Raw genomic sequence first — 144,179 nt, 5'->3', positions numbered from 1 at the left:
TCTTTGTCCCCCCCAGAGTACGTGGGACAGACCGGATTGGGTCCGGTGAGGGATTCTCCACCTTCGGTGGTACCCTCCTGGGGCAATACATTTTTCAAGTCTGCCATCATAAGGTGTGCGGGCGGAAGATAGTAACGCACACTGCCACCTGCCCATGGTGAAAGTGTGGTGCGAGCTTTTAGGGGGTATTTAGTGCCCCAGGGCTTTGCGGGCCCGGTGTGGTTATGCGCCGCCACGGTTCGGCTATGTAGGGTGTGGTGGGTGGGAGACTGGAGAGGAGTGGGTTGATGGGGAGGAGTGAGGATTATTGAGGTGTGGGGGGAGTGGAGGGGGATGGGAGGATTACACATGTCGCTTTCCCAAGGTGACATGGCCATGCTTTTAGGAGGGATTTAGTCCTCCTTGGTTTATGGTGCACCAGATGGTCAGGTTATTTAACCGCCGCCTGTTGTTCGGCGTTGTCGCTCATTTGGCACCACCCGGGGGGCACGTGTAGGGTGGGCCTCGGAAAAGGTGGTGTTTCCTACGGACGCGAGCAACTTCTACCCCCCATTCTAGATTGGGCTTAAAAGGCCTCTTAAATTTAGATGTTAATCATTTATTTCAAAAATTTTATTTTGTAATGTTTGGTTCTGGCTTGATAATCCAAGAACCCTGAAACCACAATGCAATTCTTTGTGGAAAAAAGAGCGGAATCTTTTTAATGAACGCGAGCACTGTTTAAGGTAATTGCTAATATTAACCTTCGTACAACATTACAAAAGGCTCCCCCAACCTAGTCATGGGTGGGTCACAGATCTGGTTGAACACCTTATCATATTTAAATTAAACAATATGCGAGTATACCTACTTAAAAATTCTCAAAAGAGTTCAAGATAAGAAGTTAATAGAAACAATGTTTCTTTTCAAAGATGGGCTTTATGCTCATGTTGCGATAAGACATTTTTATCTAATTTCTGAAATAGTATGTAGATCTTCTTCAGGATCACAATGCACGACCGGTTAGTGAAGGTCAACTCTCAGAACACTTACTTTCATCTGCCAGAGCAGAGACTCACAGGCGTTTCCTCCAAGGAATCTTACAACTGAAGCCCTGCCATTTATTTTGTCTTCGGCACTGCAGATTTTTCTCAGCGGTGTCAAGTGGAGTTGCGGAAACTCCTCGTGCCAGTGGCATTTGAGTAATAATATACTGAAAATATAATTTATTCTATTGGGTCATCAGAACAGATCTGTCTTAATCGCTCATGTCTCATAGACACTGAGACTTTCAGAAACCTTATTTTTTTGCATGTCAATCGCAAGTAAATAGAGCCAACACAAATATCCTAAATTCCCAAGCCTGGAATACTCTCAGAAACATCATGGCAGAATAATGTCTCTAAATATCTTAAAGGACTGGGATCTTATTTGTGCACTAAGACAAGCTCAAAAACTTGGGACTTTATTTAAAAAAAAAAAAAAAAAATTATACATTTGCCAACTGCAACATTGACTGTCCCCGGAGGACGTCTCTCTTCAAGCAATAGGTATGGTATGTAAAAGATACAACATCAACTCAAGTCAAAGCATAACTGATTTATTATTTGTATACCCACAATTAGTTACAATATTATAAACTGTCAATGTCAACTAAATACACAATAGTATGCAGCTGTTTCTGAGAGGATTTTAAGAGGTATAGACGCCATAGACTTTAGTTCAAAGCCGTTGCGGCGAAAAGAAGTCACAGACTTCCAAGTCCACAGATGCAGCGGATGCGTAGTGGGGCGTTCAACTAGGGTTGCTAATTATTTTTTTTTCGAAAATATTATTATAACAGTAGATTAAAGGTCAGAGAAAGAAAATAGACAGTACTTTACAAAAATTTTACAGGTCAGTGTTACAACGCACACCTAAAATGTAATGTTGGCATTTACTTTTGAAAAATACATATATATTTTTACTAGTGATGATGACACTCCAATGCGATGGAGATGTAGCATTAAGTCATCAGGATCGATTGAATGAAGTTCACATCCTGAACAAAGAGGTACTCGATCACGGGCCCTCCTCAAATTAACCACCAAGCTCCTGAAGGTCACATTCTGACACAGACACAGTCAGAAACGAAGGAGGTACTCGATCACGGGCCCTCCTCAAATTGACCACCAAGCTCCTGAAGGTCACATTCTGACACAGTCAGAAACGAAGGAGGTACTCGATCACGGGCCCTCCTCAAATTGACCACCAAGCTCATGAACTTGACCGAACAGCTCGACATGACGCTGTCGGCTTGTTATCTACCAGGAGATGGGATTGCAGACCGGGCCATAGGCACGGTATCCCAGACCACCTGTAACATCAAAGGGTCGAGTAGTACCCAGGTGGAATCTATTAGTACCCCAGGCCGCGGAGGCCATACTCAGTGTATGGGGAGTCCCAGACAGAGACTTGTTTGCTTCCATTTAGAATATATTAGTACCCCAGGCCAAGAAGGCCATATTATGGGGAGTCGCAGACAGAGACTTGTTTGATTCCAGTTAGAATCCATTAGTACCCCCGGCCACAGAGGCTATATTCATTATGTAGGGGTGTCCCAAAATAAACTTATTGGCTTCCAGGGCCACGGCAGTAGTATTAACTATGTTACACTGGACTCAAAAGATGGATGTTAAATATTAAATAAAATTATACTGTTTGTGTTCCTTAAATAAACAAGTTAAAATTTTAATTGAAAATTAGCTAATAAATAGTATTATCCATCTTTTGTACCACATTAAGGCAAATAGATCAGAACTCTGATTCTTTATGACGCCCTTCAGCCGTCTCTGGGATTATCAGCTGGATGAGTGTTTTCACCTCCCAGCTACAGACGTTACCATACTTGAATGGCAGACGGAACATACATTCTAATAACATCGGCCCCAGTGCTAATAAAGGATCTGTTAGAGACCCTAGTCTACAACAAGTAGATAAGTTATCTCTCCAAAATTTAAAATTGGTGGTGGAAGGAGCAATCATAAGATGCATTATGTGGGTCAATCTCACAGCATTGACCACAAGTTACCAACTGGTAGTGATGTGGTAGCCAGTGGCGGCGTAGCATGGCTTGGCACGCGGGGCGGTCCGTACCCCCCATATATATCCGCCCCCCCGGGGGCTATGGCACCCCAGAATGGTCTGGTCTGGTGCCCCCCAGGATTTTTGGGTTACCGATTCGAAGATGAAAGATGTTTTACGCCGTTACTGTAGATAGCGCTGCTGTTAGCCAAGCTGTTTTTACAGCAATAACTTGCAGTACAAAACTGATACTTATGTCAGTTGTATCTACCTTTACCTTTTGTACATCAGTTCCTTAAGGCCATTTCAATTGCAAGGCCAAGTACACCGAGATCACCGGTCTTTAATATTAAATTACTGGAATTAATTTGACTGGTTGCCGGCTGCTGGACTTTCTTCTAGCATTGAATTTTACTTGATAAACAGCTTTCATTCTTCTTCTTGCTTCAGATCGAAGAATCCATGATCTCATTCCTTTGGACACATTACAGGATTACTTTTTTGAAGTATCAGAATATGATCACATTGTGACATTGGCGTATCTAGGGTTGTTTTTCGGGGGGGGCCCAGAACCTCCCCGCTATAGACATGACGTCAGCATTTTGACTGATATTTGGATCTGAATCTGATTCAACCACCTACAGACTGTCTCTGACTGCTAAGCACCCAGATGAACGCATAATTATGTCCTGTAGTTTCATATTAGTGAGCTGATAAAGACTTCATTTTAATGGAGACCCCAGAGTTATGTGTGAAATTTGTTTATTTCCATAAACAATATGATAACGCCTGTTTTCCAGGTCAAATATTACAAATTGGATTAAGATCATTTTTAGTGAATAATTACTTCTCCAAGAAGTGCAGTGAATATTTGCTTCTCCATGAAGTGTTTGGTCTGCAGTAACATCCAGATACTGGCTGGACAAGAGAGTAGTTGATAAGACCCCCAATATTTAATTGGAGGTGGGGGTATGTATACCTTTATGAAATATTACTGCAGAGACCTACGAAGGAACAATAACATCTTGTATTTATGAGTTTATAATTTTACAAGCATGTTATTAATAGTTAATTGTTTAATGTTATGTTATTCATAACAAGTTTTTAGTAATGTTTTAATTGTTCAAGATGAAAACATGTTTATGTTTATACATATTTATATTTTCAGATGGGGAGATCTTACTATTAACCTACCATAAGTACCAGAATGATTTTATTGGTTGATAAGAAGTTAATGACATAATGTTGATCTCAAGGAGATGTCCTAAATAATTTGAGTTATTTAACCTAAAGACTGGTTATTTGTTTAATAAGTTTCTTATTGGTTCGTCTGCTTCTCAGAGAGTACAATAAGTTGTTTAATGTATTATTTTGTATTGTGATATTAAACTTCTTTATATTCTTTCATTCTTAATACATTTTATATCACATAGCGTTTGTGCTTGACACCAGCAGATAACAAACAGGTCTCAACAGAACGCTGTGTTTTATTAAGGCACATAATAGAACTGTTTTGCATTACAACAAAACAGTTATTATTCGGCATGTGACGATGCACAGCATCTGGTGAGAGAGATGCGTCTACTTCCGGTGTAGTTTTTTACCATTTTATACCTTAAATGACGTCATTTCCGCAATTATTTAATAGGAATTGATTTGACTTACTTCCGTTTGCCGCCATTTTAGTCACCTGGGGGCGAGCTTGCTCGGAGTTCTTCATAGCGTCTTTAACTTCCAAACTAGCAACATCGTAAGCAGAAACTCTGCTCAGATTTTTACTGAAATAATTTATTTCTCAACGTTCTTATACTAAGTTTAAAATTAAAAAGTGCAATTGACCGCGCGTGTGTGACCGCGAACGACATGTACGTGATGGTGATTGGCGCCAAAGGGGACGAGTGTCTTCCGGACGACGAGCAGGTGGACCCAGAGCGTCGGATACCGGAGAAACTCGGACCCCGGCGAGATTCAAAACGGATGAAACGAGGTACGTGGGATTCTGATAGTTTTAACACTCTTTTCTATCAAATGAGCATTCTCGCGAATCTCTATATTGTATAAATAGATTGAATAACGTACCCACAACCATCTTATACAATTCTAACGGCGGCCCCGTCAGCCCCAATCGCAAACATTACCAATCAAAATACGTTGTTAGCATCACCACAATCGAACGATAACTCTTTCTGGTACGAGTTTCTTAATAAATACCCCTTTAAAAAGGCTCATGCATTGTGCTCATAAAATAAAGCACCTACAAATGCTTTACCACATCAACAAAGCACTTTAAACTACAACTATTAGTAGACTGGGCGGCCACCCCCAACACTGAGCCAGCTTACAGCTTGAATTATTAAATTCTAATGTTTTTTGCAAATCAAGAAGCTTAATAAGTATGACAAAATGTGCTAAGTGCATCGAACATGTATACTTCTATTTTGCAACAACATATAAATTGTAATGTGACATGCAATAAACGTCTTTGAATTTGAATTTGAACATGTCACGAGCGTATCCTGGGTAAAATGCCTAATAAGCATTGTGCGAGGAGCACCCTCCCAGTGCTGGATTTTTGTTCGGCAAAATCACCCTGTGCTCGTACTGGTGATATCTAAAAAATAATCCGACCTTGGTTCTCTAGCCGGTCATTTCAAGCAAAATCAAAACATAATAATAATTATCTTTATTTGCTTAGACTGATTAAATTAGTTCTTACAAATCGTCAAATACTAATAAGTAACCTTTACCTACAAATCTTATTATCTTTAAAGCAAATACATAAGCCTCAAAATAACTCCCTTCGATTTCGAACAAAAAGCCAAGGATTCCAAATCAGTCCATTCACCTCCAAGCCGGTGCTTGCCCCTGCACCTGCAACGCCGTGCTTTATTCAGCGTCTTAACACTCTTGACTGTCTAGCGCTGACCAAATAAGAATAGCAAAGTCAAGTGACTTTCCACTCAGCAAATTCTACGGAGGCTGCCTTTGAGCGTATCTTAGGCAGTGGTAGGCGTCATCAGACTGCGGAGATCAACCTGTTACCTGACAATGGTTCCAGGGATGCGTCTGCCATTCACCTCGGTTGGTGGTAAACTAGGCTAAATCTTTGCTGTCCCGTTTCTCACCACAGCAAAAGGTACCTGCTTAGCACCTCGAAGTGACCTTTCTGGCTTTTCTTAGCAGGGCTCGAGGCCGACCCTCAAAATACAGAATCTCCACCACGTTCTTACCACATGGTGACCTCCACGTCAGGATCAGGTAACATGTAATTTTTTAGTATGTTGAGTTGGGGGTAATAAGGTATCGTTCCTAAAACATACCTGGCAAAAATCCACTTTAAAAACTTATAAAATAACCTGGCCTTGGTGGTTAAACTAATGGCCTAAGGAAAACAGTCGTAGCTACATACTTACCTCTTGAAGCTCGACAGCAAGATTTATCTGCTAGACTAAATCGTTTATCTACTCTTGTACTACCTTTATGCCCTGTGGGTCTCAACAAAATTCACTTTAAAATCGCAAACCAGTCGAAGGATGGTCGATTAGCCTTCTTTTTTCTATATGAAGTTATAACGTATCCAATTTTCGATTCGATCAAAAAGTGCTACTTATCTAGGGGGGCTGGTATTACTAATCTAAAACTATATTAAAGATAACTTTAATTTTCTTACTAAGCATAAAAGCTTAACTAATTTCACTTCCTGTGTTAAGTTTATTAAATAACATAAATAAATAAATAAAGTACATAATTAAATTCATAGATATAATATACAATAATAATAAACAAAATGTTTGTAATAAAAAATAATTTTACAAATTGTAAGTACACAACATTAGTTAAGTTCCAAAGGTTGCCAATAGATGGCGCTGTGCTTCTTTAGATCGCGCAAGCGTTGTGTTTTTTCCGAACTACTTATACCTTTCTTACAAACATTAAATCGCCTCCGTTCTGAGATTGGAGTTTTATTTGAATTTCAACTCAAGGATTTTGGGATCCTGTACCGATATCGTACAAGGTCCTACGAGCCGAAGGACGGTTTTTGAGTGAACGCACAAGTCCTCCCTTGGAAATTGTATGCAAAGTATTGAGTGCCTAGTGAAGTGATCCAATGTATGGAGTCTCGAGCACCGCTGCCACGCTGAACTACCCGGAAGCTGCCCCTACCGTACCGTGCTGTGTGAGCAACCATCGCCGGCGCTGGGAACTGGATGAGCGAGCAAGGAGCAGTAGCCGTAATCAGTGATAAGTAAAGTGCAAGTGAAACCGTGAGTACATTTACGTGTTGCAAAGTGTTAAGTAAAGTAAATTTGACTTAGAATAAATCAGTAGATCTTGGACTTAGAATAATTCGCTTAAAAGTGACGAGACGGGGAATCCACGCCGGTTTTCATAGCGATTGCAAGCTTCAAAAGACTTAGAAAATTTACGCAAAAAGTGGACCGGACTTAGAATTTTCAACTCGACGTCTCAGTCACACCCCAACATCTGCACTTCGAGTTACAATCACTTCACTAGGATTACAACCAGTGATAACTTTATTTATTTTTCATAATGGATAAAGCTTTGCGTGTATTGATAGATTTAAAATCACAGATTGAGAAAGGATTTACCAACTATAAAAAGTCACCTAAAGATCGGATAACTGAGAACTACATTAGGGCGAGATTGGATATTCTAGATAAGCAGTATCAAGACTTTATAAAGAAACATGAAAGGCTAGTTGCAGAATTTACTACTGAAGATTTAAGTAAATCAAGTTACATACAGGATGATGCATTCGATAACGTTTTCGAGACATTTTTAGCTTATAAGGTTGAACTTCAGAATGTACTTTCAAAATTCGAGTCTAACAATGTTTCACCTGACAATAAAAATAATGATGGCCCTAAGGGGGAGTCTGTCTTACAATTACCTAAGATTCAGCTGCCCACTTTCAGCGGAAAGTACGTTGAATGGACGTCGTTTCGCGATTTGTTCACTTCCCTCGTACACAACAACGCGTCACTTGACGACGTGCAGAAATTGCATTATTTAAAGACACAATTGTCAGGTGAAGCAGATCAGCTCATACGCCATGTACCCATTACGCAGAATAACTATGTGAAATGTTGGAATATGTTAACAGATCGATATAATAACAAAAGATACATATCATTTTGCATTCTGAAACGTCTGTTCAGTCAACGTACTATTTTACAAGAGTCTTCTAGCGCCCTTAAAGAATTGTTAGATGTAACTACCGATTGTTTGCATGAATTAACAAATTTAGGTATCGACGTCACGTCCTGGGACGTTATTGTAATATACGTTGTAAGTATGAAGTTGGACGCCGAGTCGCGCAAGCAATGGGAGTTGCAGGTTAGTAGCACTTCCAATGATTTACCTACACTAACCCAATTCAAAGATTTCTTAGGTACTCGTTTCCGCGCTTTAGAGTTTGTTGAACCTAAAACCAAACCCAAGGCCACTCCTAATGTAGTTTCTAACCCGAAAGCTTTGCATACAACCACAAATATTTCATGCCCGCATTGTTCTGAAGAACACAAGTTGTATAATTGCAAGAAGTTTGCTAATGAGGATGTTGATAAACGTCGTAGCATTACCAACTCGTTGGGGCTATGTTTCAACTGCCTCGGATACAACCATTCGAGCAAGGTTTGTCGCTCGTTCACCAAATGCCGTATTTGCAAACGCAAACACCACAGCCTATTGCATCCCAAAAGCCAATCCGACACAACCACGACTACATTAACTGCTGCCCACAGCGCTGCCGATGTTGTGTCGAATAGCGAGGCCGTCACTAATATTACCGCCCATTTTTCTAAAGGTACTACAGTCCACCAACAAGTTTTATTAGCAACAGCCCTTATTAAGGCTGAATCGAAAGATGGGTCGTCTCAAGTTTTGAGAGCGTTGTTGGATCAGGGGTCACAGGCCTCATTTATATCAGAAGCTGCCGTTCAATTGCTGCGGCTGAAAAAGACATCTACCAAAAGCGCCATATCAGGTTTAGGTGGGGGACAAGGTGATCTTACCTCTAAATATACGGTAATGCTCAACATTCAGTCCCGTTGTGACCCTACCTTTTCCATTCAGGTCAGAGCCCATGTACTCGGAACTCTTACGTCAGTTTTACCTGAAAGGAAATTTGCTTTAGTAGATTGGCCTGAGATCGCTAATATTGAATTAGCTGACCCGAACTTTAATTCCCCAAACAAAATTGACGTTTTGTTAGGAGCCGAGACTTATTGCCATATTTTAAAGGAGGGACTAATTAAAGCCCCGCAAGGCACGCCTATTGCCCAGGACACTTACCTCGGATGGATCCTCTCCGGAACAATTGAAGATTTGCGTAAGGAGTGTCATCACAATGTTATTGTCAGCATGCACGCACAAGTTGAAGAAAATGACTTGCTGAAACGAATATGGGAGCTAGAACCAGAACCAGTTTCCCTCAAGAAGCGTCTAACGCAAGAAGAGCAGGCTTGTGAAGACTACTACGATGCTACCACTCGAAGAGATGAGTCTGGCCGATACGTTGTGAATCTTCCTTTCCGATGCGCGGATCCTCCATGTAAGTATGGAAACTCGAAGAACATTGCCATGAAGAGACTTCAAGGTCTTGAACGGAAGTTCTCGAAACACCCTGAAATTAAAAAACAATACACAGAGGTGATTAATGAGTACTTGACACTTGGGCACATGGAAAAGATCACAGATGAAACTCAAAAAAACAAACCTGATGCGGTATATCTGCCACATCATGCGGTGATTAGGGAGGATAAGAGCACTACCAAGTTGAGGGTGGTTTTTGATGCATCGTGCAAGGGAACGAACGGCTTTTCCTTGAACGATACCTTAATGGTAGGACCCACACTGCAAGCAGATTTACGACACATTATCATGAAGTGGCGCGTTCATCCTATATGCCTGTCTGCTGATGTTATTAAAATGTTCAGACAGGTAAGAGTTTCTGAAGAACACGCCGATTTTCAACGAATTGTGTGGAGAGAAAGACCGGAAGAGGAGATTGAAGATTATCGCATTTTGGTTGTGTCGTTTGGTACCGGTTGTGCACCTTACTTAGCGGTCAAAACAATGCAAAGAATTGCTTGTGATGAAGGTCATAAATATCCATTGGCCGCTGAGAGGATAAAATCAGATGTGTACATCGATGATGTCATGACAGGGTGTCAATCGGAAGCCGAAGCAATCGAAGTCTACAAGCAGTTAAACCAACTCCTAGCAAAGGGTGGTTTCAAATTGCAGAAATGGACAAGCAATTCTAACAAACTCTTAGAAGTTTTTAAAGAAGATACAGGAAGAGATGTAGAGATAAAGCAAGATCAAGTAACGAAAGTTTTAGGACTTACCTGGAACAGAACTACTGATGAATTTGATTACTCGGTGAAGCTGCCTCCGCGCGCCGCCATGTCCGCACCTGAAACAAAAAGAAAAATTATTTCCGAGATTTCACGTCTGTTTGACCCACTAGGTTGGATTGCACCATGCATAATTACCTCAAAGGTTTTCATTCAACGACTGTGGATCGCTGGAATGGGTTGGGATGATGAGCTGCCGCCGGAGCTTCTGAAACAGTGGGAATCATATCGCAGTGAATTAAACAAATTGATAAATTTTCACATACCGAGATGGGTTGACACCACGAATGACGCCAAGGTTGAACTACATGGATTCAGCGATGCTTCCAATATTGCTTACGCGGCCGTCATCTACATCCGTGTGATTGATCCAATCGGTAATGTTCAAACCCACTTAATTACTGCCAAGTCCAAAGTAGCACCGATAAAACAAGTATCCATTCCGCGACTCGAGTTGTGTGGTGCTGTCCTTGTGAGTAACTTGCTGGTTGAGGTAGCCGAAGTGCTGGGAGTACCGAAGTCTCGCCTACATGCGTGGACTGACTCTACAGTGGTGTTGGCATGGCTAAACGATCACCCAAGTCGATGGAAGACGTTTGTAGCCAACCGCACGTCGGAAATCCTCGGTCTTCTGGACAATTCACAGTGGTCTCATGTACAATCAAAGGACAACCCCGCCGATATTGCGTCGCGAGGCACTACTCCAACTGAGCTTTTACATAATCCTCTTTGGCTACAAGGACCAAGTTGGTTACGCGGCGAATCTTTGAATTACGGCAGACCTAGCTCTATAAACCACAACGACGAAGAAAAAGTAGTCCGCGTTCATGCGACGGCGATAACTCCCGAAGATGAAGATAATTGGTTGTGGGACAGATTTTCTTCGTTACGAAAGCTGGTCAGAGTAGTCGCTCTTTGCAAAAGGTTCATAAAAAGATGTCGCGAGCCCAAACTCAAGTTGTTACCTTACATTTCTGTGTCCGAAATAAAGGAGTCTCTACAGCTATGCATTCTGAAATGTCAAAAAACCTGGTTCCAAGATGACCTTCGAACTCTCCATTCAAAGGAAGAGGTTAGCAAGAGTAGTCCTCTTTCTTCGCTGTCGCCGTTTCTTGACGACGACGGAATTTTAAGAGTTGGTGGGAGAATTCGTCATTCCGAATTACCACCTGAAAGCAAGCACCCTATTGTTGTCCCAAATAAATCAAGGCTAGCTAAATTGTTAGTGGCTGATGCTCACGAACGAACGTTTCACGGCGGGCAACAATTGATGCTCCGGTTCTTACAGACTAAATATTGGATATTGAGGGTCAAAGGTTTAATAAGATCACACATTCACAACTGTGTTCCTTGTATCCGTTACGCAGGAGCTTCTCGAAATGCGTTAATGGGAGAGCTACCTTCTTGTCGAGTTACACCTAGTAAACCGTTTTTAAATGCAGGTGTCGACTTCGCAGGCCCCATAAACATTCGATTTTCCAAGGGGCGAGGACAAAAATCATACAAGGGGTACATCTGTTTATTCGTTTGTATGGCCACCCGCGCCGTACACATCGAAGCCGTCTCGGATTTGACGTCAGCAGGGTTTCTCGCCGCCTTCAAAAGGTTTGTCGCCAGACGTGGCCATTGTAGCCACCTCTGGAGCGACAATGGCACGAATTTTGTGGGTGCTTCTCGCGAACTGCGTTGTCTGTTCGGGGATGAGAGGAGTCGAGTCGCTTGTGAAATAGCCGATGCTCTAGCAAACAATAACACTGACTGGCATTTCATCCCTCCTCATTCTCCAAATTTTGGAGGGTTATGGGAGGCAGGGATCAAAAGCGTAAAACACCATTTTAAACGCGTGATAGGAGATAGCACTCTCACTTTTGAAGAGATATGCACAGTATTAAGTCAAATAGAAGCGTGTCTTAATTCGAGACCGCTGTCTAAGGCCAGTTCTGAACCAGATGTAGCTCCGCTTACACCTGGTCATTTTCTGGTTGGGCAACCTCTTGTATTGCCCCCAGATTACAACTTTGAACAACATGTTCATCTCAGCACTTTAAGGCGCTGGCAGTTGACGCAAAGGATGGTGCAATGCTTCTGGCGACGGTGGTCGGCTGAATACCTGACAAACTTTTTTCAACGACATAAGTGGTCAGTACGCACACCAGGATTTAAATTAGGAGATGTAGTCCTGATTAAAGAAGATAATTTACCTCCGGCTAGGTGGTTGTATGGAAAGATTGTAGAATTGCACCCGGGTAGAGACAACATTACACGCGTGGTCTCACTTCGTTGTAAAAACTCCGTCATCAAGCGTCCAACTTCAAAGTTGTGTCTTTTACCTACAGCTGATTGTTAAATCTATTTAGATAGATACTTAGAATGTCGATTTTATTGTGTTACTTTGTCCATACTTATTCCGTAGCCAAAGAAAAATGTATTGTTAAAATTTTTTGAAATGTTGCTAATGATTTCAATTCATTTTAGATGTTTACCATGAGCCTATTTAAAATGTTAAATTTTGTAATCTGTAACTTACTATTCTCATGGTGGGCGGATTTTAAAGACTAGTCTTTGGTGGGCGGAATGTTAAGTTTATTAAATAACATAAATAAATAAATAAAGTACATAATTAAATTCATAGATATAATATACAATAATAATAAACAAAATGTTTGTAATAAAAAATAATTTTACAAATTGTAAGTACACAACATTAGTTAAGTTCCAAAGGTTGCCAATAGATGGCGCTGTGCTTCTTTAGATCGCGCAAGCGTTGTGTTTTTTCCGAACTACTTATACCTTTCTTACAAACATTAAATCGCCTCCGTTCTGAGATTGGAGTTTTATTTGAATTTCAACTCAAGGATTTTGGGATCCTGTACCGATATCGTACATCCTGATAAAGGCCTTAAACCCAACAGTGGGTATCTAAAATGTGACCTTTACGAGGCTTCTCGCAGACTAGCTTATGTATATTTTTCTCCTACCATCTACATCAGCTGCTGACATGACAAAACATAGTCTCACCTGAATAATTTCAAGATTAAGTTAATAAACCTTGACCTACGAGTAAGTTCGGCACCGTTACGGCATCATACAAACAACAGGGAAAAATGACAGCAAATCCCAAAAAACAACATAGGTATGCCCTTGCTACGGTTGCGTAAGTTACTGGAATCAGGCGAGCAGAGGCGAACAGCGGAATATTAATAACATATTATTTATTTATTTTTCAACACCAAGTAATACTAGGAATCTACATGAATAAAAACAGTATAAAGGTTGTTGGATTTAAAACCTCTCCTGGCATTGTTGACTTCGTTGTGGCATCTTTAATTTGGGTTGATATTTAGCCATAGATGAAATTATTTGATGAGATATTGGCGTAGGCAGAACAATAATAGCAATATTATAAGGCAGTCACTTTTATTAACTGATCTACGACCGATACACCAAATAACATATTATTTAATTAATAACTTTCAATCAACAGATCTAAAGCATGTTGGATACTCTTCAATCACATCGTACGCCTGTATTATAAACTTATGTTGATGACTCGCATGAATCTTACTGCCATGCGGGCAAATTATATCAATACACACTCAATCTGCATTTTAATGAGGAAAGAATTTCTGAATTCAGTTCAGTAGCATTCCAGTTTATTCATTTCAAACATACAAAAGTACAAGCCCTCCTACTTTGTTATATCAGTGCTGCTCTCACTGGGCATTTAGAACAAAACATGTTGATACCCTGAAATTAATCATGTTCTAATCTAGTTCTGTTACAGAAACTCGAAAACTTTCATCACATAGCGCCATTGGTAAGTAGTCACCAGGAGCTAATAAACAAGTCTCTCACCAGATGCTGTGCATCGTCACATGCCGAATAATAGTACAAGTTTTACAAAACAATAAAACTTGTATTATTGAGCAGAGACGATGCACAGCATCCCAAGAAGGCCTCCTGGTGAGCTCTCTATGAAGAACTCCGAGCAAGCTCGCCCCCAGGTGACTAAAATGGCGGCAAACGGAAGTAAGTCAAATCAATTCCTATTAAATAATTGCGGAAATGACGTCATTTAAGGTATAAAATGGTAAAAAACTACACCGGAAGTAGACGCATCTCTCTCACCAGATGCTGTGCATCGTCTCTGCTCAATAATACAAGTTTTATTGTTTTGTAAAACTTGTACTATTATGTGTAGAATAAAACACAGCGTTCCAGCAAGTGCTTGCTGGTGTTGGACGACTATGAAATGTCAAGTTGACAGATCACCAATTTCCATAGAAAGTGGTGCCAGCTGGTGTATGAAGAAGGTAAACTAGATGATAAAGCAGAGACAATTGGTAAGTTTTCTTATACCATAGACTAAAATTAGGCAAAGATCATAGACAGCTCTCTCAACAGAACGCTGTGTTTTATTCTACACATAATAACTGTTTTGTTGTAATGCAAAACAGTTCTATTTTAGCAAAATACGTGGACGATGAAAATTTGTGAGACTTGTCAAATTGACTTGACCATAGAGAAAAGTAATACATAGGAAATAGAGAGCCCTCTCTGACAAATTTTTGAACCTAGACAGCCTGAGTCCCGATTACGGTAACTTTTAACGTTTCCAATCCAGACACGCTTCTCGATTCTGCGATACGATTGGTCGTTCAACAGCGTACGTCAGCTGTTTTGACCAATCGTATCGCAGAATCGATGAAGCGTGTCTGGATTGTAGACGTTAAAAGTTACCGTAATCGGGGCTCTGGTGTTAAATTCCCTGTACTTAACCTACGTACGTAACGCTCACATACATACATAAAGTCCACGCACACATACACACAGTTCACGCACACATAGGCACTCATAACCTTCAAAGAATTATTGTTTTTATGATGTACAATGTAGAATTTTTTCAAATCCATTATTTTGAAAATATTTATCTTTATGGTGTACGTATTGTATTATTTTCAAAACAATGAATTTGGAAAAATTCTACATTGCACATGGAAATGCAAATAAGTAAACAAAAACTTTTGAATTTAATAATTTTACTTTATTTATGAACACACATAATATTATACACCAAAAGCGTCTTTTCGCAAAGTTTTCAACAAGACTAAAAAAGCATTTGCACATTGAGAAAACTCAGATCACTTGTGAACATAACAGAAAGTTTCTTCGCGATTCACGAAGGAACGAACAAAACTCCGATGAACCAGAACAGCAGCAGGTACGAAGGAATGAACTTGAATTTGACTCGACGACTCTTCAATACTTTAATAGGGCCACAGAACACTTAAATGATGGCTAAGAAAACAAGAATGCATTTAACATAACAAAAACAACACCGGCCATTTTGGAGGAAAAACAAAGTTGCCATATGTTAAATAGTAATTTCTACTACTCTATTATGTAAATTATAACAAAAAATGTCACCGTTCAGTTTTAAATTAAAACAAATTAATTTCATTTAAAAAAGTTTTCACATTGTAATTAACAATATTCTCAAATATATTTTAATTAAGAAAAAAATGAAAATATGAAGGAAACAGGAGCAGCGACATCTAGAGCGTTTTAGGGTAGTTAAAAAGTATTTGAATTTATTCACCGATGTCGCTGTTTGGAAGCAAGTTTCACTTCGATGACCGTTGTATGGAAGTTTCCGCACCCTGAGCCCCGATTACGGTATACCTTGATTTTTTAGAATCCAGCAGAGATGTAAACAAACACTTTCATACACAATTACACCATAATCACTTACGTGTTCATAATATCATACACATTATTTAACAAGCCCATGAAACCAACTTTATTTTCACGTTTATACAAGTTTGAAATCAATCTTTGAAACAAATTATTTTAGCAAAATACGTGGACGATGAAAATTTGTGAGACTTGTCAAATTGACTTGACGTTTAAAATCATGTGTTATCTCCATATTGTCTATGACTTGTCTCTGACACATCAGTGCTGTAACCTGTTAGTCATAGACAATAATATGTAAATTTAATCGATATTATTTTAAGTATTCACTTATTCCGATTACTGATTAATTTTAAATAAAAAATATACGATACTTTGTTTAGTTTTCCAGCGATAACTTCGACAATATTGGAGACAACGTAAAATTATTTTTCTACTTTTAGTGTATACTTTTTCGGAGTCAGTTTAATTTTTAGTGGGTTTTATTTAAACGAAATTATTTTACTTTTTTATGTAATTATGCTTACACGTATTGTTCCATTGCTTATTTTCCTATATAAGTAAATAAAATAAAAGAAAATAAAAATCTTCTTTCAATGAGGGTTTTCGCGATTAAAAAATCCGCCAGATGGCAATACATAGACGCGAGGTCCAAATGCTGCGTGATTAGTGGATTTTGACATATCTGTCAATGTCATGTCAAAAATAACCAATCATGCAGCATTTGGACCTCGCGTCTACGTATTGCCATCTGGCGGATTTTTCAATCGCGAAAACCCTCATTGATAGCATCTTAAATTACCTCCCTAGCGGAATAGAGCAACAAAGAACTGAGCGAGCGAGATGTCACTAGTAGCAACACTGTCAAACTGAACTTTTTGCAACTATTTGAAGTTTAATAACTTTACGGATATCATTGATTGTTTTACTGTCCAGTGTGTTTTTTGATTACATCTGTGCATACAGTTTGTTTCCTGTTCTCGAAAATTTCATAATCAGTTCACATTCAATGTTGCGACTTTGTTGCATATTTTTAGTATTTTGACGATCACCCGGCGATGATACGCAAGTACTACAATAATTTACCTGAATGTCTCCAACTTCCTCATTGGCCCTAGAGCAATTCCAAGTATACCATCAATAAAAGCCTAATTAGAGTCATCAAACCTCTCAGTCATTCAATTAGAGCCATTAGAACTTCATAACTATGAGTTGTTTTCTATGTGTAAGCTGAGGACACGTGTCTCCAGCTGACACATCTGTATCTTCGTAAATATTTATGCTACGATAATGTATTATACCTCAAAAATTACAGTCGAATCCAAATAGTAGGCTTTCCACTTTTCAAGACTTTAGCTCAAATACTGTTAACACCACGATCAAAAAACTATGTGCGAGCTGGAGTACCGTGTCTTCAGCTTACACATCTGTATCTTCGTAAATATTTAAGCTACATCAATGTTTTATATCTCATAAATTAAAGTCGAATAAAAAAACCCGACTTCAATTCTTTCAAAGCTTTATTTCGAACCGTTTTCGAACTACGAACCGATACGTATGTGTAAGCTGGTGACACGTAACACACGGTGGATTATTAAAACCGTATAAGTTAGAGTTGCGTTTTAAAGATCAAATAATTCGTTATAATTAAAGTACACACGAGACATAATTTCAAATCTCTAGGCCTCTTAGTTTCAGAATTAAAAGCCAAAAACTATTTTCCCGCCAAATAATTCAAATAATATGGGTCGACTGCGACGTTGCCGTTCCGTGCGTCCACTAGAGCAGTCGAATTTGAACCTAAAAACTAGTACTGTTTGAATCATTTTTATTTGTAGTTTAAATCATTTAATTTCGATTATAAGAATTTTAGACTAGGAGCCGGCTGATTTCTGTATTGAGTACTTAATAACCTATATTTTATTAATAAGAAAATATAGTATAATAACGAACTTGTTTCCAAAGACTCAAATATTTGTGGCGTTTCTAAACGCAACCACTTTAATTTTTATTTAAATACCGTGAAGTCCCACGATTCTGCCACGTCAAGTGGCAAAAATGGGCAACAACTATACAGGGTGGAAACGTTAAGTGATCTCACTCGATTATTTCTTAACTATACAAGATATTAAAAAACTGGTTGATCATTAATAATTTAAAATAAGAATACAATTTACGAGTTTATTTTAAGTATTTATTATTAAATTAAAAAAATTACACTTCTAATATTGTGTGTCTGGCATACATTTAGTATGGAAGCTGGAAACATTGAAGTTTCGGATAGATCCAGTTTATTCTGTAACCTATTATTAATACCGTTTGATAGAGCTCATGAAGCACTTTCAGGATCAATAACTAGTTTATTGATATCTTGTATAGTTTAGAAATAATCGAGTGAGATCACTTATCGTCTTATACTTATATTTTCCACCCTGTATTTTGCTCTATGGTTACAAACAGATTTTGCATGACATTGACAGATATGTCAAAATCCACCAATCACGCAGCATTTGGACCTCGCGTCTACGTATTGCCATCTCACAGTGATTCGAGTAGAACAAGCTAGCTGGACAATATTATTTTTTACTTTAATGTGTTTAATACACGCATTACTTACTTTTTTGTGCAATTTAAGATTAATTAGGCTTGTTATTATAATTATTATAGGTAGGTTTGGAAAAAAAATTTTTTTTGGTAATAAAATATTTATTTCCTAAAATCAAGAGAAACAGACTAAAAAGGAAAGAAGAAACTAACTTTACAGTATAATAATAATTGGTCTTATGATGTATTAGGTGTTAAAGTATGAAATTCCCGTTTTTTATGGAGAATTTAATGAAAATCAATTTTTCGATATAAACATTTTTGCGATTTATATGGAACAAAGAATCTCAGTTTTTTTTTATTTAGTGGGTAGACTGGGACAACATTAATGACTTGCCAAGTTGCTGTGGCCAGCAGACATTTGCGCTGCAGCTTCAGCAGCCAATATCAGTTCTCAAGTACTTCTTGAGGAAATGAGGTCTAAAAGTCTTCTTCTTTTCGTCTTTTTGCTGGACTCGTCGAACTCCTTGAGTGGTCGTCCAGGTGTAGAATCTTTCGACGTGGAAGACTGAACTTTATGAACAGAAACATGTAACACTATGGCTCCGGGAATCCACTCAGTTTTGTTTTTCATGAAGCGTTCCCTGTTTTGCCGTATTTCGTCCATTGAAATGAAATTGAAATGCGACTGATGCTATTCTTCAACTCTCTCAGCGAATTTTCGTGATCCCAATACATCACATTTTGAGAATATAAATTAAAAATCATGCTATTCTGGTCACTTTTTCAATGTTTTAATCATTAATCAAAAAACTTGATTTTTTATTAATCTGAAAAAATAAAATTGTTGTGCAAAAGTGTGCAAACTGAAACTGGTATATTTGAATACTAGAGGGTTACAGCTACAATATATATAAATTCCAGACTGGGGTCAAGTGGGGGCATACAACTTCTAGTCTTCCAAACATAAAATTTTGAGAAAAATATAAAGGTCAACATTTCGCCATACTTTTTAAAACTATGTGCATTATTATGCATCTTATTGTACAGAAAATAAAAAGTACTTACCCTTATCTTCAAAATCCATCACACAAATATTTGGTCACCATAGTAAAAAATAATGTCAGGTGTTGTCGAAAGTCGAGCAAAATTAGGAATTAAAAATTACACTATCCTCATATCCTCACTTACCATGTTAATTACTCACGACTAGGTAATTAACAAAGTAAAAAAATGTGGAATCCTTAATGTCTGGGATGTTGTTTATCGTTTTTTATAAACGATAATCAGAAATTCAACAATGACTTTTGTCCAGCTAGCTTGTTCTACACGAATCACAGTGCATCTGGCGGATTTTCCAATCGCGAAAGCCCTCATTGAATTCTTCTTCATTTGTTGAAAAAAAAAAATTAACAACATTAACATCACAAATCACAATCACTACTAAGACATCACAGAATAGACGAAACACAGCATTTGCACAGAATTGGCCGTAAGGATCTATATCCATAGCCGTAAAACTTGTATTAAAAAAAAAGATGACAGTTGACTGCAATAATGAGAAACAGTCAGTGTTGCCAGAAGGTTACTTTTGTAACCTTTTAGCTGATTTTTGAACTGCTTTGGTTTACTTTTAGGTTACACTAATGAAAAGGTTACTTTTAGGTGATTTAGTTAGTAAAATATGATTTATCTGTGGTAATTAAATAGATTAATTAGATTTACGAATCTCTGATGGATGAGTGATACCCGACCCGAGGTTTCCGCCAACTGGGACCGCAATCAACTAGGACCGCGGTCCCAATCGCCAAATCAGTAAAAATTAAATACTTTTCTGGGACCATTCCATAAAGGACAATGACCAAAAATGTATGGAGTGTGGTCCAAATGTCAACCACCACCTATGTAGTAAAATAGTCTACTAAATACTGATTCATTATAACCAAACCGCAATCAAAAATATGCTGTCAGTAAAAAGTTATGACTGAATGAAAAGTCATGTTTTTACCTTTTCATCTGAAAATTAATGTTCTTGATATCATTCTATCCATCGCACATTTCGGATTAATCTATGCATATTATGTCATGTCGCTTAGTGTGCCGTGTTAGATTCTCGCTAAAAGAAAAAAAAAACTCAGAAGAAAGACAACAATATTGGAATTATGGTCGGGTGGTCGCTGCTCCGCCCCTATTGGTTGTAGGGTGATGTTATATAACCTAAAACCATCCTTGATAAATGGGCTATCCATAACAAAAAGAATTTTTCAAATCGGACCAGTAGTTCCTGAGATTAGCGCGTAAACTACTACAATTATTTCTCATACAGTCATAACTTTTTACTGACAGTTTATTTATTTTTCGTCCCATACTGAAACTTAATCTCTATTTAATGGACCATAAGCCAATATAGGTCTCATTAGTGGTGGACATTTGGACCACTTTTGGTCATTGTCCTTTTAGTACGATACCGATTTTGGCTTGAATAATATATTTTTTTAAGTTATCTATGAGTGAACCTAGTCGCTGGAAGAAAAATATTTAATTTTTATCGATCCAGCGACTGGGACCACTGTCCCAGTTAATTGCGGTCCCAGTAGCCGGAATCTACGGCCCTATCGCGAACGTCTTCGCTTTCGCTTCGCGAAGCCCACACTCGGCCTCGTCGGCACGCGCACCGACGATCGCCAAACGGCTAGAGTACCTTCTGTACTCGCCACTCTGCCCGGTGAAGCTGGAAAAGCTCCTCCAGCTACCAGCGCGCGTCCCTTCAAAAAAAAAAAAGCCGGAAACCTCCCCGACCCGACCGTGGATCACCAGTATTCTACTACACAGTAAAGTATAGGGTAAGGTGGGGCACAATGTTACACGGGGTACAATGTTACAATGCATATTTCTCCGTCCCTTTCTATTAGTTGTATGATGTTCAGCGGCTCAGTTCAGCAGCTCTTATGAGCTTGACAAACGTGTCATACCAACATCATACAACTAATAGAAAGGGACGGAGAAATATGCATTGTAACATTGTACCCCGTGTAACATTGTGCCCCACCTTACCCTACCTAGGTTATTAAAAGTTGATCGATCTGTGATAAATAATTTACCTGATTAATTAGTTTTATGAAGTCATTGAGTTATAATGTACTACGTACTAGAGAAGACATGTCAACTAGACTGTTTCTGGCACGTAAATAGGTCCACGGACCGAAATCCAATTAGTATGTGCTCAGCGGTTGCTGTGACAACACGCTTGAGTGCAGTTTTGTTTTTTGAAATATGCCATCCTATAGACGAAAATACTTTTCAAATAACTCCAGATACATATTAAGTAAAAATAAAGGAATGACTTTTTACCATTAAGTTGTACATTTATGCACTTTAAAACACTAATTTAATTTTAATTTGTTAATTACAAGGCGTCACCGCGGCGGCAGCCATTTTACGAAAATTTCAAAGAATAAAAATCGCAGACTTGACACTGACGCATAAATTAGTATACGAAAGGAAGGTTAAATACAGCAATAAAAAGATTTTTTTAAAGATTATAAGCACTTTGTATTGCACAAATTACTAATAGTCCCGTCCAGCCCCTTGTGTTAAGCTAAATAAGCTTGGGTTACGGGTGGGCTCACACAATAGTCGTGCGGCATCATGGATCAAACTTGTTTGAATCTCACTGCTGTTGTTCGTATGCGACTCGTTAGTTAGTAAATCACCCTAATTATTGACACCTAGCTCACGAGATAGGCTAAAATTATAATAATTGTACAGTGTGTCTGGTCACCAGTGTCCGACCCGTTAGGGCGCAGTAATATGATCAATTTAATCGACAAATCCAGTATTAAAAAATTACAGCTATTTTAATTTTTTTAGTTTCTGAGTCCGGATGGATTCATTTATTTACCAAATCTACCGATGTACAGGACCTATGAGTATAAAAGTGATTCGTTCGACAGCTGAAAAAGTAAGCAATACGTTGTCATCGAAAGCTTCCATTTAAATTTCTTAGAAACACTTGGTAAAAAAAATGATGCTTCTTTTTAGATTTTTCAATGTTACAAAAAACTAGAAAGTTTTACATTTTTAGATGCACTAAGTCATTACCTAAAAACTGATATACCTTGGCTTTAAATCAACTAGTCTAGGTGCTAGCTACATAGGAGATGCAGCGGTGAAAAGGAGAGGTGGGAATAGTCCCGTAACTTCTACCTCACAGCTATTATACGTGTACTCAACCACTGAGATAGTTAACAATAGAGACAATAAAATAACTGAAAGTTTCTGACTTTCAGTTATTTTATTGGTTCTGGAGTAAAGGCGTGGGTCATCCCTAGCTTTGTTCCTACCGTGACGAGTGGGAATTTTTCCAAAATCTCAAGATGGACTGACTGAAGATAGCAGGAAGACGCTGGGTGCAGGCCACTATCAACTGGGCGATGTAGAAATCATTAGAGGAGGCCTTTGTTCAGCAGTGGACGTCCAGTAGCTAAAATGATGATGACGATGTTTCCTTACAGTATCCAATTCAATAGGCAGAAACTAAACGTAAACGAAGTGTCGCCTCTGTAATGGTATCATTATCTATAACTCATAATATTTCGTGCGCTGTTGGATGACAGTTTTAAACTAGAGATGGGTAATTTTTTTATCGAATTAGAAAATACCAGTTAACGATTCTCAAGGCGATTATCGATTACATTAGATTTTAATCGGGAAGAAAAATAATTAATGGCTTAAGCATCAGTATGAAGCCCATACGCACTTGTAACACAAGTAACACGATTAGCCTCAGTCCCCTCAGTTGTGAATTCGGAATCGCCAGTTGTAATTTTAAAATCGCATCACAGAGTGAAGTAACTAACACCAAAAAACGGCAGAGCGAAGTGATTTCGAATGTTTCAACTGCTACGTTCTGTCACTTGTCTAGGAGGGGAGGGCTAATTTTAGTCTAAGGGAGGGGAGCTTAGATTACATTATAGGAAATAAAAGAAAATAATGTAAGTAGCTGAACCTTTTTGCTATTGAGCACCATGAAAATTTAACACAATTTAGCCGATTTGTTCATTTTCACAATCGTTTCACAATGTCTATGATGAGGCGACCGCAGGAACGTCACTATTCGTGCAATCCTATCAATGAAGTACGACATTTTCTGGTGCAGATTTTATCGCCATAAATTATGAAACTTGATAGTCATGGATTTGACTGACAGCTGTCCGTCAAATTCCCGCCCCGCACCCCGCACTGTACATATTTTGTTCGCGATGTCTGTTCTATACGTAGTAATATTACTTCAATGTATGAAGTAGGAATTTTATTTCATTAGTGATACCCGACAAGAACGTAGATCATCGGATTTCTAGTAAAGTGTATCTACCTTAATTATTAAAAATGTTAAATGATCTGTGATAATAATCAAGCTGAATAAAAACGTTTTTGATTGTTATTTTAGTATTTCATTCTAGCTATTATATTTCCAAGAATAACCTGGTTTTGCCATGTCTGAATACAGTTTTTTTTTCGGTTTCGGTAAAACCGGTTTTGTGACCCCCTAAATCCCACCCTTACGTTCATATAAAAAGAATGTGCGTAATCTATACGTACATAAGGCACCTAAAATAATAGAGAGGAAAGAATTGATTGTATTGAACAATGAACCGTCTCAGCTATAAAAGACCCACTAAACTGAACTGTCCCACCAAACACATTGATAGGGGGCGCCACCATTGTTCACCTGTACAAGGTTTCCCAAAAAGTACTGTCAAGCCGAAGCCCAGAGGTAGAGTATCACTAGGGCTACCCGAATACTCGATTTTTTCAAGTTATTTATAATTTTCAGATGATATGATAATGATGAAAATCTTTATCATATTTCAAAAACTGGGATAAAATCTATCCTACGTCCTTTCCCGGGACTCAACCATCTCTATGCCAAATTTCATCAAAATCGGTTCAGTGGTTTAGGCGTGAAAGCAAGACAAAGTTACTTTCACATTTATAATATTAGTATAGATGCAATGTTTTTGCCTCGATTAAATAAAACATTGTGATCAAAATAAAAACTTATTATCAAAATATTTTATAGGTTATTAGGTACTCAATACAGAAATCAGCCGGCTCCTAGTCTAAAATTATTATAATCGAAATTAAATGATTTAAACTACAAATAAAAATGATTCAAACAGTACTAGTTTTTAGGTTCAAATTCGACTGCTCTAGTGGACGCACGGAACGGCAACGTCGCAGTCGACCCATATTATTTGAATTATTTGGCGGGAAAATAGTTTTTGGCTTTTAATTCTGAAACTAAGAGGCCTAGAGATTTGAAATTATGTCTCGTGTGTACTTTAATTATAACGAATTATTTGATCTTTAAAACGCAACTCTAACTTATACGGTTTTAATAATCCACCGTGTGTTACGTGTCACCAGCTTACACATACGTATCGGTTCGTAGTTCGAAAACGGTTCGAAATAAAGCTTTGAAAGAATTGAAGTCGGGTTTTTTTATTCGACTTTAATTTATGAGATATAAAACATTGATGTAGCTTAAATATTTACGAAGATACAGATGTGTAAGCTGGAGACACGGTACTCCAGCTCGCACATAGTTTTTTGATCGTGGTTTTAACAGTATTTGAGCTAAAGTCTTGAAAAGTGGAAAGCCTACTATTTGGATTCGACTGTAATTTTTGAGGTATGATACATTATCGTAGCATAAATATTTACGAAGATACAGATGTGTCAGCTGGAGACACGTGTCCTCAGCTTACACATAGAAAACAACTCATAGTTATGAAGTTCTAATGGCTCTAATTGAATGACTGAGAGGTTTGATGACTCTAATTAGGCTTTTATTGATGGTATACTTGGAATTGCTCTAGGGCCAATGAGGAAGTTGGAGACATTCAGGTCAATAATTTCACTTCGCGATTAACGAGAAATTTTGTCGCATCACTAGTTCACAGACTAAAAATATTTTTATGTCAGTTGGCCATTTTTGATGACATTTCTGCTGATTTCTAAAAAATTAGACTGTAACTTTTAACGTTTCCAATCCAGACACGCTTCTCGATTCTGCGATACGATTGGTCGTTCAACAGCGTACGTCAGCTGTTTTGACCAATCGTATCGCAGAATCGATGAAGCGTGTCTGGATTGTAGACGTTAAAAATTACCGTAATCGGGGCTCTGGACTTGACGTTTAAAATCATGTGTTATCTCCATATTGTCTATGACTTGTCTCTGACACATCAGTGCCATTATGTATTCTGTGTCAGTGCTGTAACCTGTGAGTCATAGACAATAATCTGTAAAGAAGAACGGTCACGCCCCATACAAAAAAAAACCCAAAGAGGATATAATTCACTAAAAAACCCAGACCCGACAGAAACGAGACATACCCATTGAGTTATAATGTACTACGTACTAGAGAAGACATGTCAACGAGATTGTTTCTGGCACGCAAACAGAGCCCCGATTACGGTAACTTTTAACGTCAACAATCCAGACACGCTTCTCGATTCTGCGATACGATTGGTCGTTCAACAGCGTACGTCAGCTGTTTTGACCAATCGTATCGCAGAATCGAGAAGCGTGTCTGGATTGTTGACGTTAAAAGTTACCGTAATCGGGGCTCAGGTCCGTGGACCGATCTTCAATTAGTATGTGCCCAGCGGTTGCTGTGACTACACGCTTGGGTGCAGTTTTGTTTTTTGAAAATATACCATCCTATACACGAAAATACTGTTCAAATAACTCCAGAAACATATTAAGTAAAAATCAAGGAATGACTTTTTACCATTATGTTGTACATTTATGCACTTTAAAACACTAATTTAATTTTAAGGCGTCACCACCACAGATATGGATAGATGCAGCATGTGTCAAAAATTGTATGAAGCCGAGCGTGCCACTTTTTAAACGTCATTAGTGTCATTTTAGCGAATTTTAGTGATTGCCGCAACGTAAAAGTAATCGTATCATCGTACTGCATTTGCAAAGTCATCGAATGATATCGTGTGACTCGATTCGAAAATTAATTAATTCCGATAAAACTGATAATTTGTTAAATACAAAACCAAAAACATCTTTATTTACCTTTTTAAAATAAATTAATTCTTACAAATCGTCAAATCTCGTTATTTTTTTTACCCTACCAGCGTTTCAAGACATAAATTTGTCAAGTGCATGAATACATGCATCAGTGTGTGTCTTATTGTTATGAGTAAGTACGGATGAGTGCACCACATACAGGGACCATGGTTTTAACTCTTAAGAGTACATCGCAGGATATGTATTAAAAACAATGCTACTTTATACTTCTTCTACTACTACTTTATTCTAATTAATTATTTGTTACTTGTGCTGTTAATTATAATTCTCAATCCGTAAATAATTTCTTCTTTCTACCGTGTTCGTACTACTGTCCTCGTAAAATCATCGTAACCGATTGTTGTAATCGGATTACATGAACATCACTCGACCATGTATGTCCATTTGGACATATCGGAATGGCACGCTTTGACGATCAACTTGCTGTATCTACTCTAATCCATATCTTATAACCTATGTACAATTAATCTTATAAGCGCTTTGGAATATATTCTGTTAGCTTGTAAGATGTTTGAATAATAAATAAATAAATAAATCTGTGGTCACCACGGCGGCAGCCATTTTACGAAAATTTCAAAGATTAAAAATCGCAGACTTGACACTGACTCATAAATTACTATACGAAAGGAAGGTTAAATAAAGCAATAAAAATATTTTTAACGATTATTAGCAATTTGTATTGCACAAATTACTAATAGTCCCGTCCAGCCCCTCGTGTTAAGCTAAATAAGCTTGGGTTACGAGTGGGCTCACACAATAGTCGTGCGGCATCATGGATCAAACTTGTTCGAATCTCACTGCTGTTGTTCGTATGCGACTGGTTAGTTAGTAAATCACCCTAATTATTGACACCTAGCTCACGAGATAGGCTAAATTTATAATAATTATACAGTGTGTCTGGTCACCAGTGTCCGACCCGTTAGGGCGCAGTAATATGATCAATTTTATCGACAAATCTACTGATAAAACATTTTATCCCTACTATTTAAAAATTACAGCTATTTTAATTTTTTTATTTCTGAGTCCGGATGGATTCTTTTATTTAGCAAAATCTACCGATGTACACGACCTATAAATATAAAAGTGAATTCGTTCGACAGCTGAAAAAGTAAGCAATACGTTGCCATCAAAAAGTTTACCAAAAGCTCCCATTTAAATTTCTTAGGAACACTTGAACGTTAAAAAAATGATGCTTCTTTTTAGATTTCAATACTCAATACGTTTATTGCTTCCATAATAGTAATATAGGATTTTTCAATGTTACAAAAAAAATTAGAAAGTGAACTTACCTTTTTTCTATTTTTAGATGCACTAAGTCATTACCTAAAAACTGATATAATACCTTGGCTTTAAATCAACTAATCTAGGTGCTAGCTACACAGGAGATGCAGCGGTGGAAAGGAGAGGTGGGAATAGTCCCGTAACTTCTACCTCACTTTGTATAGAATTGAGGTACAGCTATTATACGAGTACTCAATCGCTGAGGAGCTCAATAGTTACTTAACAATAGTGACAATAAAATAACTGAACGTCAGAAAGGTTCCGGAGTGGAGGCGTGGGTCATCCCTAGCTTTGTCCCTACCGTGACGAGTGGGAATTTTTCTAAAATCTCAAGATGGACTGACTAAAGATAGCAGGAAGACGCTGTGTGCAGGCCACTATCAACTGGGCGACGTGAAAATCATTGGAGGAGGCCTTTGTTCAGAAGTGGACGTCCAGTAGCTAAAATGATGATGACGATGATTCCTTACAGTATCCAATTCAATAGGCAGAAACTAAACGTAAACGAAGTGTCGCCTCTGTAATGGTATCATTATCTAAAACTCATAATATTTCGTGCGCTGTTGGATGACAGTTTTAAACTAGAGATGGGTCATTTTTTTAAGAGAATGTCTCCAACTTCCTCATTGGCCCTAGAGCAATTCCAAGTATACCATCAATAAAAGCCTAATTAGAGTCATCAAACCTCTCAGTCATTCAATTAGAGCCATTAGAACTTCATAACTATGAGTTGTTTTCTATGTGTAAGCTGAGGACACGTGTCTCCAGCTGACACATCTGTATCTTCGTAAATATTTATGCTACGATAATGTATTATACCTCAAAAATTACAGTCGAATCCAAATAGTAGGCTTTCCACTTTTCAAGACTTTAGCTCAAATACTGTTAAAACCACGATCAAAAAACTATGTGCGAGCTGGAGTACCGTGTCTCCAGCTTACATATCTGTATCTTCGTAAATATTTAAGCTACATCAATGTTTTATATCTCATAAATTAAAGTCGAATAAAAAAACCCGACTTCAAATCTTTCAAAGCTTTATTTCGAACCGTTTTCGAACTACGAACCGATACGTATGTGTAAGCTGGTGACACGTAACACACGGTGGATTATTAAAACCGTATAAGTTAGAGTTGCGTTTTAAAGATCAAATAATTCGTTATAATTAAAGTACACACGAGACATAATTTCAAATTTCTAGGCCTCTTAGTTTCAGAATTAAAAGCCAAAAACTATTTTCCCGCCAAATAATTCAAATAATATGGGTCGACTGCGACGTTGCCGTTCCGTGCGTCCACTAGAGCAGTCGAATTTGAACCTAAAAACTAGTACTGTTTGAATCATTTTTATTTGTAGTTTAAATCATTTAATTTCGATTATAAGAATTTTAGACTAGGAGCCGGCTGATTTCTGTATTGAGTACCTAATAACCTATAAAATATTTTGATAATAAGTTTTTATTTTGATCACAATGTTTTATTTAATCGAGGCAAAAACATTGCATCTATACTAATATTATAAATGTGAAAGTAACTTTGTCTTGCTTTCACGCCTAAACCACTGAACCGATTTTGATGAAATTTGGCATAGAGATGGTTGAGTCCCGGGAAAGGACGTAGGATAGATTTTATCCCAGTTTTTGAAATATGATAAAGATTTTCATCATTATCATATCATCTGAAAATTATAAATAACTTGAAAAAATCGAGTATTCGGGTAGCCCTAGTGATACTCTACCTCTGGGCTTCGGCTTGAGAGTACTTTTTGGGAAACCTTGTACAGGTGAACAATGGTGGCGCCCCCTATCAATGTGTTTGGTGGGACAGTTCAGTTTAGTGGGTCTTTTATAGCTGAGACGGTTCATTGTTCAATACAATCAATTCTTTCCTCTCTATTATTTTAGGTGCCTTATGTACGTATAGATTACGCACATTCTTTTTATATGAACGTAAGGGTGGGATTTAGGGGGTCACAAAACCGGTTTTACCGAAACCGAAAAAAAAACTGTATTCAGACATGGCAAAACCAGGTTATTCTTGGAAATATAATAGCTAGAATGAAATACTAAAATAACAATCAAAAACGTTTTTATTCAGCTCGATTATTATCACAGATCAATTAACATTTTTAATAATTAAGGTAGCTATACACTTTACTAGAAATCCGATGATCTACGTTCTTGTCGGGTATCACTAATGAAATAAAATTCCTACTTCATAAAACTAATTAATCAGGTAAATTATTTATGACAGTTCGATCAACTTTTAATAACCTAGGTAGGGTAAGGTGGGGCACAATGTTAAATTACCAGAAATAGAAAAAAAAGTGATTGATATCATATTGATTCATAAAGCTGATTCGTACTAACAACTTTCATCTTCGACTCTTATCTTACCAATCAGCCAAAATTCATACACAGTGTTAAAATTAATTGGAAATCATCAAAATTTTGAGTGTCACGTTTCAATTTAAATAATTTGTAAATTGACACTATTAATATTTTTTTACTGAATAACCTGTAAAAGTTAATTCTACAAATTCCGAAAAATCATCTAAAAGTAACCTTTTCATTAGTGTAACCTAAAAGTAACCAAAGCAGTTCAAAAATCACCTAAAAGGTTACAAAAGTAACCTTCTGGCAACACTGTTTCTCAATATTGCAGTCAACCAAACAGTCAACTGTCATCTTTTTTTTTTAATACAAGTTTTACGGCTTTGGATATAGATCCTTACGGCCAATTCTGTTCAAATGCTGTGTTTCGTCTATTTTGTGATGTCTTAGTAGTGATTGTGATTTGTGATGTTAATGTTGTTAATTTTTTTTTATTTGATTCTTCAACAAAAGAAGAAGAATTCAATGAGGGCTTTCGCGATTGGAAAATCCGCCAGATGGCAATACGTAGACGCGAGGTCCAAATGCTGCGTGATTGGTGGATTTTGACATATCTGTCAATGTCATGCAAAATCTGTTTGTAACCATAGAGCAAAATACAGGGTGGAAACGATAAGTGATCTCACTCGATTATTTCTAAACTATACAAGATATTAATAAACTAGTTATTGATCCTGAAAGTGCTTCATGAGCTCTATCAAACGGTATTAATAATAGGTTACAGAATAAACTGGATCTATCCGAAACTTCAATGTTTCCAGCTTCCATACATTTGGTAAAGTCACATTATTTTAAAAACTACATATGATATCGTAAAACTGATTACTGATTCTAAAAGTGCTTCACAAGCTCTATCCAATGGTATCAATAATAGGTTACAGAATAAACTGGATCTAACCAAAAATTCAATGTTTCCTTCTTCCATACATTTAGTACTACCACAGTCATGACACTCATCTCTTGACAATATTATAGCAAGTAAAGCCTAAAACCAATGTTTTTCATTAATAATTTAAAATAAGAATACAATTTACGAGTTTATTTTAAGTATTTATTATTAAATTAAAAAAATTACACTTCTAATATTGTGTGTCTGGCATACATTTAGTATGGAAGCTGGAAACATTGAATTTTCAGATAGATCCAGTTTATTCTGTAACTTATTATTGGTACCGTTTGAAAGAGCTCATTAAGCACTTTCAGGATCAGTAACCAGTTTTTTAATATCTTGTATAGTTAAGAAATAATCGAGTGAGATCACTTAACGTTTCCACCCTGTATAGTTGTTGCCCATTTTTGCCACTTGACGTGGCAGAATCGTGGGACTTCACGGTATTTAAATAAAAATTAAAGTGGTTGCGTTTAGAAACGCCACGAATATTTGAGTCTTTGGAAACAAGTTCGTTATTATACTTGTATATTAAAACTAGCTTTGGTCGCCCGCTACGCGGGCTACAAAAGCTAGATCTGCGATGCTGGCCGCTCCGGGCTTCGCCCTACGCGGCGCTCGGCCTGCGGCCTCGCATTCGGAGCTCGGCCTTCGGCCTCGCAAAAATTACACGGGGCGTTTATCGTTTGTCGCAAGGCTCTTTTGCTTTTTTGACGCAACACAAGTAAATCTATGGCGACTGTCGGGATTTGAACCATCGCTCGGCCTTCGGCCTCGCCTTTCTGTCTGTCACTGGGCTCTAGTCCTTTTTTGACGCATTAAAAATAAATCTATGGCGACTCACAGGCTTTAAACTATCGCTCGGCCTTCGGCCTCGCCTTTTTCTACGTTGGCTAAGCCCCCCTGCATACAATTTGTATGGAGAATTTAGACCCTTTAGGAAAACGGGTGAACGCTTGGCGGCCATCTTGGATTTCCTAAATTTTGCATTTTTGCCTTAATCTGGACCATTTTCCGCGCCGAACCCCATTTTTACTTTTTTTCTAACTTCACCCAATCCCGAATTCATTTGTTTCTACAATTCCTTCAAACCAGCCATGTCCTGAAATTTTGAAATCCTGTAACTCTCAGTGTTGCCAGGTGATCGAGTTGAAAATGGTCAAATGTCATTAGTTTGACCTATTTGCAGGAGGCGTCATCCAAATTTCTGACCGGAAGTCGTTATTTCCATTTTTTAAATTTTTTGACCAAATCTTCCAAAGTATGGCAACACTGGAAATTTTTGTTTTCCCAAACGATACTCCTTGACAAACTACACAATCGCCACAAACAACTCGACTTTCTCAAATGTTGCCAAGTACCCGAAAAATGCATTTGAAAAATCAGAAAAGTTAAACTTTTTACAAAATGGCCGCTCACTCGGTCACCATTTTGATTTTCTGACATTTCGGATTTTTCCCATAGTCTGGATCGTATAACCCACCAAACCCCATTTTTAAACTTTTCCTCCCATATCTCCTTCTGTCCGTCCTTAACTTTAAAGACACCCATGTCGAAAAAAATACTTTTCCCCGTAGCTCCCAGTGTTGCCAGGTGATCGAGATGAAAATGGTCAAATGTCATTTGCACGACCCCTTTGCAGGAGGCGTCATCCAAATTTTTGACCGGAAGTCGTTATTTCTACTTTCGACATTTTTGGACCAAATCTCCTAAAGTATGGCAACACTGGAGAAATTTCTTCACTCAAGCGAAACCTCTTGACAGGACACACAACCGCCTCATACAACTCGACTTTCAAAAATGTTGCCAAGTTCTCGAAAAATGGATTCCAAAATTTCGAAATTTTCAACTTTTCACAAAATGGCCGCCCGCTCAGCCGCCATCTTGATTTTCTGACATTTCGGATTTTTCCCATTATCTGGGTCGTATATCCGACCAAACGTCATTTTTATTTTTTTTCTGCCATAATTCTTTCTGTCTGTCACTAACTTTAAAGACACCCATGTCGCAAAAAAAACTTTTCCCCATAACTTTCAGTGTTGCCAGACTTTTTTCATAAAAATGGTGAAATGTCATTCGGGTCCCCAAATGTCACCAGACTGCATACCAAGTTTATGGAATTTTTGGAAATTTCCATTTTCTACTATCCGGGGCCGTGGTGGAAAATTTTCTACCAAAATGGTAGTTTTTTCCGATTCATGGCAACACTCGAATAACAGACCAACAATCGCCCGGAACATTGTACCCCACTCCGGTGTCGCCATCTGCCGGAAAATTGCTACCAAAGTTTGGGAATTTTTTGATCGCAACAAAATGGCCGACGGCTCAGCCGCCATCTTGTTTTTTGATAATCTGTTAATGGGGCTCTGAAGCAGACTATATAAGTCACAAATACTCAAAAGAATTTTTCAAAAACAATTGCGCATCTCGGAGTGACACCTCCCTAAAAACACCCCGAAATCGCATTTTCAATCCAAGATGGCGGCGCGGCCATTTTGTTTTTCCGTTTTTTTCTCACATTTTTGAAGACACCTTGGCAATCCCAACCAACCACCAAAAAAGAAAAAATTCAGGACGAAAGACAGAAAAGTTTGTGTTTCAAAAAGTGCCGCCATTTTGTTTTTTGGTTCAAAAAATCTAGTAAAGCTGGCAGTCAAAAAATCTAGTTTAAAACAAACATTAACAATTTTACCCCTCTCCCCTCTAGTGAGTGAGTGAGTGGTAATCGAGCTTTATATATTATAGATATAATTTTGTTTTACCTAGCTTTTTCTTATTAATAAAATATAGGTTATTAAGTGAGTACTTAATATACACAAATCAGCCGGCTCCTAGTCTAAAATTCTTATAATCGAAATTAAATGATTTAAACTACAAATAAAAATGATTCAAACAGTACTAGTTTTTAGGTTCAAATTCGACTGCTCTAGTGGACGCACGGAACGGCAACGTCGCAGTCGACCCATATTATTTGAATTATTTGGCGGGAAAATAGTTTTTGGCTTTTAATTCTGAAACTAAGAGGCCTAGAGATTTGAAATTATGTCTCGTGTGTACTTTAATTATAACGAATTATTTGATCTTTAAAACGCAACTCTAACTTATACGGATTTAATAATCCACCGTGTGTTACGTGTGAGCTTACACATACGTATCGGTTCGTAGTTCGAAAACGGTTCGAAATAAAGCTTTGAAAGATTTGAAGTCGGGTTTTTTTATTCGACTTTAATTTATGAGATATAAAACATTGATGTAGCTTAAATATTTACGAAGATACAGATGTGTAAGCTGGAGACACGGTACTCCAGCTCGCACATAGTTTTTTGATCGTGGTTTTAACAGTATTTGAGCTAAAGTCTTGAAAAGTAGAAAGCCTACTATTTGGATTCGACTGTAATTTTTGAGGTATAATACATTATCGTAGCATAAATATGATAAATATTTACGAAGATACAGATGTGTCAGCTGGAGACACGTGTCCTCAGCTTACACATAGAAAACAACTCATAGTTATGAAGTTCTAATGGCTCTAATTGAATGACTGAGAGGTTTGATGACTCTAATTAGGCTTTTATTGATGGTATACTTGGAATTGCTCTAGGGCCAATGAGGAAGTTGGAGACATTCTCATCATTTTTTTATCGAATTAGAAAATACCAGTTAACGATTCTTAAGGCGATTATCGATTACATTAGATTTAAATCGGGAAGAAAAATTATTAAAAGCTTAAGCATCAGTATGAAGCCCATACGCACTTGTAGCACAAGTAACACGATTAGCCACAATCCCCTCAGTTGTGAATTCGGAATCGCCAGTTGTAATTTTAAATTCGCATCACAGAGTGAAGTAACTAACACCAAAAAACGGCAGAGCGAAGTGATTTCGTTTCAACTGCCACGTTTTGTCACTTGTCTAGGAGGGCTAATATTAGTCTAAGGGAGGGGCGCTTAGATTACATTACAGGAAACGCACAATATAATAAAAGAAAATAATGTAAGTAGCTGAAAATTTTTGCTATTGAGCACCATGAAAATTATAAATCCCATCAAAAACAATACTTGTCAAAAAAACCAAGTCTCGCAACTCAGTTGTTCTACGGTAAAAAGTTGTGAGATCCATGTAATACCAAGTCCAGGCCAGGAAATCTTTAACGTTTTACATAAATTATTGACTTGGCCATCGCACTAAATAATTTAATTTACACGTGTTTTCATGCGATGGCCAAGTCAATATATTTATGTAAAACGTTAAAGATTTCCTGGCCTGGACTTGGTATTACATGGATCTCACAACTTTTTACCGTAGAACAACTGAGTTGCGAGACTTGGTTTTTTTGACAAGTATTGTTTTTGATGGGATCTCATTTCTTTTTGTATTTTGTAGACAGCAGTTATGTATCTAGAAAACTGGACCGAAATTGAAAAATTTTACTCGACTTGGCGGTTGCACTACCGTGCCCCCAAATATTTTAGTTTTTCCTTGATTCATACACCAAACACTACTTATATTCCAAATTTGAAGCTTCTAGGTCTGCTAGAAGTGCCTTAGAGTTTTGATGATCGGTGAGTCAGTGAGTCAGTGAGTCAGTGAGTCAGTGAGTCAGTGAGTGACAAAATTAAGTAACTTTGACCCGTTATAATTCTTAAACTACTGGTTCAAATTGAATGAAATTTTAAATATACCGTGTCTTTACAATGCCTGCATAGCTAATGAAAATTCAGCCTTCTAGTTTTATCCACAACGAAGTTACAGGCGGTCGAAAATGGCCTGAATTGCTTCGAGAAAAGGATGGTACGGCCGTGCCGCTTTTTTGCTCGACTTGGTGGGGGCACTGCCGTGCCCCCAGATAACACAATTTAGTCGATTTGTTTATTTTCACAATCGATTCAAAATGTCTATGATGACGCGACCGCAGGAACGTCACTATTCGCGCAATCCTAGCAATGAAGTACGACATTTTCTGGTGCAGATTTTATCGCCATAAATTATGAAACTTGATAGTCATGGATTTGACTGACAGCTATCCGTCAAATTCCCGCCCCGCACCCCGCACTGCACATATTTTGTTCGCGATGTCTGTTCTATACGTAGTAATATTACTTCAATCACAGACTTCAATGGACATACCTCAGTTTTTTTGTCATGTCTTAATTAGTTAAATTATATATTTTTTATATTCGAAATCTATGTATAACACCAAAATATTACCCTTTGTTTTTGTTCAGGCGTTATACAAAAACTAATACAAATTGCCTATTTATCACCAAAATTGGTAAATGTACGTACCTAAATGTCTATTACAGCTGCTATGGAATGTATCTAGGTGACCTGGAGATACGAGATCTTCCTGGACTTGTAAAAATTTTCTTACTATCCTACACGTGTTAAGAATAGCTGCTTTCTGGAGTGATATGTAAGTAAGTGGTGGCAGGTTGAGGGTATTTAATGACTGGTGTAGCTGTTTTGGTATAACGCCTGTTGTTGAAAGTACGATGGGGACAATGTTAACCTGATTAAGACGCCACATCCGCCTGATTTCATCTTTTAAGTCACAGACTTATTTAGACAGTTTTTCTGATATAGTATTCTGTAAGTTGTGGGTGTTGGGTATAGCCAATGATATTATATAAAAACTATATCATTGGGTATAGCTATATCTATTATAGTTGCTGTGTGGTTATTTTTATCTTGAAGAGTGATGTCTGGTCTATTAAAATGTGTTGTTCGGTCTGTGAGTATAGCGCGGTCGAAGTAGAGTCTTTATTGGCTGTTTTCAAGGACGGGTTCGGGCACATACTTGTAATATGGTGTAGGTTTATCTGGGATCAGTTTGTATTTGTGAGCAAGTTTTTGATGTATGATATTGGCGACTTGATCATGTCGGTGTTTGTAGTCGGTCTGTACTATTGCTTTGCATGCGCCTGTTACATGTTGGATAGTTTCTGAGCTGCTGTTGCATTTTCTGCATAAGTCTGTGGGCAGATTTGGGATCTTCATTATATGCTTCTGGTAGTTGCGGGTCTCGATGATTTGATCCTGTATTGCAATCATGAACCCTTCAGTCTCAGGGAAGAGTTCCCCACGACTAAGCCAGGCGTTCGACGCTACCTTGTCGACATTGGGTTGGCACAAGTCATGGCGATGTCTTCCGTGGAGAGATTTTCGGGTCCATTCATTAATTTTTATCTGCGCAGTGGTTTCGAGTTCATTTGTTTGGGTTGTTGCATCTTGCAGATTCAAAGGGGTCAACTTACTATCAGCTTGAACAGTTGCTTGGTGAATAACAGATGTTGCGGCCTTTTGATGAAAGTAAGAACGGAGTGTTGCGATTTGTTTATTATGGAGGTTTTGGATATCGATAATTCCTCTACCTCCTTCTTGACGCGGTAAGGTTTGTCTTTGAACACAAGCTCGCGGGTGCTGTTTCCTGTGCTTTGTGAGTGTCCTGTTTATTGTTCTTTGCATTTTGATGAGTTCTGTTTTTGACCACTTAATGATGCCGAATGAGTATGTTAGAATTGGTACAGCGAATGAGTTGATTGCCTTGGTGATGTTTCGGGAATAAAGTTGTGTTTTCATTATGGAATTGAGTCTGTGTTGAAATTGCTGTAGAAGTTTAGCCTTTGTTTCTTTATATTGTATTAGCTTAGCCTGATTATATCCGAGGTATTTGTACACTTCATTCTCTTCCAGTGAGTTAATTCGCTGTCCCGATTCCATCTGGTAAGTATGTCGTTGATTTTGTCCAGCCTTGATGGTGTTAATTTTGCATTTGTCGATCCCAAAGTCCATACAAATGTCCTTAGAGTATTGTTCTGTGAAATTAGCTAATTGGTATAAACTATCTTGTGATTGGGCATATAATTTTATGTCATCCATATACATGAGATGGTTGATTTTCATGGTTGCTGGTCTGCTTGTGCTAATGTCTGTGTATTTTAAATCGAAGCCTGTGTTTGAAGAAATTAATAGGTTAGATAACGGGTTCAAGGCTAGACAGAACCAGAGGGGGCTTAATGTATCTCCCTGAAAGATTCCGCGTCTGATGTGGATAGGATCGGTTTCAGTGTGGGCTATTTTAAGGCGCGTGGTCCATTTTTGCATTACGGTTTGTAAGAAGTTCGTCAGGGTAGGGTGGATTTTATAGATACGTAAGACTTCTATAAGCCACGTATGGGGTACAGAATCATATGCTTTTCTATAGTCTATGTACATCGAGTGGAGTTCCCTTTTTTGTTTTTGCACCTGTTGTAATATAACTGAATCAATTATTAACTGTTCTTTGCAGCCCTGGCTAAACTTCCTACAACCTTTTTGCTGTTCGGCAAGAATTTGGTTTTTATCAATGTGGTCATGTAAGTTAAGCAAGAACTTAGAATTTTGTAGAAAGTTTGGAGACATGTAATGGGTCTGTATTTAGCTGGATTAGTAGGATCAGTGAAGTCTTTGGGAATCATGTAGGTAGTTCCTGTCATAAAATAGTCGGGTATTGTTTGAGGGTCTTGGATGAATTGGTTTAGGTGGTTATGTAGGAAAGGATGCGTGTAAGTAAGTTTTTTGTACCAGAAGTTATGTATTTTATCAGAACCTGGAGCTTTCCAATTGTGGAATTTTCTTATTACATCCTGAAATATGTTTGTACGCTTTGGAGCTCACGGGTCAAGAGTGGCCCGGTCCTTTATAAGGCTTGCGTGGGGATACAGATCCAACACGTGGAGGCCGTTTTTTATTATTATTATTATAGTTGTTGTGTGACTTGGCCGTTGAAGGGTGACAAAACCAGGTGCTCCATGACACCATTGCACCAATCTGTCGCCAGAACCGCTACCCATTGACGATGGAAAATTGCCACTTGGAAAACGTTGATTCAACAATAACCAGTCAATTATAGGTTTAATAAAGCTGCGTATTTCAATAATACTTATGTATGATTATCTTAATAAAGATTGTTCAACGGCCAAGTCACACAACATTAACTATAATAATAAAGAAATTGCAGTAAGGAACCATAGACCTGGCACGACTTTGTCTAGATTTCATTACTTTTTAGAGATAAACAAGCAGCTCCATCGAGACTTGGCTATTTTTTTACAGAATGTTTTTGGTGGGATTTCATTTCTTTTTGTAGAAAGTACTTAACATTAATTATTAAAATTAGCAAGAAAATAAAGAAATAATTAATAAAAAATAATAATTTATAATACAATAATAATACGAGTAGAATAAAGTTAATCGTTCGACTATTTCTTCTTGTAAACTTGTAAGTATAAAATTATAAAAGCCAGTCTAGTCTTATCCAGAGTTTTCCTTTAATTTTATTTATACTATGCGTATTAACCCTTATTCAAATGCGAGCTGGTATACATTTTTTTTGCAAAGTTGAAGTGGATTTAGGGTAAGGGAGCATTCAAGTATTACGTAACGCAATTCGGGGGGGAGGGGGGTCTCGTAAAACGTTACGATGCGTTATAGGGGCGGGAGGGGGACTTTCTTACAAGACGTTACGTAACATTTTCTTTTTTTTTAATAAAAATTTAGGGAATTAAAACTCCCAAATTGGCAACCCTTTTCGTTTACGAAAAATAAACAAAATACGCAGGTGTTGCGGATAAAAAATCTCTTGTATTTTTTAGTACTAACGGCCGCCTGCGACTTCGTACGCGTGGATCCCGTTTTACCCTCTTCATCTATCTTACGCGGTTTAGATTTTTTCATACAAATGTTTTTTCCCGCTAACTCCCGTTCCCGTGGGAATTTTGCAATATCCTGTTGTAACTAAGCTTTAAGTTTACTAAGATACCTGCATGACAAATTTCAAGCGTCTAACTTAAGCGGTTTAGATTTTTCATGCAAAAGGATTTTCCCGCTAATTCCCGTTCCCGTGGGAATTCTTAAGTATACTATGCATACCTGCCCAGGAGTATGAAGAATAATTGTACCAAGTTTCGTTAAAATCCGTCAAGTAGTTTTTGTTTCTACATATAAGGAACATACAGACAGACAGACAAAAATTTTACTGATTGCATTTTTGACACCATTGCAGTATCGATCACTAATCACCCCCTGATAGTTATTTTGCAAATATATTTCATGTACAGAATTGACCTCTCTACAGATTTATTATAAGTATAGGAGATGATTATCGCAAAAGCAATTAAAACTATACCAAGGACAAAAACTACAACTTAACTTTTAGCGCCTTTAGGGTGAAAATGGTCACTTGATTGAGTGTTACGTAACGTTTAGAGAGGGGGGGGGGGGGGGTACAGAAAAACGTTACGGTGCGTTACAAGGGGGGGAGGGGGAGTCCAAAATCTTCAAAAATTGCGTTACGTAATACTTGAATGCTCCCTAATTGTGGGTCACTTATTTCATATTTTTTATCAAAATTTATAAAAAAATAGGGGAAGGGGTAGTTTTTTGGGTGGTAAATAATTTACCATTATCCATTCATGACTACAAATTATTAAATGTTAGTGGTAAAATAGTTACCATTGTCCGTTTTGGTTTATTTTTGGTTCTTGACTAGTGACTTCCTCTAGGTTCTACCTATATTTTATTAAATATTTTGGGAATGAAATAAATTTATTATTTTTATAAAACAATATATTTATTAATATTAGTTATTATGCTTACAATTATTAGGCTTACCTTGAGTCTGACACTAACAATTCACTAATTACGTAAAGTCAAAACGTTACGTAAACAGTTATCAAATAACTTAAAATTTCTCCAAATATTTATTTAGTTTTATTTGTTCACATACAAAAAACAACAGTTTTTTTTATACAGGGTGTTTGGCGCATCGTGTGCCAAAATGATTTGGCGGATAGAATGGGTCATTTCCTATATTTTCAGCCCCCATAACACGTTCCATGCCAGGCCGCTACTTTTATATTAATTTTTTTAATAATTTCACCAAAATACCCAAATCGCATCATTTAATTTCGATTTAAAAAAAAACTACTAGGCGTAGCTTCAAAGTAAATATTTTGTTTTGACGTGCATTGATGTAGGGTTGCATCAAATCTAAATTTACTGGCAAATATCATCTAGTTTTTTTTAAATTCAACTTTGAAGTTTTCCGAAAAGTTAAAAATGAACTGAACATTTAAGTTTACATGGCTATAAAAAAATAAATAATAGACATAGCGATCTTCGGATTTTATCAAAACTTCTCTAGTCTATCCCCATTTAAATGGTATACTAATCTTGTTTAAATAATAACAACAACTTCACAAATTCCTTAAATTAGTGCATTGACTCTACTCGAACTGATTTGCGAAATTTGTGTTTATAGCCCCTTTTTGTGTGAATAGCACGTTAAACACCTAACAGGTAAAAATTATTTATCTTATGCAATGTAAAAACCTTTTCCCTATCGTTTTTCAATGTGGATTTCTTGAATTTAAGGACGAAAATAATTATTTTGATCGTTTATTAATTATTACAAATTTTGTTCAAAATGTCCGCCTCGGCAACGTATACACTCACGACATCTTCTTCTAATTTCGACTGTTGTCGTATGCAGCCACATTTCTCTTTTTATTACTACAAAGGCGTTTTCTATTCGTTGTTGTAGTTCTTCTATTGTTTGAATCCGTTACGTACACCAGTTCTTTAGCTCGTTCCCAGACGTAAAAATCTAACGGAATTAGGTCTGGGGAACGTGCAGGCCACTGTATAGGGCCATCTCTTCCAATCCACGAGTAGATAACGCCTTCGTAGTAATAACAAGAGAAATGTGGCTGCATACGACAACAGTCAAAATTAGAAGATTTCGTGAGTGTATACGTGTTGCCGAGGCGGTCATTTTGAACAAAATTTGTAATAATTAATAAACGATCAAAATAATTATTTTCGCCTTTAATTTCAAGAAATCCACATTGAAAAACGATAGGGAAAAGGTTTTTACATTGCATAAGATAAGTATTTTTTACCTGTTAGGTGTTTAATTAAGTGCTATTAACACAAAAAGGGGCTATAAACACAAATTTCGCAAATCAGTCCGAGTAGAGTCAATGCACTAATTTAAGGAATTTGTGAAGTTATTGTTATTATTTAAACAAGATTAGTATACCGTTTGAATGGGGATAAACTAGAGAAGTTTTGATAAAATCCGAAGATCGCTATCTCTTTCATTTATTTTTTATAGCCATGTAAACTTAAATGTTCAGTCCATTTTTAACTTGTCGGAAAACTTCAAAGCTGATTTTAAAAAAAACTAGATGATATTTGCCAGTAAATTTAGATTTGATGCAACTCTACATCAATGCACATCAAAACAAAATATTTACTTTGAGGCTACGCCTAGTAGTTTTTTTTTAAATCGAAATTAAATGATGCGATTTGGGTATTTTGGTGAAATTACTAAAAAAATTAATATAAAAGTAGCCGCCTGGCATGGAACGTGTTATGGGGGCTGAAAATATAGGAAATGACCCATTCTATCCGCCAAATCATTTTGGCACACGATGCGCCAAACACCCTGTATATCAACGAACTTTTGTCAAGATGGGATCGGACAATGGTAAACTATTTACCACTTCTTTAAAATGTCTAAATTATATGAATAAATCAATTGCAGACGCTGCCTATAAGTGAGATTATACAATAAATCTTATAGTTTAGGAATTTGAATCGAAAAAACACTTATCAGAATTTTCGTTGAACAAAGTTTCAAAAATACCAAAAATGCGCGCTAAAAACATGAAATTTTTCACACCAAAACCGTTTGGTTGACTTTGACATTACCTGACAGTGACAAATGACGTTGAAAAGTAGTAATATGGCATAGATAAGTTAAAAAATATATTTAAAAATATAAATAAGTGACCACGATATCTTTAAGTATTACCATATCGAAAATTAGGATCCTTTTTTAAAAGTAAACCAAGTGGTAATATATCTGTTACGGTTAATGTGATAAATTGAAAATTATTAATAATAACCGGTTATTATGAATAATTACCGACAGTCGCGGTAAAAGTGATAAATTAATCACATTTAACAGTGATTATTTAATAATTCAACCTTAGTACTAACAAATATCATAAAAGAGAACAACATCTTGTGTACGTGCTCATGTACAGCCAAACTTTTGAAAGTTTTGATATCATATATTATTATAATTTGGCATAATGAGTTTGGAATGTTTCTTGCATAATATTACTTTTCCATGATGCCTATAACATAATGTTTTGATTTAAAGTGAAAAATAGGTTAAGGTGCGGCGGGGGTGGCCCTTGGGCCACCCCTAAGCCGCCTATTTAGTTTTATACACACATAAATGACCTCATATTAATCACATTTACCAAATCATGCGGTGATTATTCATAATAACCGGCGATTATTCATAATTTTCACATTTATCACTTTGACCGTAACATATCTACCTTTATTTGAATAAGGGTTAAAAGCAGAAGGGGAGGCATTCGCCCAGCAGTGGGACGCTATAGGCTAGATTAAATTAGAAGATGTGTCCCAGCCACTACGCTAGATTTTTGCAATGACAGTCGATTTTTTTATGTAGGGTGCATCGTTGAACAGTGAACCGGCCTTTTTTCTAAATGCTCTAATTAGCTGGAAAATAAAGCTAAAATTGTCGTTATGGCAATATCAGTCAGGTAATTTAATAAGGTTTCTAATTTTTAGGCTATAATTTGCCTCAGCAATAAAACGGAAACTTAAATTAAGTTTTAAATAAAAAAAACGACTTCAAAAAACCTACAACTAAAACGTAGAAAAATAATTACTAATTACCTACTTATTTATTAGGACGAATTATTAATATTTATGTAGGTATACCATGATTGATACTTCTGGAGTCGGTGCCAAGATTATGAAACATGTAAAGTTTGCCTGCACCGACTCCAAAAGTATCAATCATGGTATACCTACATAAATATTAATAATTCGTCCTAATAAATAAGTAGGTAATTAGTAATTATTTTTCTACGTTTTAGTTGTAGGTTTTTTGAAGTCGGTTTTTTTTTTTTATAAAATTTTACTTATTTCTTGCTTTTTAGTTAACTAATTATTACCTTGATGTTACCACTGAAGGTAGGCAGTACACTGAGACCAAAAAAAATTGGTTCATAATCGGCGGAGATATTGCGTATAAAAAAGTTCATCCCCAATTTTCCACCCTTGGGGGTGAAATATTTTCTTCAAATTCGCATGAAACCACCCTTTTGATAATACCTATTCAACAAAAAAATAATCGTTCAAATTGGTTTATAATCGGCGGAGATATTGCGTATAAAAAAGTTCATCCCCAATTTTCCACCCTTGGGGGTTGTTTTTTTTATTGTTAAATTTAAATGGGACCACCCTTGAGGTATTACCTATACGCCGAAAAAAGATTTGTTCAAATCGGTTCATAATTGGCGGAGTTATCGCGTAACAAACATAGAAAAAAAAAAAAAAAAAAAAAAAAAAACGGGTCAAATTGAGAACCTCCTCCTTTTTTGAAGTCGGTTGATGAAATTTGGCTCACTGTGTACTACGGGTAGTTTTCACTGAACCACCCACATTTCAACAGTGAACCATGTAGTTCATTACGAGTAAAAATTATAATTTTGGAAAATAAACAACATAATTTTAGATAATCAGCTTTTATTTTTACAACACAAAAATCAAATGAAAATAAAAATGCTCATTTCAACAAACAGTCTTCATTTAAAAATCACAGAAACCAAAAATAACAACGAAACTCACACAAAACAGGAATACAGGAATTATAATTCTTAGTTCAGGCACGTATGTACTTTTACCTATTATAGTTTAATATTAGCCTATTGTTAAAAACTGTCAATAAGTTATCCAATAAAGAATTTATTTATTTATTTATTTATTTTATTTATTTAAAACCCAAATTAAAAGAAAAATGCTTCTTTTAACAAAAATAACTAAACATTGTCTAATAAAGTCTTCAAGTAATCAATGATCAACCTTTTTGGTGGTAAACCAATGATATTAAAGAACTATAGATATGTTACGTTCATAGAAATTACGATTTGAATCCGTGCCGAGCTATTCCAAATTGCACACATTGACAAATGTAACTGATAAGTGAAATAAAAGATACGAAATAGCACGCAAATGAAAGAGATAGCTATAGTTTTAACGATTCTGCACTAACTAATCTATGTCCGCAGCGCACGCATCCTTATCGCTCTAATGTCAAAACAAGATCGCTTTCTCTTTCTTAACTTGAACATGGCGCATGGCGTCTTGATTGTTTGCATAAATAATTGAAAATATAAATACTAAATAATTTTGCATAATCACATGTGGTAAGAGATCCCTTGTATTTTGTTTACTTTAGAGTCATAATTGGTACACTTTCGAAACACACACGATGGCATTTTTTATTTATTTTGGTAAGAACAGGAACTTACGGTGTCGTACGCACGCGATTGCGCACGACGCAGGCCACACGAAGACTAAACACAAGACGTCCCAATTGGGACGTATTTGAGTATTCACAGCGCGAGCGCTTATAACATATCTGCTTTTGTTTTTATATAATATCATTGTGGTAAACAAAAAGTCTTCATTTAAAAAATCACAGAAAACAAAAATATCACAAGACACAATTGAGAATGTTACTAGGTATGCAAAATCACTTGAAACCTATGTTACAGTTAAGCTTTTACATTTACAAATACATTAGTTTTTATTTCATTCAAAAATACCCAGTAGTTATGATTTTATAGGCATTCAAAGTTCGCTTAAATATTGAGTCCCGCCGACGGTCACGTGACCCCGTGTGACGTACATTCACAGCATCCGCTCACTAGAAAACGGATATAAACATACTTAAATATTTTTTTTTTTGTAAATACAAACTTATTATACATATTAACACCCAGACCCATCACAGAAATTAAAATTGAACCAAACCCAAACTTGATGCGATTGTGTCGTTTTATTGCGAATTACCTTCCAGCTCCATCATTAGACCCCGATTACTATATAGAATTAAAATACTCATCAATACAAAACGAACGAGCCCAAACTCGATGCATTTAAGTCGTTTTATTATAGAGTTCCTATGGCCACCTTCCAGCTCCATCATCAGATCAGCTCCATGTCATCATAATATTGCATGGTCATCCAAATCACGTGTGTTTGCGAAATTTCAGCTTAATCGGTTGCCTGGAAGTGGGTCTTAATTCAGTTTGCAAGATTCCACCCATACAAATATGAGCCAGTCGTTGTAATATGACGTCACGCGCATAAAATGGCGGGCCGGCCGCCGCCCGCACTTTTAAAATTCAATATCTTGGAAACTAATTGACGTATCGAAATAATTCTTTCACGTGTATTTTTTATTTTTAACAGAGAATACAGAAAGCTAAAAAACAAAATTAGTGAACATTCTTCATTGAAAAGAAAAATCCTTCTTTAAACAAAAATAACTGAAAATTGCCTCTTAAAGCAAAGGCTTTACCTAAAGAGGTAATTAATCAACCGTTTGGTGGTTAAATAAAAAACAGTCAACCGGTTCACTGTGTACTTTGAAAACCTGGTTCACTGTTCAAAACATACACTATTCAACTTATGAGTCCACAAACAATAAGAAGTACGCGGAATGGTCATCACGGAATGTGCTCATTAAACAGATAAAACTACAATAATTTAGATACCAAATAGATTTCGTACTTAATATAAATAGCAAAATATACAAAAATCGTGAGGCTTCTCTGAAAAAACTATCTTTTTTCGTGGAGAAATAAAGAATTCGCAGCCACACGTCACACCTTAGCCACAGTCGCCGGCGCACTACGGGAGAGGGGAAGGGCGTCCACGAGACACGTACGTAGTGACTCGTTCGGTGGAACTGGCAACGTCATACTTTTTGAAATATGGCGGTGGTTCAGCGTATCTGGTTGGTTCACTGTTCGACTACCCACCCTACCAATAGTAGAAGGGAGCATTACCACATCTCTAATACAGCTGAGACCAGCTGAGGGTTCTTCATCAGATACTTCAGACCTTCCATTTTTGACATCACATGAAGCGGCCCACCAAGTAGAATATTTTTTGTAAAGGCGGTATGTCAATCTCTAATAGTTTGGTTGGGCTCTTGTGTTTTCTAATCAGGGTCACCAGGTACTCCAGATCTTCGATTATCCTAGTTTTTATAGTTTTCCCTTTATGTGGCCATTTAACCCTAACTCTGTACCAAATTTCAGCTCTCTGAGTTTATGGGAAGTACTAGTTCTATTTTGATGATCATCAGTGAGTGAGTGGTGTCATAAATGCGAAACTTTGCTTTCGCTTAACTTCGGAACTAAATGACCTACAGACTTGAAATTTTGGATTTTAAGTATGTGATTATAGCTTACTAAATGACGAAAATTTGTGCGTTCTGGTCTTATCCAGAGGTTCTCAAATAGGGGCCTAAAAATGCGGCGAAATGGTTCCAGTAAAGGATGGTACGGCAGTGTTTGCTTCGCGCTCGACTTGACGGGGGCACTGCCGAGCCCCCAGATCGATATTATTTTAAGTATTCACTTATTCCGATTACTGATTAATTTTAAATAAAAAATATACGATACTTTGTTTAGTTTTCCAGCGATAACTTCGAAAATATTGGAGACTAGCTTTCCGCCCGCGGCTTCGCCCGCGTGGAATTTTGTCTGTCACAGAAAAACTATATAGCGCGCGTCCCTGTTTCAAAAACCGGGATAAAAACTATCCTATGTTCTTTCCCGGGACTCAAACTATCTCTATGCCAAATTTCATCAAAATCGGTTGCGAGGTTTAAGCGGGAAAGCGTAACAGACAGACAGACAGACAGAGTTACTTTCGCATTTATAATATTAGTTGGGATAACGTAAAATTATTTTTCTACTTTTAGTGTACACTTTTTCGGAGTCAGTTTAATTTTTAGTCGGTTTTATTTAAACGAAATTATTTTACTTTTTTATGCAATTATGCTTACCTACGTATTGTTCCATTGCTTATTTTCCTATATAAGTAAATAAAATAAAAGAAATTAAAAATGATGGATATGGCGGAGTAGCCATATTTATCAACAAATCTGTCTCAATCCCTAATCATAGTAACGAATTTTCTATTATAGCAATAAATATTTATAATTTTTGTTTAGTGTCTATGTACATACCTCACCCCTCTTCTTCTATTTTAAGGGGGCGTCCATAAATTACGTGAGACAATTTTGGCTATTTTTCAACCCCCCCGCCCCCCTTGGTGAGATTTGGTGAGATTTTGCCTGACCCCCTCCCCCACCCCCTAATTTATCTAAAAGACAATGCCGGAAATTGGCGTCTTTTTTTTTTCGCGCGGCCATCGACCAAACCTTGTTTTTTGATTACAAAATCCTAACTATCCTAATCCTAATCCTAACTTCCTAATCCTAACTAATATTATAAATGCGAAAGTAACTCTGTCTGTCTGTCTGTCTGTCTGTCTGTCTGTCTGTCTGTTACGCTTTCCCGCTTAAACCTCGCAACCGATTTTGATGAAATTTGGCATAGAGATAGTTTGAGTCCCGGGAAAGAACATAGGATAGTTTTTATCCCGGTTTTTGAAACAGGGACGCGCGCGATAAAGTTTTTCTGTGACAGACAAAATTCCACGCGGGCGAAGCCGCGGGCGGAAAGCTAGTAGTGTAATAAACCAAACTTACTATGACATGTCGGCCATTCTCAGATTAGCTAGTTTTTACGTGTCCGGGCTGTTAAATCCTTAAAAATGACAAATTAGAGACATGCAAGTATTTTTATATGTTACTTAACAACCCTATCCAGTTGTGCATAAAATCATAGGCCTCTATTTTAAGTATAAGTGGCTAAATTAATTTCATGAACCTCTGTTCTATAATTACCGTGACGCGTCCGCACACCGACTTAATGTTAAAAGTTGACTGTAATTTTCATGTCGTACAGATTTGATTTACTCCATTCAACATTTTAAAGAGTTTATAAGATTGTCTTATGCTCGGCAAAATATCTATTCAATAGAACCATTCTGGAAATAATTATAATTAAAAAACCGCTTATCCGAGCTAAAGTCCTAATTACCGTTACGTTTTCTGTTCGTGGTCATACTAGCCTAAATAATGGTATTTGACACATCATTACCGCGTGCGGCGCTAGCCCTTAGTTAGTGCCTTGACCTGTTAGTAAGTGGATGTCTATTGCTTTGGCGTAACCGTCGATAAATTGCGTAAGAGTATAATTACCATATCTTTGGTTTTAATTTTTTCTAATTACCATGTCCTTATTTTTATACTAGATTTATAAAGTTAGATCCACGTTGTTAGTTTAAATAGAAACATTACTTTGGCCTCCGTACATTGTAGTAAGACAGTATTTGCATACCCTGCAGATTTTGGAAATTTTGAAGAAAATCTATCGTTTTATAATTTCCATGTACTAATTACCATATATTTATAATCACCGTTGTATGAAATTATTACCTACAAATTGCACTCACGATTGAATAAGTATGATGATAAAATATGAAAAAATACCTAGACTTTCGCATAACATCTTTACGGACTTTTCTTCCAGTCTGATATCAAAATTTTGAAAAGCTTTCATTAGAGTTACCTCGAAATAGATTCGATTTCATGATGAATGTTCAGCTTCAGTTGCTGCATGGTTGTTGGATTATAGAGTATATTTTAACTCTTAAGGTAACCCCACAAAAAGAAGTTAGCTGGGGTGAAATCGGGGCTTCCTGATGGCCAGGAGATGTCACCCCTGCGTGAAACATGTCTCGTACCAGATATTTATTTTTACTATTAATATCATCGATATTAGCATGTTTAATCATTAATTAATATTTATATGTATAATACCATTAAAATCGATCCATATTACCTTCGCCCTAAGAAGAGGAGATTGTCCAACAGTAACACTTACCTGGCGTGAACACATTAAGAACAAAGGGGAACAAATTAATGAACAGATAATGGGCCTTTTCAAGGCGAGAGTGTATAGGCACTTTGTACCATCCTAGACTGCATCCTACCTGCCTTGTTATGTATAGAAAAAACTTCGTGATATGCAATGGATACTGGGCAGAAGAAGCTTGGAGAACAAACTATTTACAAATGCATCCTAAGACCCATGTAGACAAATTATGGCATCGACCCAGCCTGGCAAACGTAGAAATACTTTAACGTTTTCAAAATAAAGTATTAAGAATCTTGAGCTGTGCACCTTGGTTTACAAAGTCCACTGAAGTGATATCAAACGTCAAAGAGGAAATCTATTTGCTGTATCCCTTCTAAATTCTGAGAACTCTACATTCAGGCTCAGTAGAAAGCGAATAGCATCAATCTGAAAATGTATTGTAAAAGAATCGAGGTGACAAATCATGGGATGTGCAGAGCTGGTGGAACTGTCATTATTACAAATTCAATCCAATCTGATAATGGCTGATAGCTGATCGCAGATAGATTAAAAAGAGGAAAAAAACACTAATATCATTAATTAATTTTTCGATAAATATGCATGCATATCCGAAAAGAAAAATTTGTGAGACCATTTGAGATCCATTATCTCCATCCATCGTTTGTACCCCATATAAAGCAAATATGATGATGATTCAGATTCTTATTCAGCTAAATGCTCTCATTTGAAATGTGACACGTAGCCCCTTTTTGCTGAAACTAAGTGTTCCTGTTATAGCCTCGATTCTTGCAGTATACAGAAAATATCTTGATTCAATAAATAATAGAAATTAGTGTTTTTCTTTTCAAAAAGGGTTATTAGGAATATCTACAGCGTTTTTTATGACGCTATATTTGTGAACAAATTTATCAATGCAAGATATTGTTTTTTTTTTGTTATTTTACATCTCTTTTCTAATTACCGTTAGATTAAGTATTAGCCTTATCTAATTACCGTGACCATAAAATTTTTGGGTCTCATTTACGCGGAAACCGCTTTGAATAATTTGACGCCTTTACTATTGTTAAATTCGTACTTTTCAGGTGTTTTATATTTAAATGCGTTTAAGTCAATTAAGCCAAATTTCAAAAATGATATGGTAATTAGGCTGAGAACGCCTAATCGTGAGAATGACCGATGTATACCCCTCTAAACTCAGTCTGAACTGAGTTACGAGCATTAGAAGTTTGATGATTTTACATACTAGATTTTCTTTTTGCCCGCAAGTTTTGTAAGAAATTGCAAGAAAATAGTGACATTGTATGTGAAAACAAACAATACCATCCATTAAAGGCTCCAGACATCAGTATGCAGCAGAATCAGCGCAATAAAAAAAATAGCGCAAAATGGCAATGCCAGATTTTGTATGGAAGGTGGCGTCTTTTTTTTTTCGCGCGGCCATCGACCAAACTTTGTTTTTTGATTACAAAATAGTGTAATAAATCAAACTTACTATGACATGTATACCTCTAAACTCAGTCTGAACTGAGTTACGAGCGTTAGAAGTTTGATGATTTTACATACTAGATTTGCTTTTTGCGCGCAAGTTTTGTAAGAAATTGCAACAAAATATTGCGCTATTTTTTTATTGCGCTGATTCTACTCCACACTGATGTCTGGAGCCTTTAATGGATGGTATTGTTTGTTTACACATACAATGTCACTATTTTGTTACAATTTCTTACAAAACTTGCGCGCAAAAAGCAAATCTAGTATGTAAATCATCAAACTTCTAATGCTCGTAACTCAGTTCAGACTGAGTTTAGAGGTATACATGTCGTAGTAAGTTTGGTTTATTACACTATTTTGTATCTAAAAAACATGGTTTGGTCGATGGCCGCGCGAAAAAAAAAAGACGCCAATTTCCGGCATTGTCTTTTTGTTGCAATTTCTTACAAAACTTGCGCGGAAAAAGCAAATCTAGTATGAAAATCATCAAACTTCTAATGCTCGTAACTCAGTTCAGGCTGAGTTTAGAGGTATACATGCCATAGTAAGTTTGGTTTATTACACTATTTTGTAATCAAAAAACAAAGTTTGGTCGATGGCCGCGCGAAAAAAAAAAGACGCCACCTTCCATACAAAATCTGGCATTGCCATTTAATAGTTTTGGAGTTATTTAACTGAGAAAGTTTTTTTTTGTGTGCTTAGTGCGAGTTTACATTTACCGTTGTCGCTTACGAGTGCATCAAAAAGATATAAAGTTTAAGATTTTAGTTCTTGAAAGTATCTGCTAGGGACGTTGTACAATTCATCATACCTACATTAATTAATGCATGTCATTTTTTACGCAGTCGCTAGCGGATAACGATCGATATAAGTTGCACTAAGCCCACTGATTACGAATAGATCCAGAAAAACACGTGTAGTGAAGTGACAGCGGTTAGTACTAGGGTCTCATTGTTTTTTTTTTTACAGAAGTACCTATACAGGGTGTTAGGTAAATGGGTCTATGAGCCGACACTAGCCCATTGTTAACATGGTCATATAAATGGTATGGTGAAGTCAGAAAATTGATATCTTCATTTTAATTATTTTATTTTTCATACAAATCGGATTTTATAAAATTTATTTTGTATGGAAATTAAAAAAATTAAAATGATGATATCAAATTTCTGACTTCACCATACCATTTATATGCCCATGTTAACATGGGCTAGTGTCGGCTCATATACCCATTTACCTAACAGGGTGTATAGTCTATTTTGATTAAAAAAAAACCTGTTTTATAACTTTCTTAATTTCGTTATTTATTCTGCATTTTAGTATTCACACATGCAGACGGGAGCATTGTTAGTTTTATTTGTTTAGACGGTACAGAATAAAATATCATTATCATCATAGAAAATATAATTTTTTAGGGTCCCGTAGTCCTGACAAGGAACCCTTATAGTTTCGATATGTCTGTCTGTCCAAGGTTTTGCTTGCAAAATATTGGCACTAGAGAGCTGTAATTTTGTGGAAGTATGTATATTAATCACGCCGACAAAACGGTAGAATAAAATTTAAAAAAAAAAACATTTTTTTAGGGTAGCACCCCTACATGTAAAGTGGGGATGAATTTTTTTTCATCTTCTACGTAGGTACACCATCGTGTAGGATATCGTTGGATGACTTGGGGGTTTCAAAGACAATTTTTCGATTTAGAGATCCGTTTGCAAACTATTAAAGTTTAAAGTGCCAATTTTTGTTCGAGCAGGGCGTCCCTCTAAAAACTAGACTATTGGCTTGAAAAATCTGGGAAAATTCATAATAATACAGCTTTTTATGAACTTTCAAGAAAACTATAACGGTTAGGGTAGGTCAGTTAGTTTAAGAGTAATAGTCATTTAACTCATGTATTATAAAATTTCATATCTGATAAAAAATCCTTAGAAGAAAATATTAAAAACGACTTTAGATGAAGTAATTGCTTGCTTCTGAAATATATTTTGTTAACGACGGACAACTAGGGAACCCTACACTGCGCGTGGCACGACACGCACTTGGCCAATTTTTTTACTTAAGATTTAAACCTAGTTTTCTGGCAAACTCTATTTCTCTATTTCTTGCGGAAAAAATTACGTGATATTTCCTGAGACCCCCCCTCTCCCCCACGTGAGATTTAGTGAGGTTTTTGTTGACCCCCTCCCCCCCCCCCCCCTAAAAGTCTCACGTAATTTATGGACGCCCCCTAAGTGAAATTGATCAATTAATCTCAACTCTCCCTAAACCTCTGATCATCTTAGGAGATTTTAACTGTCATCATCGTGCATGGGGCAGTTCTATTTCAAATAACTATGGTGAAATGTTTTTAGATATAATTGACACTCATAACTTATGTAGGTACATTAAATGGATCCATATTGGCTCACCTAAAGTTATTTACCCGAAATTGTTCTTCCTAACGATTTTAAATCCGAATGATCACTCTTCCTAAAATTTTTCATCCTAAAGTTTTCATTCATTCTATTTGTAGTGCTACTGACGATGTTCATAACACTCATGTTTCCGAAAATTTTAATTAATAATATCATTAATGTAAATATATATTTAAACTCCTACTGTTTTTTATCATAACACTTTTATCCCTAAACATAAATACCATAATATTTTCACTCATACCACATAATAATAATAAGTACTAATCCTAAATTCTTTAGAATTTTCCATCGATGTAAACAAACACTTGTGCACACAATTACACTATAATACTCACGTTTTCTTAATATCATACACATTATTTCACAAGCTCATGAAACCAACTTTATTCTCATGATGAAACAAATATGAAATCTAACATTGAAAACAAAATATTTTAACAAAATATTCGGATGGTGAAAATTTGTGCTTCATGTTAAAATGTCAAATCGACATTTGACGTTTAAATTTAGGTCCTATCTCTGGAAAATCTGTAAGTCATAGACAATATTCATAGATAATAATCTGTAAATTTTATCGAGTTTATTTCAAGTATTCAATTATTTCAATTACCAGTTACTTTGATAATATTAATTTAAAATAAAATATAAACGAGGTTATATTCAACAATGTATTTTTTCTTCATTGAATGCAACAACACACTTCACTTTGTGAAGAAGTCTTTAATTCAGCTTTATTATACAGACGAGTGTCACATAAAAAGGCCTTTCGACCACTTTTCGACTGGTTTACGATTTTATTGTGCACTTTGTCTAGACCCACAGTATAATTTAAATGATATTTCCTAATAAAAAAGGGAAAATTTAATTTTCTTTGATTAAGAAGATCCTATTTTGACGATCACATTACTGATCTCAACATCAATCAGAAGAGGGATTGATCTTAATAATTATACAAACGATCTTTAAAAATCTAATAATCGTCTGTTGCAGTCCGTAAATGACATTTACAGAATGAGGATCAGTACTGTTGTAGAAAATTCAATAAAACTAGTATCTACGTTAATCTTTAAGACATAAGAAAGATATATCTTTTTGAATTATCCAAATCGGACCATTACTTACGAAGATATTAAGTAATAAACATAGGCCGTTTTTGCCGCTAAAAGTCAACGTACGCAAGGCCGCGTGACGTCACTATATCCGAATCGAGCGCAGCCGGCGTACTATTGGGATGGAAAATATTTTTTTCCGGCTAAACTATCAGTTTTAGAAAAAAACTTTTAATAACATTTATTCTTCAAAATAAAGTAACCTATCGACCAGTAATTTTTAAAAATAAAAATTGTGAAAAATAAGTATTGCTATGTCCAAAAACCACATTTTCATAGGATTCGATGCAATGCGGAGACGCGGTTGGGGTGAGTGTAACTTAATGATTGTTTGTATTGAACATAATAATACATAATATGATGCTAATACCCAGTTTCTGGCCTGTGGGGGGGGGGGGGGGGGATAAGTCATACCCAGCTTATAGCCTGGGGGGAGGGGCAAGCCTTACCCAGCTTCTGGCCTTGGTGGTAGGGGGGAGAGGCAAGTCATACCCAGTTTCTGGCCTGGGGGGGGGGGGTGTAAGTAATACCCAGCTTCCGGCCGAGGGAGAGTCATACCTAGCTTATGCTTATGGACTGGGGGAAGGGGCTAGCCTTACCCAGCTTCTGGCTTGGGGAGGGGGTCAAGTCATAACCAGTTTCTATGGGCTGGGGGGAGGGGCTAGCCTTACCCAGCTTATGGCCTGGGGGAGGGGGGGGGGGGGGGTCAAGTCATACCCAGTTTCTGGCATTTCTGGCATGGGGGGGGGTGTCATACCCAGCTTCTGGCCGAAGGGGAGTCATATCCAGCTTATGCTTATGGCCTGGGGTTAGGGGCAAGCCTTACCTAGCTTCTGGCCTTGGGGGGGGGGGGGGGGGAGTGTAAATCATACCCAACTTCTGGCCGAGGGGGAAGTCATGCCCAGCTTATGACCTGGGGAGAGGAGAGGGGCGGGGTAGTCATACCCAGCTTCTAGGCTAAGATTAAATAGATTTCCAGCACGGAGCGGCTGTCCTTTCCTGCAGCAGCTGGCCCGCCCATGGGAACGGCGAATAGATAGGTAGGTGCGTAGGTTTAACTCAGAAATACTACTAAATAACAGGTAGGTATTGCGTGTACATCGAAATTATTTTCATAGCAATGTCTTGTAGCCTAGGCAGAGTGTATCTGCCTCAGCTATACCTTATTGTTAGAAGTAAATAAATTAATACTTATACATTTTTATATTTTACTTGGAAGAAGATATGATTCTAACAACACTTATGAACACTTTATTTGAATAAATCGCCAAATATACCACCGCGGAAACCCCAATCGCGTCTCTGCGTGCCATTGAATCGTATGAGCGTATGGATTTTTTGCGTTATTTTTCACAATTTCTATTTTTTAAAATTACCTATCGATAGCTTACTTTATTCTGATGAATAAATGTCATTACAAGTTTTTCTCTAAAACTGATAATTTGGCTAGAAAAAAATATTTTCTATCCACGCAGTACGCCGGCAGCGTTCGGATCGGATATAATGACGTCATCGTCCCCGCGCCGGGCGGTCAGTGAACTTTTTTAGTAATTTGGCCATAACTTCGTCAATTTTTGTCGTAGAACAAAAATTTTTGCAGTGTGTATTAAGGATTTCTTAGCCCTATAAATCTGCATTCACAGCTAAAAATCGAAATGATCCTCATTGCGATTAACGAGAGATTTTGTCGCATCACTAGTAGATCAACTGACATAGACTAAAAATTTGTCAATGTCAGTTGGCCATATTTGTTTACATTTAGGGAAATTTCTAAAGAACTAAGGTATACGTACAGAAGGTTTTCTTCGCGAAGGTAACGTAAGGTCACAGTTCTAACCTAACCTAAACCACAACCTAAACCAATAATTTTATGAATAGGACCGATTCGTTTCTGGAACTTGACTGAATGACTGGAGCGGGACTCTGGCTTCGCTTGCTCGACTCGTGCGTTGTGGTCACAGTTCTAACCTAACCTAAACCAATAATTATGAATAGGACCGATTCGTTTCTGGAACTTGACTGAATGACTGGGGCGGGACTCTGGCTTCGCTTGCTCGACTCGTGCGTTGTGGTCACAGTTCTAACCTAACCTAAACCAATAATGATGAATAGGACCGATTCGTTTCTGGAACTTGACTGAATGACTGGAGCGGGACTCTGGCTTCGCTTGCTCGACTCGTGCGTTGTGGTCACAGTTCTAACCTAACCTAAACCAATAATTATGAATAGGACCGATTCGTTTCTGGAACTTGACTGAATGACTGGGGCGGGACTCTGGCTTCGCTTGCTCGACTCGTGCGTTGTGGTCACAGTTCTAACCTAACCTAAACCAATAATTATGAATAGGACCGATTCGTTTCTGGAACTTGACTGAATGACTGGAGCGTCACTCTGGTTTCGCTTGCTCGGCTCGTGCGTTATGGTCGCAGTTCTAACTTAAGTTAAACCTCAGAATACGGAACAAACCAGAAACCGTCAACGGGCGTAAATGTGTATTCATATAAAGTACTCCAAATCGCACTTTAAAGCAATCAGTCAATGGCCGGCGCGCGCATTGTTTACATATCCGTCAGATTGACACTTTATAATTAAATTATGCCGTCTTGTGCCGTTCCAACATGTAAGAATGCTACTGGAATTACGAAGAAAGTGCATGGGATCATGTTTTATCCGTAAGTAGCACATTTCCAATTCATTTTAATTAAATAATAATTTTCAAAAAAAATCACGGTTGTATTTTGTAAGTGTTGCCACAGGTCAACGGAATATTTTACCCTACTTTTTTATATTGAATTACATTTGTCTACTTATAAAAAATTCACGCGTTAATTTTGTTAGCGTTACCACAGAATAATGGAATATTTTCCCCATCCTTTTTGTTTTAATTAGTTTTTAGTGTAATTTCATCCATGACATGACAACCTGATTAATTAAATTATAAGTGCCACTTGTGGTCTAAACTGAATAAATATTTTTGATTTTGATTTGATTTCAATATATTGAATTAATTTATAATATTACTCCCTAATAATGAGGAGATAATAAATTACTATCGTGAATTTCATACTTTCCCATTTATTCAAAAGTAAGGCATTGGTATCAACAGATCAGCAGCAGCAATATTTGTATATTTAATAATAATTTTAAGTAATTAATTATTGCTTACATACTTACTCTGATTTTTTTTCAGGATACACAGCCAGAGTTGCCTCGCAATCAAATTTAAGTATTGGTGATGTTTTTGATTTGGATTCTGTTTTTCACTCCAAGAAAAGTTAAACTAAAAGCACTACTGCGCCGTAAACAAATGTTTTGTTGTCGATATGTTTACATAATAAAGAACCTTAAGTTTCTTTTTTGTTTTACTTGGCATTCTAAAATTTATATTCGACTTTTGTAATTGACTTTTAAATAACATATTATACCTACATAAAATATAGTACATATATTACACTATTTAATAGAAATAAATAATCATCTTACACTTAGTTACTTCGGAGTAAAAATTAAATTCATAGGTAGGTAGGTACTATCTATGCCTATGGCCAGTCATGTCGTCTCGTTCTATCGCAAAGAATCACCATTTGATAAGAGCGAGAGCAAAAACGGAAATGGATAGTTAACACTGGCCGTGTGTACTTATTTCACTTACTTATTTTTTACTTGTTTAACATCTCTTTAAAAAATTACATAATTTTACCCCAAAAATGGGGGTGTCACACGGCGCTAGTAACACTAAAGGGGGTAGAGGGGCGCGGGAGGGGAAGTATTTTGGACACAAGTTGCCGCGTAGAAATGTTATCGAACACTCCTTCTGGTTTGTTCTGTATTCTGAGCAACTGTCATAAATTTCGTCATCTAGACATTATGTCAAAATTAAATTGGGTCCGTAAGGAAAAAGTTTTTACTCGGTGTTTGAAAAAAGGTTTACATACTTATAAGTCTACTAGGAAGTCGTACCTTCCTCATTTCGGTGTCTCTATCTCGAATCGGCCGGAAAAATTGCGCGCTGTCGACGTCCCTTGTGCTCCTTCCAGTCTTAATTCTCCTCCATTATCTGGCCCAGGTCTGCTATCTTCGCACGATGATTTAATTTTCCGAGTTCGAGAGGATAGAGATTCCTGTTCAATTGCCATCAGAAAGGTTAAGATTGGATCCCAGGGCAAGGACGCACGACACTTTTTATGCCGCGATCTTTCCTATTTACCAATTCGATCATCTTTAGTGCTGCATGAGGTGCAAAAGCGAGCGCATTTAAAAGGCATTTGGGTCTCGATTATTCCGGAAGCACCCGCTCTTGTGCCTTCTGAGCTCAAGTTTGTAGTAGTATTATGTAGATAGAAGTAATCTTCAGCAAAACGTACGAGCTTTTGGTTTTACCGGTATCCCATACCTGATCAGTAGGATTTCACTGTTTCTTTTTTGAATATTTGGTTACTAAGGTCAACCAACACATTATCCCACTTCCAATTTCGTGTATTTGTTATGGATCAGTACACTCGTTTTCATTAATATTAGAAGTAAGTATTGTTATTTTTTTGTTTCATTTAGAAAGACATTAATTTATTAGTCTTCATTTTTAGTTCTCACTTTTTGTTGGAAGTCGTAGAGGTTTCGCCATTAGCAACTTCCATTTGTATATTATCGGTATTTAAACCATTATTTTCCATTATCTCATCTATAATATTTTTTTGTGTACGGATCCGTTCCGTTTCAGCCAATGGCTGCATTTTTTCGTTTCAATAACCGCGCATCAGTTCATCAGGTGCTTGTAAGGTAGAGCTAATGTGTGTAAACCTTGCACGCTCCTGGCATTTTCGACTGTGCTATCCTAAGTTTATATTTATTTTTTTACTTTAACTTTGGTTACCCTAGGCGTTTAATTTGTCCTACACCATTGCTAAGTAAAATTTCGACGTGTGGTTCTGATTTAATACCAAGATGGTTATTGTGGTTCTCGGTAGTATCTAACTGCTTTTGAAAATTGGATGGACCCTTCTGTCGTCTTGAGTGGAAGTCTTGGGTGGAACGCATCGAGCTAGTGGATTGCTGACGTGTCATTATCACCAACGCCTTGCTCACGGCATACCAATATGGTCGTTGATGAGACTTTGGATACTGAAGCTCCATCGGATTTACGGCTCGCCATCTTCAATTTCGTCGTATCCAGAAAGGGACCGCTCGTAGCCAGTTGAAGCCAATGGTAGCCGCTGCAGCGTTGACACTGAAATGGTTGGAGAATACGGCGCCTTCAAGTCGAGCATCACATATCTACAGCTCTGCCTCTCCGGGCGCGCCTATCTCTGCGTGCCCAGGTAGAGCTGCCGCAGGTTTCCCTCTCCGGGCGCGCCTATCTCTGTGTGCCCAGGTAGACCTGCTTCTTCAAGTGTACCCGATTTGCAATCTGGAGCTGCCACCGGGGATGCGCCTACCTCTGTGCATCCCGGCCGTTCCTTATCTAAGGTTGCTGCGCCTCTTCCTTCAACTCTGCTGGACGCTGCTTTATTTACGGTTGCCACGCCTCTTCCTTTCTGCACGACGCCTCATCTGTTCACCTGACTGCAAGACTCCACCTGACTGCAAGACTCCCCCTGACCCGAAGCCAGCACATTTAGAACCACTGAACCACCACGTCACGTCACAAAGTTAAATGAACTTTTAACTCTTTTGGTAGCCCACCTTAAGGCCGGTCGTATCAATCTCTCCCGCTTTCTCTCTCTTTTCTTGATATTCATATTCTATCATTGTTGAGAGAGAGGGAGAGATGTTACGAACGGCCTCTTTTGATAGCGTTTATGGTTTATACTTTTTATATTTTTCTATATGTCACTTGTCTTCTTTCTGGCTCTTCTATCCCTGTATCCTGTATCTTCTTTTATTCCTCTTTTTATTATATCGATTTCCCTTCCTTGAGCCTGAGTATCATTTTTACTCCTTTTTATCCCAATTCTTAACACATTCAAAATACCCTGTAATTTCCACACGCGGGCCGCGCGAATGCAGGAGCTCAGTCTTTCACTAGCGTTCGCACGGGGAGGTTGTGTCGCACATCGGCACGCTCCGCTTCTTTGTTTTTCTATAAAGAATTTATAGCGCAGATGGTACACTCGGTACTCATAGTAGTTCGGCGGCTGAATGAAAGTGATCTAAGTACTTACTACGTCATTTTAAATATGTATAGGTAGGGGAGAGGGGGGCATAGTGGAAGGGGTGGGCAAAGCGAAAAATTTGATTTTACCAACACTCTTTCACCCAACGGCACTCATGCTTCACGTAAGCCAAGCACAGGGCCGCCCAAGGTCATTGACCAAAATCAGTCGGGCTAGCGCCACCGAGCAGGCTACATGACTGCGCGATGTAGATCGAGTGAGTTTCTTACGAAATTCAAGGATTTTGGAGACTGGATATTATCGTGAAAAGTGAGTAGTGATGGTACTTTTATTATTTAAATCTAATATCTGTTTATCATAGATTCCTTTGACATTTTGTAGATTAAACAAATTTTAATACTTTCTTAGTTATCAATTGAAAACTGTAATTATTATCAAAAAGGCAAAGTGGAAAAAATTACAAGGGGGCAAAGTGGAATGATTACCACATAGAAATATTTAATTTGTTTTTTCAGATGGTTCATAATTATTACAAAAGTAAAACGAGCCAAGGCTCATGGACAGAAGATCAAATGAGAAGAGCGATGGAGGAAGCGAGTCTTACTACGATTAGTTCGGAATCAAAAAATATGGTATCCTAATTGGAATTCTTCATTGTCATTTAAAATCTGGTGATGCATCGAAAATGATTGATAGGTTTCGTCCAGTATTTTTCAAAAAAACTGGAGCAAAAAATATATGATCTTGCAGTAGTAAGGGACAAGGTTTTTTATGGCCTAAAACAGTTCCTAATTACCAAATAAGTTTTTTATGTTATTTCATTTAATTGACCTCATTAGCAAAATGCTCAAATAGCTTAATAAGTGCCTTTTTCACTTTGCCCAAAGTGCAATTCCACTTTACCCTTGTGATAAGGGCAAAGCGGAAAATTATAGACAATAAAAATAAGTTATTTTATGCCAAAATAGTTAATAATTCGTAAATTTTTTTTAGAGTTATCTATAATACAATACTTGTAGTATCATTTCGATTAAAACTAGTCTTCGTAACTTATCTGGTTCTTTTTATTTTTTCGATTGAAGTTAAGTACTCCACTATGCCCCCCCTTCCCCTATTATAAAATGTTTAAGATAATTTAAATACATAGGTATACAAGATGCTGATTATCTATTTTTCTAAATTTATTTGTCTGATTATCTATTTATTCTAGATTTATTATACAGGGTGTCCCGTAATGTAACGTCAAGCCGGAACTGGGTGTTGAGGCAAGTTGTGCTGGTTATCAGAAAAATATTAAAAAAAATCTATGTGGCATATTTTAAAAATAATAGGCATTTAAAAAAAAATCAAAAAATTCTACTCCAGGTGACGGTCCTTTTACTTGTGTTGCCACAAATCTTCACTTTTTCCAAATTTTTTTTTGTCATGTAACCCTGAATAATGCTTCTCTAAATTGTTATCAAAATTACAAAACCAGCTGCTCCAACTTGGATGAAAAAAATACATTATTCCCAAAAAAAATATCAAAATAAAAATTTTGCCTAGTTTAAACTGACTGTACTGAAAAAAAATTGTACTACGCGAGTGTGGCAAGTGACGTCATAATTTGGCGCATTTAGTAAGGATTCCAAAATGGTATAACACTTTGTAAAATCTTGCTGTAATTGTCGACAATTTTTGTTTATTGGAAATAATCCCGTTTTTAACTTTATCTACCTTGGTTAAAAATATTATTCTAATGTGCCCAAAATTCAAGTTTCTGGCTTAAGTGAGGTGGAGAAGCCATTTTAAAAGGTATGAGCGGGACGGAGAGGGCCATCTTACCAAGCAGGGATGTTATGGATATCCGTAACCGTAACCGAAACTATCGGATATCCGAAATAAAAAAAATGTCCATAACCGTAACCGAAACTGATTAAAAAGTTACGGATAGTTTCGGATAAAGGCCAAACTGCAAAACTCTATGAAATCTGCAGTATACACGCCGCAGCTGCAATGCCGCGCTGCCGATTTCATAGTTTTGCAGTTTGCGGTTGCAGTTTGCGGTCTGCTGCCCGTCTTGGAATTGTACCTTAAATCTTAATATTTGTTACCAACTTGTCTGGCATTCGCTGGCACCATCTAATATGCCAGCCTGTTTTACCTTTATCATACATAGGTGTCGTCTTAGTTGGTACATAAAGTAGCTATGTGGGTCACGCTCACGCAGCATCTTGCTATTTGTACTATACCTACATTTTTGACATTCTAATAATTCCGTAACCGAAATTATCCGAGACGTTCGGATAATCTGAAATGATTTCATATCCGTGACCGTAACCGAAACCGGTATAATATTATTCTAATATCCGTAACCGTATCCATAACCGAAACTTCATATCCTTATTATCCCTGTTACCAAGTACAAGTGCAGGCAGAGCAGGTAGTAAAGGCGCGCGCGCACGGGTGACTTTTGTCACAGTATGTCAACTACTAATTACTGTCATGGTGACAAAAGTTTCTGTGACTGGCTGTACGGTAGTCAGTCACAGAAACTTGAATTTTGGGCACATTAGAATAATAATTTTTAACCAAGGTAGATAAAGTTAAAAACGGGACTATTTCCAAAAAAAACAAAAATTGTCGACAATTATAGCAAAAATTTACCAAGTGTTATACCATTTTGGAATCCTTACTAAATGCGCCAAATTATGACGTCACTTGCCACACTCGCGTAGTACATTTTTTTTTTCAGTACAGTCAGTTTAAACTAGGCAAAAATTTTATTTTGAAAATTTTTTTGGGAATAATGTATTTTTTTCATCCAAGCTGGAGCAGCTGGTTTTGTAATTTTGATAACAATTTAGAGAAGCATTATTCAGGATTACATAACAAAAAAAAATTTGGAAAAAGTGAAGATTTGTGGCAACACGAGTAAAAGGACCGTCACCTGGAGTAGAATTTTTTGATTTTTTTTAAATGCCTATTATTTTTAAAATATGCCACATAGATTTTTTTTTATATTTTTCTAATAACCAGCACAACTTGCCTCAACACCCAGTTCCGGCTTGACGTTACATTACGGGACACCCTGTATACTTTGAGATATACATAGGTTTTTTTTTTAATAATAATAAAACAACGCACTTAGGTATAGGAAATCACAAGACAACAAAAAATACCTACAAAGGATTATTTAAATTCTGTCAGGTAATTAACAAAACCGTATTTTATTAATTTCTTGGAAACTATCACATCACTTTTGTGCATTTTGCGTTTCGATTGGTAATTAATCTACAGGGTACCCCGTTTGGTATATTGGTTTTGGTTGGTATGAGTTTTTTTTTTATCTCATTGGTCTCCACAAAAAAGCGGAATTTTTCCCAGGGAATTTTCGATTCATCCAGCTCAATCATCTCGTCACGAATAAGGTTAGGTAAATTGATAGGTACCACCTATTTCGATCCCTGATAATAATTATAAAATATACCTACAGGTGTTTGGTAGAACGTTAGACAAACTTCGTATGTAAGGTCATTTTGAATAAAGGTTCGCCCATTTGACCCTAAATGAGGTACTTTTTTTATTAATATTTTTTATTATTATTATTTTTTTCCGAAATTTGACCTAATAAAACTGCTTCTTTTTATGTCGCGTTTTCAACCGATTTTTTTTATTTGGTATGAAGATCCAATACTATGTCTTTACTCTAATAAAAACATTTTATATCCAGATAATGATTGGATAGCTAATTACGAGCAGCCAAAGTTTAACAAAAGTATAAAACACGATAAAAAACTTAACTTGAAATTGATTAAAAAAATGAAATGTGTGTTAGTAGATTGTTTTTAAGATCATTAAAAACATCTAATTATCTCTTCTTTCCAACGATAATAACTAAATATCACTTTTATTAATTAGATATTGGATTTCGACAAAAATTCAATCCGTGTTTATCTATTTTAGTTGAAATGGAACGCAAAAATCTAAAATCTTATTTTTCTCTCGATTTTACCAAAAAATAATAACGGAGAAAGTAAAGTCTTAAATTGTATTCGATGATCAAAAATATTTTATTCAATGTTGACCGATATTTGACCAATATTTTGAATACCTGCACAGACAGACATTTACATTTAGGTAGGTACTCGTACACACACTTAAAAACTGTTTAGAAGCTCACTTAGACACACGAATATAGTCAGCCTAACTTTCAAACTACTTAGGTATGTCCCTTTTTGCAAACTTTACAGGAGGAAATAACTGTTTATTTTTCATAGTTATGGTACTAATTAAAGTATAATGATGTCTAATTGAAATATAATCATTTATTTCAATTTTGTTTCAGTTTGAAAATATGCTGACGATAATTATTATTATTCTGTATAATGATTTATTTTCTTTTTTTAAATTCTGTTTTGAAACACAAAATAAGCATCGCAATTTTTTTCGATCTGCGTAAATTAAAATCGAGTTAACATTCCCGTAGGCAGTTATGTTAGAATTGGCAGCGCTTCGCATCTGTATTCTGAGCGCACTTTGGTATCGGGCAGAAGCGCGGGCGCGTTGTCTCGCTCTAATTACAAAATATAACAGAAGGTAAACTCACGTATGTTGATTTACTGGCTGTTAACCAGTTTGGATTCAGAAAGGGAAAAAGTATGGACAATTTTAGTTTATTTATCACCGATATTAGGCTTGCATTATCTGATAACCTGTCAGTTGTTGCAACTTTTTTAGATATAAATTCCGCTTATGATAACGTGATAATCCCAATATTGCTTAAAATGCTCTGGGTATTTCGCCGAAACAGTAAATTTTCTGTGTCATAATTCATGAAAAAAATAACATTTTATCGTTTTCTTTATTTTTTTTTAATTTTATTAGAAGTAACTTTTATTTTATTCATTAAAAAATGTTAAAAAAGCCACGGAAATCAAGAAAATATATGTATTTAATTTTTTTAAGACAGAAATATTGAAATAACTAAAGTATTACTGTGAAACTAAGTAATTTGACTATTTTTTTAAGCTTTGACTTACCAATACCGTATTTAGCTCTACGGGGCAACTTAAACTGAAAACAAAATGGATTTTATTTCCCACCTCTTTATAGCAATGTTGAATTAAGGTCATGAGTACTACAACAGAAAAAGTAACAGAGTAACAACAGGTTAAAATGTCAGCAACGCGCCGTGACGCCTAGTTGGCTGGATGGTTTGCTCAATTTCAATTTTTTTTTTTGTTGAGCTAACTTTAACTTCTTTAACTGTTACTGCTGGTATAATAATAATGTAATATGCCTTAAAACTTTCTAAATTCCTATTTTATTTCATGTTATAAACCTTAGCAAATCAGTATAATTGCAAAGTTTTGTAGCAAAATTTTTACATTATTACAGATACACCAATTCAACCTGGTAAAATTATTACAATGTCAGTTACACCAAAATTGTGAAGGAAATCTGAAAAGTTCACACCTGAAAATGTCCGTGTAATTGTAATTTTTTTAAAGCTAGAATTTTTTTACGTATACCATTCGAAAGAGCAGAAAAAACTAAGAAAACCTGTATATTTAACTCAAAAACCGTATTTTGTCAGTTACCCCAAGTGAACCTGCAACTGACGATATAACGTTTACACTCACGATTTGGCATCATCAATTTCCAATAATAATACAAAAGTTTTACAATATGCTGATGACTTGCTGTTTTGTAATATTGATAAGAAAATAGAAATTGCTGCGTCAGCACTTAAATACTTCTTCACTATCTAATTTAAAATCTTGGCTTGATAATAATGGATTAAATTTATCTGCTAATAAAAGTGCCACAGTAATTTTTTCAAGATTGAGAAATCCACCTCCTGTCCAAATTTCTTATGATAATGATTATTTTGATTCCTGTAAAACCTCATCACAAATTTCTGGGAGTAATTCTAGACTCAAAACTGACTGGAAATCAACACTGCGAGTATATTGCAGAAAGTGTGAAAAAAGAAAAAATATTCTCAGATGTTTATCTGGAGTTTGGTGGGGAGCTCACCCTTTTTCAATGAAGCTTATATACAATGCTCTCATCAGAAGTGTTCTGGACTACGGCACGTTTCTTCTCGAGCCAGGTAAATCTGCTTTTAAAAAATTAGATTTGATACAGTGTAAAGCTCTCAGAATTGTAACAGGAGCCATGAAAGGTAGTCCAGTAAATGCGCTTCAAGTCGAATGTTGTGATCCTCCTCTCAAATAGACATAACTAGATTATAATGGTTTTCATCACATATACAGTGTGAGTCACGTTAAAGTGTACATATGAAAATAGATGAAACTAGACCTATTTTTATCGACAAAAAGGAAGTCAAAATTTTTTTGAGATTTTTTTGAATTTTTTATAGAATTTTTTTTCTTCCAATTACTTATTGTAAAGAAAACGAAATAACTTTTAAACTAAGAGGTATAAAGGTAAGAGGTCCTGATAAAATAAAAACAGTAGTAATGCAAAATAACCGGCGATACTAAAAAACTACATAAAATACACAAAAAATTCCAAAAAATAATAAAAAATGATACTTTTTGAAAAAAATCTGCTTTTAAATTCGTGTTTTTTTTGGTTATTTGATAAATTTCTCCAAAAATGCCCCTATAGCAGGTGGTTTTTATTACTTTGTATTATTTTCTATCGTATTATCTTTGTAAAACCAAAAATCGCATGTCTCTATCCCTATCACAACATTTGCTATGATCGTTTGAACAAAGGCCTGCCACAACATTATTCTCCGCTACAGGTAGAGACAATTTTAATTTTAACTAAAATGCTTATTTTACTTCGAAATCTTTGGTTTTTATTTGAAATCTAACTTGTCTTTATCAAAATTAGAAATTTAGAGCCATTTTCAGTTTCGTTTTAACGAAGCGTTGAATGGCGCGCCCGGAGAGGCTTAGTTCAAACGATCATTGCAAACGTTGTGATAGAGACATGCGATTTTTGGTTTTACGAAGGTAATACGATAGAGAATAATACAAAGTAATAAAAACCACCGGTTATAGGGGCATTTTTTGGAGAAAGAAGAACGGTCATCTGTGACCCAGGCCCGACACATACCTCAGTTTTTTTGTCATGTCTTAATTAGTTAAATTATATAAAATATTTTTTATATTCGAAATCTATGTATAACACCAAAATATTATCCTTTGTTTTTGTTCAGGCGTTATACAAAAACTAATACAAAATGCCTATTTATCACCAAAATTGGTGAATGTATGTACCTAAATGTCTATTACAGCTGCTATGGAATGTATCTAGGTGACCTGGAGATACAACCGGATTATACAGGGTGGAAACGAGAAGTTACAAAATTCAAAAATTCAATGTTACCAGCTTCCATAATCTGTAACCTATTATTGGTACCATTTGAAAGAGCTCGTGAAGCACTTTCAGAATCAGTAACTAGTTTTTCGATATCTTGTATAGTTTAGAAATAATCGAGTGAGAACACTTATCGTTCCATATGTATAACCACCCTGTATAATCCGGCTGTATCTCCAGGTCACCTAGATACATTCCATAGCAGCTGTAATAGACATTTAGGTACATACATTTACCAATTTTGGTGATAAATAGGCATTTTGTATTAGTTTTTGTATAACGCCTGAACAAAAACAAAGGGTAATATTTTGGTGTTATACATAAATTTCGAATATAAAAAATATATAATTTAACTAATTAAGACATGACAAAAAAACTGAGGTACGTCTCGTTTCTGTCGGGTCTGGGTTTTTTTTTTGTATGGGGCGTGACCGTTCTTCTTTATCAAATAACCAAAAAAAAATGAATTTAAAAGCAGTTTTCTTTTTCAAAAAGTATCATTTTTTATTATTTGTTGGCATTTTTTTGTGTATTTTATGTATTTTTTTAGTATCGCCTGAAATACGTTAGCTGCGATCGGAGGATCGAAAAAAAACCGAATATACTTATAAAAGATTTAATTAGAAATTAGAAAATTACATGAATTACTTATAATTAAAACAAGATGAGACCTAATCGAAGTATGATTATGGAATGATAAAATAATGAACTACAGTTTTTAGGAAAATGTCGATTGACGTCACTTTCACTAATTGCACTTCGGACCATTGCACTAATGTAGGGCAGCAAGTCAGCGATCTTCATACTGGGCGACAGCGTAATTCCTCCCCCCTTAGAACGGCAACTATTTTGTCACGTTGAGTGAAAATGTTGCCGGGATCGCGTCATGATGTTGCTGATCTCCGGAAGGTGCTGGATGCTCTTCCTTCTTTTTAGTCTGGCTATCTTTCCTTTTCTTGTTGAAGCGCCGGTATGCGATGAAGATTGCAAGTATACTCGATGCAAGCAGTATCACATAAAATGGGATGGTTGTGTGATATACGTCGAGTGGGATGTCGGTGATATTGATCGGGGCTTCCATAGTGATCTTGTCCTGCAGTCTGTGTAGTCCTTGCAGGTCAATGGAGTTCAAGTTGATGTGGGATGCTATCCTGATTTGCTTCTCCGTGTCAGATGGGATTTCTGTCAGCTTCAGAGGTTGTCCTCTTATTTCGTCGTTGTCATTGGTGATGGTGAACTCTGTAGTTTTAAGATGACAGCCAACGGGAATCGTAATGAGGTAGCTTCCTTGAAGTGTGGTGTAGTCTCGTCTCCCGCAGAGGAGTTGGACTTTGCTGGGTTGTGGAAAAGATAAGACGTAGTGTTGGTCGTCCAACTTTTCCATGGCTTCTTTCTTCAGGGTGACCGTAGAGAATTCGCAATTTTCTTTCAGGATCTGGTTGACGATGAGCTCGTTGATGCAATCAGGTTTGCTGCGTAGCTGGTGGTGAGTAGCGTCTCCACAGAGATACCAGTTGCTGAGCTTCGGACATTCTGTCTCTATGTACATGAATGAAATCTCGTTTGTTGCTAGGAAAGGATAGGACGGGATTAGGGCCTGATTATTTCTATTAGGGACTATGGATAGATGATAGAAGCTATATATTTCCCTGGATACTATTGGGAATTTATATATGAAAACTATCTGATTATCAGTATAGTATGAGCCTGGTTTAATGACATCATAATATTGCCTAATTTCAAGATTTAATACTTGTTCATTTCCATAGATATTCTTAAGTTTAATTATCATAGATCTAAGAGTGTCCACATCGATCATAGAGTGGTGTGTGCTTGATGCACGGATAAAAGCTAAACTATTTTCTAACCTAATTAGTTCCTGAGCAAGGTCTTCAACGTTTTCGCTTATTATAATTAAGAGTTGAGCAAGTCTGGCATATTTAACTAAACTATTTTCGTTGTATACATTGCTTTTCAATATTAATTCAATAGTTGTATTAATTTTATTCTGGTTATCTACAATTTGTGTCAAAATTTTGTCATGTTCGGATATCCATTCCTTATTAATGCTAATATGATTATTAAGTTCCGAGACAATTTTATCTTGGTTACTTTTAAGAAGATTAATGGCTTTATTGTATTTTATTGCATCAGAATGGTCCAGATTACCAGTTATGCTTTTTATAACGGATCCAAGGCCATCTACAATACCTCTTTTAACGCGGTTGGGTTCTAATGATTTTAATTGTACTGATACTTTGCCAAGCTTCTCAGTTAAATAGTCAATTTGAGTCTCATAAAGTAAGTGTGTATCGTTAATAAGTCGGGACTTGTAACTCGTCAGTTGGGTTTGTATGGAGTCGACTTTTTCTTGGATGAGGTCAAGTTGAACATATTGTATAAATGTATGATGGTGAGTAGTCAATCTCATGGGTCCAAGTTTGTGGGGTAGTAGTCCTGGTCCGTCAGCCAAGCTCTCAAGTTTTATCTCTTGAGACCGAGTGATCCGAAGGATCATTCCTAGTAGTATCCTGTAACAAATTAGCTGTTTTAGGGATACGTTTCAAGCGGTTTTTAGCTATGGGACCGCGTTTTTTTGATGTGTAAATATGAATGGGCAAATCTGCTAATACTGTATCCTGAGTGTAGCGAGGGGCTACCTTTTGACGTTCAGCTAAAGGATTTTTAATAAAAATTTGTTGCTCGGGAGCATATTGTACTTCAGGTTCCCGGTTTTTATTTCTGTTCTCTATAATGGCTGTTCTGTCTACTAGGGATTTGTTGTTAACTATATCGTAAACTATCTTCATTCGATCCCTATGATTCTGAAGGTATTGCTGTAAAAGGTGCTCAGTTATGTCGATATTTAGACAGTCTCTAGCGTCAAAATGTCCAGTAAGTAAGTCAAATGGTCTGCATTTTGTGAAACTATGTATGGAAGAATTGTAAGCTATAAGCGCGTATGGCAAAAGGTTCACAACGGGTTCGTCCTTGTGCTGTAGTTTCAGGAGTCTTAGATGTTCTAGGAGAGTCAGGTGAAATCTCTCAATGTTACCATTATCGTTAGGGGAATGGGCTAGGATTCGATGGTGGTTGATCTTGTGCAGTCTAGTAAATTCTAAGAATAACTGATTGGTAAATTCAGTACCATTATCAGTTACTAACGTCACGGGCACTCCGTGGTGAGTACAATATTGCAATAAAGCCTGTAGTATACTGAGGGCAGTACCGTCACGCAAATGGTATGCTTGACCGTATTTAGTGAAGACATCTATAAAGGTGACATATTTTTCACTTTGTACAGTGAACAGGTCCATATGAACTATTTCAAATGGTTTAGTTGCAGGAGGCACAAGATTAAATTGAGGTCTAATAGGATTTCGGTCGTATTTGCCTTGACCACAGATGGTACATTCGTTAATAAATTTAGTGATTTGGTCCTTCATCTTGGGCCAGTAATATTTTCGGGATAAGGACAAATAACATTCATTGATGCCACGATGGTTAGTTTTGCCATCATGATAGTGACGAATTATCTCCTGCTGGCGGAGATATTCCTTGACATTTTCTATTTCTGATTTAGTTAGTACTAGGTTCATTGAAGAGCCCTTAAATTTGTCCTGTATTATGGGGATAATGGAGTACATTGCGAGAGCGGGGCTAATGATAAGTCCTGTCTTAACCTTGGGGTTGACGTATTCCTTAATAGCATTTACTAAGTCCTCTTCCAAGTTTGTTTCTGATAGCTGTATACTTGTTCGTGTGTGTGTGTCAAATGGTTTGGTCACAGTGGGTTTTCGTTTAACATCATTAACTATAGTGAGATGTATTTGCCTGTTGAATTTATTCAGGGGTTCGTCAGTTATCGGGATTTCTAGTATCGGGTGTTCGTGGCTAGTATGTACAGTCTCAGTGGAAGAGTTAGGTTTAGAGAGGGCTACCTCGGTCGGGTTGCCTAGTAGGGAATTAAGTTCGTCAATTTCTTCCATTAATGATCTAGTGTCGCCTAGATGAATTTCTATTCGTGACAAAGCATCGGCATTGGTGTTAATTTTGCCTTTCTTATATTGCACTGTGAAGTCGTATTCGCTCAGTCTCAGTCGCCATCTAGTAAGACGTGAATTTGGTTCTTTTAAATTCATCATCCACTCAAGAGGCTTGTGGTCAGTCAGTATCCTAAATTTTCTACCAAATAGGTAGGGCCTAAAATATTTCGTAGCCCACACTATGGCCAAGAGTTCTTTCTCGATTGTGCTATAGTTAATTTCGCTATCATTTAGTGTTCGAGAAGCGTAGCACACAGGTTTATCAGATCCTATAGGACCTTGGGATAATATGGCTCCAATAGCCACGTTTGAAGCGTCTGTTGTAAGGTTGAACTCTTTAGTAAAGTCAGGATATTGAAGAATGGGATCATTGGTGAGAAGGGTCTTGCATTTCTCAAAGCAATTTACGTATTCGGGAGTAAGTAGTATTTTTCTACCCTTTTTTAGACATTGAGTCAGAGGCTTGGTGGTACGTGCAAAATCGGGAATGAATTTTCGGTAGTAACCGAGAAGTCCAAGGAATTGTTTAATTTCCTTAGTGGTTTTCGGGATTGGATATTTTTGTATAGCGGAGATCTTGTCAGGGTTTGGTTTAACGCCGTCCCTGCTGATTACATGGCCAAGGTAAGCTGTTTCAAGCTTCAAGAACTCCGATTTGTCCATCTGAATTTTAAAGTTGGACTCTCGAAGTCTTTGAAATACTTTTTCCAGGTTTACCATGTGTTCCTGGAGGGATGTGCTATAGACAATTATGTCATCGAGATACACTAAGCAAATATCATTTTGGAGGCCTCTGAGGACGTTATCCATCACTCGCTGGAATGTGGATGGAGAATTTTTAAGTCCCATGGGCATTCGAAGGAATTCAAAATGTCCATGCTCGACATTGAAGGCCGTTTTAGAAATATCCTGGGGATCCATCTCCACTTGGTAGAAGCCGCTGGCCAGGTCAAGTGTGGTGAAATACTGGCATTTCCCTAACTTGTCCAAGACGTCATTGATGTTGGGTATGGGATATTTGTCGTCAATTGTCTTTTCGTTCAGTTTGCGAAAATCAACCACGAGTCGCCATTTCTGTTTGCCGGACGCATCTATTTTCTTGGGCACCACCCAGATGGGTGAGCTCCAGGCTGAGTCGGAGGGTCTGATGATGCCCTGTTCCAACATCTTTCCTATCTGAGTCTTAACTTCCTCTCGATGAACAAAAGGATATCGATAGTTCTTAGCGTGCACAGGGACCTCGTCGGTGGTCCTGATCCGGTGTTTAATCTTATTTGTGAATGTTAATTGCTCACCGTCAATATAAAAAACGTCCGCGTAGCGAGAGCAAAGAGTAATTAAGTTGGCTTTTTCCTCTTCGTTCAAATGCTCGGTACGTAAGCGCGAAATGACGTCATCAGCGCGCGACGTTGGTTGTTGAGTGCGAGTGCACTCGATATTAAATAATTCAGCGTGCGCGGGGCTATCAAGTGAGAATATTATGTCGTTCGCCGTGGTGTTTTCTATTTCTAAGTAGCCACGGTTATTAGAGACGGTTGTAAGGCACTCGTGAATGATGCAGTTACAAATTATCTGTTCCGGGATGAGTGCTTCGCCATTAGCCAAATCTAAAGGAACCTTAATTATTTTAGAGGACATTGCTGGAATAATATCCTCGTAAAGGTTCACGTTCCGTGAATTGTACATATGAATAGGGTTTGAGGCAAAACGGGTCAAAAGTTGGCTTTCTTTTAGATCGATTCGAGCTTCCCATTTACTTAATAAATCTAGGCCGATAAGACCGTCGAAGTAATCGTGAAACCGATATACAAATAGCTTCATATTATCTTTATCAAAAAACTCAGGAAAACACGGCAACGTTATAGAGTAATTATTTCTACTAGTTGCGTGTATGTTTGTCACTTCAAACGGATCAAAGTTTAAGGGATAATTAGCAAAGTATTGCTGAACAGCTTCGGGACTTATGAAGGATTGGTTTGCACCTGTGTCTATTAATAGTTTAAGAGGAGGATGAGCTATTTGAATGTACGGAAGTTGCCTCTGTGTTTGAAGATTAACTTCTATCTTTGCTTTTTTAATGTCGTAATCTCCTGAAAATCCTGCTCAGCATGGCTAGTACTTGGCTGTGGTTGATTTTCATCAGTCGTCTGGTATTCGTCAGTCGAATTATAATAAATTAATTCGGGAGTAGACTCGGGTAAGTCGCTAGTATAATAATCGCAATAGTAATTGTAAACTGGGTCATGATAAAGGTCGTAGTTGTTGTAATATGAGTAGCCGTCGTCGTTTGTCAAACATTCGTTCACATTCATTTCTCGGCTTTTAAAATAGTTTGTTGGAGGTGGGTTCCCTGACTTAGTCCAGTCATGTCCAGTCAACATTTGGGAATGCGGCAGTGTCCTTGGGGTGAAACGTTGGACACCACTCATAGGTTGAGGGGCTTGAAACTGTGGTTGATTGTTTCGGGGTGGAAGGCGAAACATATTACTGCGGGGGTTGTAATTAGGAGGTGGAGCACTAAACATCCTTTGAGTATTCGTTGGGATACGCATGTTAGGTGCGCCTGGTGCTGGGAGTTTGAAGGGCTGAGGCGGAGGCCTCATGGGCTGTTGTCCTACGGGAACAGGCCAGTTGGGCACTGGCATCGGGAGATTATGCCGTGGTGGCGGAGCAAATGAAGGCAGGGGTTGTGTTGCCACTTTAGGGGTGGCATGAATCTTATTGGGTTCGTTACGTTGTTGGAGATACATTATATTGAGTTCCTCCTGGACGTATTCCAGGGCTTTCTCTATTGTAGGAGGGCGCATACAGCGTATACGGGATCCCAGGGGCTCTTTGAGTCCACGAACGTATGCCTGCATGGTGACCTTTTTATAAAGATCCCTTTTAGCCTGTACAGTCGTAGGTACTGTCTCGTGTAAAGTCACGTAAGTCATTATCGTACTGAATAAAGTTTGGCAATGATCGTAAAATTCTTGCGGCGTCTTGTTACTTTGAGTGGCTAAAGAGAGGTCATTGTACAGAGCCGTTTCGTCTCGTTGATCGGAAAAGTTATTGATAAGGGCAGTACGAATACCTAACCAACTATCAGGTATCCCGTTGGAATTGATTGTGCATGCAGCGGGTCCTGTTATTTTATTCAATATGCCATTTATTAAGCAAAGATTGGAAAATTCGCTGCCTGGGGTGTTACTCAAATATTTTACTGCTAACTGATCGCAAACGTTAATGAACCTTGTCAGAACGTTGGGATTCCCATCGAAATCCGGGACTAGGCGGAGGGCCTTGAATATCGTGTCTGGTTCGTGAGACATTTCGTCAAACGAGTTATTTAAACTTTGATTTAAATCTATATTTCTACTATTATCTAATTGACACTGGCGAGCCTGACGGGATTCAGACTCGCGGAGACTATTGGCTCTAGGGTGATAAATCTTGAAGTTGTAAGATTAACACACAAAGGATAATATAAGGATCTAAAACACTATGATAAAAGGAAAGCAACACGAGATCAATTCAAGTGTACTCACATATATTTCATTCTGGTTCTCTCCGTGAATCGAGTTCTGGATTCTCCTCCTGGTCTGCAGCAGGTCCGTAGATTCAGGATACTCGTTGATGGAATCTTGACAGCTTCCCGGGCGACTCGCGACGCGATTTAGAAAGATCTACTCTCGCGAACCGGCCCGCGAGTATCCTACCGACTGCGCCAAATACGTTAGCTGCGATCGGAGGATCGAAAAAAAACCGAATATACTTATAAAAGATTTAATTAGAAATTAGAAAATTACATGAATTACTTATAATTAAAACAAGATGAGACCTAATCGAAGTATGATTATGGAATGATAAAATAATGAACTACAGTTTTTAGGAAAATGTCGATTGACGTCACTTTCACTAATTGCACTTCGGACCATTGCACTAATGTAGGGCAGCAAGTCAGCGATCTTCATACTGGGCGACAGCGTAATTCCTGTTATTTAGCATTATTACTGTTTTTATTTTATCAGGATATACCGAAATTTTTTGACCTCTTTTTTGTCGATAAAAATAGGTCTAGTTTCATCTATTTTCATATTATGTACACTTTAACGTGACTCACACTGTATACAGACGCTTCTAAACATTCTTGCACAGAAATTACTGGAGTCGGGGTTTTCCACTCGCAGTATAAAATTGTCCAAAAAGTCAAATTACCTCCAGAAGAAAGGACTAGAGCCCAGTGACAGACATAAAGGCGAGGCCGAAGGCCGAGCGATGGTTCAAATCCCGACAGTCGCCATAGATAAACCTGTCTTGCGTCAAAAAAGCACAAGAGCACCGTGACAAACAAAAACCAGCTCCGTGTAATTTTTGCGAGGCCGCGAGTTTTTATATTAAAAATAATTGGCTTTTAAAAACTGTATTATGTAAGAGCAAATTAAGTGGATTTACTTTACTGGAATGAAAAACTTCCTGCTTGTAATCTTACTTACCTAACCTTTCTACTTTTGTACCAAGTACAATGATATAATTTCAAGCTATTATGAATAACAATGTTTAATCTATTTAGAATTTAGAATAATTATAGTTTTGTTTTCGTTTGTCCTTAATAATTCTATCCTATCTGCAGTATCATAAGGTCAACCAATTGACAGACTGCCCTATGGAATTAAGTCCGCCATTTGTAGTTTTTCGAAACAATAATAATGATTAAATAAATAAATAAAATTAAATTGGTTTCGGCTTTTCGTGTAAAGTAGACATTATTATGAAGTTTTATTTAAAACCGTCATATTTATTTTCTAAATTCGATCTTAGGATCGGAAATGGTATCTTCTAGTTCGAAGATATCAAAACTTTTGCTTGCTTAAATAATAGTTTCATAAATTGTGTGCATTAAATTTTGAAGCCACGAAAAATCATTTTATTTCATTAAAAAATACCATAATTCATTAAAAATATGTGAAGAAATGGTATATTACATATCAAATACCATAAAACATTAAATATTTAAGCTAAATTATCAATTTACCCTTGCATAATACCTTACCTGGGTATTCCGTTACGACGAGTTACGACCTATGAAAACCTATAAAATTATGTAAATTGTCCTGTAATAGGTACCTTGGTTTTGTAGTTTTGTAAAATAAAAATAGACTTACGCCCTGAATAACTTGCCTAGGACGAATATTTGCGGGGCGTAAAGGTCTTTTTATTGTAATTTTGAGGGCGTAAAGGAAATCTATCTCAGTAAATACTGCCCTAGTCCAGTTTTTCAATACTTCCTCGGAAAATGCTGTGAATTCTAAGCACTTTCTTCTTAGGTCATATTTTAATAGCTCAAAAAACAAAAAAGTTATTGTCAAATAAAAAAATAAAAAAACGTTTTTTGCTTCTCTTTAAAAGTTGTACTTTGTCCTTTACGACCTTTGAGCCCAGTGGTATCGATATTATTGTGGGTATACAACAACAAACAGCGCAGATCTACATACGTACTGATAAACTGTTTAATAAGTAGCTTGGTACAAGGCCACAGTATAAATAACCAAAATGCCAATTCAGTCGACAGTGGAACAGTGATTCCAGATTGAGTTACACGTGTGTACTTAGTGTTCGAACTTCTTTACCCGCGAGTGATCATGATACTGATTATAGCGTTTGTAGCATTGATTGCGGTGCTACTTCTTTCATGGCTATCCTTGATGTGGGATAAGAGATTAACGAATGTAAAAGGGCCTACCCCTTTCCCGATTATAGGAAGCGGGCATTTGTTTGCCGTGGATTCAACGGGTAGGTACATAAAAAAAAATCTAATTTAATTTTTATTTAAATATTTTTTACTACAAGCTTAGTTAATAAGTAATGTTTAGTGAAAAACACTTATGGATAAGTTTTCCGATTTATATTTTTCTAAATCTTCAAAAACAGCTTGTCCTAAGTAGTGACCGTTATAAAATTTTGATTATTTTTTTTACAGGCCTACCTACCAATTTTCAAATTTTTTCTGTGTAGGTACTTGTCTTAATCTACCCACCAAATTGCATTAAACTAAGATTTGTGGTTCCTTAAAAACCGCAAAAAATGCGCTAAATTCTCGCTACAAAACGGCAATTTCATACTTTATCACCTATTAATGTAGCTTACTATTAGAAACATTGTACCTACCTACCTACACAATCGGTATGAATGTAGGGTATAATAACTTAAAAAATATTAAGCATCCAGTAAAAAAAAGAAATATTCAAAGCAGTATAAAATATAATACCATTTATTGTTTTAGAATATTTTTTGTATTATTTTAATGGTTACTTAATCTTTGACAATGAACTTCATACTTTTAGGATTTCGTAGCCAAATGGCAAAAAACGGAACTCTTATAGATTCGTCATGTCTGTCTGTCTGTCCGTCCGTCTGTCCGTCCGTATGTCACAGCCATTTTTTTTCCAAAACTACATATAAGAGCTATACGGTTCAAACTTGGTAAGTAGATGTATTCTGTGAACCGCATTAAGATTTTGATGCAAAAATAAAAAAATAACAATAAATATTGGGGGCTCCCCATACTTAGAACTGAAACTCAAAAATTTTTTTTTCGTCAAACATACGTGTGGGGTATCTATGGATAGGTCTTTAAAAATGATATCGAGGTTTCTAAAATACTTTTTTCTAAACCAAATAGTTTGCGTGACAGACGCTTCCAAAGTGGAAAAAAGTTGCCCCCCCCCCCCCCCCCCCTCTAACTTCTAAAATAAGATAATGAAAAATCTAAAAAAAACAAATTATGATGTACATTACTATAAAAACTACCAACGAAAATTGTTTTGAACGAGATCTAGTAAGTAGTTTTTTTTAATACCTCGTAAATCGTAAACCGCTTATCACCGCGTAATCTTTCATACAAATAACTTAAATTAAAAAAAAAATTAATTTCATAAATCAATGGTACGGAACCCTTTGTGCGTGAGTCCGACACGCACTTGGCCGGTTTTTATCTGCAAGGTCAGAATAGACGTCATTATGAGGCCTATGAGGGGCACTATTTAACAATGCGCGGTATTTTATGTAAGTAGATGTATTCTGTAAACCGCATTAAGATTTTGATGCAAAAATAAAAAAAATATTGGGGGCTCCCCATACTTAGAACTGAAACTCAAAAATTTTTTTTCGTCAAACACATACGTGTGGGGTATCTATGGATAGGTCTTCAAAAATGATATCGAGGATTCTAAAATACTTATTTTCTAAACCGAATAGTTTGCGTGACAGACGCTTCGAAAGTGGAAAAAAATTGCCCCCCCCCCCCCCCCCCTCTAACTTCTAAAATAAGATAATGAAAAATCTAAAAAAACATATGATGTAGGTACATTACTATAAAAACTACCAACGAAAATTGTTTTGAACGAGATCTAGTAAGTAGTTTTTTTTTAATACCTCGTAAATCGTAAACCGCTTATTACCGCGTAATCTTTCATACAAATAAATTAAATTAAAAAAAAAATCCTAAATCAATGGTACGGAACCCTTTGTGCGTGAGTCCGACACGCACTTGGCCGGTTTTTGTCTGCAAGGTCAGAACAGACTGATGTCATTATGAGGCATATGAGGGGCACTATTTAACAACGCGCGGTATTTTACCTATGCTATTATTTTGTTTCATTGGCCTACACTTAAGAATGTTCGTTCACAAAGATTTATGTTAATCTATTATGTTTATGTATTTATGTGTATGTCTATTATATTTATTTATATTATGTCATTTATTGTATGTAATCTTATGTAAGTAGGTATATTATTCTAAATGTAAATTTTTTGCACCGCCTTACTCTTTCTGCATGACGTGGTTGACTGGGAGAGAATGCCATCCGGCATTAAGTCCGCCACAGTGCATTGCTTCTATGTGTGCTACAGTTTAAATAAATAAATAAAGATTTGTGGATAATAATCTAGTATAAGTATTAGACAAATATAATAATAATTATTCTTGTAAATTAAAATTTACAAAAAAAAAAAGGAAATCAGCTACTCTTCGATGCTTCATTTATTTTATGCCCGCCAAAATGTCTTGCATTAGAGTAGGCGCACACCGTTGATTTTTCGTCGGCCGATAGTTTAGTCGAGCAGTTGATCAGTATGGGCAATGGGCATGTATGGGAGTGCGCACATTACGCCGATTCGATTTGGCCGATTCTTGATACAATTTGAAATCGGGCACAACTATCGGCCAACTAAAAATCAACGGTGTGCGCCTGCTCTTAGTCTTTAGAGTAGGCGCACACCGTTGATTTTTCGTCGGCCGATAGTTTAGTCGGGCAGTTGATCAGTATGGGCATGTATGGGAGTGCGCACACTACGCCGATTCGATTTGGCCGATTCTTCATACAATTTAAAATCGGGCACAACTTTCGGCCAACTAAAAGTTCAAATCAACGGTGTGCGCATACTCTTAGTCTTACGTATCGTATCCTTTATCTTTTTTCAGAATTCCTTAAAGTTTTAAAGCGATTAGAGGTTGAATATGGAGGTAGTGCAACAATATATATATCTTCGATGCGTTACATCGTAACTGCTAATCCAAAGTTAATTGAGGTGAGTTATGAAAAATCTTCGATTTACTTAACCCTTGGCAAGACTTGTTTTTTCGGAAATGTTGATTGATTATTGTTTACGTGTATTCTTAGGTATTCATTGGTGACGAAAAAAATCATTAAAAAATTCGGCTAATTTTTAAATAGGTTTTATAGAGTGTATCATATATGACACATTGCCAGACGTACAGCAATCTACCTTGAAAAATATATGTATCATATCTGTAATCTTAAGCCTTCTTAGGGCTCATGGTAAGGGACCACGTCTTTGTTTCCTACATCATCACTGGTAACACATATACAGGGTGAAAGTCGTCAAAATCTTTCATCGTTATCAGATGAAAGATGAAGATTTTCTAATGATGAGTGTCATGATACAGTTTATGAGCTTCTATCTGAGCGAAAGCAGCTGAAGTTAGTTCATCTTCAGATGAACTACCTTCATGTACCTACCTACATCTGGCTTTGCCCTCGGTACTATCCAATCCATCCACTAGAGTGTAGTGCACTACAACTTGAAAGGCTCTGTTTTTCTTTTCAACCGACTTCAAAAAAGGAGGAGGTTCTCAATTCGACCCGTATGTTTTTTTTTTTTTTTTTTCTATGTTTGTTACGCGATAACTCCGCCAATTATGAACCGATTTGAACAAATCTTTTTTCGGCGTATAGGTAATACCTCAAGGGTGGTCCCATTTAAATTTAATAATAAAAAAAACAACCCCCAAGGGTGGAAAATTGGGGATGAACTTTTTTATACGCAATATCTCCGCCGATTATAAACCAATTTGAACGATTATTTTTTTGTTGAATAGGTATTATCAAAAGGGTGGTTTCATGCGAATTTGAAGAAAATATTTCACCCCCAAGGGTGGAAAATTGGGGATGAACTTTTTTATACGCATTATCTCCGCCGATTATGAACCAATTTTTTTTGGTCTCAATATACTGCCTACCTTCAGTGGTAACATCAAGGTAATAATTAGTTAACTAAAAAGCAAGAAATAAGTAAAATTTTATAAAAAAAATAAAACCGACTCCAAAAAACCTACACTAAAAAGTAGAAAAATAATTGCTAATTACCTACTTATTTATTAGGACGAATTATTAATATTTATGTAGGTATACCATGATTGATACTTTTGGAGTCGGTGCAGGCAAACTTTACATGTTTCATAATCTTGGCACCGACTCCAGAAGTATCAATCATGGTATACCTACATAAATATTAATAATTCGTCCTAATAAATAAGTAGGTAATTAGCAATTATTTTTCTACTTTTTAGTGTAGGTTTTTTGGAGTCGGTTTTATTTTTTTTATAAAATTTTTCTGACTAATCTTATTATGCATCTTGATACAAAAAAACAACATTTTATGAAAAATATATCTAGGTACTTTTGTTTAAAAATCTAACTAAAATATTTTATAAGACAATCAATACAAATCAGGCAATGTCTCAAATGGCAATGCCAGATTTTGTATGGAAGGTGGCGTCTTTTTTTTTTTCGCGCGGCCATCGACCAAACTTTATTTTTTTATTACAAAATAGTGTAATAAACCAAACTTACTATGGCATGTATACCTCTAAACTCAGTCTGAACTGAGTTACGAGCATTAGAAGTTTGATGATTTTCATACTAGATTTGCTTTTTCCGCGCAAGTTTTGTAAGAAATTGCAACAAAATTTTGCGCTATTTTTTTATTGCGCTGATTCTGCTGCATACTGATGTCTGGAGCCTTTAATGGATGGTATTGTTTATTTACACATACAATGTCACTATTTTGTTGCAATTTCTTACAAAACTTGCGCGCAAAAAGCAAATCTAGTAAGTATGTAAAATCATCAAACTTCTAATGCTCGTAACTCAATTCAGACTGAGTTTAGAGGTATACAGTCATGTGATAGTAAGTTTGGTTTATTACACTATTTTGTAATCAAAAAACAAGGTTTGGTCGATGGCCGCGCGAAAGAAAAAAGACGCCAATTTCCGGCATTGTCTTTTGATACACTTTAGGAAATCAGCTTATAAGATCTATTTACAATATGTTTCGGTACACAAAAAGACCTAATATGAAAAGTAAATATTATAGCCAATTAGAAGCAAACTGCCTTTGAACAAAATATGTGCAAAATATACCAATATAAAATTAAAGAGAAAGGGATGGATATAGCCCGGGGCCCTATAAATACGGAGCGAGGCGCTCCGGGAGTTAAGTTTATAAGATGATGTTGTGTTCAGTTCAGAGAACAAGTGCTCCAAGCAACAAGTGATCTGAAGAAGCAAGAACTGAGAAAAGGAAGCGAATAATAGACGCGAGAAGTCTCAGCAAGTGAAATAGTGGTTTTATTCCTGCAAGTAGCACCTACTACGCCTGACATAGTAAGGGCAAGCTCTCAACGGCAGTCATCATCGTCCGGTCAGCGCTCTCGAACACACAAACGCATACAGTCCACTGCAGTCCACCACATTTTCCTGGTCCCTCGAGCCGGATCACCACACATACAGAGTCATACTTATTTGCATACAAGATAAGGACGACGGCAATTGACGCTAACTAAACACTGTGGCATTATAATTTACCTATGTATGTGATAGGTGCGAATTTGCGAAAAAATGTAAATGTTCTGATTTTATAGCTGCAGTTTTCAATATTTTCCAATCATATTTCAGGGAATATTGACAAGCACTGATCTCCTTGCCAAAGGTTACTTATATAACTTCATCAAGCCCTGGCTCGGTAATGGTCTTCTGACTTCTGAAGGTAGGTACCTATCTTAATATATTATAAGCTCTACCCTATCCACGTGATTTCCGCTTAATAAGTAAACAAAAAAGATAAAGTTTAAGTATAATCTTTGTTAATCTATGTTATCCATTGGCTACATTTATCTATATTCAAATAATTACTTATTTTAGGTTCAAGATGGAAGGCGCATCGAAAATTCCTAACACCGGCATTCCATTTCAACATTTTGCAAAACTTCCTGCCCATATTCTGTAACAATGGCAAAGTGCTGACGGAAAAATTGCGAAATCTGGCCAACGGGTCACCAATAAACGTGTTCCCGATCTTTGCATTGGCTGCACTTGATAATGTCACAGGTAGGTAATGTTTATGGTAGTTACATTGCCTACATCAATAATATCTCAATGTATATTATGTTATTAAAACATACCGTTAGCGTTCAAAATCATAAACCCTTAGAAAATTGCACATACACTCGGCATCAAATAAATCGCACCTCCCGCGACAAGCACTTATCAAACGTATGCATCCCCACTTCCCCATTGGTACCATTTGAAAGCCTAGTTCTAAACAAGACTTCATTTCATTAAAGGAATGGTTTTTACCCCAAAAATGTGTCTTTAGAAGGGTCCAGAGTCACATCTTCAAAAAATAGGTAGTTACGCTTGAGCCAATTTTTATGGCTAAAAACTGTTAAGTTGGGATTAATCGCTATCCATCTGTTAAAGAGGGCACGTGAGATCATTATTTGGTTTTATAACCATAAAAATTGGTCGAATTGATCCCAGAGGTGAGCCCAAAGTGAGGTCTTTTTTCTAGTCACATTTATAGTATATGTTAACCATTTATTAAGAAATGAAATGTGTTTTTCTTTAAGGATATTTATTTGGCTTTCAAATAACACCAATATTGTTGGGGCACCATGATTGTGTCAGAAGAAAATCTTTAAAGTTCGCGTCGCGGAAGGTGCGGTTTATTTGATGTTGAGTGTAGTTCCAAATACACAAGACTGGCAAAAAATAAAAATTTCAACTTTTACATGCACCTACGCGAATGCCCTCTTCATTGTTGTATTGTATGTACGTCGTATCTTCCTACATATAATACGTTATAAGAGTGACGACAAACTTAAAAAAGAAACTGAGTAGGTACATACAACTTAGGTACTAACTACCATCTTAATGGTAATTTTAAACTGGCTGACTTTATGGATGACATCGTGCAGCAGCATCCCGTGTTTGTAAATTAACACCTGTAATTACTTGCCAGTCATTTAATTACAGTCAATTGTATTAAAATGGCAATACTATAATGATTTTACATTATCCTGTCAGCTTTTTATAACTAGCCATAATCAAGACTAATAGTCCAGTAGAATTAGCTTTTAAATCGGAAATAATTCCTACAAAAGATTTTATTGTTTTAATGGCTTCATTATTTGCCCTTTAAGACTCTCCTAAGTTTTCGACTTCGACGGAGTTGTGCTTAAGTGGTGGGGGCCCCCGAAAGAGGCAAATTTTCGGTTTTCCGGTTATACCGCGTAAAGGACTTACCCTATCAAAAAGTGGTCTTCATGACGGTTGAAGGGCACTTAATCCTGCATTGAATAAGACCAAATTCATATGTTTTGGACAAACCGTTCTCGCGCTAAAGTTCGGCAAAGTAGAAAATATACGTATAATTAATGACCCTCTCCACGTCCAATGGTTTGTTACCTACAGGCTTCCAATTCTTGAAAAGGGCCACCTCAACCAGTGTAACCCTATCAAGGCTTACGAGCTTGATGCGCCTATCCTTGTTCGTCCCAGCCGTTCCTTAACTGCGGTTGCTGCACCTCTTCCTGGCACTCACCTGAACGACTCTGTGTTACCTACTGTGGCTGCCCCTCTTCCTTGTATCCTCCTGCATGACTACGTTGCCTAGCCGTATGCCTGGTCTAAGGTTCGACGCCAAAAATCAATGACAACAAGTTCATATTAAAACGCTGAAGAGTTTTTTGTTTGTTTGTTTGAACGCGCTAATCTTAAGAATTACTTGTTTGATTGAAATCATTATTTTTGTGTTGAATAGCTCATACACTGAGAAAGGCTATAGGATATATACAATCACTCTACGACTAATAGAGGCGAAGCAGTAAAGAAAAATGTTGCAAGCACGGGAAATAGTATTTAAACTATTTTCACTCGTACGAAGTTGATTTTGTGGCGTCGAACCTTGGACCAGGCATATGGCTAAGCAATGAAATCGTACAGGAGGGTACAAGGAAGAGGGGCAGCCACATTAGGTAACACAGAGTCGTTCAGGAGAGTGCCAGGAAGAGGTGCAGCAACCGCAGTTAAGGAACGGCTGGGACGAACAAGGATAAGCGAATCAAACTCGTGAGCCTTGTTGGGGTTACACTGGTTAAGGCGACCCTTTACAAGGCTTGGAAGCATGTGGGTAACAAGCCATTGGACGTGGAGAGGGTCATTAATTATACGTATATTTTCTACTTTGCCGAACTTTAGCGCGAGAACGGTTTGTCCAAAATATATGAATTTGGTCTTATTCAATGCAGGATTAAGTGCCCTTTAACCGTCATGAAGACCACTTTTCGATAGGGTAAGTCCTTTACGCGGTATAACCGGAAAACCGAAAAAACGCCCCTTTCGGGGGCACCCACCACTTAAGCACAACTCCGTCGAAGTCGAAAACTTAGGAGAGTCTTAATGGGCAACCAATGAAGCCATTAAAGCAAAAAAATCTTTTGTAGGAATTATTTCCGATTTAATCAATTTTTGTGTTTAATTCTACTGGCCTATAAGTAATTGATTAGAACTGTATAAGTATTTACGCGAACTCTATAATAATACTCGTATTAGTTACTTGCATTATGTTTCATCATGCTTTCGGAAAATGATTGATTAAAATCGAGCTAAGCTGTACTTCCTACTTCCTACTTTATAGCACTGCCAGCAGCACTTGTTATTGTAATTATCCCAAAAGGGGTAAAATGAGTAACGAATATCGAAAAAAATCAATGAACTTCTGAAATTCTAATTTGGAACTTTAAGAAATGTTCACGCCCAAATTGTGAAATGTGGATTGCCCATCCCGAGAATATTATGCATTATAATTATATGACTAATAATATTGTAAAAATCCCCAACAGAATCCATAATGGGGGTAAGCGTCAACGCGCAAGAGGACAGCGAGTCAGAGTTTGTGAAAGCAGTCGAAGTGTAAGTACAGAAAATAGTCAACCTATCCACATCCCTTAAAGTTACATAGAAAGGTACTATGATTGATTTCGGAATTTAAAGTTTAAGATCACAACCTATCACGTGAGCTGAGCCATAGTACATACAAAAAGTATGATGACGTGCTTGACACTTGATTTACATAACCTTGTTATCTTCGGGTATTTATAGTAAAGATAATAATAGGAAAAATAAAAAATAAGTAGCTAACTAGCTATCTATAGATACCTAGTACCTATTGATTGTTAGATAGTTTTATTAAGATTCAAACTCTTCAGTCAGGTAGCAGTTAGGACTTCTTGTCAGGTGCTAAAAGTCCACATTTATTATAGTATACAATGCATTTATTATTATTCACTTCGAATTTTTCTCCACCTTTTCGGGATGGGTTATTACTTAATTATTATTCAGCTGGTTAGTTTGAAGATGCAAGCTGTCATGTTTGTGCATGGTGGAAACCATTTATTATTACAAATATCATAGTATCAATTTAAAACTAAATTATGATACAACACAATTTTACCATACCGAAATTATTATTAGTCTTCCTTCACTTTGCTCCCATTATCCACATAAAAACAAAGTAACTAACTACTTATGCAATATATTTCACTTAATATTTTTAGTAACAAAGGAGGGCGTGGCGTAATTTTATAGTTTTAGCATTTTCTAAAACTTAGAATCAACAAACCGGTATTATTGAAAGTTTATAAGTAAATGATTCTCATAAAATATTATAATAATTTAATTTCTCATTAAAATTCTCCTTGAAATAATCTTGCAGAATGTCAAGTATAGCTTCGATGCGGATGCGCAATCCGTTCGTGGCGCCCGACGTGGTGTTCAACTTATTACCCTACAAAGCTGACCAGGACAAAGCCTTGGACATCCTCCACAGCCAAACCAGAAAGGTCATCAACGCAAGGCAAGAAGAACTGAAAAACTCTGAGATCACCGACTTGGGTGCTAATGCAGAAATTGGCAAGTTAAAAATTTCGAATAATCTTTTTTAAGAATCTAACAAAGCGAAAAATTATGACTGTGAATGTGCATGTGTTGCTATGCTATAAATAGATGTTTATCCTATTGTTATAGACTAAAGTTTAGGTTAGGTTAGAGAGGTCACAAGTAACAGGTACCTCAGACGTTTACAAGCGTCAGTCACAATTAGTGATGCTTTTAATGAATTGTTTTGTTATTACCTACAAAGTTTTTTGGAATAGATAAAGGTAGCTAAAGATATCTTTAGTAACATAATTTTTCACGATTTTTCAGGATTAAAAAACAAACACGCATTTTTGGATCTCTTGCTATTAGCAGAAGTTGATGGTAAAAAACTTAGCGATGAACATATTAGAGAAGAAGTGGACACTTTTATGTTTTTAGTAAGTAAATAAACGAAAGATATATAGAAATACACTATTCACAATAACATTATATACAGGCGCTCTACACAATAATAGATACGAGTCTGTAATAGTAGGTCTACTTAATTGAAGTTCTACTAATCACATACTTAAACCAGTGCATACTACCTCTATTATGCAGTATGATGAAGAGCCTTATCCTTAATGCACGAGACTTTCTGATGTTAGATGCAAGTTAATAAGGGACTTAACACTTAATTAATAATGGTAACTATTTCCGCAGGGCCACGACACAACAACAGCCGGTCTGGCTTATTGTGTTTACTGCCTTTCAAACCACGAAGACGTTCAAGAAAAGATTTTTGACGAACAGAAAGCCATATTTGGCGATGATTTTGAAAGGAATCCTACATACAGGTAAAAGCACCATACTACTTCGTTCGTTTCAGCCAAATGATGTCCATTGCTGGACAAAGGCCTCCCCCAAGATTTTCCACAATGAACCTGTAATTACTTCTGGTCCTGCGCTGCCCGCATCCAGGCTCTTCCCGCGACCTTTACCAGATCGTCGGTCCACCTAGTTAGGAGGCTTGCCCACGTTACGTCTTCCAGCCCGTGGTCGCCACTCGAGAAATTTCCTGCCCCAACTACTTAGGTACTAGACTACCATACTACTAATTACTTAATATTATAAACGTAGCAGGAAGGCGCTGGATGCAGGCCGCTCGCTAACCAACTGGGCGATTTGAAAATCATTGGGGGAGGCCTATGTTCAGCAGGTGACGTCCCGGAGGCTGAAATGATAATGATTACAAATGATTTTACAAAGTTTGCAAAATTAAAAAACCTTAGCTTTAATTACTCGTGTAAATTTTGATTTTAGTGAACTGCATCAAATGAAATATTTGGATTTGGTAATCAAGGAATCGTTGCGCTTATTTCCTTCTGTGCCTGTGATTGGGAGAGAAATCGATCGAGATGTAGGTGAGTTATTAGTAATTCCTACTTTGTGGAAAACACAGTAATAAACTTTTTATTACGATGGAAAACAAAATCACATACAAGTAGTGTGATTAGAATTTTTGTTTTCCGAAAAATCAGTTGAATAGCAACAAACCACACAAGCTTGCAGACGAGACATTTAAAATTTTAAATCCTGAAGACGAGAACGTCGAGAAAAATCTAACATTTGTACATGCATGTTAACAACAGACAACACGACAACTCCCTAGGCTCTCTGTCTGATAAACATTACCTTTTACTTACCCATAAAACCGTCCATGACGTCGACGTCTTTGTCAGTTCCTAAGAATTAATTTACCTATTTTGAAATTAAATTAGGTATGATTGTTTCTGTCTACTAACCATAATTAAATCTATACTTATAATAAATCTGTAGAGAGGTCAATTCTGTACATGAAATATATTTTCAAAATAACTATCAGGGGGTGATTTAGTGATCGATACTGATGCCAAAAATGCAATCAGTAAAATTTTTGTCTGTCTGTCTGTATGTTCCTTATAGAAACAAAAACTACTCGACGGATTTTAACGAAACTTGGTACAATTATTCTTCATACTCCTGGGCAGGTTATAGTATACTTAGGAATTCCCACGGGAACGGGAATTAGCGGGAAAATCCTTTTGTGTGAAAAATCTAAACCGCTTAAGTTCGACGCTTGAAATTTGGCATGCAGGTATCTTAGTAAACTTAAAGCTTAGTTACAACAGGATATTGCAAAATTCCCACGGGAACGGGAGTTAGCGGGAAAAAACATTTGTATGAAAAAATCCAAACCGCTTAAGTTAGACGCTTGAAATTTGGCATGCAGGTATCTTAGTAAACTTAAAGCTTAGTTACAACAGGATATTGCAAAATTCCCACGGGAACGGGAGTTAGCGGGAAAAAACATTTGTATGAAAAAATCTAAACCGCTTAAGTTAGACGCTTGAAATTTGGCATGCAGGTATCTTAGTAAACTTAAAGCTTAGTTACAACAGGATATTGCAAAATTCCCACGGGAACGGGAGTTAGCGGGAAAAAACATTTGTATGAAAAAATCTAAACCGCTTAAGTTAGACGCTTGAAATTTGGCATGCAGGTATCTTAGTAAACTTAAAGCTTAGTTACAACAGGATATTGCAAAATTCCCACGGGAACGGGAGTTAGCGGGAAAAAACATTTGTATGAAAAAATCCAAACCGCTTAAGTTAGACGCTTGAAATTTGGCATGCAGGTATCTTAGTAAACTTAAAGCTTAGTTACAACAGGATATTGCAAAATTCCCACGGGAACGGGAGTTAGCGGGAAAAAACATTTACAGGGTGTTAGGTAAATGGGTATATGAGCCGACACTAGCCCATGTTAACATGGGCATATAAATGGTATGGTGAAGTCAGAAATTTAATATTATCATTTTAATTTTTTTAATTTTCATACAAAATATTATTGATAAAATCCGATTTGTATGAAAATTAAAATAATTAAAATTAAGATATCAATTTTCTGACTTCACCATACCATTTATATGACCATGTTAACATGGGCTAGTGTCAGCTCATATACCCATTTACCTAACACCCTGTATATGAAAAAATTTAAACCGCTTAAGTTAGACGCTTGAAATTTGGCATACAGGTATCTTAGTAAACTTAAAGCTTAGTTACAACAGGATATTGCAAAATTCCCACGGGAATGGGAGTTAGCGGGAAAAAACATTTGTATGAAAAAATCTGAACCGCGTAAGATAGATGAAGGGGGTAAAACGGGATCCACGCGTACGAAGTCGCGGGCGGTCGCTAGTAGCTAAATAACTTACTAAAAACATTTAAATGTAATTTCAAATTGGCATTGTGAGCGCTTTCAACCGATCTGTAAGCTTACTTGCAAAATTCAAAGTAAATAAATAAGTAATGATTAATATGAATAATAAACACACTGTTTGTCTCCCACAGATATGGCTGGACATCGCCTACCAAAGGGCACTACTGTGGTGATGGACTTCTTCAACATGCAGCGAAACCCTGAGCTTTACGAAGACCCCCTAGATTTCCGGCCTGAACGGTTCGAGAATATCAATAGAAACCCCTTCTTCTGGCTGGCTTTCAGCGCGGGACCCAGAAACTGTATCGGTAATAATGTTTTATTCTCACGTTATTAATTACGAGTATGTACCTAGCTAACCTATTCGCAGATTGGCACAAAGACTTCAAAATTTTCAGTGGCAGGCACTAATCAAACTTTTAGGAAGGCCTGTTGCTCGACATTATTTCAAATGGATGATTTTCATAAATAGGTTACATACAACTGATGCTCAGAGCAGACGCATTGCAACCGGAAGGTCTTCGGTTAATTTTCCACAACTACTTATACTTAGTTGTAAAAACTTTCAACGCTGTTTTAGCAGACGCTACCACCAGAGTATAAGCTATGGTAGCTAAGCGGTACCACAGATAATATAATACTAGTGCGGTACTAAGCTGTAGCTATGGCGTACAACAACGCCTAAAAACAGCGTTGAAAGTTAGTTAAGTTTAAGGAAGTCATGTAGGCAGTGCCGGATTAGCCACGTAGCAAGAGTAGCAAATGCTACGGGCCCCGCGAATTTGGGGGCCCCGCGCTCCAACGCCTGTCTGACCGAAATAAAAAAAGATTAATTTTGATAGGAGCGTAAAATATCTTGCATGCCTTAAACGCGAAGCGCTTAGGCTATGCTTTACTTTCACTTGAAAATCTAAAACTCGATTTCATCACGTTAAATCATAAAAATAATTAAGTAGGTATTTTACGAACTTTTTAACGTGAATGTTCTAATATTCAATTATAATCGATATATTTAGACTAGCATCTATACCACATTTCTAAGCGGCCAGATTTTTATTTTTTTTCTATAGGTATACATTTATTTTATGAGTTTATTTATGTATATGTTACGGTCAAAGTGAAAATAATGAATAATCGCCGGTTATTATGAATAATTACTGCATGATTTGGTAAATGTTATTAATATGAGATCAGTTATGTGTGTATAAAATTAAATAGGCGGCCCGCCGCACCTTAGGTAACCAATTTTTCACTTTAAATCAAAACATTATATTATAGGCATCATGGAAAAGTAATATTATGCAAGAAACATTCCAAACTCATTATGCCAAATTATATTAATATATGATAATATCAAAACGTTTAAAAGTTTGGCTGTACACGAGCACGTACACAAGATGTTCTCTAGTACTAAGGTTGAATTATTAAATAATCACTGTTAAATGTGATTAATTTATCACTTTTACCACGACTGACGGTAATTATTCATAATAACCGGTTATTATTAATAATTTTCAATTTATCACATTAACAATAACATATATATTTATATTCAGATATTGAGGCAAGAGCCAAAGATCTGACCAACTGTGAAGAATACCAGCAACAGACATCAAGACGAATCAAGCGAAACACAAAGTAGCTACGACCATTTCAGCGGCTCTACTACACTCTCGACGACTTTGTTGAAAATCAAACACCTGGACAACGTTTTGAAGTTCAGTGTTTATAGTCATTATTGATAACGTACTGTCTGCTTTAACTAACTTGTTTTTGAAGTATTTTGACAGTTAAAATCTCTTACACCAGAAGAGATTTTGGAAAAATCCTTAAGTATGGTCAGTGCTTACGAAGATGATTTGCAGAACAGCCTAGGTGGCAAATTAGTGCAGTTTGAAGAGCTGCTGAAAACAGATGTGGCTACTGTTATTGACAGCAAGAAACCGGATCCTCTGGAGCAGCAATTTTATAAACTTTTAATAAATAATTCTTTAGAATCGTGTTTTCCAAACTTAGAAATTGCCTTGCGCATTTACATGTGTCTCTCGTGATCACTAACTGCAGTGGCGAACGTTCTTTTTCAACATTAAAACGTATTAAAAATTAATTAAGGAACACGATGGGACAAGAACGTCTTAATCATCTTACTTTGTTGAATATAGGGCATGATTTGCTTAAAGAAGTTGATATTGAAAGTGTTATCTCTTTTGCCCACATTAAATCAAGAAAAGTTCATTTGTTTCACAGTTTTGTTTCATTTAATACCCTAAACTTGAGAACCTAAAGCAAACCAAGGGCCCCTTGATATAAATTTGCTACAGGCCCCGCGCTGGCTTAATCCGGCACTGCATGTAGGTACTAAGATTTTGATTTACAATAAACCAAAACAAACTGACCGACTATAAAGATACATAAAGGTCGTTTATAAACTGGTCTCTAGTTTTTGTCAAGGTAAACAGCGTTTTGGTATTAATTATATTATTTTGGCCTATCTCAAAAATGTTGACGTCATAGTTTGGATACAACATTAATAAGTTTTTATGAATGACAGACTTGAATAATCTACTTTATTATTACGATAATATCTTACTTACCTACTTACTTAGTGCCATCGGCTCTTTGCTTGCAGGTCAGAAGTTCGCGCTAATGGAAATGAAGGTCACTTTATCCGAGATCGTCAAAAACTTCAAGATATTACCATACGGTGAAGAACCAGAGCTGGGGGCTGACCTGATACTTCGATCTCCCAATGGTATAAAAGTTATACTTGAAACAAGATAGCCCAAGTATAGATAGCTCATTTTAACCCTGGGTTGCACTTATTCTTCTTCTTTTTAATCTTCTTCTGAACTTTCTGACATTAACTATTTACTTTTATGATTTTTATTTATACCAAATTTAGTTAGGTACAGTTAGAGTTAAAGTGATGCAACTCAGCAAAGTACAATAAACTTTGATCTATTAATTTCGTACTTGATTTATTAAAGATTCTGACAAAACATTTTTTTGTTATTTTCTTACATCTCCCAAACTCGTTACTAGAGTAGAAATAAAATTATAATAAAAAAAACTTTTTTAAAAACAAGCTTTAGCGCAAACAGAAAAAAGTGGAAAAAATTCCATGCGCGGTACAAGCTTTTGAAATTCTTTGAACCAAGCATACAATTATTTTTTTCGTTTTAGTACAACTGCATTTCAGGATAAAGCTTGTTTTAAAAAAGTTTTTTTTTATTATAATTTTATTTTACACTTTTTAGTTGTATCTCAATCTCTGGGTCATTATTTAGCACCAAAGTGCTCGAGAAGTCGAATCCAACGAACCCAAACTCGATAAGATTCCGCCGTTTCGTTTAGGAGTTCCTATGGCCACCTCCTGACTCCATCATCAGGACCCTGGACATCATCTAGCACCCATTCTTTTTTCATTGTACGTCAATGATATCCCCTAATGTCCGAATACGGATTTAGCCCTCTTTGCGGACGACACCGCACTCTACAAGTCCGGACGTACTTAATCGGAATTACGTCATCTTGGCGCTTCAACGCGCAGTCACACAATTAGGCGAATGGTTCAGGAAGTGGCGTATCGAGGTAAATCCCGAAAAAAGTGCAGCAGTGTACTTTTCTTGCTTTGTCTGCGAAACGTCCTCCGGTTCGCACTCGTCCTAATGTCCCCACCCATCTCACCTTATTTGACCAAACTATTCCTTGGAAGAGTGAGGCCAAGTACTTAGGTGTCACCCTCGACCAGAGATTATCGTTCGCTCCGCACCTTAGACGCGTCTTGACCTAGGCATGTCCTAGACGACCCGGACGATCCTATTACCGAATTTCTGAACACAGACATCACTGCCTTAAGCAACGCCAACTACTCCACAACACAGTAGCTTGTTAGACCGTACTCGCCGGCGAGTACGAGGCTCTGACTGGCTCTGCATTTCATTTCGGACGGTACAGACATGTACCGGGCCGGTTCTCCCCAGTCCGTCCCCTGGACACGGCCTGAGCCCCGATTACGGTAACTTTTAACGTCTACAATCCAGACACGCTTCTCGATTCTGCGATACGATTGGTCGTTCAACAGCGTACGTCAGCTGTTTTGACCAATCGCATCGCAGAATCGAAGAAGCGTGTCTGGATTGTAGACGTTAAATATTACCATAATCGGGGCTCTGAGCCGAGGTTCGAGCCTACCGTGGCGCCCTCAGGCCGCGTCCGTAGTCCCCCTCGATCGTGTGCGTCAGAACCGCGGGTGGGGTATCATGAAATCGAATGAAACATATTCTGGTATTTAGTAGTGTTTTACTATTATTTGATAGCGAAGATAAAAATTTTAGTACTTATCTATAAACAAAATTAAACGAAAAACAAAGTTCCACCGCCAACCTGACGTCAGGATGGCGGGTGGGTAGTTGAACGGTGTACAATACTTAGAAACTGTAAATGCCAATTTTTAGTATCTCTTCATTAAATAAATAAAATAATGTTAATTCTTATCTACGCCTTTTTATTTACTTGTGAAATATATTTTTTTCAATGTCGGAAGCCATACAAATTTTTTTTTTTGTTTAGATTCAAAAGTTCTCTGATTAAAACAGCATTAAACGATAAATGAGGTGCACTGATATTTAATACATATCTACAAGTATTGCATAGTAGAGTAAAAAGATTTAGTAGTTCTACTAAATACAAGATGAAACGATTAACAAAGTCCGCCGCCGTCCATTCTGACATCAAGTTGGCGGGTGGAAATAAAACGGTGTAAATTGCATAAAAACTATAGATGTTAACTTATTATAATAGTCCTTTGGTAACTACTTACATTTATTTTAAAATTATAACTTTTAACATCTTTAAATATTATTTATTTCATTATTTTTAATAACCATTCTGTGCGCCCACATGTTAAGAGTCGCGGCTTAGATTAAATTATGGATTGTAATTTGTACTTAAATATGGCTAACTTGTTTTGTGAGCCTTAAATAAATAAATAATAAACCCTAGTTCCACATACTTTATGGAATGAGATCTAGTTGACGGGAGGGATGATCGAGATCACATTCTTTATTAGCCATGGAACATTTCTCTCGACAGAGTAAGAGCAATGAGAATGAGAAAATGTTTAAAATTACTGCGTTTCATCTTTTTAAGCTATTATTTAGGTACTTACTAGGGTTTCTGATTTCTCGACCTATTTTTTTTCTCGAGTTTCGAGAATTCTCGAGGCCATAGTCTCGAGTTTTCTCGGGTCTCGAGTCTTTTAATGAAAACTGCTGAAATCGGTTGAAATTTAATAAAAACAGGTTTTTTTAATCTATTATACCTACTTTTATGCACAACAATCAATATTAGAATTTAGTAACACTTATTTTGGTAAGGAAATAAACAAAAAATAAAATCTTTCATAATTAATATTTACCTACTAATTAATAACAAAAGTCATAAAGTCGCATGTAGGTACTTTAAGGATAAATACCAATAAAAATCTGGAGTAGCTCCAGATTTTTCAATTGAATCACTTGTTTTCTAAAGAACACAAGTCCAAATAGCAAAATTACGATAAATAGTTTTTTTATGAACAAAAAAAAACTTTTTAATAAATTTTTAAATTTCTTACAGATAACGACTTGAATAAACTTTACGAGGAGGCACGAGTACCTAACCTAACGTCTGTTAGGTAAGGTGACTGTCTAGTTAACAAATTTTTCAGTCTTTAAATCAGTCAGATTAAACATACATAATAAATATAGCATACTCGTTGGTGAACATTATTACTTAGTTTCGATTGAGATCATTACTTTTGCAAATCAAATCAGTTAAAAAAGGAAAGTCTAGGCCAGTCTAAAAACAACGTTGACTATTAAATAATTAAAAACTTACTTTTGTCTAAGTAAATAGGCTTTTAAGAATATTAAAGCTTCAAAATCGAAACTCGAGAATTCTCGAGCTCTGGTAATTTTTTTCTCGTCTCGAATGAAGCCAAATTTCTCGAGTTTTCTCGAGTTCGAGAAAGCTCGAGCAGAAACCCTAGTACTTACCTACTTACTAGTAAACATTTACATAGAAGTTCCTCAGAGCAGGGGGCGTAGTGTGAGTTTATGACAAACGCATTCGATGTCGACTGCAAAAGTAACAATAAACGTATGACAGCGAACCTAGCGGAAACTTTCAAGATCTAAAATCTTCTTTGATGTTAACTCACACCAAGTCCTCAGATGAGAATTCCTATCAAGACTGTAAATTATAGTTAGGAATATTGGCGGATATAATAATATTATAGTTAATTTAGAGATGATTATGAATGAATTATGTAAACAGCAGTTGTTTTATTTAAATATTTATAAATTGAGGAACTTCTATGTAAATGTTTACTAGTAAGTACCTAAATAATAGATTAAAAAGATGAAACACAATAATTTAAAACCTTTTCTCATTCTCATTGCTCTTACTCTGTCGAGAGAAATGTTCCATGGCTAATAAAGAATGTGATCCCGATCATCCCTCCCGTCAACTAGATCTCATTCCATAAAGTATGTGGAAGGGTCATTCCATAAAAATATGTCAACTCTTAGTCCGCGCCACATTTCACATGAAATATTTGTTAATATTTTATTCCAAAATTGTTAAATAACAGCTCGCAATATGCTTTATTCATCACCCATTTATATTTTTTGAAACTATTTTTAAAACATCTTAAATTACTTTTGAATGACCCAAAACGTCATTCCCTAGGCATGTCCGTACTCCAAAAGTTTGTGTTTTGGGACCCACATTTATAAAAACATCAACTTTATCCTTTGTTTTAATTAACGAATAATCTATTTAAATGTATATTACACCAAATTCTATTAATATTTTTCGGTTTCAATAAGCAATAATTTGATTTTCTTTAGTTGAAAAAGAGTCTACAGCTTTTAGCGTCATTCCCTCGCCACGCACTGATTTTATAATTTTGCGCTTTAATATGTATTTAGAGTGAATGACATTTAGTTGAGTTTAAAGTACGATACGAAATTATCCTCAGACCATACTGGCTTTGCGGTAGCCGTTTTTTGAATTAGTGCAAACGTGCCAGTTGTTGCGGAAACATGTGTTAATCCAGTCACTTCGTCAGTCCCTAGTTGAGTAACTTTATTGATTACAATAGGAAATTGTATATAATTTAATAGTATTTACGTGTGGTTTTTTGGCTATTTTCGGCACATCGTATTAAGCATCTTATAATATAAAGTTAATCTGCATTTGTGTTAAGTTTTACTCCAAATCGTCAGTCCCTAGAGCGTCAGGCCCTAGCTTTAAACGGCACTTGGGACTAAATTACTAGTTAGGAAATGATGTTTTTTATATAGTGATAATAACAAAACAACTACATTATGTATATTAACTTATCTATAAATGTTAAGGTTATATGTTTTATACTTTATTAGAAGTCATATAAGAGTAATGTAGTATGAAAAAATTGAAAATTGTAATTTCTCCTAAAATAAAGCATAAAGTGACTGGCCCTTTTAGACATAACATAATTTATTAATAAACTATAATTTACACTAATAAAGTATTCAAAAGCATCTTAAAAAAGTTACGGACAAAATGACGTCGAAAATATACAGATTTTCATGGAATGACCCGGAACAAGGGTTTATTATTTATTTATTTAAGGCTCACAAAACAAGTTAGTCATATTTAAGTACAAATTACAATCCATAATTATACATCCATAATTTAACAAGTGTCATTTTTTATAGTTACTTTTGTGAAGCCTCAATGTTACCTTGTTGGTGTTCAAATAAATAAATAAATAAATAATTTAATCTAAGCCGCGACTCTTAACATGTGGGCGGCGCACAGAATGGTTATTAAAAATAATGAAATAAATAATATTTAAAGATGTTAAAAGTTATAATTTTAAAATAAATGTAAGTAGTTACCAAAGAACTATTATAATAAGTTAACATCTATAGTCTTTATGCATTTTACACCGTTTTATTTCCACCCGCCAACTTGATGTCAGAATGGACGGCGGCGGACTTTGTTAATCGTTTCATCTTTTATTTAGTAGAACTACTAAATCTTTTTACTCTACTATGCAATACTTGTAGATATGTATTAAATATCAGTGCACCTCATTTATCGTTTAATGCTGTTTTAATCAAAGAACTTTTGAAACTAAACAAAAAAAAATTTTGTATGGCTTCCGACATTGAAAAAAATATATTTCACAAGTAAATAAAAAGGCGTAGATAAGAATTAACATTATTTTATTTATTTAATGAAGAGATACTAAAAATTGGCATTTACAGTTTCTAAGTATTGTACACCGTTCAACTACCCACCCGCCATCCTGACGTCAGGTTGGCGGTGGAACTTTGTTTTTCGTTTTATTTTGTTTATAGATAAGTACTAAAATTTTTATCTTCGCTATCAAATGAGTATTTCTCAAAAAAAATGTACGTAACGAAACGGTAGTAACGAAATAGTAAGGCCATAAGGCTTGTTATACATTGGCGAAATATTGTGAATGCTCTTCATTTGAGGAGTGTCTATTCAAAAGGGGATATTTACATTTTTATTATTTATTAAACTGAGTATGCAGTCTTGTTCTTAGTGCTGAATACTCACTTTCGTCACTTGAATCTTAATCAAAACGGGATATTCTCCCAAGTAAAGCAGCTTCAAATATGAGTGTTCATTTCAGAACAGGATATTTACACTTACAAAATTAAAAAAATAATAGTTATTTTTCATTTCATAACAAGAGAGGATATTTACAATACAAATATTTACACTATACCAATTAGCCGTTTCAAAACGGGATATTTACTTTTACATAGTGTTTTATTTCCTTTAACTTTATGCTTTAGGATTTATTTTTAGACATTTTACTCTGTAGAACGGAACGCAAAATTAACGTAAAACGGAATCTATGTTGTGTGATTGTCTGACACCTGATATTGGACAAATCAGTGGGTCTAGACAAAGTGCCATTATAATCGCAAACCAGTCGAAAAGTGGTCGAAAAGCCCCTTTTTTGTATGGAATTTGACGGATTCGATTTTCGATTCGATCAAAAAGTGCGTTTTGTCTAGGGGGGCAGGATTTGAATGTCTAATTATTAAAAAAATATAATTCTGTTTAGTAGCGTCTTTAATTTTGGTCATTATTATTATTAAAAAAAAAGAATAATCTGTGTTTTATCAGGCCTGAGCCCCGATTACGGTAACTTTTAACGTCTACAATCCAGACGCGTTTCTGATTCTGCGATACGATTGGTCAAAACAGCTGACGTACGCTGTTGAACGACCAATCGTATCGCAGAATCGAGAAGCGTGTCTGGATTGTTGACGTTAAAAATTACCGTAATCGGGGCTCTGTTCATCTCCGCGAGTTTACATCGAAAACAAAACACGCACGATGGCCCACCTACCGTTCCAAAATACTGGACTGTCCTATCGATGACATTGACAGTGGGGCGCCACCGTCAATACCGGATCGCTGGTTCCGATTTTTGCCATGTTTGGAAACCATATAGTTGGACGATGGTAGCGCCCCCCTGTCATTGACTTTCGTGGGACAGTTCAGCGTGGGTCATCTATACAGGATTCGACAAGGCCTCACATACGAGCGAACTTTGACTTACGCACGCGTATTCTTGTGTATGACGGAAGAAAATAAAGAAAATGGTACTAAATACTGTGCAGTATTTATCTGCCTAAATAATAATAAAAACACAGAATGTACATTTTTAAGTTGCCTCAAGACACTGAGAGGTAAATAAGTAGTTAATATTATTCATGATAATTCATGCTAAATCATGTATTTGCTCCGCCATTTTCCACAGTTTGGCACCTCACGTCACATCATTTTACCGAAGTCAGCCCTATAGCTTCGGCGCAGTGCCGATCACTGACGTTTGTCAACAAAATGGTGCTTGACTCTTGAGATAAGCTAAATTACACCATATTGTTAATGACATTGAGCATAATTTTTTTTAAATACCTTCGCGAAGTAAAACTTCTGTACGTAGTACTTATTATTATTCTGTGGTTTTATTATCATTTAAAATCTTGAGATGTACAATACAAAAGAGGATATTTACAAAATAGTAGGCTCAACTAAAGGGGATATTTACAGTAAGTACAGAACAAAGGGGGATATTATAAAAGATCCGTGTCAAAAGAGGATATTATGATTTTTCTGAACTCTGTAACTTTAAATTAACAAGTCATATTTTTTGGCAAAAAGTGTAGTTAGAACACTGTAATGAAATAGTTTCATAACAGAAATAATGCTTTTCGGTAGGTCTGTAAATATTTCCCATATAAGTTTTTCCCATTTTGTGAAAAATAAGATAGAATGTAGGTATCCCCTTTTGAAAAGACACTCCTCATTTATTCAATTCGAAATATTTGTAAGTATGCACCCAAATACGGGGTAGGTAATATTAAGGGGTTAGAAATAAAATAAGGGAGTAATCATTCATACTATTTTAATAAAATTATTTTTGTTCCATCATGTTTATCCATTTTGAGTCGTTCTCTGTAAGCTTTTTGCCTTTCGGCATTGGTTTTTGGCGGCATTCCTAAAAAAACAAAAGAAGTAATCACATAAAAACGTAATCTAAATGATTTGATTATTTTTTGCTGGTGGCACTTCTGTAAAGCAGATAGTATCCAATCCTTTTATTTATTGACGCTCTATATTTTTTGAAATAAATTAAGTAGTGAATATTACTATGCTTAGTCAGGTAATAACAGTATACACTCAGCACTATGTTGTACTTTTTCGTAACGTAACGAAATTCGTAAAAAACGTAACGAAATATTAGACAAAATGAGATCAGAAACAAGTATTTTTTTGATAAAAGCTGTTACAGCAAATATAAAAGCTTACTAAATGTTCGTACCACACGTATTACAAAAAATGGTTAAATGAAGACTTACCGTTCTATATAAAATCGCTGATTTTACTTCCTGTTACGAAAAAGTAATCCCACAAAACACACACGTTTTCACTGATTTTCGCGATAGATGTATGGCGGAGACGTCAGGCCAACAGCCATTCACAGTGCAGCTATTGTTGTCCGTGTAAAAAAAAATATGGAACTGTTCAGACTGTACAAACCATGGGAAAGTAGAAATAATCGTAACTAAAGAGTAAATAACAAAATAGTAAATGAGAGCGACTCATTTTGTTTTTTTGCTTTAAATTGCTAATTATTATATCACCCCATAGAAAATCAATTTGATACAGAAACTGCGATTACTGTAGAACGCTAATACAAAGAAATTTACAATAATTTAGTTACGTATCGCATTTTATGAAACAAAAACACATGAAAAAGCTAGGGTGGCAAACAGGTTTTTGTATGAAAGGTAAAAAAGGACTATTTTTAAAATATCTAAATGAGGAGGTTAGGAACAAAAGGTGACATTTATTACATTTTAATTCAATCTCAATAGTGATTTGTACATAATAATCAAAAAGTGTCATTTCCTTTGTAAATATTTCTGAGGCTTTTAAGGTCGGATCAAAACGGGTACATTATTTCTTAAAAAATAACGATTTGCCCAAAATAAATTATGACGACAGGTCGAATCGATATGTTTAATCGAATAACCTTATTATATGGTGGCAACATTTTTTTTTACTTTTGTGGTGCGGCGCTCCTTGATGGCGCTGTCTGTCCTGTCAGTTGTCAAACAAAACACTGACAGACAGAGTGACTGGTGACATGACGATTTGGTTGCGCGCCTTTTCGATTTTCTTTCTGTGCAGCAGGATTTATTTATCAAATATTTATTATTTTGTGAATCGGCTTCTCAAAATGGAGGAAGAAGCAGTAGACGTGGCCAGTATCAACCATGGTAAAGGTGCAAAGAAAAAGGATGTAGAAAGTTTATTAACTAAACAGTTTGGAGAAAACTGGAAAAATGATCCTTCTTTAAAATGGTATTGTGATATCTTGTATGAAAATAATATAAGTGAAAATGACAATGAAAATGATGAAAATGGATGTGACTGCTTAGAACCTGATTGTGGAGAACTTCATGTATAAGAATTTAAAATAATAATAAACACATTTTTTGTATGGATATTGATTTGTTTTTGTTTCTAATAGTGACATTTTTCAGACAGTAAGTTTCAAAAGGTAACATTTTACAAAACTATTGAATCAAATGGTGACATTTACTTGTGACTTGATCAAAAGGTGACATCTGATTTGTTCTTTATTTAATTTTGTGTAAATTTTAAAACATACATGAAAACTTTTAATACCTTGTAATCTATGTCTTATTAACCCATAATATTAAAAACAAAAAAAAAAACAAAACACATAAAGTTCAACAAAAATATTTATTTTCTTAATTTATTCATATAATTAAAAAGTGTAAATGTCACTTTCTGTTCCTAACCTCCTCAAATATTTGGTAATAAGTAGGATTACTTATAGCTATAATTCTTCGTTATCTTAAAGATTAATATTCATCCTTCAAAATTGTGTGTGTGTTTTTTTTGTGTGATGATTTATAAATATATAACTTTTGAACTGTTTCAAAGCACACTTTTTTTTTTCAAAATGTACATTTTTTTTGAGAAATACTCAAATAATAGTAAAACACTACTAAATACCAGAATATGTTTCATTCGATTTCATGATACCCCACCCGCGGTTCTGACGCACACCCCTCGATCGGGCCCACTAGAGTGAGCCCACCGTAGGCTGGACTTTGGCCCAACACCGCGGTGGGCAACCCTCTAGTTGGGTTCGCCACTGATCGGGCGCCTAATGCGCTCAATACGGCCCGATCGCGAACGTCGGTCTGCGACCGACGCGGACGAGTCTCGGCCTCGTCGGCACGCGCACCGACGATTGCCAAACGGCTAGAGTACCTTCTGTACTCGCCAATCTGCCCGGTGAAGCTCTTCAAGCTACCAGCGCGCGTCCCTTCAAAAAAAATCATCTAGCACTAAACTGCTTGAAAAGACAAATCCAACGAACCCAAACTAGATGAGTTTCTGCCTTTTCGTTTAGGATTTCCTATGGCCACCTCCCAAATCCATCATCAGGACCCTGGACATCATCTAGCACTAAACTGCTCGAAAAGACAAATCCAACGAACCCAAACTCGATGAGTTTTTGTCGTTTCGTTTAGGAGTTCCTATGGCCACCTCCCTAATCCATCATAAGGACCCTGGAGATCATCTAGCACTAAACTGCTCGAAAAGACAAATCCAACGAACCCAAACTCGATGCGATTCCGCCGTTTCGTTTAGGAGTTCCTATGGCCACCTCCTGACTCCATCATCAGGACCCTGGACATCATCTAGCACTAAACTGCTCGAAAAGAAAAATCCAACGAACCCAAACTCGATGATTTTCTGCCGTTTCGTTTAGGAGTTCCTATGGCCACCTCCCTAATCGATCATCATGACCCTGGACATCATCTAGCACTAAACTGCTCAAAAAGACAAATCCAACGAACCAAAACTCGATGCGATTCCGTCGTTTCGGTTAGGAGTTCCTATGGCCACCTCCTGACTCCATCATCAGACCAGCTCAATGATACCATAACATTGCATTGTCTTCGTACCTACTACATAAGTATACCAAAGAAGAACGGTCATCTGTGACCCAGGCCCGACAGAAACGAGACATACCTACCTCAGTTTTTTTGTCATGTCTTATATATTTTTTATATTCGAAATCTATGTATAACACCAAAATATTACCCTTTGTTTTTGTTCAGGCGTTATACAAAAACTAATACAAAATGCCTATTTTATCGCCAAAATTGGTAAATGTATGTAACTAAATGTCTATTACAGCTGCTATGGAATGTATCTAGGTGACCTGGAGATACAGCCGGATTATACAGTAGTATCGATACTATCGATAGTTTATTCTTCACGAGCATCAATACTATCGATAGTATCGATAGTATTGCACATATTCCATAGTATTGCCAGGCCTGTCTCACTCCGCGCGGTACATCCGATAATTACCTACAGCGAAGCGCCCCGCCGGCGGGTATTATATCAGTCGAGTGTCACGCGCGCGCCCGTCAGGCATAGAGTATATTATATTGCCGTCAGGACGCTGTGGCGTGCGTTGTAGTATGATTATAATTCTATGATCGAAGTATTATTTAAAAATGGACATAAAGAGAAAGAAATATTGTGCGGCGTTCGGGTGTTTAAATTCGAAAAGAAATCTACCGGATTTATCTTTTTTTTTCGCTTCCCAAAGATGCTGAAAGGTATGTTGGCCATGTAGGTAATCAATAATTCATAGGATAGTATAGGAACCTAACCAACTATGACTACTGCTCAGAATGCGTTCGTTCGTTTCAGCCAAATGACGTCCACTGCTGGACAAAGGCCTCTCCCAAGGTTTTCCATAATGAATGCATACTTACCTACATACGTACCTCATTACAAATAAGTAGATTAATTATTTTTTCACTAGACAGCAACCCTAACAGCGTAAGAAGAGTTCAGAGGCACGCGATAGAAAAAGACAAAACTTGTAGGTGAATAAAATTGTAGGTACGTAGTGCTGTGCGAGCTGAATTCCACTGTATCGCGTCGTAGCAAGACTCGCATTTATTTAAATCGTCTTGCGGAGTAATCCTTCTGTACCTGTACTATTTTACTTATTCTGTGGTATTGCCTCGTTTTGAGCTATCGATAGTATCGACAGTATCGATACTATCGATTGGCCAATTGATAGTCTTGCGATAGTTTGGTTATCGATAGACTATCGATAGACCATCGATAATCGACTATCGATCGGCAACACTATTTGGAACTATATGAGCTATAGAAAAAAATGGAGGCCACACTCCGAATACCTACTTGAAGCTCAACCTATGTATCACTATCTCGCTCTCTGTGGGCAGACTCTCTCTTTCTAAATAAACAAAAAATATAAATTTGCTCAAAGTCAATGAAACTTAATGTAAAATCTTTATTTCTTGACATAGGTATTATCATTAAATGATAAGTGTAAATACTGGTAAAACGTTTTAGGAAGAAATTACTGTGAAAAATGTGAAAAATGTTTACAATGATCCAATGTCGGCAATCACGAAATAAACACTTACGCGTGGAATCTTAAGTCATTTCCAGGACACCACGTACTACCGCAACCACGCACTACAAAATTTTGCACCATTTCTTGTGATAAAACAATGATTATGTCCTGTAAAAAATCTCAAACGAAATTAACTGCATAATAAACAAAATAGTAAACAACCGCCATGATGGGCCAGATTGAGCCGATGTTGCCACATGGTACCGATTTCCCAGGAATTGGGATTGTAATTCCCTGATTCGCCAACACATTAAGCCTAAACGGCCGACAATTTTGTGATTTTTAATTTAACTAGGTAATCGTAGTTCAAATATTTTATTATTTATTTGTTTAACTTCTGATTTGGTTAGTGAATTGGCTATTTCGAAGAATTTACTATGAGATTTAAATAAGGAGATAGCAATACTACAGTCCACACTAAAAAGAGAGGTCGGCCCACAGAGAGCGAGATAGAGATAAGTAGGTATTTGACTCAAGTTGTTGTTCCAAATGTGGCCTCCATTTTATCTTTAGCTTCATGGGAACAACAACACTGACAACACTGTTATGACTATGAGTGAGTCAGTGTTGCCAGAAGGTTACTTTTGTAACCTTTTAGGTTACTTTTGAACTGCAGTGGTTACTTTTAGGTTACACTAATGAAAAGGTTACTTTTAGGTGATTTTTCAGAAATTGTAGAATTAACTTTTACAGGTTATTAGTAAAAAATATTAATAGTGACAATTTAAAAATTATGTCATAAAGTGCATTTAAACTTGAATTTGATTTATTATTTGTTAAAAAAAATGAGTTTTAGCGAATGTTTTTCGATAATAAAACGCAAATCCATGAAACGTTTTTAAACGACTGTGGGTCTAGTCAAAACGCACTTTAAAATCGCAAACCCATCGCAAACCAGTCGCAAACAAATAAACAAATCGCAAAAGAGGTCGATAACAAAAAAGGCTTAGTCAAACGGCAAAAAATCGAATCGCAAAGCCCTACCTATCGATAATCGAAAGACTGGATTGAAATTTCCCATACAAAGGCTTAGCCAACATGCATTTAAGACTCAATCAAAATCGAATCGAATCGCAACACCCGCCATTTTCATTGCGATTACTAAAACCCCGGTGATAAGCTTGGATTCGATCGAAAACCAATAGGGTGAGTTGCACCACCTAACTTTAAACGTAACTATGACGTTAACCGGTGTTTTTTGTATGGAGTTTGACAGATTTTAGACGTTTGTCAAAGTTAAACTAAGATGGTGCAACCCACCCTAAGGCTGTTTTGACAAATCCGTATCGCGATGTCGTTTTGACAGCTAGTTTGACAGCGAAGCATAGACGTAAACAGAGAGCAGAAAGAAGGAAGAAACTAATTTAAAAAAAAAAGCTAGAAAAAGTAAAAACAATCGCAAAGTCATAGACATTTTTTAACTTTTATTCGATTTTGAATGAACTTTTATATCGCCGCGTCGTTGGTGGTTCAATGTGCATTTTGGCTGCCATTTTCCGATCGAATCGAATCACTGGTGACGCGGCGACTGACATTAGTGAAAACTTCCCATTGGTTTGCGATGGCATTTTGACTAGACCCACTGGTCACTTTTCGAATTTAGATTATCAATTGTATTCATTTTCCATCCATGAACAACCTTACACACAATCATCGCTCCGCACCCCCCCCCCCCGTATGAAGGTTACTTTTTATTCAAAATGGTTACTTTTTTTTATATTTCTGGTAATTTCTGACTAGACCCGACTGGCAACACTGAGCCCCGATTACGGTAATTTTTAACGTCAACAATCCAGACACGCTTCTCGATTCTGCGATACGATTGGTCGTTCAACAGCGTACGTCAGCTGTTTTGACCAATCGTATCGCAGAATCAGAAACGCGTCTGGATTGTAGACGTTATAAAAGTTACCGTAATCGGGGCTCTGGAGTGAGTGAGCATGAGTGAGTATTTGATGAGTATTCTTTGGGTACGCTGATTATCAAAGTTAATTACATATTACAAAGGCTCTAGTTTTAACTTAGCTATGGCGTTTAATCTAAACATATTTACATTAAATTGTTGGTAAGTCAAGTTATTAAATTAGTATTGTAAGATTGCAACTTGGTTTTAATTTTTAAATGTTTTTCATTCATAAAACGTTAGCCTTATCTTTTGTATCCATCAATTTATCACAATAAAATAAAACCAAACCAATGTTCAAGATTAATAAAACTTTTACAGGGGTATTCCAATTGTATCCAAGAACCGTAAGGAAAGAATTCATGCTATTGCTAAATATTTGATGGAAAGTTCACATACATTGGTTTGTTTACAAGAAGTTTGGAGTGAGAATGACTATTTATTTATAAAAGATAGTCTAAAGGAGGTTTTGCCATATTCCTACTACTTTTATAGGTAAGATGAACTTAATTAGTTTTGTCTTCCAATTCATATTAATATTTTATTATAGTTTCTAATTCATATTATTGTTTTTAGCGGAGTGCTTGGCTCAGGTTTGTGTGTATTTTCCAAATGGGTGATTCAAGATGTGTTCTTTCATCAATGGCCTCTAAATGGCTACATCCACAAGATACACCATGGAGATTGGTTTGGGGGCAAAGGAGTTGGACTTTGTCGTATCAAATGTGGTGATAGACTTATTAATATCTATTGTACACATGTGAGTACCTGATTGTAAGAGCGCTTTCACATTAAGGCGTTAGTAGCGCGACTGCAGCGCGGCAGCGGCGTTTTATTATGTGAAGGCATGCATCCGCTGTCACATAGTATGAAATTTTCGGCAGCGCGTCTGTCGCACTGCGAAATCGCCTAAATGTGAAAGCGCTCTAAGAGTATATTTTATAGTACAATGTTTGCAATATTTTTAATCACTTTTATCTATTTAATTACAGTTACATGCTGAATATCATGAAGATGACATGTATTTAGCACACAGAGTACTGCAAGCTTACTCTACTGCTGAGCTTGTAAACCTGACCAAATCACCAGCTGATGTTTCCATTCTAGCAGGAGATCTCAATACTGGTCCTGATGATCTATCTTATAGGTAACAACCACTTGATACAAATAAATATGTAGTATTTGCTATCATGACACCTAACTACAGCTACTTTTGATGTAATATTCCAGGATAATTTCCCAGCTTCCATCATTAGTAGATCCTTTTGATTTAGAATGTGAAGGAAGTGACCCAAAGGTCAGGAAACCCTCAGGCACTTGTGACAATGCCAACAACAGCTATACTGCTCAGAAGCTGGCTGAAGCCTCACCAGAAGGAAAAAGAATTGACCACATACTGTTTCATGTTAGCCCTTCTTGGGAGGTAAGATATTGAACAATTATTTAACTATTAAGGAAATGAGTATATTGTTTGTTAAAATCATGTAAATACCCAATTGTTTTTCCTTAAGTGCATTATTTAGTCTTAATATTTTGCTCAATTATTTTTCATGTTATCTTAGTTCCCAAAGTTATTTCTGTCTGAGAACTCCTCAAATGTACAATTAATTTCTACTATATTAGTCACAATGTAAGTTTTTTCATTTAGTATTTTATATTTCCAGGCTGAGGTGGTGAATTTTGGGAACCCCTTAGAAGACAGAGTTCCTGATCAACCATTTTCTTATTCTGATCACAATGCTGTCTCATTGGAACTTAAACTCAAACCAACCAGTCCAAAAACTAAACAAAGACAATTCAGTAAAGAAATTTCATTTGATGTTACCATTGGTCAAGCTATTAAAGTTTGTGAAGATGCTATGGACACCATATTGAAATCTAGAAAGCTGTACTTAACTTCAGGAGGCTTGCTTTTCATGTTCCTGTTAGGCACTGTTGGTTTCTGGCCCAATAAATTCATATATGACGTCATAAAAATAATACTGACGGGATTTTGCTTCTATAACATACTGATGGGCACACTGTGGAACAAGATTGAAATGAACAGCTTAAAAGCTGGCCTGAATGCTCTTAAAAATTTTAAGAAAACAAGAAGTGAAATAAAAGCTATGGAATGCGCTGAAAATGATAAGAAGTGAAATGATTTGTCTATTCAGATGTTTTAAAAGAAAATGGTTCTAACTAGAAGTAATTCCTCTTGAAAATTCCAACTACCTTTAAAAAGCTTCAGACTCAATGGATTCAGATTAGAATGCACAATGGAGTGGCAAGTAGGTCTAACTAAGCCACGTAATATGCCCCTCACTGCCCTGACGCATACGTACGGAACAAAGGACCATTCCACTGATTTTTAAACACTTAAGTACACACTGATGACACCACATCACGATGTTAGTGCCGTTAATGCTTACAGTGCCTTGATGTTATATTATAGTAACAAAGAGCAAAGAACTGATTACTGAAGTATTTAGAAAATACGCAAACTTTGTAAAACGTACCTATTTCTTAGCAGTTTGCATGTAACATATCTGTGTTAACTTAAAAATGTAGGACAATATATTATAGCCCAATGTAACACGTGATAATGCTCAAGAGAATGTAATATTATGATGAATGTTTGTTAATGTAATATGTAAATTCGTCATAATCAGCTCAGTATTGAGCTACTAGCTTATTAAATGCTATATATTTTGATACTGCTTAACAGAATTAAGATACTTTATACATATTAAACAGTATTCGTACTTATTCTCGGATAGGTAATTATATGTTAAACTTTTACGTAATCAGATATTGAAGTTTAGTTACCAATTAACTAAGATTGACATTTGAATATTTATTTGATGTTCCTATTTATTTACTACTAGCTGACCCGGCGAACTTTAATGGCAATAAATAAGCAGACTTTTTTTTAATTTCGAACGGGATAAAAAGTATCCTATGTCCTTCTCCTGGCTCTAAACTACCTCCCTGACAATTTTCAGCTAAATCGGTTCAGCCGTTCTTGAGTTATAAGTGGAGTAACTAACACGACTTTCTTTTAAATATATAGATACTAAACGGTATATACTTTGAAACACATTCCACTGCCTTTGGAACAATTGGTATTAATTAGCAATGTTAATTTATTTTGAAATACAGTTATTTTTTTATAAGTAGGCCCAATCTGTAATTTAAGTACGTACTAATTTTAGTTTATTATAAAAGTATTATCAATCTAAAGATAGGTACAATCATATCGTAAAATTGTGATAATTAAACCAATTATTATAATATAAATTATTTTATGTATGCTTTGAATTCAATAAATTATTAAATTGTAAATATAATGTATCATTTACTACGACGCGATGCCCCACGACGTTTTAGCGCCATCTTATCCTATGCTTGAAATATCCGTTCCTTTCACCGACAAATAGCTATACACAAATACATTTATTACACTTTTTGAATGATAACGGTGCGGCAATAGAGCAATAGATTTAAATCACATCTGAATTTATGGCAGTTAAAAAAAAAGTTAACCAAGCATAGATTGGTCGAAACTCCCATTGCTTTTTTCACCTAAGTTGTAATTCAAAATTGAGTGATGTCCTAAGCTTTTAAAATATGACAAAACAATGAAAGTAATATTTTAATAAAGAATAACTTTATTTCTAAACTTTAACAAATATTTACAATTACCACCACAGCAGCCGTGTAATATCACAATTTATGTTAACAATACATAACATTAAACCTAAGTAGATAAAAATAAACATAAGAAATGAAGATTCAACTTTTAAGATAAAATATTAGAGATTTTTTTGTATTCATAATTTGATCTTGTATAATTTTATACTAGCACTCTTGTTACTTTGGTAGAAATAAAATTGAACAAGGGAATGTACTTTATAAATATTTACATCTTAGTAACTAAATATTGCATATTTTATAATACATATCTGTGATGATTGTTATCAGTTCATAATACACACAAAGCGATTATTAGATTCAGTGATGTGTTTTTGTTTGCGTTTCACGCTTTAGGGTCGTGTGTGATCGATTCTCGATCTTCGGCAGTGCTGATAAGTGGGTCAGTTTCGGAGGAGCCGGTGAGAGTGTTTTCAATAGACCCGTAAGTGGTGGGCCTCACTTCGACCGGTGGAAGTTCAGGTTCCAATGTCAGATTGGGTGCAGAACTTGATGACGTAGGTTCGCTCACCAACCTTGAGCTTTCGTCACAACCTCTTGTCATGTGGTACATAGATTTTCCTCTGAGCCTTCTGCTAAATGAACTCCCTGTAATGAAAGATAAAATGTCTAAAATCTTCCAAAGAATCTGACACACAAATTGTGATTGATATTTTTTGTCTCAGCACTGGTCTATCATTTAACAGTAATGACCTAATTATTGCGAATAAATATTTATTAATGAAATAATTCATTGGGGGTTCTTTTGCTCCATTTTACTACATAGAAAGGGTCTGTTAAACATAACAGTGATTGAATATACTCTTGAAGGCAATGATATTATATAAAAACAAGCAGATATGTTATAAGCGCTCGCGCTGTGAATACTCAAATACGTCCCAATTGGGACGTCTTGTGTTTAGTCTTCGTGTGGCCTGCGTCGTGCGCAATCGCGTGCGTACCACACCGTAAGTTCCTGTGTTCTTACCAAAATAAATAAAAAATGCCATCGTGTGTGTTTCGAAAGTGTACCAATTATGACTCTAAAGTAAACAAAATACAAGGGATCTCTTACCACATGTGATTATGCAAAATTGTTTAGTATTTATATTTTCAATTATTTATGCAAACAATCAAGACGCCATGCGCCATGTTCAAGTTAAGAAAGAGAAAGCGATCTTGTATTGATGTTAGAGCGATAAGGATGCGTGCGCTGCGGACATAGATTAGTTAGTGCAGAATCTTTAAAACTATAGCTATCTCTTTCATTTGCGTGCTATTTCGTATCTTTTGTTTCACTTATCAGTTACATTTGTCAATGTGTGCAATTTGGAATAGCTCGGCACGGATTAAAATCGTAATTTCTATGAACGTAACATATCTATAGTTCTATAATATCATTGCTTGAAGGTAGATTAATTTTACTAGAGTTTCTATTCATAATACTGGCTTAAGACTAAATACAACTTTAAAATAGTGTTTTTGTAGATACACACCAACTACTCCAAGATGTTCAGATATGTCTCTTTTGACGTCAGAGACATCCCACATGGCCAGAAAAGAGCCAAGACAAGAGGGCGACGGATTCTCAGGTGATACATAAGGTTTGTATGAGAAGCTATAATGATGAGCAATTGCTGCCAGGAACATTTCTATGCAAATCAAGAAATCCTGAAAAATATAACAATGGTTACTATAGTTAAGAAACAAAGACTCAGTAATATACTTCAAGTAGTTATTATGAATAAGTCTTCTCCGATTTCAAAAAGAACTTAAACATTATCTTAATCACTACATATTTATTTATAAACATGCCTCTTAATTAATAGATTTACCTGCAACTTGGAAGATATAAGTTTGACCTCTCCATTGTCTGATATTCCAAATATAGTGGATATGACTCCACAGTATACTAAAATATTAATAATTACTCCTTGGCTGTAAGAAACAAATGATAAAATTAGTCACGAAATTGGTCACGATGTTACACATTTTTAATTACCTTCACTTGATGCTACATAGTAGGTTTTATCAAGTTGTTGATGAATAAAATTGTTGTTATTGAACTGAATTCATATATGCAAAATACTTACAAGAATGAGAAGAAAACAACTGCTTTGATGCATAAAAACTTTCCAATGGGCTTCATAGGCTTTAGCTCAGCCCTGTTGGCTCTGTAGAACAGAACCAAGCAATACATGGCTACAAACTGCGAAAGATTGTTAATCGCAACCATGTACGGGAACGCCACTTTAGGACTGAAGTCACTTTCTCCGTACACACCAGCCAATTCACATATCATTGATATCACTGTAGTAATTGGTCTAACCAATGTATATTGAAGAATTCCATGTTTGCAGTTATGAACAAACTCTCTGAAAACAAAATAATGAATGATTATTATTTAAAAAAACTATCATCTAAAAAGGAAGTTTGCAAGTTACTGATAAGTCGGGGGAATATTACCATATACATACACACACATAAACACTGCACACAGTCATATAGGAATATGTCCTAAAATGGAAATGCAAGTTTTACATTGTGAACCTCTTACCTTCCCATTTCCCACGGACTTAAACAACATAAAGGAAAGATGTGGTAAACTTGAGGTTTGACCTCCAACAAGGCCTCCAGATCATGACCGTCATTCAAGTAGTTGAGGAGGTACTTCATAAAATTATAAATGACGTAAGCTTCGTAACACTCTCTGAGTGAATCTACATAAATAGATTGTTCAGGAAACTGCAGTCCAATCCAAGCATTCAGTGCGTAAATTGGCACCATCCATAGGACCCTGAAAGTAGATTCAAATGTTAGATTGTTATTTCTTATTGACAAGACCAACTCTGATAAAGATGTTTGATTACACAATCATATGCAACAAACAAATATTGATAAAATTTTATTGATTCCAAAGCTCTTATCTAGGTATTTGTTGTTATATAAAGGCTAAAGGAAAGTTAGTTTAAGGTGGTATAGCACACCTCAACTCTTTATGGAGGTTCAACTACCAAGTGGGTAAATACTAATGGTTAGGTGTCTTATCATTACAATATACATATTTTTTGACTAGGTAGGACATTAGAACTAGATAAATGGTCACCCGTCCACTGGGAAACTATAGTTAGGGGAATTTTTGATAACCATGACAAACTAAGCTTCCTGTAATATGTAAAAATAATGCAATATTCATAACTGATAAGATTAAGTGGACCAACCTGATAATGTGCTTCTGCAGTGATGGTTTGGTATAATGGACAATATGTTGAGTTATTTGCCATATGGATATAGGCAAAGCAAGTAGAACAAACCCTCCGCCTATGAGCGCTGCCTCTTCTTTTTCATTAAATCCATTGTTTATTGACCGAACTATAAGAACAGGTACTAATACGATGATAAGAATTAAGTAAATTGCAATTAAGAATGGCCTAATCCATAAGCGCCACTGACTAAAAAACGTTAACACAGAAGGGGAACACATAATTTCAATATTCTTGAGTTGAATTCGAAAACACAGTCACTTTATGGCATTATTTTGATACTTTTAGTACTCTCCTTTTATTGCTGCAAATAACCTATCATGACCTTATTCAATTTTTTTTCTTTCTCAGGTTATTAGATTAACGAGTTTACTGACTGACAGAGGAATAAATTAATTAAATAAGTATCGAAAACACAAAAGACTGACATCAAGGAAAAACGAGACATTTGTAATAAAATGACGTTTGACGTTTTGTCAACATTTGTCAACAAAGGTGTCACTCAAAGATAACATAACTATGGAGACTGTGGTAGACAGACACAGTCGTGTCATGGTGACAGACAAGTGAGTGCTTTCTGTCTCACTTGCAGACATAATTTATCAAGAGCGAGGTAAGCTAGCGCGAGCGTATCGGGTTCGGGATACTGCATTTGCTCGAAAGACACAAATAGACACAAACGCGAAAATCCATTTGCGCGCATGGACACTTGTGTGAAAAGACACGAGCTGCACGAGCGCGAGACGGTAGCGCATTTTCTTACATAACTTTTCAATTCCTATCATTGGAGGTCCGAAAATATTTCTCATACAATTTGATACCATAATGATCATTCTTCATAAAAAATAAAACCTACATATTTAAAAACATAATCATTGATATTCATAATATCACTAATCATACACTTAGTTTTTACTGATATTTGTTTTCATATATTTTTCTATACTAATGATCGAAACTCATAATCATTCGAATAAATAACTATAATATTCATAAATATTATGTATCCTAATATTTGTTTTCATAAATGTATTACTCATAAGTGTATTTATCCATATTATTGAAAATCATGATGTCTATATTCGTATGAAATCGTATTTTAACATTAAATTAATTTAAAATGGTCCAAAACAGGCAATATTTTGTGCCACAAAATTAACGTGACAGGAACGAATCGCTGCAAAACCGACTCCACGTAGTCTTGTCTGCCCTACCCCTAGAGTGTAATTTAAAAGCCGGAGGCGCGGAGGGAGGGCAGCCCTCGCCCGCTGTAACGAGGCTCAGGCGCCCGGGTGAGCTGGAGCGGCTGAGGCTGGTCGCCGAGGCGCTGAAGGCGCCGATGGCGATCCACAAAGCCGAAGCTGCGGAAGCAAGCGTGGGTGCCTGAGCCTCGTTACGCAAGGGCGGAAGGGCTGCACATCCCGCAGCGCCGGAGACGAGGAGATACCAATGCATGCTGCATGCTTGCTTTCATGCTGCATGCTCTGCATGCTTATCTACTCTATTAAATTATATATGATTTTTTTTTAAAGATACGAGTATGTCTGTTATAAAGTAAATTATTCTGAACAACAACATTATGAGTTGAAGTATGTTCTTAGTAACAACATTATTAATTAAAACAATATGATCAATAAATGTTATGAAGAAAAAAAGATCTGAAAATAAAAATTATGTATTTTAAATGGTTCTTGGTAGTAACAGTATTGATAAAAAAATTATGATTACTAACTGTTATGAGCTCCGATGGTAGTAATAAAAATGTATGAATAAAAAAAGTATGAAAAATAAAATTATGAAGAGAGATTATTATGAACACAAATCGGTAGTAGGACAAAGAATAGGATTTAGAATTTTATGTAAGCCAATATAGAACCGCGCGAGACACTAGCGCAAAAGACATAGACATTTGCATGCATAGACACTTGCGTGAAAAGACAAGAGCGCGAATCAGAGCCCCGATTACGGTAATATTTAACGTCTACAATCCAGACACGCTTCTTCGATTCTGCGATACGATTGGTCAAAACAGCTGACGTTGACTGACAGCTGACTGTTTTGACCAATCGCATCGCAGAATCGAAGAAGCGTGTCTGGATTGTAGACGTTAAATATTACCGTAATCGGGGCTCAGCGCGAATGGACGTTTGCGCGAAATAGTAGGGAATTTAGTGCAATGATTTGTATGGAGACCCCTCCACTTTGGTATAGAAGGCTCATTTTTGCACCAGTTGTTCTTTGGGTGCTCCTGAGTAGATTTCCGTCGGTAGACATCGGGAGCCCCCCCTGTGGTAGCAGGGGGAGGGGGGGCAAGTTTCCTTCTGCCGCACTTCACTTTAAAGCCCATATCTTTAAAACTATGGGTATTAGGGCAAGTGTGGTGTCATTTTCGGATAATTAAAGGATGGCGAATTCATTTCTAAAACAAACTTTTTGCCTTTTCATACAAAAAAATAGAAATATTGAGTAAAATTCACAAAAACCAAAAAGTATTTTTTTAAATAAACTTCGTTTACTTTTAAACCATTGGAGATAATCTAATAAAAAAAATATGTCCTGAAAGCTACATTTATCAGGATTATAAATATATACCATTGTATGGTACTTTTTTCGAAAAAAGTAGGTGAAAAAAAATTTTTCTTCAGGACACAGCGGGCGAATTTTAATGCGTGTCGGAAAAAAATATTTATTGTATCCATGAATTCATACTATTTGGTTCATAAGCAAGTAAAGATTATTATTTTAGAATTTATTTAGTTTCTGGCACATCATGCTACCATGATTTGTATTTTTTCTTCAATTAATTTTGAACTCTATGTGTAGGTATGTCATAAGGTTGAAAATAGTTTAAATACATTTTATTATTGAAAATATCATAAGAAGAAAGCACTAAATAAAGAACTTGAATTTGTCTAAACGTCTAATGATTATTATTAGTATTTTAATTAACATTTTTATTTCTACATACTATTGTACCAGTGATTTTTAACGGAAAGGTAAGTGTGAGGAAAGTGAGGATTGATATTATCATAGTACGGGAGATTATTTTTAGTACAAAGGCTACGGCTGTAACCATGACCAGCTTCTGCACTACTTCTTGCTCTAACATCTCACCTTTTCCGGGCAAGCTTCGGCAGCTATGGGTAATTGGTCCATGTAGGCTCCATGTTGCTATCGATTCTGGTCCACCCCCAACCAGTCATGTAAAGGGAAGCCTGAGTCGGTTGCTTGCAACTGACCCTATACGCGAACCCCTTGAACCAACTAAATTTTAAATAACTTAAAAAAATCATAAGGACATAATTACTGCCCTTGATATACTGATACAAAACTGCCTAGGTTGGTGGGCACTTACATACAGCATTCGTTCATAGTCAAGCATGTAGTAATAGTAGGAGGTATAAATAGGTACTTACTTGATCTAAAACAATACCAGTGGACTGAAAAAAACAGTGGATTGAGCTAATAAGTGGATAGATATTGAACAAGGGACAACTAGAAAAGAGGACCAAAATCCCAACAGAACAGCCTAATCTGTTTTACTGACAGCTCCAAGCCCAGATAGCCTGGCCTTGGGAACGGGACCGGGAGTCTACTGTAAACACTACGAACACAGTGAACGTTTAAGGAGGTTTGCTACAGTATTTCAAGCTGAATTCTACGCTATAATTTATTATGTGTGCACTAAAAACAGGGGTGTAAAAACGCAATATTTACATCCTGGGCCACAGCCAGGCAGCACTCAAACAAAGCCATCGCCTCAGTAAAGGTTGAGTCTAGAATTATTCTAGATGCAATCTTAAAGATGAACAAACTCTGAAGGCATGACAAAGTGTCCCTGATGTGGGATACCTGGACATACAAGGATCGAATGCAATGAGAAAGCCGACAGTCTAGCGAGACAAGGGTCAGAGACGATACCTATTGGGTCAGAACTGATAGTACCTTTATCTAAAAGCATAGGTACCTTATGGCCATATCCAAGAAGCACAGGGCTGAATGGGAAAGCTCCAACAATATAAGCCTCTCCAAATCATTCCTAAAGGGAAATACAGGGTCATGGAAAACTTATCAAAGGTAAGCCCAAGCAATTACAGGTACGCAAACTCGGCATTATGAAACGAACCACATGTCCCACAAAATGGGCCAACAACAGAAGCTCTCGAGCATGTGGAATACATGTGGGGTCCATGAAACACTTAATACTGTAAGGATGGGTCTGCTTGGGTCAGCATATCCGGCATCAGAAGACTATTAGGTGGCTTTCACTCAGACGCTTAATTCACCTAACTAATGGATAGGATTTTTTTGGATGATAGGGAATAAAAAAGGGAGAATAAAGATCCTAATGGGTCGCTGTGGACTACGTTTAGTTGTGGCCACACATAAGATAACCCAGACAGCTTTGTATCAGCATTGGCTACTGGCAGTATATGATATATCAAAGGGTTCGCGTATAGGATCAGTTGCAAGTAACCGACTCAGTCTTCCCTTTACGCGACTGATTGGGGGTGGACCAGAGTCGATAGCAACATGGAGCCTACATGGATCAATTGACCAGCTGCCGAAGCTTGCCTGAAAAAGGTGAGATGCTAGTGCAAGAAGTAGTACAGAAGCTGGTGATGTCTGAAAAAACAACTATAATGGTCACAGCCGTAGCCTTTGTGCTAAAAATAATCTCCCGTACTATGATAATATCAATCCTCACTTTCCTCACACTTACCTTTCCGTTAAATCACTGGTACAATAGTATGTAGAAATAAAAATGTTAATTAAAATACTAATAATAATCATTAGACGTTTAGACAAATTCAAGTTTTTTATTTAGTGCTTTCTTCTTGTGATATTTTCAATAATAAAATGTATTTAAACTATTTTCAACCTTATGACTTACACATAGAGTTCAAAATTAATTGAAGAAAAAATACAAATCATGGTAGCATGATGTGCCAGAAACTCTAAATAAATTCTAAAATAATAATCTTTACTTGCTTATGAACCAAATAGTATGAATTCTTGGATATAATAAATATTTTTTTCCGACGCGCATCAAAATTCGCCCGCTTTGTCCTGAAGAAAAATTTTTTTTCACCTACTTTTTTTGAAAAACGTACCATACAATGGTATATATTTATAATCCTGATAAATGTAGCTTTCATGACATATTTTTTTTATTAGATTATCTCCAATGGTTTAAAAGTAAACATGTTTATTTAAAATAATACTTTTTGGTTTTTGTGAATTTTACTCAATATTTCTATTTTTTTGTATGAAAAGGCAAAAAGTTTGTTCTAGAAATGAATTCGCCATCCTTTAATTATCCGAAAATGACACCACACTTGCCCTAATACCCATAGTTTTGAAGATATGGGCCTTAAAGTGAAGCGCGGCAGAAGGAAACTTGCCCCCCCTCCCCCTGCTACCACTAGAGATGGGTTTCCACCCGGGTAAAAACCCACATGAGGGTAAAAACCCAATAAAAACCCGTTTCATTCCACCCGTGGGTGTTTACACCGGGTGAAAACAAATAATTTTATAATTATTTCAATTGGTATCTTTTCTTTATTTTTATTGAATTTTTCTCATTTAAGTTTATTGATTAATAAGTAATAAGTCAAATTTAACACTAATATGCATTTATATCGTGGCCAAATCGTAAAATTGATCACGTTATGATGATGTGACCAATTATTTTATAAAATGGTGTTATTTCAAGAATCGTTGAACCGATTTAAAAGAAATTTAGTAGGAACACAATAATTTGTGATCATGGCAAGGACATGGAGGGGGGGATGCCAAAGATGCCAAACTCTCTCTTTGATGACATTACGGTATAAAGTTACAAGTAACAACACCAACTACAAAGTACTTCTGCTTAAAAACTTGAAATCGACCGCCCTTCCGCCACTGTAACGCATTGTAACGTTTTTCAAGACCTCCTCTCCCCCCAGATTGCATTACGTAACACTAGAACGCCCCCTTAGCAACAAATACCACTTCTCACTTTAAAAAAACGCTATTTTTGTTTTCACCCACCAGAATGGGTGATAATGGGTAAAAACCGGGTTTTTACCCAAATCACCCAGTTTAAACCCAATCGGGTGAAATGGGTTTTTACCCACTACCCATCTCTAGCTACCACAGGGGGGGCTCCCGATGTCTACCGACGGAAATCTACTCAGGAGCACCCAAAGAACAACTGGTGCAAAAATGAGCCTTCTATACCAAAGTGGAGGGGTTCTTGCACTAAATTCCCTACTAAAAAGACATGAGCACGATAGACATTGGCGCGAAAACAGTTTTCTTGAGTATTTGTCTTCTCAGTCTGTAGCATTATTAGCTCCTGAATAACTGAAGCGATCTTGATTTTCTTTTCTCACTTTTATCTCGAAAACAGTACATTCTAGCACATAAATGACATCAAATTCGCCGCGCTCATGTCTTTTCGCGCAAGTGTCCCTGCACGCAAACGTCTTTCGCGCTACTGTCTTTCACGCAAATGTCTTTCGCGCCGGTGTCTTTCGCGCTCGAGTCCATTCGCGCAAGTGTCCATGCGCGCAAAAGGCTTATCAGCTTTTTCGCGCTTGTCAAGTGTCTTTAGTGAAAAAATAAGGTGTTCGGACTTTTCATGGAAAAGTCTGTTGTTCCGTCTTTGTTTGCGCGTGATCTTTACCGCGATCAGCTGGAAGGAGAACGGAGTGTGACTCGAGTGTAAACTAGAGCTGAAACGCGAATGAATTGGAAACATTACAAATTAGCGCAATATCGGGGCGCAGGGGCCTGTGCCTTTTCGAAATTACAACTGTCACGTTCTGCCACTTGTCTAGGCCGGAATATTCCCAAGAATTTTTCCGTTCATGGCGCAAAGAACAAAAGGTGAATCGATCTCACTTCCAAAATGATTTGGGAATTCCTAATTTACTAAAATAAGAAGAAAATCCTTTGAATAGTCGTGAATAGTAGTAAACAGCTGATACAACACTGCGTTATAGTCATTTTATTGTTTTTGGTCACGTATCCGAACACTTCCTGAGATAGATTTATGATTTTCCAGCAAGTGTGACAGAGATGAAAAATGTAAGTAATGTGACGAATTTGCAGTTGTGTGTTGCTAGGAAAAAAATATTATCTAGAAAAAATCTTCACAGGTGTGTGGTTTTTATCAAAATGGGTTTGGTCAAAAGTTCATAATTTTTGTAAAATCGATTATTTAGTTCTATTACCATGTGATTCTACAATTAAAACCTCAAACAAAACAAACGGAACCCGGTATTCTTAATTTTGTGCATTTACAGTTAGACGCGTAACACGTATTTTGTGCATCGAGTTTAGCATTGAATTAGGCCACATAGCGATCTCTCCCTAAAATACCGCTGTTCTGGCTGTCGACGTATCAAGCTAACGTGAGTTTGTAATTTATTTGTGTTTTTCATAAAACGAAGTGTATGATTTGTGCGAGGTAGGTTAAGCATCTGTTATTTATAGATAACGATTAAAAATAGTGTATCGCAAGTCGATAATTTGTATGTTTTCGTAAATGGGTCAACTCGCCATTCCGCTGAGTACCTAATAGTTAAGTGATTATTACATGGCTGATGGACATGTATATCCTCTGTATACGTTACATTTAGGTTGAGTTGTAGTATCGTTTTATGTATTAGTGTTTTGTTTTCGTGTTATTTAGAGGCGGGAGAGTGATGATCAGAAAGAGCGCGACCTGGTAATGTGATGTCATCAAAAGGGGAAACAGAGGCCGACTCTGGCACCGTGTCGCCAAATCTGCCAGTAGTCAAAAATGAACCGGTAAATATTATCAAAGATTGCTTATTTTTATTTGATTTAATCCTGCATACCAATACACTTTTGACCTTACTGCAGAAAAGATATGTTATTAGAGGCATAGGCTTACCTAATTCATTTTTGTATTCATTTGTGTAATCAGATTATAATTCAATGTACAATACATCATGTTACAAAGTATAAAAATGACTTAGTGGTGTTAGTGTTGACAAAATACTAATACTGTAGTTAGTGAATATTAAAACTAATTAGGTACTTATTTCACATATTAGATAAGTTATAGTTTGCTAGCAATGTAATAATGATTTTAAAGTCAAAAATTAATATTTTTTAAGCGAACCAACTAATTGCATAAAAAGTTATTGATGTATCACATAATTTGTAACCTACTTCATATTTTGATCAGTATAATGTTTGTTATTAATAAACATTTTATTATCTGAGTAATCTTTTTATGCATAACAAGTTGGTATGAGCTCATTAATTAAAGTTCCACGATTATTGCTAAATCAATTAGCTATCAACATTTCAATGACAATTTAATAATATTAGTGATTATTATTTTCTAATGGCTTTCCAAAGTCACTTGTTACGAACTAGAATAACAGAATTTCATAAATTGTTGCTTGAATAATCATAATTTCATATTACCTAATTGCCTGTTGTTTATGCAGTTGCATTAAAAATAATGAAATAATAATTATTACTCAATATTTTTTTACACACATTCAGGGTTATTATTAAGATGTTATTTTGAATTGTATACTTGAAAACTGTTCTTCAAAATGAGTAGGTTGAATGAGATAACCAGGAACACCTTAATTTCAGGCGACAACAGCAAGCGGTAAAGAAACTCCGAAGAGGGGTGGTACATTGTTAAAATGTACCACATGCAATAGTTTTAGTACATTAAGTAGTCGTGCCTTAACCACACACATGGCTCAGTGTTCGCCGGACAATAACAATGTGGCGGGCGCACAGAACGCCGACGCGCGGCCACACAGAAAGCTGTTCGAATGCGACGTGTGCAACATGAAGTTCTCAAATGGCGCGAACATGCGTCGCCACAAAATGCGACACACCGGCGTCAAGCCTTACGAATGCAGGGTCTGTCAGAAGAGGTTCTTCAGGAAAGACCACCTCGCAGAACATTTCACAACACACACCAAGAGCTTGCCTTACCATTGCCCGATATGCAATCGGGGTTTCCAACGCCAGATCGCAATGCGAGCACACTTTCAAAACGAACACGTCGGACAACACGATCTCGTCAAAACTTGCCCTCTCTGCAGCTACCGCGCTCCTACCATGAAAAGCCTCAGAGTTCATTTTTTCAACAGGTGAGATCTGTTTGAGATCCGTTTAAGAATTTTAAAGTTAATGCTGTTTTAAATATGTACTTGAGCTAATTGCATATTCATTTGAAAACAGACAGTCAATTTGGAGGTCAAACATAGTTTCCTAATAAGAATAATTCGCTTTTAAAACTGAGATAACACAGCCTGCAATGCTAAAATAAATTGAAATGAACATTCTGTAGTGATAACCGAGCTCTTTTTCGATTTTACAGACACGGTATAGATCTGGATAACCCAGGTCCCGGCAATAACTCTGTTTCCCTCTTGGCTGCTGGCATCGCGAATGCCGCATACGCCGATGGCACCATGGACCCTGCAGCGATGAACGCGCTGGGCGCTTTAAGCTCAGGGCTCTCAGTATCCGTAGCCGCCGCTTACTCCGACAGTGGCGACAGCAACGGGGCCCGATCTGTGGACAATGCGACGCCTCCCATGCACTACTTAACGCCTCATGTTGAGATATCTATGGCCGATAACAATGAGACATTCTCACCTGGACAGTCCAACCACTTAAATAATTCAGGTGAGTGCTAATAAAAAATGATAATAACATAAACACATCATTATCACTCCAACCTGATTCGAGAGCAGATATTGTCTTATCAAAATAGTACCGAGGAATTTGTTTAATCTTCCGATCGGTGCACAGATTGAGTGCGAATGTTTCCCGCATTACCAAGAGATGGCGCTTTCAGTGTGCTACATCGCGGTGGCACCTTTTCGTCTTTATGTATTCGTCATCTAAACAATATTTTAATGCAGTTGTCTTTTTTTCCTCCAGATTCTCGCATGAACGGTGAGGGCCCTAGCTCGCCGCAGTCGGGTGACAGCGCTATTGCCAGTAGCTCGCTCTCCGCCGGACTTCCGACCAACATAACTCCGTCCATCACACTTATACCGATAAAACAGGTAAGTTCTTCTTTTTACCTTTTTCTTTAAAATCATTTTCTTATAACTAAAAGGGAGTAAGAGATGGGACATAAATCTATGAACCCTTAATTTGATATTGTGATCATGTGATATTAAACATACAAAATGTAATTTTTGGAATATCTCATATTGGAAATACCTACAGATTTCTTATGTAGTTTGGGACTAAATAAAAATACAGATAGGCGCAAAAAAATTGGAAATACCCTTATAAATACATCGACTGTCTTATCAGTGTTTACGTTTAATGAGAAGTCAACTTATTTATCTATAGGCACTTAATTTTTTTTTTGGTTAAAAACAATGAGATATATGTATAAATACAAATGAAATACAATTCAAGTACCTACACCATGTGGCTATGGAGAGGCCAGATCTTTCGCAAAACAGACAAACCATTGGGAAAGAAAGACAACCACAAACTGAAAGAAGCAGAGTGGGTAGGCGGTAGGCCTCCCACTCAGTGGACCGATGCGTGACCTAGTTAGGAATGTATTAAGCCACATATTAGGCCCAGAGCCGCTCGCTGTGGCGTTCTATAGCACTTCTGACAAAAAAGCGAAAATTGCCGATCAATTTTCTTGCTCAATAAAAAAAAAAACTTAAACTTATCGGCACAAAGTACGTCAATTGACGTACTTTTTATAACTGTCAAAACGAGACTCCCATAGATTTTGTATGGAGTAAATACTAGCAAGTGACGTCACTACTTTGTCAAAATTAATTAAGTTTTTAAGACCAGAATGAAGTGTCTTTCAAAAAAGTTGTGATTTTGAATTATTGGGGTGTACTATAAAATAGTATTTACGTAAGTGCATAAATGGGAGATACTTTTATAGAGCACGGGCCATCTAGCATGGCAGTGGGCAGCGTCGGACCGGTTGTTGTGGAATCCTTGAGGGAGGCCTATGTCTAGCAGAGGACGTCATTTGGCTAAAACTAATTTCTAGCTAGAGTATATGGGGCAAGTTATATTTTGGGACGTGTACGAGTACCTTAGAAAGGGCCTAAGTTGAATAAAGGATTTGAATTGATGTGCATGTTTTTTTAAGATTATTAGCAATTTGTATTGCACAAATTACTAATAATTCCGTTGGCCCCTCGTGATAAGCTAAATAAGCTTGTTACGAGTGGGCTTACCACAATAGTGGAGCGGTGGTGGGATTCAATCCCGCGTTCCTCGGATCTCGAGTCGACCAGTGGCCTAATTCACGTATTTCGACAGTCAAGATCTCGCTGACGTTCAGAAGTCGTCCCATTGAAAAACAGTTCTAAATCCGTATTCACAAGGGTAATTTTATTTATTTATTTTATTTATTGACAAAGATCTACCAACAACACAACTTTACATAAACAAGTAATGCATGCAATGATGACAAGACCAAAAGATGTGTCTTTATAGGTAAATACAGCTTACATACAAAATAGAATTTTGATAGAACGATTACTCGATAGGATCGCAACTCAGTGTTTTGTTGTCGTTGAAATTTGTTACGTGTCCGACAGTCCGACCCCTTCACCGTTTGGCTATCTTTTTATTTACTTATTTATTTATCTTTATTAAAGAAACATACAGCCTTGTTTGACACATGCAGCTTAAAATTAAGTGGGTTATACATTGGCCTTTAAAGTTTCTAAAGCTAGGTTGTACAGTCAAAGTTGAAAAGGAGACAGATGTGTAGCATAATTTATGCATGTGGTATCGTGGCTACTTTTTAAATTTTTCGGCTACGTTTCCAGGAGCCGAACGCCCAAGAGGAGTCGGGCACTGGCGGCGGCGAGGGCGAGGCCAACGGCGACAAGCGCGGCGTGTCGTCGTCGCTCATCAAGGTGTCGCCGCTCAAGAGCCTGCTGCGCGAGGACCTGCGCCGACGCATCTCTGCCAGGGGGCGCGCGCGCGGATCCAACGTGAGTACATGCAGTTTTTTTTTACACAAGGGGACGTGAGTACACGCAGCATTTTTTTTTAAACTTTTTTTACACAACGAGGACTTGGACAAACGACTTTTTGCCGAGCGACTGTTTAAACCGCTGAGCTACGGAGTCATTGGGTAATATTGGGTCCTTCAATATTTTCAAGAGTAACTAGTTTTTTTTTTCAAATATGTACGGTCACCGTCCAATAGTTCGTGACAAATAGTGGCCAAAAAATTAATAACACAACTTGTGTTGTGAATTTTTTGGCTACTTGGGTCACTGACACTGACTGTCACGAAATATTTGACGCTGGCCTACCCAGTTCAATACCAACAAATAACTACGGTTCGATTAAAAACAGCTATAATTCGAGCTGTTTCTTGGAAAACATTGAGCGCTTGTCAGAGTAAGGCAGATCCAGAGCTAGAGCAGGTTTTGAGAGGGTTATGATCGGCAGGCGTCCCGCGCGTCTCCGTCGGAGGGCGGCGTGACGACGTCGACGATGGGCGAGGCGGCGCTGCCGGCCGGGCCGCTGGTGTGCGCCTTCTGCGCCATCACGTTCCCCGACTCCACGCTCTACTTCCTGCACAAGGGCTGCCACTGCGACTCCAACCCGTGGAAGTGCAACATCTGCGGCGAGCAATGCTGCAACGTGTACGAGTTCAACTCCCACCTGCTGAGCAAGAGCCACCAATGACTGTTCGCGGGGGGGCCGCTGGACCGCTGACCCGCGTCGAGCGAGCCGCTTTCTTTCCGCTCCCGCCCGCCCCCCTCCGCTTTCCCCCTCGGCCGACCCTCGGCCGCGGCGGGCCGAAGTGCTTCGAACGCTGACCCCCCGAAGCTGTTTCGTTAAAGTGCAAATTACGTCGACGTATATTTTAGAGGTTATTCTTAATAGTTAAATGAGCGAGGATATTTGTACGGATATTTTAGTACTTAATAAATTAATACGAGCCGAGATAATTTCGAATTTTCGAATTGTCTCGCGATTGGTTTTAGTTGATCGATACGAATTATCGGCGCGTCCGTTGGGCGTGCGGCTCGCACGCATCGAAGCGGTGCGATTTTTATTTAAAAAAAGCTGAAGACTTGCTAACTCGGAAATTAAAATACATTCCAATTGAGACGTATGCATTTTGCTAATGTAAGAATTAATTATGTCTTTGGAGGGGAAGAAGTGACTACATACTTTAAATTACCCATTACGGTTAGATTTTATTTATTATTTCATTTTACAGTACTAAACTGTATATTACCGTGATTGAAAAAAAAAACTAAATTTTAGAATATTTTTGGTGCGATAGTGAATTTTACAAATGTTTAGATTGTACAAATTAATATATTTTTACATTTCGCTGTTGACAAGATGTTATTGAAAGGCATAGCCTATATTTCCGTGATTGTTTAATTATTGTGATTGTGTACAGACAGGAATTTAAAATTCTACATTCCGTTTTTTTTATTTATATTTTCTTTTTTGCATGTGATGCAAGTCCACGACTAATACTTAATGTACAATATAAATTTATTTTTTGTTATACTTAATCACTTTATTTCTAAAATATGCATTGTTTTTATTACGTTATTTAATTTCACGATGTACTTAAAACGTTTTGTTATCGATTTTGGTGGACGATATTGGGCTCTTTCTGTTCGAAGATGAGTTTTGTAGTACTTTACTTTGGTGAAAGGATTGCCTGACGAAGGTATACTTGCTCAATATAGCTCAAGTATGGGACGAGTTAGTCGCGCACAAAGCATAATAGTACCGGGACCCATACTGCGCAAGTTCTCTTCTGCAGAAAGACGCGAGTGCTGACCGTGGTGCCTGTACGACTGTACACGACTATTGTTTATTGCATAATGTTGCAGCACAGACGATGTCTGGGGCTTATCGAGTGGTGGAACTAATTAGATCTCTTAACGTTACTCGCGCCAGATTACTGAAATGACACTCCACGTTCAGGCATTGTTACCGCGACATAACGTCAAATCGACCGTTGTACTGTGTTTTATTATTGATGAGATGCAGTCGCAATACTCCGTGATTACTTTTCACTGGTGTCAGGTAAAACGAAGCCTTTACTTACGGTTTCATTTTAGTAGTCCGCCGTTAACAATCTACTTTAAAAAAGGGTTAATGTATGAAATTGACGATTTTTTTTCAATATTCATTAGTATACAAACAATTCCTTACAATAGCTATTTCTATCATTCTTTCTTATTTTAAACTTTATATTAGGGACTTTTTTTCACTAGAAGAAATAAATCTACAATCACAGTTCGTCCTAAGTGGCGTCCGTTTCCGTACCTTTGTGTATCCTATAGTTGAAAGTCTCAATCTACCCACTTAATTTATTAAGATTTGTGTTCCTGAAAAGCAAAAAATGTTTGTTATGGGAAAATAGATTTTCGTTAAATTCTCCATACAAAACGGCAATTTCATACTTCAACACCTAATATTACTTACTCTCATTTTACACTATGTAAAAAGAAGTGCTCAACCGAATGGTGAACGATTTTTATCTATACATACTTATTAATTGATGTACAAAAATCATATCATAACATGGAAGTATAATGCATTTACAGAATACTACTGTAATGCGTTAGTCCACTGACCTAATATAAAATTAGAAATTAGGCTTATTTAATATTAATTATTATAGTCACTTACTACATTCCTTGTACCTATTGAATTGGTTAATCCGTTCCATTTTCTTTTAACGTAGATAACCTGAGATTTACATTCCTTTAGGTATTAAGTACTTAATATCGGTTGTGGTCTTGCCTGTTAAGTTTACGAGGACGACGTAGATGGAACTGAATTTGTTTACCAACGAAGTTTTGTTTTGTTTTGTTGTTACGACGGTACTAGAGTTAGCGGGCGGCGGCGCGTACGTGGCCCTAGTGAGTTACCTGAAACATGCAACACGTATTTATTAAAGAGATTCTTATATATTGTGCTGTTTCGTTGTTGGTTATGTATAACTCTGATATTTATTTATACATATTAATTTCTACCGCAGCCGCCGCAATGTAACTAAGAAAAGTTAATGTTAAGAGCTATTAATATAATTAATTGGTAACCCCATTGGGCGCCTTTACTTAATCCGTCCATATCTAATGATAAATTGCCTTTAATATTTAATAGAGTAATATATTTTATAGATTTTAGATATAATTATTAAGATCAGATCTAAGTATAAAAATGTTTACAGATTGCAGAGGTTTAAAGATTATTTATTTATCTTATATAAATCGTAGTCTGTATTATAAGTTGATCAAGTGAGCAAACGGCGAGCGAGCCTAATGTTCAATAACAATTTAAGTATATTTACATAATTATTATTGTCTTGCTTGATTCGTTTGTAATACAGAGAAAATATTGTTGATTGTTGCAATTCAAAATAAAAAGATATTTTTTGTGTGGTTAAATATAACTTGAAAAACTTAAGTATTTGAATGTTGTTTTAGTGCAGTGTTAAAATTATGTTGTCAAAGTATAGGAAAAAAAACAGTATTCAAATTATATCCCTCGTAGGATTTCTTTCTATATTGTATTCCATTTCCATTGTTGTGTCAATAAATTATCTATTTTATATAAAATGTATTATCAATTTGAAATTGATAAGTTATCCTCAGATGCATCCACTAGTGTTGAAACGAATGTGTTAGTGTAGCAATTGAATCCTCACCTTAATACCAAATCACAGCTTACCAACATTTTAATTTCGTTATAAGTTGTTATGTATGTAATATTATGTAAGATAGATAAATTAACATGGTTGAAAGCAATTATTTGTATAAGCGGGTTGAGTGTCGTTGATATTTTACTGTTACATTTATTATGTTAAATCATTATTAAACAAATAATATCATTTTACTAATTTTTAAAGAGATACTATTTACGCAGAACCAGTTTGGAATAAATTGAGTGATAGTGATTTATTATATCAATTTTAGCAGATTGTGCCTTAGATGAATATTACATATAAAGAAATTGTGATGTATTCATGTTTTTGGAAATTATGTCTCATATTTTAGATGTGTCCAATTGAATATTGTCACATATAAATTATATCAATAAATTATACACAAAATTAGAAAATATTAGAATACATTTATGTATAGAAGAATGTTTGGAATATTGTCTGTTCAGCTTGTATTTAGGAGTTTATTTGCAGTTGAAAATGTATCGTCTCGGACGGTCTATACTTATAAAGGAATGGTACTTATTACCGAGTATGTAGTTTATTTATTTACTTTATAATAATTTGGTAAAGGGTCTAATAAAATATTAATAAACTATGAGATGTAACATTTCCGACTTATAATTTCGTTCTTCCCTCCCTTAGTCTTAAGATCCAACCAAAATATTAGTTGTTGTATGGATCGTTTCATCCACAAAGACGCGCCCCACAAATTTTTGATCGAGGGAAGCGCGGGGTGCGGGGAGTTTTTGGTACAAGCAATCCGAGCAATATTGTAGTGTGCGCGTGCACTCATTGATAATAAAATTTAGCGTGTACCGATACGATAACACTCAAATATTCCGCGGAATAATGGTGGGGCGCGTCTTCGTGGATGAAACGATCTATAGCAGAAAGTGACTCAAGCAAGGTCTAGGTCGGTACGCAATGAGGCTATCGTTTTTATACTTGACTCTTGGCAGCACTGGCGATTGACATGACCATACTCAACAGTGGCGCCATTCAGAGCAAATCGGCAAATGCGATAGTCCTCCTACCGCTTGAGCGCTCACCAGTTGTGCCACTAGCTTGTGATAGTGACCTTCCTTAATCTACATTGGCGCCAAAACCTTAGCTAAAACAGACTAAAACTATAGTTACTTGTAATACAGGCAGATAAACAAGTTTTAAATTTAATTACATTTTTTTATTGAAAAAAACCAACAACTGAATAAGTCTTACAGTAAAGACAACACTTCTCAACCTTGAGATCATTATTTTGACTCATTCTAAAACATACAAAAATAGTAGCAGTTTAATAAATTATTTTTTTTGATTTTAACTAGTTGACAGTTACATCAGTTGCGATGTTTACACCACTTTCACAAATATTAATGCCAGCTAGTTTCATAGCAGTACACCCTTTTACACTGCCTAAATCTTTCCTCTTTTTGCGCTCAATAGATTTCTTCCCTTTTCTGCTTATTTCTTGGCACTGAACATGGGCCTTTATATGTTTGTCCAAAACAGCCTGCAAAGAAAAATTAAAGTAAGTTTAATTAATATTATTATCTATGTTGCTAGCTAGGCAAACCTGCTGAACTGATTATTAATCATTTATTATATTTCAAACAAGAAAGGGCAAAATTCAGCACAAGTAAACAATTATGAAACCTCAGCTAATATTTGTTGAGGTCTCATTGAGACTGATAAACATTATCTTTGCAAATATATTTTTTTGGTGTCAGGTTCATTTTCCCACAATTTAGGTAGGTACTTATAATAGATTGCTATTTTGTATTAAAAAAATGTACCTTCGACGAGAGTTGAGCTTTGCATAAATAGCATTCAAATTTTATTTTAAAATGATTTGTCAGGACGTGGGCTTTCAGGTTGTTATTACTGGTATAGGATCTGCAACAGACAAAAAACTAAAATTGTGATAATTATTATCTAAAAATTAAAAACAAGCAGTAATGAATGTAAAAATAGCTTTGGTTTCAAAGTTCATGTTGTTCTGAGCTAGATCAAACAGTTAATGGCAAGTTAAATAAATGTTGTTATGAGCAAAAACATTAATAAAATAGCAAGTTAAAGCATTATTTGCATCTCATAAACACTCCCAATGCAAATGGTAGATAACTGGTAATATTGCATTGCATAATATTGCAGGCGTTCAAGATTGGTGGCAAAGCCAGAATGTAACAATATTTTATGGTGTATATTACATATTTATGAATGTCTTATTATGCTGACATAATTTTTTAAAACAATGAAAAATTGCAATTTGGAATAAACTAATCTTTTACCTGTGACAATTTTCATATGAGCAAAAGTACACAACTTGCTTTACATCGTGTATTTTAATATGCCGCACTATATGACATCTCTTTTTAAAGCTCCTGTTACATTCATTACAAATGTACTCTGAAATTAAACAACATCATGTTTTGTATGTCATGTAACTAAATATTTTCTAAGTTACATGACATACATAATCACATCAATATTTCAATTACCTTTAGGATAATGTTCTGTTTTTAAGTGTTTCTGGTACTTGGACCAGACTTCAAATACCAGTTCACAGTGACTGCATCCATATTTTTTGTGATGTCTTAGATGCCTTTTCTTCTCATAATAAGTTACAAAATCTTTTGGGCAAAACTCACAACTAGAAAAAATATTTCATTAAATGATTAAACTTTGGTGGTTGGTTCACATGAGTACATGACTTCACTGCCATAATCAGACTGAGTTGCACCACCTACCTTTAACAATAACTGGTGTTTTTTATATGGAGTTTGACAGATTTTTGAAGTTAAAAGATGGTGCAACCCAGCCTAAATATACCTCTAAGGAGTGCAGGACAATTTCTTACCTAAAAGACTTTATACCAGTATGTTGATACAAATGGGCTTTCAATTGTGTTTTCCTTTTAAAAACTGCTCTGCAAAAATCACATGAATAAGATGTTCCAGATGTTTGGTGAACTTTTATGTGTCTTTTCAAATTCTGTCTGTTCACATAACTTTTCATACAAGTTGGGCAACTGCAAAAGACGTTGAATAAAAGTTACATTACTTGACCAATATTAAGATAAATTGAAATTGGAAAGTGCAGTGTAGGACGTCCACCCGCAAAGGTAGCAGGAAGGCACTGGATGCAGTGGGTCATTGGGGGAGGCCTATGTTCAGCAGTGGACATCCTATGGCTGAAATGATGATGATGATAAATATGATAATAAACACTAGATCTATCTCATAAAACATGTTTTTAAACTGGTTCTCGAACAGGATTCTTCAAAACTATTAGACAACTTATTAAGTATTTTGTTCCTAATATATTCTCATCCAGAACTATTTGTGTATGTACCTGTAGATTACATCATTTGCCACTTTTTTATGTACACTGTTAATATGTCTGATTAAGTGGCTTTTATTGGAATAAGATTTATCACATCCTTCTTCTTTACAAGCATAAGCTTTCTGAAACAATGAACAGAAAAAATATCAAACAATAAAACTTTATCATGTAAACTGCTGAAAAGTGCGTAGTTTATTGTGTCATTTTTGGCTTATTTTATTATTTGGAAAGATGCTCAAACATTATAACTAAATACTTACAACATTGGTGTGAGATGAATACATATGGTCAGTTAATCTGTATGGCCTAGTAAATGAAGCTGTACAACCATTGTGAGGACAGCAGTGGAGCTTTTTCTGTTTATCTTCCATGATCCTTAGTACTTATTTAAATAATTCATGTAAGTAATCCTATTGAAAAGTATTTTAAACTTTCCCCCAAACTAATTACGAAGAGGTTAGATTATTTGACAGTTGTTGACATTGACACTTGCAAAATGGTTTTTTTTAATTAGTTTTGGTTTTGGCCTGGAATTTTGTCCATTTGCCAATCAATGTTGCCAATAACAAAATATAAAAACTTTCTTTTTTTTTCTTGACTCGCGGTTTATGTTTTGTCAGTGGGGGCGTTTGGCCGAAAATAGCATTATTAGCACTAGTAAGAAAAAAATGGCGTTCGTTTAGCGGTAAAGTAAAACTGCTAAAAAATGTATGGGAAAATGACACTTTTGAAGTCCTAACGTGTCCTCGCCGAAAGCATGCTAAAGTTTTCGGCGGTCGCTATGGCGATCGACATTTTGTTAACAAATTATATTTTCGGCCAAACGCCCCCATGCCTTGCTGACTGACTGACAGATGACACATGCAATGACATGCGTGACAGAAAAGTTGCTCTATTTTGCTAATGTCTGACGAACCCATTATTATTATTTCCATGTATTTAACGATATATTACGTGGATTACTCATCTTTAGAACAAGGTTATAAACTAATTGTTTAAAAGTTCAACATCTTTATTAACTTAATACACTGTGATCAAAGTCAGCTGACGAACGTAAACAAAGGGCATGTCAGTAATCTATGAAGTGGCGAAGAAGATACAAAGTGCTTTGTGATATTAAATTAAATATAATATATTTTACTAACATTAATTATGGATATCGATGGCTCGTCAATCCCCGGCGAGATCGACCAAAATTTACTCTTGCAATTTAGTTGTATGAATACAACTGATAGAGATGAATTAATAAGCCAAATGCAAAGGCTTCTAGGTCCCAGTCTCAGTTATAATACGGCTAGTTTTTTCTTGGATATGAGCAATTGGTAAGTACACATTTAGTATGTCACAAAAAGATAATAAAACCTTAAACGTAGGTAGTTCTAATTAGAAATGAATCTGTTCAAGTTTGATTTTGATGTGTTATTTGTTGTAACTTACAATCTATATTTTCAGGAACTTGCAAGCTGCAATAGGTTGTTATTTAGATTACACTTTACCTCCGAAACTTCCATCAATGTCTTTGAAAGCTGCTCAAAATCATGATGCTGCAGTTGGTCCTGGATCATGGTAATAATAATGACTATTACTTTTTAGAAACCGTCTACCTTTTTTATCACATAGTTGTATAGATATTAAAACTAATAAAATGATTATTAGTTTTGAACAGAATTGGAGCATTGCCAACACTGGGACTGAGGCATGGCCAGGTAGCTGCAGACTAATACAGGCAGGCGGGGAGCCCCTGGCTGCTACGCCTCAGTTTGTGCCTCCACTCCCTCCAGGACATTCAACAACTGTCACCATGAAACTAGTAGCTCCAAGTTCACCTGGAACCCATAGAGGTTATTTTCATTTAGTCACTGATAAAGGTGACCAAATAGGAGGTTAGTTGGTAATCACAATATTCCAATAAGTTTAACTTTAGAACAATACCAATCATAAAATAGGCCAGATAACAACTTTGTTCTGAGCCAGTAAATTTGCTCTGTGATGACAGGATGTGGTAATAACATTATTTTTATTATTACACATTACAGATACATTGTGGGTGGAAATTACTGTTGAGTCAGAAATGACTATGGCCTTAGTTGAACAACTGGCTGCTCTACCCGTCCCTAGCAGTAGACAAGAAGATTCAGCTACTCAGGTAAATCTTACTTATTGGTATCTAAGATGTTTTTATAGTATAGATACGTTATACCCGCTCAAGAATGGCAATGCAAAAGAGATACAATTGGACCTCTTGCATTCAGTCGTACATGATCGGTTGCCGCGAACAGCCACGAATGCACTTCCCGATTGCCTTCCTGATTGATTGATAATATGCCTTCGTGTGTTTTTAGTTGATGTACAAATTACACTGCCACTATTATGAACCAGAAAAATGTGTCATTTCATTCGTAAATACAGTTTAATTAGTAAAAAATTAAATTTTAATTTTTATTCAATTTGACAAGGATTGACGGTTGAATTTGACATGTGAGCTAAAATCTAGAGACCACTGCCAGGGGAAGTTGGGGCGAATATCTATCACTTAAGAACTCTGCATTTAACTCACGGAATTGTTTTTCTCTAGAAAATAATATTATTATAATTATTTATTCCTGTGTTGACACGTATTCATCCGAAATCGATAAAATCAATGCTATGGCTATTATTACTGTATGATTATAATGATTTATGATCAAACGAAAAAGACTTACTCGAGGAACAAAATTATTGCAGAAACGAATAATAATAATTATTTATTATTATTATTTATCCTTGGACATTTTTACAATACGCTTCTAGTCCCAAACAAATTTGATGTACCTGTATAAATTTACAGTCTGCTAAATCAAAACTGTGGTTAATCTGAAAAATATGGGCGGACTATGTTTTCCTATCGAGGATTATATTTCAAAGCCTACAGTCAGAAATGCTACTTCCCGATAATTTATTCCCGATAATGCAATTTGTATAAATAATCGAATTTTAATGTCTTTTTAGGGTTCCGTAGCCAAATTGCAAAAACGGAACCCTTATAGGTTCGTCATGTCTGTCTGTCTGTCTGTAGCTAGCTAGAGAATATTCCACTTTTAATCTCAGGGTAAAACCTCATAAATTTTGCACATAAAAATAATCCGGATTTGAAAACTCATTATAAAAGACAAAAAAGGCATAAGACTCAAGTTGATTTAAGGGAAAATAATAAGTTACGTTTTGTCTTGCTTTTGTTTAAATATTAGTTTGATAGTTTATTCGAAAATACAATTTAGGTTCTCTATATCTGTGAGGTTCACTCTACCCCATTCTCCTTTTCTGTGCAAAATGTCAAAATGAATAGCTGTCATAAAATAGGACTACTTGCGCCATTTTAAAATACAATAATGTAGGCGCATAACGTGTCTATTTATATGATATGTCATTGATTGGTATGTTACAAGGTAGGTACATTGATAAGTTGTAGGTGTTGCTGTAGTATAGTTTATTATTGTGCAATACCAATCACATCCAAAATTTTATTCCCATTTATTCACTTTGTATCGTAATACTAGAAAAATATTTCATTAACCTATTAAAATATTTAATCTTTTTGGACCCAAAGATAAGTGAATAAGAATAAGGGGAACTGTATTCTCATTGTCATAAAAATGTGATGTACGGCCGAATACTGAAACGCCATTTAAATATTTGACGGCTTCTCAAATAGTTAAGCAGCTCCTAAACTTACATTTCGCATACTCAAAACAATATCTGAGTAGTTCTCAATTTTTAAGCACCTCTCAAATTAAGTTGCACTCAAACGCCACTTAAATGAATTTTCGCATACTGAAACGCCATTCAACGCTAAGCATTACTCAAACAACTGTCAAATCGTCTTGAGCAGCCGTTAAATTTGAGAGTGCTTGCGCGGTATCTTAAATTCTATTTTTATACCTAAATCGACCTAAATAGTGGTAAATAATGTCTGTGTCATCGTTATCATTTCTTTCGAGCCTCGAGGAGATACCTAGATCTAATCGCAGGAACGCAATAAAGCTGAACGCTATTGAAAAATATTAATGACATGCAATTCCGAGCGAGGTTCCGCGTCTCAAAAGAAACGGTGTTGTTTCTGGATTCATAATTTGGAAGCTCTTTGAAACCCCTCACCAAACGCCATACAACCAGTGGACCAAATACTTATTATAACCCTATGGTTCTACGCAACGGGAAGTTATGAACGTGTACTAGGTGATATCTTCCACATCGAACAGCCAACTGTGCATCGTATAGTGACCAGCGTGCCGCGCGAGCAAATTCGCCCAGTCTGGACGCACCATTACATAAACATGCCTATTTCTGAGGAATATGGGGACATCGCAAATGGATTTAAGCTATAGCAGCATTTCCAAGAGTTGTTGATTTGTCAATTTGATGCTCTGTCAACAATGATAAATGTCAATTGTGGTTACGTTTCGGTCCACGATCGCCACTTAATAGATTTCAACCATGGACCTATAAAAAAAGGCGGACGGAACTCGCGCTAACACAAAACTGTGACTCAAAATTTTGGCGTTTGTCTATTGTGTGAGTGAATTTAGGGATGCCATGTTAGCCAAAACATTTTACCCATTTATTTTAAGAAAAACATAGATCGGCAGATGTCACTTGGAAATGTAGACAGAATTATTCCGTGCCATTTTAAAAGGATGAAAGGTGAATGCATTGAGGTAGGCGCGAAATTTTCAATGTTCAAATTTTCTTACATTGTTTGCAAGTCAGTGTGTCAGGGTATGTAGTTATGTACATAATGTTGATCAAAAATGATTCACGCAGTTACAAATTACGAATCTTGTGTACATTATAATCATAATCTTGCATCATCAATATATTATTATTATCTCTGATAGATTTTTTTTAACATACAACCTGACACTGACTTGCAATCAATGTAAGAAAATTTGAATTTTGCAGTTCCACATTTTTGGGAAGGATCAAATTTGCCTATGAAAATATATCCCATTAAAACACAATTATTATGATAAATTATCTTATTTCCATAGTATGCGTAATAAATAACTAAAAAGTCCTAAAATTATTATTAATTTCCCATATTTCGGGTAATTTTCCCACGTAAATAACTGAGAACACTGGTATTTGACGTATTATTTTTTCGAGTGAATGACGTTTGATTTCAATTAATTTCAATATTTTAATGTCGGGAAATAAGTGATTGGATTATTATTTTGCCTGTGAAATGTGATTCTTTAATTTTTGTTTGTTCGAACAGAACGGTTTTTACACAATTTCATCACACAAGACATGTCGTATTCGTGTTGTTTTTTCGCTGCTTAAATGTGTCAACTATGTGAAGTTTGCACTCGAAGTGGTGTATCAGGGTGTGAATGTGTGCGTGCCGGCCTGTACGTACAGGCAAGCTGGTGTATCCTAATGTCACAGTATTTTGTTGATGAGAATCCGTCCGACTTTTTTTATAGGTCCATGATTTCAACAATAAAAAGTATCACCTTCAAAATTATCTTTTTATAGCCTGACCAGGAACATAAAAACCCTCGCCATGTTGCGGAAAACTAATGGTACTAATTTCTTTTAATGGCAACAGTAACTGAAAACTTCATTGATATGTCACCTTGCATGTCAGTCTATTGCTGTCAAAGTGTAAACAAACTTTATTTTAAATGTGCGCAATTGGTTTTATGAATTAAATTGCTAAAATATTTTTATAGTCGTGAAAGAAAAGTGGTTCACAATGTGTTATAGTATTTGTCGAAGAGAAATACTAAGGGTTCGGACAATATTTTCATTGAATAATGTTTCCGACAAAGGTTGTCAAATTGACTGACATGTTTATCGTATAGTACAGTCCACTATGAAAATTAGCTGTGGTTTGTTTCAACTACCTATTTTAAAAATTTTGTCACTTTCTAAGTGTTGAATTTTATGGGATTGGGAAAGAAGTACCGAGTTTGAAGCGTTCATGAGCAGACATTGCAGTTGAATATTCAAGTTCTGAATTTGATTATTGATGAATAATAAAATAAATCTACTAAATCGATTGATGGTTTCATTTAATTTATTTAAATCAGGTTACCTATAATAATATTTTTTCGTTAATTTATGAAAATATCAAATTAGCCCGTAATCCTGAATCCTGATACATAAAGTTAGCCTATTAATTTTACGACTGTACTCAGTGTTGCACTATCAAATGCAATTGACGCGCCTCTATGCCAGGGTTTTTATGTTCCTGGTCAGGCTATAATTAAATAAAAATGCAAGCATTAATTTTTTTTATATAATAAAACGAGATTTAGATATAATAGAAACTAAAAATAAACTGTTCTATGTTAAGTTGATTGAGTATATTTCCATAAAAGACAATACATAACAAAACGATGCTGCGTGTAATGGATAAAAAACGTAAAGTCATCATTTGTGTAAATGAAAACATACTTTTTTTGGTAAATGTTGCCATTATGTAAACATTTGAGAGCTGCTTAGCTGATCACGGCTTCAAATCCGTTGAGTGGCGTTTGAGAATACCATTTAAAATTGAAGGATACTTAAATTTAGGAGCCCGTCAGCTGAGTGAAAGATTTGAGTAGTGTTTCAGTATTCGGCCGGTAGTATCATTTCTTGAATGACTAATTTATTTCATAATATTGGAAAGTACATCTAATATTAGTAACTAAATATATTATCAATTGTTTCAGATGCCACCAGATGATCAAATGTGTTGACATTTTGGTAAATATGATTTATTCACGGGAGAAAACACCACAGTGCAACACAAAAAATTATTGTTTTCCCTACTTTTTCTTTACTTACTGAAAATTATTACACCTCCCTATATTTTCGAAATCATGTAATAAAAATAATACATTGTATTTTTAAGCAATAATTTCACAAAATATGCCTTAAAGGAATTTTATATTTATAACAACAATTTTATTTTATAATACATTTATAGCATATGGGATGATAATGCAAATATGTACATCATTAAAAAAATCTTTATCTTACCAGCCTTTCCTCATTGTCACACAGGTTCATTTCTTCTTTTACATGAAAGTTGTGACTCACAACTTGTGAAACCGAATAGGTATATGTTATCTCTTTGAACTTAATTCAATTTTCTTGCTTAATTTTCGTTATTTATTGTCAAATGAAATTATTTTTTAAGGTTTTAAGCATGTGAATTTAATCAAATTACATTGAAAAGCCTATTTTCATAACGAAAATTGTGCTATTTTGGAAGACAAATCTTTGGGTATTATGTATATGTATAACCAAATCTAAATTTAGATTTGGTTATCACTTATCAGGGTGCTCACAAATCAGTAATAAAATAATATTCAATAAGGTTGTAATTTATTATTCTTAAATGCTCACAACATCACAAAGCAATACTGTAGAATACCCAAATATGGTTTAATGTCTAAAGTAAACCAGACTTTGTTTTACAGTACACAAAAGTTAAATAGATTTTAGGTATATTAAATTTAGGTACACTATGTTATTTATTTCGTTTGGGACGTTTAGTGTAGTCTCTACTTAAAATCTGCTAAATACTTAAGCATACAATAAATTTTGAAGCAAGACTAAATTGTACTAAAGAATTAATGTACAAAAACTCATTAATATACATAGCTCTAAAAGTTGATTGTAGCTGTAAGATGAAAATATGAATTTGTTGGGTATTGTTGAAGTTTTACAAAAGATATGTGATGATGGATTTTTATCATTGTAACATTAATTAATTAATTGTACTTTATTTTTAATATTGAATTGCCATTTGGGGTTATTTCATATAAGCATGTAAAGTTAAAATAAAATGGTTGCAAAGAAAGTTTTTTTTATAGTTTTTCTTTTTCTAATAGGTTTTTCCCTGTTGACCCATTATGATTATGTTGACCATCCTTTATGATTATGTTGATGGAATATTAATACTTATCAAATGAAATCCTTAACTTATACTGCCATTTCCATGTCAAATCCTTAACTTATACTGTCAAATCCTTAACTTATACTGCCATTTCCATGTCAATTTTTGGATGGGGATTATATCCCTCTACAATAAAATCTTCAAATTTAAAGTCTTCAATAGATTCCACCTTGCGGGCAAACTTTAAAGTGGGAAAGGGCCTGGGTTCTCTGGTCAACTGTGTGGTGAGTGGTGTGATATGGTTCAAATAAACATGGGTGTCACCCATGGTGTGTACAAACTCTCCAGCCTGAAAGAATTTAACAAAAATTAAAGTAATGTAAGTAAATGTAATAATATCTAAAGTTGTTTGATTTATTATATTTGATTATAGTACTTGTTTATGTTATAACTTACCTGTAAGTTTGTAATGTGAGCAATCATATGTGTGAGTAGTGCATAGCTTGCAATGTTGAATGGTACTCCAAGGCCCATGTCAGCACTTCTTTGGTAGAGTAGACAGGACAGTTTGCCACTTGCCACATGAAACTGAGCCAGGCAATGGCACGGGGGCAATGCCATCTTTCTCAAGTCAGATGGGTTCCATGCACACATCAACATTCGTCTGTCTGCAGGGTTCTTTCTACAAATAAAATCAATAAGATTATCAGATTGTAAAGGTAAATTTAAGTGGAAAAATAAAAAATAACAAATGACATTACTTTAGTGTCTCTATAATGTTTTTTAGTTGATCTATCCCTTGTCCAGAGTAATCAGTTTTGGCATCTATATACTGAGCCCCACTGTGTCTCCATTGGAATCCATAAACTGGTCCTAAATCACCTAGAAATAAAAATGAGTAGAACAATACAACAATATCCAAAGTTAAGTTATTGATAATAAATTATACAGTAAAGTAGATGATTCTTACCTTCTTCTCTGCTGGTAAAGCCTAGATTGTCAAGGAAATCTCGGGATCCGTTAGCATCCCATATGTGTACACCTTTTTCAGCAAGAGCTTTTGCATCAGTAGAACCAGAAATCATCCACAACAGCTCGTGAATGACTGCTTTTAAAAATACTCTTTTAGTTGTTAAAAGTGGCAAAATGTTGTTGGTCAGTGAATATCTTTGCATCGTTCCGAAAATGGATAGAGTGCCTACTCCAGTTCTATCCACTCGTTTGTCTCCTGGAAATAATAGGACAATAAATTATTATTAAATGAAAGTATTCTTAACGATACGATAAGCAACAGTACGAAATGGTTTATTACCTGTTTCGATAATTTTACGAACAATATCAAGATACTGGTATTCTTCATGCTGTTTAGGAGTATTTTCATTAAGGGTTACAATTCCCATTTTATTGAAATAATTCAGATTATTCACCAAAAAATAAAACCGAAAATACTTTTTCCCAATCAACGATGGCGGGAAATATTGACATTTCACTAATGTCATTGTCACATGTCAGTGTGATTTTTTTCACGAAAAAGCAAGGGCATTACGCCATACAGCCAAATCTTTAGTTTTAATTTTTCTTAATTTTATAATGTCCCTAAACTTATTTAAATGATGTACCTAATGAAGGTGAAGGATGATAGATGGTACCACTTCCCACTCCTTGAATTTAATAAAGATGTGGCGCTTTACTGAGGAGAGTTTGAAAACTTATGGGTTGCACTGTTTTGTTTCATTTACCTACACTCATATTGCACGGTACGTTCACATAAATATAAAGGCACTGGGTCTCTATCAGAAGGAACTCTAGGGGTGGAATCTCCATAGGCGTGGGT

The 144,179-nt window shown here is 36.2% G+C and overlaps 10 protein-coding genes and 2 long non-coding RNA genes across 13 annotated transcripts in view; 7 read left to right on the top strand and 5 right to left on the bottom strand.

The window, feature by feature from the left end:
* LOC135073436 (uncharacterized) overlaps nucleotides 1-377 on the bottom strand; it is a 2,083-nt gene extending 1,706 nt beyond the window's left edge. Inside the window, exon 1 of the mRNA XM_063967618.1 lies at nucleotides 1-377. This exon is cut by the window's left edge and continues 1,533 nt beyond it. Coding sequence (XP_063823688.1) covers nucleotides 1-377 — 377 coding nt within the window.
* The window catches only part of LOC135073120 (uncharacterized), a 10,363-nt gene extending 5,907 nt beyond the window's left edge, over nucleotides 1-4,456 (top strand). Inside the window, exon 2 of the long non-coding RNA XR_010257581.1 lies at nucleotides 3,843-4,456. This is a non-coding gene — a long non-coding RNA (uncharacterized LOC135073120). The remainder of the gene's footprint in view (nucleotides 1-3,842) is intronic.
* Nucleotides 4,457-8,358: 3,902 nt separating this feature from the next.
* LOC135073478 (uncharacterized) lies at nucleotides 8,359-12,472 on the top strand. The gene is made up of 3 exons (XM_063967661.1): nucleotides 8,359-8,400; nucleotides 9,139-11,496; nucleotides 12,434-12,472. Exons 1-3 carry the CDS (start codon nucleotides 8,359-8,361, stop codon nucleotides 12,470-12,472), a joined length of 2,439 nt encoding a protein of 812 aa, XP_063823731.1.
* A 45,297-nt stretch (nucleotides 12,473-57,769) lies between these two features.
* LOC135073564 (uncharacterized) lies at nucleotides 57,770-58,596 on the top strand. The gene is made up of 2 exons (XR_010257643.1): nucleotides 57,770-57,915; nucleotides 58,434-58,596. It is a non-coding gene; the product is annotated as an uncharacterized LOC135073564 (long non-coding RNA).
* A 10,697-nt stretch (nucleotides 58,597-69,293) lies between these two features.
* On the bottom strand, nucleotides 69,294-76,707 carry LOC135073563 (uncharacterized). The gene is made up of 2 exons (XM_063967732.1): nucleotides 76,268-76,707; nucleotides 69,294-71,222 (listed from the first exon to the last, which is right to left on the bottom strand). Exons 1-2 carry the CDS (start codon nucleotides 76,276-76,278, stop codon nucleotides 69,536-69,538), a joined length of 1,698 nt encoding a protein of 565 aa, XP_063823802.1. The 5' UTR covers nucleotides 76,279-76,707; the 3' UTR covers nucleotides 69,294-69,535.
* Nucleotides 76,708-78,303: 1,596 nt separating this feature from the next.
* Nucleotides 78,304-94,486, top strand: LOC135073099 (cytochrome P450 4d2-like). The gene is made up of 11 exons (XM_063967136.1): nucleotides 78,304-78,512; nucleotides 81,202-81,308; nucleotides 83,978-84,068; nucleotides 84,224-84,409; nucleotides 87,205-87,274; nucleotides 88,077-88,273; nucleotides 88,568-88,677; nucleotides 88,943-89,076; nucleotides 89,543-89,643; nucleotides 91,615-91,791; nucleotides 94,113-94,486. The coding sequence occupies exons 1-11, from the start codon at nucleotides 78,362-78,364 to the stop codon at nucleotides 94,262-94,264; spliced, it is 1,476 nt and encodes a 491-aa protein (XP_063823206.1). The 5' UTR covers nucleotides 78,304-78,361; the 3' UTR covers nucleotides 94,265-94,486.
* A 14,041-nt stretch (nucleotides 94,487-108,527) lies between these two features.
* LOC135073098 (putative neutral sphingomyelinase) lies at nucleotides 108,528-111,337 on the top strand. Its single transcript, XM_063967135.1, has 6 exons — nucleotides 108,528-108,642; nucleotides 108,802-108,975; nucleotides 109,057-109,240; nucleotides 109,473-109,627; nucleotides 109,711-109,903; nucleotides 110,145-111,337. Exons 1-6 carry the CDS (start codon nucleotides 108,605-108,607, stop codon nucleotides 110,616-110,618), a joined length of 1,218 nt encoding a protein of 405 aa, XP_063823205.1. The 5' UTR covers nucleotides 108,528-108,604; the 3' UTR covers nucleotides 110,619-111,337.
* Nucleotides 111,338-112,112: 775 nt separating this feature from the next.
* Nucleotides 112,113-115,883, bottom strand: LOC135073097 (transmembrane protein 184C). Its single transcript, XM_063967134.1, has 6 exons — nucleotides 115,374-115,883; nucleotides 114,710-114,949; nucleotides 114,246-114,527; nucleotides 113,988-114,090; nucleotides 113,649-113,823; nucleotides 112,113-112,761 (listed from the first exon to the last, which is right to left on the bottom strand). The coding sequence occupies exons 1-6, from the start codon at nucleotides 115,634-115,636 to the stop codon at nucleotides 112,499-112,501; spliced, it is 1,326 nt and encodes a 441-aa protein (XP_063823204.1). The 5' UTR covers nucleotides 115,637-115,883; the 3' UTR covers nucleotides 112,113-112,498.
* Nucleotides 115,884-122,537: 6,654 nt separating this feature from the next.
* LOC135073095 (zinc finger protein ztf-16) lies at nucleotides 122,538-131,743 on the top strand. 2 transcript variants are annotated; one of them, XM_063967131.1, is made up of 7 exons: nucleotides 122,538-122,818; nucleotides 123,100-123,218; nucleotides 124,044-124,555; nucleotides 124,786-125,096; nucleotides 125,355-125,482; nucleotides 127,244-127,411; nucleotides 127,878-131,743. In XM_063967131.1, exons 2-7 carry the CDS (start codon nucleotides 123,144-123,146, stop codon nucleotides 128,115-128,117), a joined length of 1,434 nt encoding a protein of 477 aa, XP_063823201.1. In that variant the 5' UTR covers nucleotides 122,538-122,818; nucleotides 123,100-123,143; the 3' UTR covers nucleotides 128,118-131,743. The 2 variants fall into 2 exon arrangements, with proteins under 2 accessions (XP_063823201.1, XP_063823202.1); XM_063967132.1 differs by having other exon boundaries at nucleotides 122,538-122,874.
* A 554-nt stretch (nucleotides 131,744-132,297) lies between these two features.
* On the bottom strand, nucleotides 132,298-134,938 carry LOC135073096 (transcription factor IIIA-like). The gene is made up of 7 exons (XM_063967133.1): nucleotides 134,736-134,938; nucleotides 134,485-134,597; nucleotides 133,991-134,161; nucleotides 133,632-133,783; nucleotides 133,422-133,539; nucleotides 132,927-133,026; nucleotides 132,298-132,643 (listed from the first exon to the last, which is right to left on the bottom strand). The coding sequence occupies exons 1-7, from the start codon at nucleotides 134,844-134,846 to the stop codon at nucleotides 132,455-132,457; spliced, it is 954 nt and encodes a 317-aa protein (XP_063823203.1). The 5' UTR covers nucleotides 134,847-134,938; the 3' UTR covers nucleotides 132,298-132,454.
* Nucleotides 134,939-135,347: 409 nt separating this feature from the next.
* LOC135073094 (protein ILRUN) lies at nucleotides 135,348-142,312 on the top strand. Its single transcript, XM_063967130.1, has 5 exons — nucleotides 135,348-135,797; nucleotides 135,928-136,041; nucleotides 136,132-136,358; nucleotides 136,512-136,621; nucleotides 141,174-142,312. Exons 1-5 carry the CDS (start codon nucleotides 135,628-135,630, stop codon nucleotides 141,198-141,200), a joined length of 648 nt encoding a protein of 215 aa, XP_063823200.1. The 5' UTR covers nucleotides 135,348-135,627; the 3' UTR covers nucleotides 141,201-142,312.
* LOC135073092 (thymidylate synthase) lies at nucleotides 141,815-143,829 on the bottom strand. Its single transcript, XM_063967129.1, has 5 exons — nucleotides 143,658-143,829; nucleotides 143,316-143,573; nucleotides 143,107-143,227; nucleotides 142,802-143,027; nucleotides 141,815-142,694 (listed from the first exon to the last, which is right to left on the bottom strand). The coding sequence occupies exons 1-5, from the start codon at nucleotides 143,743-143,745 to the stop codon at nucleotides 142,485-142,487; spliced, it is 903 nt and encodes a 300-aa protein (XP_063823199.1). The 5' UTR covers nucleotides 143,746-143,829; the 3' UTR covers nucleotides 141,815-142,484.
* Between the last annotated feature and the right edge of the window lie 350 nt (nucleotides 143,830-144,179).

Source organism: Ostrinia nubilalis, chromosome 7, assembly GCF_963855985.1.
Source record: "Ostrinia nubilalis chromosome 7, ilOstNubi1.1, whole genome shotgun sequence".
Taxonomy (NCBI): domain Eukaryota; kingdom Metazoa; phylum Arthropoda; class Insecta; order Lepidoptera; family Crambidae; genus Ostrinia; species Ostrinia nubilalis.
The sequence above is the reverse complement of the archived record's forward strand: the minus strand, read 5'-3'. Positions and strand labels throughout refer to the sequence as shown.

Excerpts from the sequence above, each read along its gene's own strand:
- LOC135073478 (XM_063967661.1), top strand. The coding sequence starts at position 8,359 with ATGAAGTTGGACGCCGAGTCGCGCAAGCAATGGGAGTTGCAG. Across the intron at positions 8,401-9,138 it reads GCAAGCAATGGGAGTTGCAG|GTCAGAGCCCATGTACTCGG; the intron begins GTTAGTAGCACT and ends TTTTCCATTCAG. Across the intron at positions 11,497-12,433 it reads CTCTCCATTCAAAGGAAGAG|ATTACAACTTTGAACAACAT; the intron begins GTTAGCAAGAGT and ends TATTGCCCCCAG.
- LOC135073099 (XM_063967136.1), top strand. The coding sequence starts at position 78,362 with ATGATACTGATTATAGCGTTTGTAGCATTGATTGCGGTGCTACTTCTT. Across the intron at positions 78,513-81,201 it reads GTTTGCCGTGGATTCAACGG|AATTCCTTAAAGTTTTAAAG; the intron begins GTAGGTACATAA and ends ATCTTTTTTCAG. Across the intron at positions 88,274-88,567 it reads GGGTGCTAATGCAGAAATTG|GATTAAAAAACAAACACGCA; the intron begins GCAAGTTAAAAA and ends ACGATTTTTCAG.
- LOC135073098 (XM_063967135.1), top strand. The coding sequence starts at position 108,605 with ATGGCGTTTAATCTAAACATATTTACATTAAATTGTTG. Across the intron at positions 108,643-108,801 it reads ATATTTACATTAAATTGTTG|GGGTATTCCAATTGTATCCA; the intron begins GTAAGTCAAGTT and ends AAACTTTTACAG. Across the intron at positions 109,628-109,710 it reads CCTGATGATCTATCTTATAG|GATAATTTCCCAGCTTCCAT; the intron begins GTAACAACCACT and ends GTAATATTCCAG.
- LOC135073097 (XM_063967134.1), bottom strand. The coding sequence starts at position 115,636 with ATGTGTTCCCCTTCTGTGTTAACGTTTTTTAGTCAGTGGCGCTTATGG. Across the intron at positions 114,528-114,709 it reads AGTCCGTGGGAAATGGGAAG|AGAGTTTGTTCATAACTGCA; the intron begins GTAAGAGGTTCA and ends TTTTGTTTTCAG. Across the intron at positions 113,824-113,987 it reads TTATATCTTCCAAGTTGCAG|GATTTCTTGATTTGCATAGA; the intron begins GTAAATCTATTA and ends TATATTTTTCAG.
- LOC135073095 (XM_063967131.1), top strand. The coding sequence starts at position 123,144 with ATGTCATCAAAAGGGGAAACAGAGGCCGACTCTGGCACCGTGTCGCCA. Across the intron at positions 124,556-124,785 it reads AGAGTTCATTTTTTCAACAG|ACACGGTATAGATCTGGATA; the intron begins GTGAGATCTGTT and ends TCGATTTTACAG. Across the intron at positions 127,412-127,877 it reads GGCGCGCGCGCGGATCCAAC|GCGTCCCGCGCGTCTCCGTC; the intron begins GTGAGTACATGC and ends TATGATCGGCAG.
- LOC135073096 (XM_063967133.1), bottom strand. The coding sequence starts at position 134,846 with ATGGAAGATAAACAGAAAAAGCTCCACTGCTGTCCTCACAATGGTTGT. Across the intron at positions 133,540-133,631 it reads AACAGAACATTATCCTAAAG|AGTACATTTGTAATGAATGT; the intron begins GTAATTGAAATA and ends GTTTAATTTCAG. Across the intron at positions 133,027-133,421 it reads TCATATGAAAATTGTCACAG|ATCCTATACCAGTAATAACA; the intron begins GTAAAAGATTAG and ends TGTCTGTTGCAG.
- LOC135073094 (XM_063967130.1), top strand. The coding sequence starts at position 135,628 with ATGGATATCGATGGCTCGTCAATCCCCGGCGAGATCGACCAAAATTTA. Across the intron at positions 135,798-135,927 it reads TTCTTGGATATGAGCAATTG|GAACTTGCAAGCTGCAATAG; the intron begins GTAAGTACACAT and ends CTATATTTTCAG. Across the intron at positions 136,359-136,511 it reads TAAAGGTGACCAAATAGGAG|ATACATTGTGGGTGGAAATT; the intron begins GTTAGTTGGTAA and ends TACACATTACAG.
- LOC135073092 (XM_063967129.1), bottom strand. The coding sequence starts at position 143,745 with ATGGGAATTGTAACCCTTAATGAAAATACTCCTAAACAGCATGAAGAA. Across the intron at positions 143,574-143,657 it reads TCGTAAAATTATCGAAACAG|GAGACAAACGAGTGGATAGA; the intron begins GTAATAAACCAT and ends TATTATTTCCAG. Across the intron at positions 143,228-143,315 it reads CTTTACCAGCAGAGAAGAAG|GTGATTTAGGACCAGTTTAT; the intron begins GTAAGAATCATC and ends TTTTATTTCTAG.